This window comes from Lactuca virosa, chromosome 8 (assembly GCF_052849685.1).
Source record: "Lactuca virosa cultivar CGN04683 chromosome 8, Lactuca_virosa_CGN04683_v6, whole genome shotgun sequence".
Lineage (NCBI taxonomy): Eukaryota > Viridiplantae > Streptophyta > Magnoliopsida > Asterales > Asteraceae > Lactuca > Lactuca virosa.
Genome location: NC_136433.1, coordinates 235678292 through 235822470, shown reverse-complemented (window position 1 = coordinate 235822470; position 144179 = coordinate 235678292). Strand labels below are relative to the sequence as shown.

General features: G+C 37.7%; 1 protein-coding gene across 1 annotated transcript; it reads right to left on the bottom strand.

The window, feature by feature from the left end:
• Positions 1 to 79531: 79531 nt before the first annotated feature.
• LOC145131335 (uncharacterized) lies at positions 79532 to 82072 on the bottom strand. Its single transcript, XM_079066038.1, has 4 exons — positions 81028 to 82072; positions 80289 to 80958; positions 79863 to 79896; positions 79532 to 79801 (listed from the first exon to the last, which is right to left on the bottom strand). The coding sequence occupies exons 1-4, from the start codon at positions 82070 to 82072 to the stop codon at positions 79532 to 79534; spliced, it is 2019 nt and encodes a 672-aa protein (XP_078922164.1).
• Between the last annotated feature and the right edge of the window lie 62107 nt (positions 82073 to 144179).

Here is a 144179-nt window from a genome sequence, read left to right as displayed (position 1 = left end):
TGTGTGAGTCAAGTAACGGACTAAGGGATCGAGTACACATTCTTGTACACTGATTAAGTCCACCACAAAAGATCGATAAGACTATTCGTCATGATTTACTAAAGTTTAGTAAATATGGTTATACTTACAGGCTTAAGTATAATTCTGAAGCATTGGAAAAAAATTTCAGTGTATGGCGGAACGAATGAGAAGAATCAAATTAGGCAGAAGGATAAAAGTTTCTCAAATCTGAAAAGATGGGAGAGTACTTTAGTATCATGTTATATAATCATCTTAATGATTAAGAGACCTTATCACAATTCATCCTCTAAGTGCATTCTGGTAGCTAAGAAGAGGAGTTATGAATTGTTGAAGTGGTTAAATCAAGAAGATGAGTCATATTTCATTCCAAAACAATTCTTAGAGTCATACTCCAAGATTGTAACTTGAGTGACATGTCTTAAAGAAGGTTTAAAAACACTTGTCAAATGTAAGAGTAAAACGTTTCTACTCTTGTACATTTGAAATTGGTAAGCTGTGATGTTTTGGATAAAACAAAGACCAACTAAGGCCAATTGTGTGAAGTGTTTGTCTTGATTAGAATCCACACTATCTCTTGAATATTTGACAAGAGAGTCTTATATGTCAAGAGGACAGTGGGAGTCTTAAAAGGTCTTGAAAGTCTCAAGAACTAATCAAGAGTAAAACCTAAAGTTCTTCACTAGCACACGACTTGAGGTTTATAACCTATCGTGTTGACTATTTCTGTGTCCATTCCAATTAAAGTCGGCTTTGCATATGATTTCTTAGAGTTCTCAATTGGTTGCACAACAACTTGGAAGCAATGTCAGACCCTTAAGCTGCCAGATGACAAGAAATTAAGATTGAGTTCAGTCCATATGAGTTTGAATTTGTCATTATCCTTGTCTTGTGACTATGGTTTTGACAATTCACATGGATAAGAACACATACACCATTAAATCTAAGTGTCATAAGGTTTCTCCCAGATTCATGAAAATGATGGTGAGGAAACACTTTCACTAAGTAGATTTTAGCTAGATAGCAATTGTGATATTTGCATTCTCAAAGTCGTTAGTGGAGCATGTGTGGTTAACCGGCACACTAACATGGACTTGTGAGAAGTGGCAAAGGTCTAAACAATTGAGACTATGATTACAACATCCCTTTTCATAGTTCTTAAAATTGTTTAGACACACAAGTGTGCTATCTAAGGCAAGGTGTATGATTTTGATAAAGTTTTATCAAAGCAATCTAGTATCAGAAATCTGAACTTTGGTAAGAAAGTCAATAAAGTATTGTTTTTCTAGAAGTTCAGCTGATTTCTGAGTACATGTCAAAGCTAGTGGGAGCATAAGTGTTATGCTAATAATCATCGTGTTAGGGAGAGCATGATAATTATGATAAAGGTTGCAAGTTAGCAATGTTAATTATAGAAAACAAAAGGTTTCAATTGGGAAAAAGTTGTTTTGCTATAATTAAGGGAGAGGAAATTATATTTCATCTCAAATCTAAAAGTTTAGATTGAGGTTTTAAATCGTATTTAGTCAAGGATATATATATGAATTTCATCTTGGAATGGCTCAACATAAGGAAATTCTATATATGGGTCCATTATTTGCGTTCTAAAATTCGATTATGATTACGGCATCCCTTTTCATAATCTGAATTATGAGAACTTGGCAAATTGAAATGGAAATATTATAGCAAAAGACTGGTTTAGTCTTTATGTGAGACATCATGAATCGTGTCCCATATGCTTCGGATATAGGATCGATTACATGTGCTATATTCATCCTTTCTAAAATTTTCCAAATGTCTGGGGCATTAAGAAGGGAAAAGGTCTAGAGCTGGATATGACTAAAAGGATTAAGCAATTGTCGAGGACAATCTAAGGTTTACCAAAGATTGGTTGCTCAAGGACAGTTGGAAGTATAATGTTAATTCTGGAAGGACCATATTGACATAATCTGTAAGGAGGCAACTCTTGTTCAGAAGTGATAGTCAAAATGGAATATGGAAATGTTTCAAAGTTAGAAATTATTCAATCTGTGTAAGATTAGGAAACTTAATGCAAGAAGGATGTTTCCAAGGAGTTGATCTCCTTCGAATGCTCTGTAATGTTTGTTGTCAAGTCCTTGTGACTTTGTGCATAATCATTACAAGAGGATCAATGCATATAAGTTTAGAATCTAACAGATTTCAGTAAATGGCATGAATTTGGAATTTTTGCATTTGTAGTAAGGATTTGGGACTGTGAAAAGAGAATCATTGAAGTTATGTTCAATTGATCTATTTCACAAAGTAAAGATCATAGACAAACATAGTATGCATACTTGGTGTATGGCATGACTAGTGTTTAGAAAACATAGTGTACATGCTTGGAGCATGGGACAACTATTGTTTTAATTCAAGTATAAAGTTGATAGTTTGAAACAGTATACAATGAATAATGTGTAATCATATGGTGATAAATAAAAGGTGTTTTATTTATATTCATAAGTTCTGAGACCATATTGGATTCGATTATTATTGTGTTTCATTTTGCATGTTTTGACTTCCAGAATAACTAGGTCATTCTTCCTGAATGATTAAGTTATTCAAACCATCCACAGTCGGTCATATGTTGGAAGTAAATATGAATCAAGACTATCATGGGTTGGGCTTGTAGAGGTCTAAGATGTGGGACAAGGTGGTGTTACAACACTCATGAGTGCTCATAAGTTCTGAGTATTGGATTCAACCCGCGCTCATTGGAATCACTTCATGGATTTTATCACGAGTGATCATGAGACGATAATATCTTATATTCTTCAAACCTAGAGATATGAGTTGTTACTATGAGTTGGTTATACATTGATTGCACGAAAACACATTGGTAACTCGATGTTATAAAACGTGCCTTTGTGTATGATTCAACAAGTAGTAGAACAAGCCATATGAGTCGAAGTTTATCCATTCCTTTTACCTTCGGGATAAAAGCGATATCTGTGGGCCCCTCGATGATTTGGTGATGACAAATGTAAGTGCTCGGCCGGGCCTGGACTGATTTGATTTGTTCAATTAGTCAGTCGTCATAAATCGGAAATCGGGAAACAACAAATGGACAGAGAGAATGATTATAATCCATGTCTCAGTCCATATGATATCTAGAATGGAGGAATATATGATCCCTTATCTAATGGACAAGTCATTGACAAAGGTCAGAGATCATCGGCAAGGTTAGAGTTCGACATAAGCTTTTGAGAGCTACGATTGCCAGTCGGTTCTTGAAGTCGTACGCAATAATAGTTTTAGACTTATCCAAGTGGGAGACTGTTGGATTAATGTCTAAGTCCATAACTATAATTGGTAATACTTGACCCGACCCGGCATGGTCCATTTGGGTTGCATGGCATCATGCATTTGGATAGACTAAAATGAGAGAAATAACACTTAAGGTTTATTAATATATTATAAGTTCTAATATATTAATAAGGTTATTTAATTAGTATTGATCAAGAATTAATTTGGAATTAATTAAGTGATCAAAAGGAGACTAATTAAATATATGGGTTGATTGTGTAAATCATTCATTCTTTTATATGTGGGCTTGTGATCCAAGATTCCTTATGTTGGACTAAGTCCATGGGGTGACCCATGGATACTCCATGGAGGTTAAAATCCATGGAGCATAAGGAATGGGTAAAGTTATGAGTTACATGGTGTAACCCTAATAGCCACCATATAAAAGAATCCCATGGCTCAAGAAATCGGCGGCTAGCCGATTTTATGAAGTGTTCCAATTTCTCTCAAGTCATTCCATGTGCATTTGATGTTGTGTGAACCATTTGAGGTGTCACACTTGGGGCACTAGGCACTCAAGCTTCATGAAGACATTCTACATCAAAGAGGTATGTAATTCTAACTTGATATGTTCATATGAATCAATGTTATTATGCTAGTTAGGATGAATACCTTGGAAAGTTCATATTTGCATGTATAATAGAGAAAACATAGATCCAAGGTATTTAGGGTTGCATGTACACTTAGGAGTGTTAGAATGCTCAAAACCCAACATATCTAAGAGTAGATCTCTAATCCACTCTGCCTCTTTTTATGTTGATATTAAGACAAGAAACTCGACCTCCAACATTGAGTGATCTATACATGTATATTTCTTTCTAAACCAAGAAATAGTTCGTCTAACTGGAGTATGTATCTAAACACTCCTGGATTTTGACTTGTTGTGTAATCCATACATCTAGCATTTGAATACCCTTCTAGTATACCAGGAGAAGACGTATACATAAATTTGAGAGTACTTTTGTGAATCTAGTACTCGAACAACCACCTTCTAGTGGTTCATACCTAGGGTGACAATATACCGACTTAGCTTGCTTATAGAGAATACATTGTCAGGTCGAGTGTAATGATGACATACATCATGCTACTTAACTACACTTGCATAATCTGGTTGAGTTATTGCTCAACCAGATTTCATATTATGTTTCACGCTTGAATCAAAAGGAGTTTTGAATTCCTTAATATTTAAATGCTGAAACTTTGTCAAAATTTTCTCTATTTAGTGATATTGACTCGGTGAAGTCTAACTACCTATCTTTTTACCTTGATACCAAGAATGGTATCTACTTATCCTAGATCTTTCATCTCAAAGTTCAAGGATATATATTTCTTCATCTCAATAATATCTTCTAGGTGAGTGCCAATGATCAACATATCATTAACCTACATGCATACAATAGTTGTATATTTGACTAAGCATTTGGTATAAATACACTAAAAACCAAAATCAATCACAATGGTATAAAATCTATCATGGGTTACCATCACTAAACTATGCATATTATTTCAAATAATCTCCTTATATACTTATTCAAAATGGCTATCTTCACATCCAATTGATAAATGTACATTCTCTTCAAGGATATGAGTACTATAAGATCTCTTATAGAAATAATCATAATAACCAGATCATAAGTATTGAATTAACTGATTCCTTATCTCTGCCTATATTCATTAGCAACTAATATTTCTTTATAGGAAGATATAGATCCATTTGGATTGTATTTTCTTTTGAAAGTCCATTTGGACCTTATCGATTTCTTTTCCTAAGGTATATCATCTAACTTTGTTGTTCCATTTCCCACCATAGAATCCATTTTATCATTTGCAAGTTCCATCCATAGAAGAACATACCTAGAAGGGATTTAACTTCATCAAAGGTCTTAGGATCATCATCCAAGTTAATGAAGAAACATCTCTTGTCAATTTCTTTTGAGTCCCTTCAATCAAATAAGATAGATAATCATCTCATAAAATTCTCTTTTCTATCCCTTGTACTTATAATTGGTTCTTCTATAATTTAAGAAGATCATATGTTATCTCAAGAAGTACTTGGAGCTGTTATGGGCTTTGAGTTTTCATCATTTTTAAAACTTTCCCTTGAAGAATCCCACATATCTAGATTCTACTACTATACATGATTCATTATCTAATAGTCCAGTAAGACTTGTTGTTTTAAGAATGTCTAGTTAATATATTCTTCATAGCTCGGGCTCCTAATTTGAATTGCTTAGAATCAGGTATACAATATTAGGCAACACACCCCACACTCTAAAGTAGTCTAGGTTAGGTTTTCTTCCTTTCCACACCTCATACGGGTTCGTATAAATCAGAAGACTAGTGATGATGTTGTGTATATAACAAGTAGTCAATAGTGCTCCTGCCATAAATTGTGTGGTAAACTTGATTGGTTCAATATGCAGTTGACCATTTCAGCCAGGGTTTGATTATTCCTTTCATGCAAACCATTATGTTGGGGAGTAAATATTGAGTTCTATCATGTTTGATACCATTCTCTTCGCAAGATATGTCAAACTCTTGATTGAAGTATTATATGCCTCTATTTGAGCGAATAACCTTTATGCGTTTCTCATGTTGATTTTCTACCTTGGCCTTATATAGTTTAAATGCATCGAAAGCTTTATATTTTTATCACAAGAAATGAACATGTAAATAACTGCTTGAGTATTTGTAGAAAGTAATGATATATCTCTTATATTCTCGCATGAGTATTCTGTTTTGGTCGTATATCCAAATTGATTAACTTTAGAAATGTAGTTATTCATTTTACACTTGGAAAATCTTTATTTGCAAATTTTGATTTTACACATGTTTCGCATTTATCAAATTCTCTATCATTTTTTTTTTTTTTTCATACCTTTAATTTGCATTTTTTTTTCAATATTATTTTGATATTTGAGTGTGTTAAACGTTTGTGCCATAAAAAAATTAACAAATGATATAATAAGAAAAATAATTTAATTCAACTAAGAAACAACCACATCATTTTTATAAAAAAAAGGAAATACTAGTGTTGTCAATATCAAATGTTAGTATCCTTGCGATCATTAAAATTAACATCTAGTACAGAAAAACATCAAACTCAGATCCACCAGGACTTGCAGCTCCTTCAATCAAATCAAGCTGATACATTCCATTCATTTTGACTGTTTGACTGACAAAAATGTTGATTCTAGCAAACTCCACACCTCCTTAGCAAATTTACAGTTAACAAAATGATGAACTTGAGTTTTGAACACTACCTCACTAAACAAGTGCAAAAGATTATTCGACTGAATTCTTCTTCTATTCAAATTAGCTAAGGTAGCCAACCTATTCCTACAATCTTCCACCTCGTGATATTAATTTTAAAAGCAATTTTGTTTTAAAAATTATACCCACTATCCAAAGTTAAAGTATAATCCAAGAAGATCTAATTGATGAAATAGAAAATTCACAACAACATTCCAACTCCTAACTCCACCTAACAAAGCTTTTAGTGAATCCAATAAACCCTTCTCTTCATCTTTATTCATTCTTCTTCAACATGTGTTATACAAGTTGATACACCTTATATCCTTTTAGGGTTGAAGAATGGTATGCTACTTAGGTTTGGGTGGCCTTATGTCTCTATAAATTCATTTATGCATTCATTGATTATACTGGAGACAACAAAAGAAAAAATACCACTATTTTTCTGTAATTGATTTAAATCCGACATTTTAGAATAACACAAAATTTCTTGGTTTCATCGAATGATATCCATGATGCTGACATAATTTCCTCATTGATAGGCCTTTATTATTACAAACTATAAGGCCCATCCTTTCATACTCCTCTATCTCTTTGCAAGCGTCTACACGTACAACTCAAGCATGTTTATGATAATGTGTTGATGGAATTCTATTCTTATTAGAGAACAATCTCCATTTGGTAATAGATCAAAATTACCAAATTGTACTCACATATTTATGTTTATCATTTCTTGTATTTGTAGTGGTTAGTTGGAAATAGTGCACAATAAGAGGCCAAGGTGTTGTTCAATACTTTTATGAATTTATTATAAACAGTTAACAAATCTAGATAAAAACTTATATATTATTGTATAAAAAATGAAAATAAAATGATACAAATTAACATATATACTTGATAAAAACCAACAAACATTGGTCGCAAAGTAATACCTAAAGATTGTAATTAGGGATTAAAGAATTTAACAAATAAAATTGTTGGAAATAAACTTCGATTTTATAATGAAAATTTTCAAAAATTTTCATTTTACTTTTATTTAATTAAATCAAGACAAAAGCTCGTCAATGGTCCATGTGGTTTTTCAAAATATCTGATATAGTCCTTAAGTTTAAAAAACTTCATAAATGGTCCATATGGTTTCAAAACTTTTAATAAATAGTTCCTCACCCACATAAAAAAAACTTATTTACCTTTTTTAATTACTTTTACATTTTTCCTTAACTAAAATCATATAAAAAAAGAAAAAAGAAATAATTAACCCTATCCTTGGACCCACATATCTCTTTCTCTCTCTCTCTCTCTCTCTCTATATATATATATATATATATATATATATATATATATATATATATATATATATATATATATATATATATATATATTTATATGTCCCTTAACCATTTCAAATCTTCACCCACCTTGACCATGAACACACACACATAGTAACATACATACACTTTCTCTAGATCAAAGTTCATATATATTAGGATATCGACTCATATTCACCGTTGAACTCGGTTTTTTCCTTAAACACACAAACACACATTTACAGATATGGGTCAATTTTTAGATGAAATAGACATGGTTTGTTCTTCAAACACGTGAACACATGAACATAACACACCATATTTATATATCAACTTCGCTTTTCTATGTGAAACTTGAACAGAAACAAACACCTATATTTATGTATTAACCTAGCTTTTAGTATTCATGATTTCGTTTTGCCCAAAAACTACAATCGAGGTTGAATTTGATGTCCTTTATGATTTTTTTCATCAAGGAAGGAGAACCAGAATATAGAATGTGCTGGTGGTGATTGGAAAACTGAGATGGGAGGAGGTGGAATTATAAGTGCCAGAGTTCAACCAACAAACTCTTCATCTGTTTCACCTCCTACCTCCCGACACCATTCTTCATCTTTGAAGATGTGTTTATCTAGGAAAATTTATAGGAGTTGAGGTTGTTGTTAGTTCTGATTCACATCAAAAATCAGAAATCAAATGAGTACTCGTTCATGATGAAATCGAAGTTAGATATAAACCTGATGAATTTGAATGGCCCTATAAATCATAAGTGGTTCCGGGTGAAATCGATGTAGGAGATCCTCTAACCTTCTTCTCTACCACTACATCATCAGAAATCTCAAATGGGAGCATCAGATTAAATGCCCAAAAAAACACAACTGGAAGTGTTACTATATATCAGAATTAGGTTTCTAGTTTCGATTTGGGTTGGTGGTTTCCGATGATTAGATGAAGGATTTTTAGGGTAAAGTCACGCTTGGATGTTGTTTGGGCTTACCCACTTTTTTTTGTGTAATGAGTTATCTTTCCTATAAATAGGAATTGAGTGGCACTCATTTATGTAATGAACACTTTGAGAGCATTAGTTTATAGAGAGAATAATTGCAACCCATTTGTACTCTTTCTATCAAAAACTAATGAGAGCTTGAACCAGATTTATTTACACCATGTGTTCATGATTTGTATGATAATTCACTAGATCTAATCAATTCCGCATATGTCATCAGAATCAACACCACTACAATTGGTATTAGAGCGGGTGTTCTTGATTTGATCAAGAATTGATCCATGATGACTTCTTGATTTGAGTGAATCTTCATTATGATGGGTTCTTCATTTTTTTGAGAAAGTTTGTGTTCTAGAAATCGAATTTTTCCTTGATTTGATCCATAATTCTATTTTCTATCTATAGAATACTTGTTTGTATCGCTTTCTCTCTCTAGAATTTGGTTCATATTCACTTTCTCTCTCTAGAGATCTCTTTGATTATCACTTTCTCTCTCTAGAAAAACTCAAGATCTTATCAATTGATCAAAGATGGTGGACTTGCCATATGATTCTTGGGTTGTGATCGTTGAAGATGTCAAATACAAAGTCAACGAAGATCAATTTTATGGGTTATTGTTAAGCGGGTTGATTTCATGGGAAACTTTGGTTTCTTATGGAGGTTTGAAGGATGATCATGGAAGATTGATATTTCAACCACTTTCGAAGATTGATTGTTTGTTTGGACTTTCTTGTTTCATGTTATCTAGTAGTGAAAATCGAAAGGAAGGATAAGAAAGAGATTTGTTTAATAATAAATATATTTCTCTTGTTGCAAACCCAAGTGATCTTCATGCTCTTAAGTTTGTTGAAGATGTTCTTGATGTTCTTGAAGTTCATGATAAGAAGATTCAAGTTGATTCTCATGAAGATGAAAAAGTTTTTTGCTCGATTGGAGTTCAAACCGATGATATTTTGTGTTCTTGTGATTCGTTTGAAGGAATGATTCCTTATCGACAGCCATCAATCCAAGAAATTCACAAATATCAAACTCCAAAAGATGTGATTCAAACTTCTCAAGTTGAAGTTGTCAAGAATGAAGGTGTTCTTGAAATCAAATCTTCAAGATGCAAAAAGATGAGAAAGAAAAAGAAGAAGAAGATTAAACGCAAAAACAAGCGGATTTATTCTCAAAAATCGTCAAATGTTGCTGTGAAGCCGAAATCCATGAAGCAAATTTGGGTTCCAAAGCAACAATCTCCAAGTGTTGCATTGAATTTGAAGTCAAAACCTAAAAGTGTTGGTGGTTCTTATGAAGATGTTCTTGGATCGTTGAAGAACACAAAGAACACGAAGAACGAGTTGTACAACACGCATCGTGGGTGGTATAATGTTCAAATTGGAGATTTTCTCGTTCCAACAAAAGAACCAAGATCTTCAAAATTTGATTCGTTCGTTGCAAATAGAACTCGGATTGTCAAAAAGGTATCACAAATTGTTAAATGGATTCCAAAACGTCCATGATTTCAATTCGTGATTTGCGTTTTTCATTTTTGATCGATTTGCCTCATTGGATCAAATCTGTGTCAACCCATTGATTGATCCAATTATTTTTTGTTTTGATCAAATCATAAAAATCAAAATCAAATATTAACTTTTGTTTTGTCACTGTTCATCCAAATTTGTTTTCGAAGCCTACAATAAATCACTTAACCTTTTTCATTCGATCCAAAACATTGAGCCTAAACAATAATCTTTAATCGTTACTGTTCATTCTTTTTGTGAGCCCACACATCTATAAATCCATTTGATTTTACAAATTGTTGTTCGTCAGTCAACATGTACTCACGCACTTTTTACTTCTACCATCAGCTCATGTTTCTTCTTAATCAATTGTTCTTGAAGTTCGATTTCGCTGTAATCTTTCAGAAAAATCTATTAGAAGTTCGTGTTAATCAGTACTTGTGAATCAATTCTATGTGTTGTGTTTAATCACAAAAATTGATTATGATCAATTCAAAGTGAAGAAATCGGAAATTGATCTCTTGATTTTGATGAAATTGTTCAAGAACACATGAAAGTGATGAAGAACAGTTGGATAGTCATGTTTTGATCCAAAATTTGTTGTTTGAATCATATATTCCTTGTTTGTTTATCTTTGACTTCGAAAAGTCAAACTATGAAAAAGTCAAAGTCGAGATTTAAGAGAAGAATCGATGAATCGGTAGAAGAAATTGGTAAATACAAGTTGTTTTGAGGCTATGGATGTCGAAATCAAGTTTAATTTGGTTCTAATTTCAAACATGGTTATGATTTTGATATTGAAAGCAAAGGCTGTGATGTTCGATGTCGTTGGTTCCCAGTTGATTTCACTTTTGGATGTCAACAGCTATTTGTTGATAACGAAGACCGGGTAATCGCGATTTGAATGTGAAGATTTGATGATCGATGGTTTGGGGAAGAACAAGAATCGAACTCGATTTGGAGTCGGTTATTCGATGGCCGGTGATTCGCTTTGGATTGAAAACCAAAAAGCAAAGTCTGGAAATTGGATAGTTGGTCTAGGTTCGATTGTCAAATGGAAGATGGTTGATTGATTTTTATTTTGAAGCTTTTGGAGTCGACGGTATTTCGAATGATGATTGAATGGTTATGTCGACTCTGTGATCTTGAAGTCGTAATCGACTGGGAGGAGTCAATATTTGAAGGCTTGAGTTATGTTTGGAGTCGATATATCAAATATCGACTGATGTTGGTTTGAGTTGGTGTTAGGATTCGTTGGTCGATGGGTATGTAAAAGATTTCATGTCGATGGATGAAAAAGCGAAGGTTGTGATTTGGTAATTGGAGTATTTGAGATCGAATGGAAAATCGACTGTATTTGTGAATCAAAGGTTGATTTTGGTGTCAATGGCTACTGTAATGAAAAGATTATAATGAAGAGTAATGGATGAATGATCCAGCACTATTCAGTGATTCGAATGGCTTCGTTTTCAATTTTCCTTTGATCGATTAAGAAGACACTTCACTTTTTCTATTGAAGTCTTGTTGATTAAAGGCGAATGGTTGGATTTCGTTGTCTGTGTAATGAAGCAATTTGGGAAGAAGAAATTCGTTAACGAATTTGAGATGTAAAAGCGAAGCGTCTCTGTGTAAAACGAAAGAAGACATATATGTTACGAATTGGGTCCCTGTACTTTTGACGAAGTGGCAGAAATGGTCCAACTTCGACTTTGGAGTAAAAATTTGTGAGGAAGGCAAAAGTCCTCCTTTAGCCCCTGCAGTTTCGAAATGTTGGCAGAAATTACCCAACTTCGAAATTGGGCTAACAATGCTGAGAAATTGAAGAATTTACGAGTTCAGCCTCTACAGTTAATGTGAATTTACACTTTATGCCCAGTTTCACAATTGGGGGAGTGTTTCGCACTTTAGGCTGTTTTGGACGCAACGAGTCCCTGCAGAATTATGTTTTTGACAGTTTCTACCCGGTTTTTGGAAATTCTTGCAACTCTCACCCAAAAGTCGAAAATTTTCACAAATTGCAAATTTTTCAAGACTTTTTCGTGATTGTTTTTTCATGCAAGTTTTTCAAGGTTTCATTTTTAGCACACATCAAGGGGAGTTATGTGAAGATTATTTCTCAGGCGCTTCTCCCCTTAATGGGTTTTATAATCATTTTTTTATTATAAAAAGGGGGAGAATGAATAGTGGGTATTCAAAGCTTCGGCTATTCATTTGCAGATTTGAAGACCGGTATCATTTCGAGGGGAAGTTGGTCTTGATCGCGCGAGCTCGTTGGATATTGAAGCCGGGACATCCAATCCTAAATTTGAGGGGGAGAATGTTACGGTGTAAAGTCACGCTTGGATGTTGTGTGGGCTTATCCACTTGTATTGTGTAATGAGTTGTCTTTCCTATAAATAGGAAGTGAGTGACACTTATTTATGTAATGAACACTTTGAGAGCATTAGTTTAGAGAGAGAATTATTGCAACCCATTTGTACTCTTTCTGTCAAAAACTAATGAGAGCTTAAACCAGATTTATTTACTCCATGTGCTCATGATTTGTATGATTATTCACTAGATCAAATCAATTCCGCATATGTCATCATAATCATGACCACTATAAATGTAGCCGAACAGATCACTGTTCCAACTGCTCTCTCTAATGGCCACCTATACAATAAACAGGGACCTAATCTTAAACTACTACTCAAATTACCCAAAATGCCCCTAAGTCAAACTTGGTCAAACCCCTAGTCAAAGGACAAAATTCAAATAGTCAAAGGAAGTCAACACATACTGAGTACGCCCTGCATATTCAGTCACTACGCTTAGCATAGTAGATCCTTTCCTGGTTACAGGGCTCCAGCCTGGTATGCCCAGCATACCTGACCAGTTCCATTTTCCCCATTAAGTTCTTATTCCATTAAGATCTCACGCCCAAAGCTCATATCAAGTCCCAAGTATCATTCTAATTCATAAAGTTTCCAACTTTGTGACTCTCCATGGCTAGAAGAGGTCCCAAAACCAAAACCCTAACTTAATACACAAACCAAAGCATCATAACTCTTGCATGGAGGGAAGAAATTGACCAAGATCACATTTTTATGGATCCTAGAACTCACAAACATCTGAAAGGACAACTCTTATGGTTTAGAGTAAGCCATACTCATTACTACCAAGACCATGGGACCAAAATATATAGAAACTTAAGATCTACCAAGATCTAAGGAAAACATTCATCAAGTTCCAAGCTTTATACCTTCAAGGGATGCTTGAGGGTGAGATACTTCGGGATCTAAGTTTCCTTGAGCTTCCAAGATGATCTACCACCTTCTTCATCCTTAATAAGCGCAAGAACACACACTTTTCAAGCTTAAAATCACACACCAAGGAACTAGGGTTTACAAGGGACGTTTTTGGTAGATGAAGGCTGGAGGTGGAAAGGTATTTTAGAGCTAATGATGCCTAAATAGTGCTGAAAACCTAAAAATTAGGGTGTGCATACCTACTGAGTATGCCCAACATTCTCCTTAGTACGCCCAATGTATGCACATGCACCCGCGATTCCTTTAATGAGCTATGTCATGCGTATACCCCAAGTATACATTGTGTAAGGACCAAATTTGTAAAAATTTCATACTTTATTCTAAAAAGGAAAATACCTGATGACTGGGTGTTATAATTCCTCGCACTTGAATAAGACTTCATCCTCGAAGTCCGGTGCTGCAATATCTCTAGGTAGTGCTCCCACATCTTTGCCGTGGGTTCCCAAGTCCATTCGGAACCCTTCTACTGCTGCCACTAAACTTTGACCAACGGAGCCTCCTTGTTGTGTAAGGCCTTCGTCTTCTTATCCAAAATCACCACTGACCTCTCAATATAGTTCAGGCGGTCATCAACCTGAATAGCATCCAAAGGAACCACTGCTGAATCATCAGCTACAAAATTTCGTAGCTGGGAAACATGGAAGGTGTTGTGAATCTGATTGAGCTCCTCAGGCAGATCTAGTCGGTAGGCCACCCTGTCTACCTTGCCAACCACTTGAAATGGCCCGATAAATCGGGGCCCTAATTTGCCCCTCTTCCTGAACCATATGACACCCTTTCAAGGTAATACCTTCAGCAGAACCATATCGCCCACCTGGAACTCCAACCCGGATCGATGTTTGTCAGCATAATTCTTCTTCCGACTTTGAGCTGTTTGTAACCACTACATGATATGTCGGATAAGCTATGTCGTTTGAAGGACTACATCGGCCTTTCCTATAAACCTTTGACTGACCTCCCCCCAACAAACTGGGGTACGACACTTCCTCCCATAAAGAAGCTCAAATGGTGGCATATCGATATTAAAGGTAGAAGTCCCAACTCCTACCGAAATCTATAACACATGCTCTCAACATATCCTTGAGCATCTGGATGGTCCACTCATTCTGGCCGTCAGTATACGGATGATAAGCAGTGGTAAAGTGCAATCTTGTACCTAATTCCTCATGGAACCTCTTCCAAAATTGAGAAGTAAACCGGACATCTCAATCAGATACAGTGGAAAATGGAACACCATGTCGAGCGACAATCTCTTGTTCATACACATCGTCCAATTTCTCAGCCAAGGAGCTCGCCCAAATAGCTAGAAAGTGGGCACTCTTGGTCAGACGATCCACAATAACCCATATCACATCAAACCCCCAATCCGTCATGGGTAACTTGGTGATGAAATCCATGGTATCGATTCCCATTTCCTCATGGGAACCTCTAAAGGATGTAGCTTGTCATGCGGTCTCTGGTACTCAGTCTTGTCTATCTGACAGGTCAAGCACCTGTCAGCATACGAGGCTATCTCCCTCTTCATGCACGACCACCAGTAACTAAGTCTCAAATCCCAGTACATCTTTGTGGATCCAAGGTATATCAAAAATCTAGATTTATGTGTCTCCTCCATCACAGTCTGCCTGACCTCACTAAAATCTGGCACCCAAACTCGACCACACCGGGTCAACAATCCGCAACTATCGGTAGAAAATCTATCAATCTCATCCTTGATTCTCTCCTGGTTCTAATTTTCCTTCTTGAATCCTTTGTCCCGTGCCTCCATGATCAATTCTAAAAGCAGAGAATCAATAGAAATCCTCATACATAAGTGTCCAATGGATGTGCTAGCCGACTTGTGGCTCAAAGCATCAACGACAACATTCGCTTTCCCTGGGTGATAAAGAATCTCGCAGTCATAATCCTTGACTACGTCAATCCATCTACGTTGTCTCATATTTAGATTCGGCCTAGCCATGAGATATCTCAAAATCTTGTGGTCTGTGTAGATGATACATCGGACCTCATACATATAACGCCGCCAAATCTTGAGGGCAAACACTACTACCCCCAACTCCAGATCATGCGTCGAATATCGAACCTCATGCAACTTTAGCTGCCTAGAAGCATACGTAATGACTCTCCCTCGCTGAATAACCATTACCCCTAAACCGGTGATAGAAACATCATAATATACAACAAAATCAGCCACGCCCTATGGAAGAGTCAACACTGGGGCCTTATATAATTTCTACCTCAGCGTCTCGAACGCAGCCTGTTGTTCAGGCCCCCAACAAAAATCCACGCCCTTCCTTGTCAAACGAGTAAGAGGTACAACAACCTTGGAAAATTCCTGAATAAACCTCCGATAATACCCTGCTAAGCCCACAAAAATCCTGATCTTCAAAGGAGACTTCGGGATCTCCCACTACATAACTGCCTTAATCTTGGTCGGGTCGACCAGGATCCCGTTCTGGTTAACGAGGTATCCCAAGAACTGGACCTCCCGTAACAAGAACTCACACTTTAAGAACTTGGCATAAAACATCTCCCTCCTCAAAACTCCGAGCAGCTCTCGAAGGTGCTCCTCATGCTGCTCCCTAGTCTTGGAATAGACCAGTATATCATCAATAAAAACAATGACCGAATGATCGAGCATCGGCCTATATACTCGATTCATCAAATCCATAAATGTCATCGACGTATTGGTGAGTCCAAATGGCATCACCACGAATTCATAATGACCATAACGAGTTTGGAACATTGTCTTCTCCATGTCCTCCTCCCTGACTCTCATTTGATGATACCCTGACCTCAAATCGATCTTGGAGAACCAAGATGCACCCTGCAGCTAACTGAAGAGATCATCAATCCGTAGAAATGGGTAACGATTCTTCACTGCCAACTTGTTTAACTCCCGGTAATTAATGCACATCCGGTGTGAACCGTCCTTCATCTTGACAAACAAAATTAGCGCTCCCCTCGGCGAACTACTCTGTCTGAAAAACTGCTTGCCCAACTGCTCCTGAAGCTGAGAGGATAACCCATGCATCTATATTGGATATAATTGGTACGACGCCTTAGCAATCGGCGCTACACCAGGGATCAGCTCGATCATGAAATCCACTTGCCTTGCGGGAGGCACGCCGGGTAATTCCTTCGGAAATACATCTGGAAACTCTCTAACTACAGGCACATCTGAAACCAAAACCCATTCTCTACCTGAGTGTCAACATATATGCAAGATAACCCATGCACCCATGTTGTAGATACTGCCGAGCCCTGACAGTAGAGCAAAAGGCTGGTCCAAACCCGATAACCTCGCCATAAATAGTCAGTTCTCCCCCACTTGGAGTTCGATCTACCACCCACTGCCCCTCACAATCTATCATGGCACCAAACCTGCTCAACCAGTCCATCCCTACTATCCTACATACATCCCCATATGGATAGGGATCAAGTCGATTGGGTAAGGCACCGCAAAAATCTCTAAGGTACAATCCCGAAAAACGCTCGATGCAGAAACTCCGTGCTCGTTGGCGATGGAAACTCATAACTGGCACTCCAACTCTACTCGTGATGTGTCAAAAATCCGACTGAAGGACTAGGACACAAAGGACCGACTCACACCCGAGTCAAAAAGCACAAGAACAGGAAAGGAGTTTACTAAGAATGCACCTAACATAAATACAATCATAAGCATACAATAAAATAATTTGACATGATAATAAATGAAAACATACCAGTAACGATATTTGACACCGCCCTGGGCTCCTTTCCGTGAAGTGAAAGGCACGACCCATGGCCTTCGGGGCCTCACCTCTCCCCTGTTGCCCATCCGTGATCCGAAGAGTCGTCAGAGCCGGTGCCTGCACCAACTTCACAGTAAGCAATGTACAACTGGCCTTCACATGCCCAACCTGATCATAGTGGTAACAAATCCTGATGGTCAGCAGTGGAGCCTGCCGGGGACAGTCCCTCGCAAAATTTCTCTCCTTACCGCAATTGTGGTACGTTGTCGATGATCGACATACTCCCTCATGATCCCTCCCGTACTTGCCACAAGTGCGGCTCCTCTAACCTCCATATCGTGAATCAGCAGGCTTGAACCGCTTTGCTGCTGGCTATGACTAAACTAGGGTCCACCTCCACTCTCTAATATGGGTCTCTATCTCAATCTCCCTCTTCCGAGCAAAAGACTGCATCTTGAAAATGGAACTGTACTGTTGGGTAGACGCAAAATCCATGATTTCTCTCTTGAGCATGCTCTAGTAATGGGACATCTGAACCTGCTCCAAAGTAGCATACTCGGGGAAGAAGAGAGCTATTTGTGTGGATATCTTGGTGATCTCCATCACTGACTTTGTCGTTTGCTTCAGTGATAGATTATCCTGGGATAATCTCTCTCTCTCTCTCTATATATATATATCTATCTCTATCTCTATCTCTCTATCTCTCTCTCTCTCTCTCTCTCTCTCTCCCACATACGTAGTGCAAAACATCTCCCCCCCCCATCGACACATACGTAGTGCGAAACATCTCCAAGAACTGCTCCCATGTCACTGTGGTTTTCTTCATAGGAGAATAAGCACCGATCACTAGCTTCCACCAATCCTTCGCCCCCGAACGAAGAAGGTTCAGGGCGCACCTGACCTTTTGGTCTTACGGACACGCACACATGAAGAAACATCCCTCCACGTTAGAAATCCACCTCATAGTAACGATCGGGTCCTTGACCTCGTCAAACTTTAGGGGCTTCATATTGAAGAAGTACCGGTACTGGAATGACCCTCTCCCCTGAATCCCTGTAACAGCTACAATTGTGGTAGCTACAACAGTCTCAGTCATAGCGACGTAATGCTCATCGAACAACTTAATCATCATGGTCTTAATAGACCCAAAGACTTCCGGGATGGCACCCCGAAAAGTCTCAGCTACCTCAGTGGCGATCAACTCGTGAATGTCATCATCTGTCAACCCTGGCCTCTCCTTGCCACCAAGTCCTGATCCAAAACCTCTCATGTATACCATACTGAAAATGAACAAAAAATGCATAAGAAAAGCCATAATTTCTACTATTACAATCATTACAAAAATACTACATCCTCGTGGTTCGTGACTTCCTTGCTACGTGTATGGATCCTATGCTTCCAGTAGTACGGGCCCATAATACCTTCCATACCTATCCATATTTTCCTCAAAGGGTTGTCATGGACCACCGGATCATAAGAACCAACATCTAGGATACACATACATACTATACATGGTCCCTCAAGAATGGCTACTCCGACCTAGCACTGGCCTACTACAATTTATTCTCACTCATGAAATGTAACGCCCTGTTCTGAATCGATTCCTAATTCGAGGCTGTGGCCCGAAGAGCGGTCATCATAAGGATTATGGCCTTTGAAAAGGTAAGATTTAGGCCCTTTTGGATATGGGTAATGTAGATATGTGATCCAATAGTTCGGTTTGCACTTTGGAGTCAAAGGGTAAAATGGGAATGTAGTGTTTCACACTTCTTTTATGAATTATGGATTTTAGTTCGATGTGTTTTATGTCAAACGTAATTAGGTAGGATTGTAGAGCTCCTCAATACCTTTCCGTGGATATAAAGAACGTCAAAATCGGAGTTAGAACGAAGAAGTTATAACCGTTTGAAGTTTGGGTGGTTTTGGGCCAAGCTGAGTATGTTGGGCGTACAAAAAGGTGTACGCTGGGCGTACTAAGGGAATCCTGAGTACGTTGGGCGTACCAAGAGTACGTTGGCCATACGCAATCAGTACGCAAACCCTATTTTCGTGGTTTGAGCCCTATTTAAGCTCCTTAACTCCCCCAAACCCACTCCATTCCCACCTCCACCCATCCAACACCCCTTTCATGAAACCCTAACCTTACATGCGCCTTGTGAGCTAAAAGAAGGTGATTTTGAGTGCTTTGGAGTATGCATGGTGCGCCTTGGAAAAGAAGGAACTTCTTGTAGAAGTGTTGGTTGCTCTAGAGCTTGTAGATCTGGACTTTGTTCACCTTGATCTATCTTTTAGAGGTATAAACTTTGAATCTTGATGATGCATTTGTTAGATCTAGCTAGTTTTGTATGTTATGAGCTTTTGGTCATTTTAGTGCATAAAGTTTAGATCTTGAAAGTTTGTGACCTTGTTATGGATAAAGCTAGAAACTTTATCCATCTAAACATCATTGTGATTCAGATCTGAAGGTTGGAGACTTGGACTTAATGGATTAAGTTGAAAAAGATGCAATTTTGGTCCCATTTGATGCTTAAAGGCTAGATCTTGGTGGTCTGGACCATTCTAATTGTTAGGTCATAATTTAGTGGTTTGGGCTAGGCATCCATCTTGTATAAGTCTTTGTAGGGGTTTGGCCATTATTTTGGTATATGTAATTTTTGTAGTTGTGTCCGGCTGTGGTGGTGTGTACGGCCGTACTCTTGTGTACGACCGTACATGGGTGTTCGGCTAGTGGTCCTATAAATAGAGCTTGTCAGTGTCATTCTTTGGTTGACGTATGTGTGTGTATCCAAGGTGTACCTGACGTTTTTGTGATATTAACGTGTGCATGCTTGGTTTAATCTTTCCTCTACTCCATTCTTGTTCTGATTGATTACTATCTGTTTGATCACTGGTTTGGATCATTGAAATCGGGACTTACAATTGGTATCAGAGCCAAACTGGTGTCAATTTGGATCTTTGTGTGTACGGCCAGACCTACTTCATAATTTTTGAGGATAATTCGAGATTACTAATTAGATATTTGCTTTTGATCAACATTCAAAGCCATTGGATCAGAATTTACTTGGAATTCAAGTGTTTTTGGTGTGTATGGTTGAAGTTAGTTGAAGAGTGTACGGTCGGACTCCTGTGTACGGCCGTAAACCATTCAAGATCATTGGACTTGTGTATGGTTAATTCGAGTTTACTTGTTGGATATCTGCTTTTGATTGACATACAAGGCTTTTGAATCAGAATTTGCTTGGAAAACTGCTGAACTTCGTGTGTACGGTTGAACATCGTTAAAGCTTGTACGACCGTAATCCCTTTGTACGGCCGTAATCCCCGTGTACGACTGTAATCTTCGTGTACGACCGTAATCCCTGTGTACGGCCGTAATCAAGTGTACGGCCGTAGTCCCTTGTGCGGCCGTAAACCCTTTCAGTTGTTGGTTGAGCATTTTAAATATTAGCACTTTTCTTGTTAGTTTGTTTGATTGATTGAAACACCCATAAAATTCGAAAAAATTTAAAACTTTTTAAATCATTTGAAACCATTCAATTATTACAATTTGTTTTCAAAATAGTTTATACATCAGAGTTCCCAGAAATCATAATCGTCAATCGAGGAAGTATACGGTCACGCCTTCGCCTACCCGCGGCCATCCGTTAAACCTAAAACAATAAACTGAAACTGTAAGCCCGAAAGCTTAGTGAGTTACCCCCAAAATACCAACCTCATATAACCATAATCATAACCATACCATATCAACAAATACAGAACAACATGCATAATGAGCCTTCAGCCTGACTGGACCGCCTCGCAGGCCCTACAGCCTATCTGGACCGCTCCCGAGCCTTCGGCATGGCTGGACCGCCTCGCAGGGCCTACAGCCTATCCGGACCGCTCACCGGGTATGTTGGCCTACAACACAAAGCAGGACCGCCTCAACCCAACCCCCAACCAAACAAACATGTACACATAAATATCATACTCTAGCTCATATCATATAACAGTCAAACTGATCTAACAAATCACTAATCATAGCAACATCCTAATAACCGGGATACAGACCTAACCGGTCACTAACATAGCATCATCCTATAACCAGGACAATCATGTGCACATAGATATCATATATAACACTATCATGTATATATATAACAGTCAAACCAATTCAACAGATCACGAAGCATAGCAACAATCCTATCACCAGGATATCGACCTAACAGATCACTAACATAGCATCATCCTCATCCTAACTACCAGGATGTAAATTAGTAAGCATAACATGCAATAATCCAAATACAATCCATAAAGGGCCGGCCTTGGTGCCTTAGACCCTGTTGATATAGTGAAGATAACTCACCTTGCACTGTCGGACTGAACCACGAAATCACGCTCCCGAAACACTGCCCAAAACTCCAACACTTATAACCATCAATGATCCAATTCATAAATACCCGCTTAACAATTATCCTCAAAAGTCAAAACGGTCAACCCTTGGTCAAACTCAAAGTCAACTATCAAGGTCAACAGTCCATGTTGACCTCAACTCGTCGAGTACCCTTAGCTACTCGTCGAGTTCCTTGCATAACTTGCCAACTCGCCGAGTCACCATGCCACTCACCGAGCCCAAGGCAATCTTCATCGGACTTGCCGAGTTGTTCATCCAACCCGTCGAGTTCATGACCATCTTCATATGACTCGTCGAGTCTACCATGTGACTCGCCGAGTTCCTTCAGTCCTTCATCCATACAGATGCTTTTTAAGCCATGCTAAGGCTCCATACTACAGATCCAACTTCCCAAGGCATGCTTATCACGTAAAGTTGCAAACTTTACGTGCATGCAAGGCTCTAATGACTCATAATGCCAAAACCAAGCTTGAAATAGGGTTTTACACTTAAGGAGGGGTTCATACTTGCCAATGCTGATAGCTTTATGGACTTACAAATCAAAGAGAGTTCTGATCTGAAGTTACAACTTCAGATCTGAGCTCATACCCAAGAAGAGCTTCATAGCCAAGCCAAGAAGCCCTAAGCTTCATCCAAAGAGATCTAAAAAGGAATAAGGCCAAGATCATGAATTGATACCTCAAATGAAGCTAGCTGAGATAGACTTCAGACCCACAAACGTTCTTGCCTCCAACTTCTTGATCTTCAAGCTTCTTGCATCAAGGTCTTCTTTCCAAGCTTGAAATTTACACTAATATGGAGGACACACACGATTAGGGTTTCTGGACTCTCAATAGGCTGCAAAGGAACTAAGGGAGGCTAATGGTCCCTTAAATAGGGTGCCAAACCCCGGAAATTAGGGTTTCACCCTCCAGCTCCAACTCGTCGAGTCACTCTTCCGACTCGGCGAGTTGGTCACTTAAACACGTGGCCCAAACCCGCTGCTACTCGACGAGTCATGCAACCAACTCGTCGAGTAGATCTTGAATTCCTGAGAATTTATAACCATAAATTGGTATTCGAGAATCGGGGCGTTACAGTTCTCCCCCACTTGAACTATACTTCGTCCTCGAAGTCTGTTGCGGTGAATATCCTCGGATAGTGCTCCTGCACTCTGCCTCCGGCTCCCACGTCCACTCGGACCCTCTTTGGTGCTCCCACTGTACCCTTACCAAAGGTACCTCCTTGTCCCGAGAACCTTCACCCCTCTCTGCAGTATGTCTACAGGCCTCTCCATATAATCCAGGCGCTCACCAACCTGAATGTCATCCAACGATACTACCGCCTCCTGATCCATGACGCACTTTTGCAAGTGCGAATCGTGAAAGGTGATGTGAATCCCAATCGAACCTTTTCATAAGGTCTATCCTTCATGCCACTTTGCCAGCTTGACAAAATCATGATGATCCAAAGTATCAGAAACCCAACTTTCCCTTTTTCCTGGAGCGAACCCTTTTTGCTGACATGATAATGCATCCTTCAGCTCTCAGAATATCATACATAATCAATCCACTAATGAATACGAACACTCATGCATGGCCCAATCAGCCTCGGGCTGGAATACCAGGCGAGCCTACGACGGCTCCAATCATCCCTAGGATGGAATACCCTCGTATCCCTCACATGTTTGGCCCAATCAACCCTCGGGTCGGAATGCCAAACATATCAGATCCAGTCAATCATAGGGTCCGGTCATCCTCAGGATGGAATACCCTAGATTGGAATACCTCCATGAACATAACTCGGGTCTACTCATAACCAGAGATCCAAGGATCTATCCTTGCGTCTCATCCACCATCCTCATATTCATCATAACCGAGTGCAACTCCCCCGAATCTTCAACAACACATCCAATCCGAACGTGCTCCTACAACAGACATAACCAACACAATCTCTATGCCCACAGCCTATGACTGGAATACCCTTACGTGGTCCTCAGCATAGGTCTGGATTGCCTCTGAGCCCACAGCATGAGTCTGGTATGCCCTCCCCGGCCCTCAGCTCATGACTGGAATGCTCCCGATGACCGATCGACACTACTGTCGTCACTTCAGTTGCCCAATACTCCGAACCTGCAGATATCCACTTTCCTCCGCCACTCAAAGGGCCTAATTGACGCTCCTCTCAACAACGAACAACATAACGATACAAAAACTACTACCACACATGAATCCCAAGTCATAAACCCACTTCAACTCTTCCTGCTACCATATGACGTTTCTCAAGCGAAGTCGAAACCTCCTTGGTCCCAACTTGTCTGCCCACAACCCGAACATCGGACACCTCACCGATTACTGAACCAAAACACACACACAAACAGCAGTCCCACGCGTCTTCCCGAAAAGAAACCGACTGGCTGGACCTGCTTCCATGCCCTGCCCCAACTCCTGCCAACATAATGAATGCTACATGACCCACGTCAGCCTCACATCCTACCTGGTCTTTAGTGACCCATATTCTCCTTACTTCAGACACGCTATGGCTCTATCATAGGTGAAACCAACCCAAGACACATCACAATAACTCAAACCATCATCAACATACCTACCACTACCGGCCAACCAGTACGGCACTTATATCTAACCCATATCACCCCCTTCAGGTTAGAATACCAACATGTCTAATCAATTCAACTATCGAGTTGAAATTCTCAGGGTCTGTTGGCCTACCTCCTCAACCCCACCGCTCCCTTCGAGCTTACGTGCCTACGATTTACAGTCGGCCCGCACCAGGTATCTTGGCCTACTGTATAGAGCAGGACCGCCTCAACCCTATCCAAATGCCATAGACGATCATGAGAAAGATCTAACCCGGTTCCCAGAACCTGAATGACAGGATATTCTAATCCCAAACCTTCCCAAAACTGACGAATAACCATTCGGATCCACTCTCAGTCCCCACTAGAGTATTACCCGATCCCAGAAGATGAAACCTCGGAGACACTCCGAACTGATGAGATCACCAAGATCCTTTGAGCTCCGCCCGACCACTAATAACAACTTCCGATCAACCAAAATACATTGGAGTCCTCAGCCTACTCCAGCAGCATGTTCAATACTTGGAACAGACCTATTGATTATTATAGCATAGCAGCCTACTCAATACCCGTACATAGATCTACAAACATATGCAGAGTCTTCAGCATGACTGGACCGCCCTACCAGGCCTTCAGTCTATCTGGACCGTTCTAAACTGTTGAGCATCTCTCTGGACCCCCCTCCTGATGCTCTCTCCCATGCATCCTGTTCTCACCCACTTGGGGCTTCGAACTCCTGGTCTACTCGGTGGACTATATCCCCAGCCTAACCCTAGGCCTCATGTCGATCGTCCACCCTCTCGGAAATCCGTGGTCTGTTCCCTGACCCGCGTGTCCACCACATACGCTAAATAACCCGCACTCCCATGCTGAATGCACTGTTGAGCCCTGGCAGCTAACAAAACCCTCAATCTATCAATCCCAAAAAAACACTCAGAGTCGAGCACACCCTCGACCGAATACTCAAACTGAACTCGATTCTTGACTAGAACTCCAACCTGGTTCCCCAACTTCTGCTATCAAGCACCCAGAAGACGTGTTCTTATGCTGGGGAGTTTTGCCGAACCCCCAATCAACACAACCCTCAAACCAAGTAGCCACTAGGGCCTCCATTCTCCCTATCGGGTTGTGAAACTTATCCCCGTTTCAAAACCACTCCCACTTCCGCATCTCGGGGTAACACTCTCCCACTTAGATTCGACTAAGCCTTCATAATGCATGAAAATTGGAGGATTCTCAATCCTTCTCACTTCCCAACGATCGATCCGATGACAACCAACTCTTTCCCACTAGTGCTCCACTGCTAGTTAGTCCCAATTGATCACACACTTCTAAGAACCAGATGAACACTTCCTAAATCCCAGTGAAACCGTCAGCCACTAACGCTTAAACGACCCAACACTCATGTCCTGAAGACCAAAAGATAATTGCTACAACTAATACCTCGGCAACGAACCCCTTCCAGTGGCGCTTTAGTCCGTCAATCACTAACAGTTGCTAACCACTGAATCCTGACAATGTTGAATAACCCTTCTGTGGGACCCTATCCGCAGGCCTCCCACATAATACCCCTTTACCAAAGGTGTTCCAAACAAGCTTCCCGCTCTCTGGCTCTAGAAATCATTCTCTTCAGGGTTCGTACCCTGACTCACTTACCAGCTCAAACGCCCACAGCTGAACTGCAGCAGCTGAAACAACCTCTGCCCTAAACCGGGCTACAAACTACTCCCAAGACATAGTCTACAATCCCAAAAGTGCAATAGATCGTACAATCAATCCTTTCCGTCCGATACCAGAGATCCAAGGCAAACCGGACCTCACAAATACTTATGCCACATCGACCGTCCTATGCTCACAGGCGCTGAAATAATGTTGCCTATTCCTGCAACTAACTGACCCCGAGCTGGAATACAACCTGATCATGGGGTCACAAGTCTGCTCACTCCTTCGAGCTCGAAAAACTGAGAGGGCACAATCCTTGCTCTACAAAACGACCATCCAATCCCTCAATAAACCATTCCCCTTCCAGCTGCAAAACCCCAGCTGAACATAATCATCACTCCCTTCCGGAGTTCCCGCGACTCACATTCCGGCCTCGAGCAAAACCCTCGAGCCTCAAATCTAGAAACCCACGTGCTAGCCTCTCCCGCTCAACCCGTGGAAATATAACGAGTATAGATCATCTTCCCGATCCCAAATAACTGCAGCCCTCTGCTCATCAGAATATGTCCCAAAACTAGGAAGCTTGACCATCTCCTCTCCTTGCCGTTGTTACAGCTGTTAAAGCTGTCGCAGCAACCGTCTCGGTAATGGCTGCATAGCGCTCGTCTAAATACTCCACCATGGCGGTCTTAATAGATCCGACATCTCAGGAAACTGCCCCCGAACAATCTTGATCACCTACTCCCGGATGATCTCACTAACACGATCCCCTGAAAATGCTGGCCTATCTTGGCTGCCCGCTCTCGATGCTAACCTGGATCCGGTCTCAAGACGTCTCGAATATTCCATACCATAACTGGGAACCAACTCCCAACCCAACCCTAGGGGATGTGACTTCCTTGATACGCGTATGGGTCCTGTGCTTTCAGTAGTACGGGTCCATACTACCTTCCACACCTACCCATATTTGTCTCAAGTATCACCACAACACCCTACAATACACATATACATAGCAAGCGATAAATCCTCACTCCTAGAGGAATGCTAAATATCTCATAACTGGCCTCCCGGCCTCTCACTACCCACCCATCCATGAAACTTCCACCAACCCCTGCAGCACTAGTGTATGCTACCCATACATAACGCTGGACCCTATAGACTTTTGAATATCCAATCCTACCCTAAGCCCTAATCAATAAGAACAAAACATAAGGCCAGATCAAACATTCTCAGGCTATAAGATCTTAATTATATATAGTTGTGATGCATACATAAGTAACTACAGTAATGATGTCAATCTCATATAAGGAAAACCCTAGGCTAACAGGCATCATGTACTCAGGAAATTCTATCATGCAATTCCTGAAGATCCCTAGCCTAGTACTAGCATGTTGTTCTTGTTGGATAAGGTGTCTAAGTCCATAACTTATTTGGTATATACTTGACCCGACCCGGCATGGTCCATTTGGGTTGCACTTCACCCAAACTGTTTATGGATAATTTTATGAGAATTGTATACTTACGATTTATTAATATATTATAAGTTATAATATATTAATATAAAGTCATGTTATTTAATTAGTTTTAATCTTGAATTAATTATGAATTAATTTAGTGATTAAAAGGAAGACTAATTAAATCATGGGCTATTATATTTATATGGTGTGGGCTAATACTCATTTGTTAATGGGCTAAGCTTATGTGGAAGTCCATGGATGATCCATGGAACTTTTAACCCATGGATCCTTGGAAAGGAAAAGACATGGGTTATTAGGGTTTCACCCTAACCATGCACACTATATAAACAAGCTCATGTTGCATGAAATACTACCCTAGTGTGTGTGTAATAGTGGTGGCCGATTTCTAAGTGTTAGTATACTCTCTCATACATTTTCCAAGTTTGTGGTGATTTGTGATTTCCATTTGAGGCATTCACATTATTGGTCCTTGGCTCTCAAACTCCAAGGAATCAGCAATCAACAAAAGGTATGTAATTCATCTAGTTCTTTTATGTTTAAAAGTACCCCATGCCATGCTAGATAGGTTATAAACCTTGGAAATTAATATTTTGCATGTACCTTAGACAAACATAGATCCAAGGTTTATTAGGGTTGCATGTACACTTAGGAAGTGTTAGAATGCCCATAATCCAACAGTGGTATCAGAGCCTAGGCTTGTTTGTTTGATACTTGATGCAAAATAGTGATAAAAAGTCGATTTTTTGCTGTCTGACTGATGAACGCGCCGAGTCCATGGGGGGACTCGCTGAGTTCATGTGTAAACTCATCCTACTCGCCGAGTAGGTTCGTAAACTCGGCGAGTAGGAGCCTCAGAATGCAGATTTTCGACTTTTGCTGCTGGAAATGGACTAGAAACATTACCCTAAACTGTTTTGGTGTTTTAAAACTTGTTTTAGTTGGTGTAATGGTAGTTCTAATCCATTTACAATAGCATATATCAAAATTTCATCCTTTGTATGTGTTCATATAATTCTTGAAACTTTGATGATCATGTTCATGTTCTTATGAATTTAGAAGATGATAGGAATTATTTGCTGAATTGTTTGGGATTAATTCTTGATCATTTATGTGTTTTAATGGAGTCCATAATTTGTCCTCAAGTTATGGATATCCAAAGGTCACTTCTTTTAAACACACACTTAAAACACATAAGTTACATAAAATGAAGAGTCTTCATTTTTATGAACTTTTAATTCATAAGTTATGAAATGAAAAGTTTTGGATAGTTACAAAACTTGCCCTCAAGTTTTGGAATTTGTAAAGTTTCACACACTTTAATAAACTTTAATTCCAAGCCCTTAGAGTTTTAAAAGTTAAAATTCAACCCTTATACTATTTATAACATTAATGGTTAATTATTATATATATGTATAAGATCAAGTCGTTTTACCGTTAGTAGGCCTCATTCACGAAGTCGGTCTATAAGGGGGGTATAAGGTTGTTGCCTATAAAATGGCAACTTAATGGGTGTCCATTCTCACCCACCGCTTCCTTGATCAGTGGAGGGTCGTTAGCCGAACGGGTAGGACAATGACTTTAAATTCTCATTAAAAGTATAATGAATATTATAAAGTAACTAAACCTTTTATAAATTCCCAATCTTAGTTACTTTAGGAAAATGTGAATATGGTGCTAACCCATGAAATTCACACTTTGTACCTTACCAAGTCGTTGCTGGAGCGTGTGTGGTTAACCGGCACACTAACTTGGACTAGTAAGGATCACGAAGGGTGACTTAATGTTTATCATAGATCGGTGGAGCGTGTATGGTTAACCGGCACATCGATTAGGTGATAATATTAAGGGTACCAAGTGAGTTTGCATGGTTATTCACACCTTGTTTTGTGATCCTCGGCATCCCAGTCACAAAACCTGAAGGGCACAATCGAGATTGAAACATGCCATTGAAAAGTTCAATGAATATCAAAAGATCTAGGAGTTTCAAATCCAATTAAAACCTAATAAATTATTTCGTTTTTCATGGTGGAAATTGGTGAATCGTCATTCACCTACCTTCAAATATTTTATAGCTTGGATTACGGCATCCCTCTTCCAAGTTATAAAATATTGTGTTGGGTCCTAGCCTTAATATTTCATATTGGGTGTTATATTAAGGACTTGAATCAACTAACTTGATTTTCTCCCATTGTAGATGTCTGGTTCAGACAACTATGATCTTCCCAAATCGCTTGAAACAAGCTTTCCTCTTGAAGATGATGTCCCTCAACATCATGCTTCACTCCCCCCACCTCCTCCATTTATTCTCCCTGACCCACAAGCCCAAAGACTTGAAAGGTTCAAGATCACTCAAGCTCTACTAGAAATGAAACATAAAGATGGAAGACTTGTGTGCACTCATGTCTTAGGAATGAAGTCACACATAGACAGGTTGAGAATGTCGGGTGCTGTTATTTCAAGGAAGTTCGCTGTTGACTGGGTTCTTAGTGAGTTTATTAAAGACTACCATATGACAGATCCCGACATAACCCTAATAGATCTTTCTTATTTGCTTGTTGCTGCTGAATCAGCAATGATTTGGCGCAATGGTCGAGCAAATATTGATGGAAAATCTATTTCTCAAACTTCCATGGACATGGACAATGGTAACATTGGAAGTCCAGAAAAGCTTTCTCGTCCCAATGGAAGGGGATCGGCCTTGGTCAACCCGGTTGACCAAAAGGTAAAGGGAAAGGCTAAGTCTGTGATTGTCTCGTGTACCATTCCCAAAGAGTCTATATGTTTTTATTGTCATGAGAAGGGACATTGGAAGCGAAGCTGCCCTGAATACCTGAAATATTTGAAAGCAAGTAGAGACAAAATGTTTGACTCGGCTTCAGGTAAGTCCACTATCTAACTTTGTTAAAGTTCCTAATTGTTGATTCTTATTACATGATGTGACTAGGTTGCATCTTGATGTTTAGCAGGATCGAGCAAAAGGAAGGTTAAAATAAGAGTGTGCTGAATCTGATCACGCAGATGGATTTCTATCGCATGGTTCGAGGATCGGATTTTTGAGCTACTACTTAAAAGTTATCATAGATTGCTAGGAAATATGTAATATCATAGTTTTCATTTGAAGATGCATTGTAAGGAATATTTTTCCGCATTTTAATAAAGAAATAAAAGTTTTGTTTAGTTTATTTTATATTATATCCCCTTACAATGGCATTTATGGAAATTGATGTTTGTATGTTTCTAGCAATATTGGAAATATGAGTTTGATTCTCTCATATGTGGTAGTGTCTGAATTTACCAAATAAGGAAAGGTTCTCATCACCCAAGCTTCAGTTAGACAGAAACTTGGAATCATACAAGTTGTATTGTATGATGAATGAGAATTTTCATCTTTGTAAAAATTGAGACTAATTCATTGATCACATGCATATGTGAGTCAATTGAAGGACTAAGGAATTAGGTACACTAGGTGTGTGCTGGTCAAGGTCCACCACAAAGATCAATTAGTCATGATTTACTAGAGATTAGTAAATATGGTTATACTTATAAGGTTAAGTATAATTCTGTAACATTGGAAAAGTTTCAATGTATGGCAGAACGGATGAGATGAATCAAATTTGGCAGAAAGATAAAAGTTTCTCAAATCTGAAAAGATGGGAGAGTACTTTAGTATCATGTTTTTATGATCATCTTAATGATTATGAAACCATATCACAAATTCATACTCTAAGGACATCTTAGTGCATTGTTATGACTAAGATGAGGGGTCATGAATTGTTGGAATGGTTAAAATCAAGAAGATGGATCATACATGTTTTTATGATCATCTTAATGATTATGAAACCATATCACAAATTCATACTCTAAGGACATCTTAGTGCATTGTTATGACTAAGATGAGGGGTCATGAATTGTTGGAATGGTTAAAATCAAGAAGATGGATCCTACTTCGTTCCAAAACAACTCTTAGAGTCATACTCCAAGATTGTAACATTGAGTGACATAAAGTAAGGTTTAAAACACTTATCAAATGTAGTGTAAAATGTTTTCTACTCCTGTACATTTGAAATTGGTAAGTTGTGATGTCTTGGATAAGACAAAGACCAACTAAGACCAATTGTGTGAAGTGTTTATCTTAATAAGAATCTGCACTATCCCTTGAATATTTGTTTTGTCAAGGAATGGTTCTTGACTAGGGAAACTTATATGTCAAGAGGACAGTGGGAGTCTTAAAGATCCTGAAAGGATTTCAAGATTTAATCAAGAGTAAAACCTGAGTTTTATCACTAGCACACGACTTAAGGTTTGAAACCTATTAAGTTGACATAATTCTTGTTTCTGTGTCTGTTCCTATTAAGTTGACTATGCATATGAGTTCTGTTAGTTCTAAACTGTGTGCATAACAGCTTGGAAGCATTGGTGGGCCTTGTGCTACCAGATGACAAGAAATTAAGATTGAACAAGTTCAATCCATGTAAGGCTGAATTTGTTACTAACCTTGTCTTGTGATTATGGTTTTGACAAATTCACATGGATAGGATCTCATACACCATAAAATCTAAGTGTCATAAGGTTTCTCTCCGATTCATGAAAATGATGGTGAGGAAATGCTTTCACTAAGAAGATTTTAAGTAGATAGCAATTGTGATGTTTGCATTCTCAAAGTCGTTAGTGGAGCGTGTGTGCTTAACCGGCACACTAACATGGACTTGTGAGAAATGGCAAAGGTCTAAACAATTAAGACTATGATTACGGCATCCCTTTTCATAGTTCTGGAAATTGTTTAGACACACATGTGAGCTATCTAAGAAAGGGTGTACGAATCTAAATTTCAGAAGTCCAGCTGATTTCTGGAAATATGTCAGAGCTAGTGGGAGCATAAGAGTTATGCTGATAATCATCATGTTAGTGGGAGCATGATTATTATGTTTAGTGTTGCAAGTTAGCAATGTTAATTATAGAAAAACAAAAGTTTCAATTCGTAAAGTTGTAGGGGTTGAAAAAGTTGTTTTGCTATAATTAAGGGAGAGGAAATTATACTTCATTTCAATTCTAAAAGCTTAGATTAAGTTTTAATCATCTTTAGTCAAGGACATATATATATGAATTTTATGTTGGAATGGTTCAACATAAGCAAATTCTATATATATTGCGTTCTCAAATTCGATTATGATTACAGCATCCCTCTTCATAGTCGATTTTTGAAAACATGGAAAATAAAAAAAAAATATTGTAGCAAAAGACTGATCCAGTATCAGGTCTTTATGTGAGACATCGTGAATCGTGTCCCATATGCTTCGGGTATAGGATCGGTCACATGTGCTATAATATTCATCCTTTCTAAATTTTCCAAATGCTCAGAGCATTAAGAAGGGAAAAGTCTAGAATTGGATAAGACTAAAATGATTAAGCAATTGTCGAGGACTATCTAAGGCTCACCAAAGATTGGTTGCTCAGGGACAGTTGGAAGTATAGTGTTAAATTTTGGAAGGACCATATGGATATATTCTGAAAAGAGGTAGCTCTTGTTCAGATATGATAATCAAAATAGGAATATGGAAATTTTCCATATTGGGAGTTGGATATTAAGAATCTATGAGAAAGTTAGAAACTTTTATGCAAGAAGGATGTTCAAAGCAATGTATTTTGAATATGAGAGTTCGTTTCCATAGAGTTGATCTCCTTTGGAATCCTCTGTAATGACTGATGACAAGGTTTTGGTGACCTTGTGCATAATCATTACGAGAGGATCAGTGCATATAAGTTTAAAATCTAACAGTTTTTTTTTGGTAAATGGTAGGAATTAGGAATTCTTACATTTACAATAAGGATTTGGGATTGTGAAATGAGCATCATTGGAATCATGTTCAATTGATCTATTTCACAAAGTAAAGATCATAGACAAACATATTGTGCATACTTGGAGTATGGCATAACTATTGTTTAGAAAAACAAAGTGTACATGCTAGGTGCATGGGACGACTGTTGTTTTTTGTTCAAGTATTAAGTTGATTATTTGAAACATTATACAATGAATAATGTGTAATCAATATGGTGATAAATAAAAGGTGGTTTTATTTATATTCAAAAGGGTTCTGAGACCATATTGGATTCGATTATTATTGTGTTTCACTTTGCATGTTTTGACTTCCAGAATAGCTACGTTATTCTTTCCGAATGACTAAGTTATTTAAACACTCCACGGTCGTTCATATGTTGGAAGTAGGTATGAATTAAGACTGTCATGAATCGAGTTTGTAGATGGCTAAACGTGTTTAGACATAGCAATGGTTGCTACAACATTCATGAGTACTCATAAGTTATGAGTATTGGAATTAACCCACGCTCACTTGTATCACTTCATGGAATTTATCTCGAGTGATCGTGAGATGGTAATATCATATAAGTCTTCAAACCTAGAGATATGAGTTGTTACCTATGAGTTGGTTGTGCATTGATTGCACGTAAACGCATCAGTAACTTGATGTTATAAAACGTGCCTTTGTGTATAATTCAACAAGTAGTAGAAACAAGTATATGAGTCGAAGTTTATCTGTTCCTTCTAGTCCTTGGAGGATTAGAAGCGATATATGGGCCCCTCGATGATTTTGTTTTGACCTATGTACCGGGCCCGGTCAGAACCTAATTGATGTGTTCAATTTAGTTCTTTGTCAAACAAATCGGAAATCGGGAAACAAACTGCTGGACAATAAGTACGACGTTGTTCCATGTATTTGTCCGGCTGATATCATGAGAACAGAGGATTATATGATCACTTATCTAAAATGGCGCTTCATAGTTCAACAGAGTTTTCGAGAGCTACGATTGCTGGTTGGTTCCTGAAGTAACATACGCAAATACAGTTATTAGACTTATCCAAGTGGGAGACTGTTGGATAAGGTGTCTAAGTCCATAACTTATTTGGTATATACTTGACCCGACCCGACATGGTCCATTTGGGTTGCACTTCACCCAAACTGTTTATGGATAATTTTATGAGAATTGTATACTTACGATTTATTAATATATTATAAGTTATAATATATTAATATAAAGTCATGTTATTTAATTAGTTTTAATCTTGAATTAATTATGAATTAATTTAGTGATTAAAAGGAAGACTAATTAAATCATGGGCTATTATATTTATATGGTGTGGGCTAATACTCATTTGTTAATGGGCTAAGCTTATGTGGAAGTCCATGGATGATCCATGGAACTTTTAACCCATGGATCCTTGGAAAGGAAAAGACATGGGTTATTAGGGTTTCACCCTAACCATGCACACTATATAAACAAGCTCATGTTGCATGAAATACTACCCTAGTGTGTGTGTAATAGTGGTGGCCGATTTCTAAGTGTTAGTATACTCTCTCATACATTTTCCAAGTTTGTGGTGATTTGTGATTTCCATTTGAGGCATTCACATTATTGGTGCTTGGCTCTCAAACTCCAAGGAATCAGCAATCAACAAAAGGTATGTAATTCATCTAGTTCTTTTATGTTTAAAAGTACCCCATGCCATGCTAGATAGGTTATAAACCTTGGAAATTAATATTTTGCATGTACCTTAGACAAACATAGATCCAAGGTTTATTAGGGTTGCATGTACACTTAGGAAGTGTTAGAATGCCCATAACCCAACAATTCTAACATATCACAATATCAAATAACCGTATGGTATTTTGGGGTCTACTTACTGGCTCCGGCTGATCGTACACTTCGCATCCTCTTTTACTTATTTTGAAAACCATTTAAAATCATTTTGAAAATCTTTCCTTGATTTGAGACTAGATTCACACAAGTGTTCCTCCAATTCACTCAAACCAAGGCTCTGATACCAACTTGTAACACCCATAAAATTCGAGCAAATTTAAAACTTTTTAAATCATTTGAAACCATTCAATTATTACAATTTGTTTTCAAAATAGTTTATACATCAGAATTCCCAGAAATCATAATCGTCAATCGAGGAAGTGTACGGTCACGCCTTCGCCTACCCGCGACCATCCGCTGTACCTGAAACAATAAACTGAAACTGTAAGCCCGAAAGCTTAGTGAGTTACCCCCAAAATACCAACCTCATATAACCATAATCATAATCATACCATGTCAACAAATACAGAACAACATGCATAATGAGCCTTCAGCCTGACTGGACCGCCTCGCAGGGCCTACAGCCTATCTGGACCGCTCCCGAGCCTTCGGCATGGCTAGACCGCCTCGCAGGGCCTACAGCCTATCCGGACCACTCACCGGGTATGTTGGCCTACAGCACAAAGCAGGACCGCCTCAACCCAACCCCCAACCAAACAAACATGTGCACATAAATATCATACTCTAGCTCATATCATATAACAGTCAAACCGATCTAACAGATCACTAATCATAGCAACATCCCAATAACCGGGATACAGACCTAACCGGTCACTAACATAGCATCATCCTATAACCAGGACAATCATGTGCACATAGATATCATATAACACTAGCATGTATATATATATATATATATATATATATATATATATATATATATATATATATATATATATATATATATATATATATATATAACAGTCAAACCAATTCAACAGATCACGAAGCATAGCAATAATCCTCTCACCAGGATATCGACCTAACAGATCACTAACATAGCGTCATCCTCATCCTAACTACCAGGATGTAAATCAGTAAGCATAACATGCAATAATCCAAATACAATCCATAAAGGGCCGGCCTTGGTGCGTTAGACCCTGTTGATATAGTGAAGATAACTCACCTTGCACTGCCGGACTGAACCACGAAATCACGCTCCCGAAACACTGCCCAAAACTCCAACACTTATAACCATCAATGATCCAATTCATAAATACCCGCTTACCAATTATCCTCAAAAGTCAAAACGGTCAACCCTTGGTCAAACTCAAAGTCAACTATCAAGGTCAACAGTCCATGTTGACCTCAACTCGTCGAGTACCCTTAGCTACTCGCCGAGTTCCTTGCATAACTTGCCAACTCGCCGAGTCACCATGCCACTCACCGAGCCCAAGGCAATCTTCATCGGACTCGCCGAGTTGTTCATCCAACCCGTCGAGTTCATGACCATCTTCATATGACTCGTCGAGTCTACCATGTGACTCGCCGAGTTCCTTCAGTCCTTCATCCATACAGATGCTTTTTAAGCCATGCTAAGGCTCCATACTGCAGATCCAACTTCCCAAGGCATGCTTATCACGTAAAGTTGCAAACTTTACGTGCATGCAAGGCTCTAATGACTCATAATGCCAAAACCAAGCTTGAAATGGGGTTTTACACTTAAGGAGGGGTTCATACTTGCCATTGCTGATAGCTTTATGGACTTACAAATCAAAGAGAGTTCAGATCTGAAGTTACAACTTCAGATCTGAGCTCATACCCAAGAAGAGCTTCATAGCCAAGCCAAGAAGCCCTAAGCTTCATCCAAAGAGATCTAGAAAGGAATGAGGCCAAGATCATAAATTGATACCTCAAATGAAGCTAGCTGAGATAGACTTCAGACCCACAAACGTTCTTGCCTCCAACTTCTTGATCTTCAAGCTTCTTGCATCAAGGTCTTCTTTCCAAGCTTGAAATTTACACTAATATGGAGGACACACACGATTAGGGTTTCTGGACTCTCAATAGGCTGCAAAGGAACTAAGGGAGGCTAATGGTCCCTTAAATAGGGTGCCAAACCCCGGAAATTAGGGTTTCACCCTCCAGCTCCAACTCGTCGAGTCACTCTTCCGACTCGGCGAGTTGGTCACTTAAACACGTGGCCCAAACCCGCTGCTACTCGACGAGTCAGGCAACCAACTCGTCGAGTAGATCTTAAATTCATGAGAATTTATAACCATAAATTGGTATTCGAGAATCGGGGCATTACATTGATCAATCTAAAAAAATAGACTTACAAAACTCAGCAATTCATCATGAACTGGATTCCATAATGGGAACAACCACACGTATTCCACGTCTGTTATCTGCCGAAGGTTTCCCAGAATAGAAATATCGGATTGAGAAGTACATCAAGATGAAAGATTTCAAAGTATGGTGTAGCATTCTCAGAGGACCTGTCAGGATTACTACCACACTTGAAAATGGAACAATAATTGACAAAGTGTATGCAGACTACACTGATGAGGATTTTGAAAAAGTGGAAGAACAAGAAAGGGCTCTGGCTACTCTGACCATGGCTTTATCTCCCGATATAGCTCAAGGTTTCAGAGAATATGATTCTGCCAAAGCACTATGGGAAGCTCTAATTGAAGTCTACGAAGGAAACGAAGACATGAAACAGAGCCGTCAGGATATGCTAAGACAAAAATTCAATATGTTCAATCATATTCTTGGTGAAACCCTGGAAGCTCAGTTACAGCGATTTACCACACTCACTACTGAAATGAGTTCAGCTGGAATTTTTGTGCCTAAATCTGAAATAAACAAGAAGCTGCTCAATTCTCTGCTGAGGTCTTGGGATATGAATGTTGTTGTGATCAAGAAAACAAAAGACCTCAATCATCTAAGTTTAGCTGAAACAATGGCAATCATTAAAGCTTATGACTTGGATGAAAAGAAGAGAGAGATCAACCATGTCAATTCATACTCCACTGCAAATCTGGGGATTCAATCCAACAATGCCTTTTCATCTTTCACCACTCCTCAAGTTCAACCGTTTTCTGCTTCCCAACCATCATCATATGTCATTCCATCTATGCAAAGTGCTCACTCTTTAGTGTCCTGTCCACAAGTTGCTTCTTCTTCAAAGGCACCTGCTCCAGCTCCCACTCCAACCCTTGCTCCTAAAGAGAATGACAAAAATTTGGCTCTTGCAACTGGTTTAGTAAATTGTTATAATGCTTTTTTGTAGCTGGTGAACTGCCCCCTCAATTGTCATTTGCTGATTTGGACCAAATTCATCCTGAAGATGTTGAAGAAATGGATATTACTTGGCAGATTGCAATGGCAGTATTCAGGGCAAAGCAATTTTCAAAGAAAACTGGAAAGAACAATTGGGGAATGAATGCAGAAAAGAAGGTAGGTTTCAACAAGGGAAAGCTTCGTTGCTACAACTGTCACGAGCCGGGTCACTTTGCTCGTGATTGTTCGAAGCCTGAGAGACGAGTAAACATTGATCGAACGTTGGTACCAGTTAGGAACAATCGAGGAAATGTTGCTGTTAACAGTGAGACTGCAAATCTGGCAGTGGTAGCTCAGTCATTTGACTGGGAGGACCAGATTTAGGCCTTGAATATTTCAGGATCTGAAAATGCTCACTTGGCTCAAATCAATGACACTCCTGAAGAGAAAGCTGAATTGGACCCAGAGGAAGAAATGATGGAGCTGCAATTTGCATTCATGGTGTCTACCACTCCAGAGACTGAAAAGAAAGAGGTAAGTCAGACTTCTTGTTCTCAAACATGCATTGATAATGTTAAAAATCTACTTGAGCATATAAAATTGTTACGTAGAGAGAACGAGGACCTAAAATACGATAGATATCAACTTAGGAAAGGACAGAAACCTTTGCAAGAACAATTAGAAGAAAAAACAAAAGATTTTAGGAAACTTCGGGAAGAATACAACAATAAATATGCTAACTATAGATATGTAACAGAACAACTTGCAGAGTTAACTGCTGAACTTGACGCACTAAAACATAAGTTTGAAAATTCGGATTTTAATTTCAGAAAATTTGATGCATCGAGTGAAGTAGTTGCATCAATGATGGAAAATAGTTTGAGATTTGAAAATAATCAGTTAAAGGGTTTAGGGTATGATAAAGTGCCTCCTCCTTTTAATCACACCTATCAGTATAACCCTTTGACAAATGAGGAAATGGACAGAGAGGCACATCTCAAATATGGCAAACCTGCTGTATTTGTGTCGGGATGTGGTCCTCAGGTTGCGAGTACTAATGTTTCCACTTCTTATGCAGATCAACCATTAAGTCAACTCAAGCAAGAAGCTGAAGAAAATGTGTCTGATAATAACATTGTTTCTGAACCTGATGTTTTTGTTTCTAATGATGTTACTTTTGTTTCTGATTCCAAAACTAATGTTGTGTCTTGGATTGATTCTGTGTCAAAGTTTGACAACTCAAATTTCTTTGATATGTTTGATTATTTGTTTGACAATGCTGATGTTCCTATCTCAAGCACATCCACTTCACCCTCACCATCCACTTCACCCTCACCCAACACACATACTGACTCTTCCACATGTACTTGTGGGAAAAATAAGGGCGTCATTAAAGAAAATAAATCAGAGAAAGGCAATACCAGTTTTCGTGATCAAAAACAAATTTGTTTTAACTGTGGCATTGCTGGCCACATTGCTCGTAATTGCTCTAACAGGGCATTTGTACATTTTTCCACACCAAGGAGAGAAAATGAGTCTCGAGGAAGGTCTTTAACGAGAAAATCCTCGAGATCTCGTCTTCGTGAAAATGATCAAAAAATTCATAATAATAACAAAAGGGCCGATGTTAAATCAAACAAACAGGTTTTCTATAAACCAGTCACAGGTCCTTTGCCGAAATCAACTACGGTTGAGCCAAGGTCAATTTCACCAAAGGGTGCATCTGGATCTTCGACTAATCCTAGTCAAAAATCTAAATGCACAAAGAAAAGGAAGAATATTTATAAATCACCTGTGAATCTTTTAAAACCTAATTACCAGTGGCTGCCCAAATCACAACTTGGCCATCTTCTTGGTAGATCCTCCAGAGGCTCATTCTGATTTCAACTCCATGATCCATGGATTGAGAAATTGTTGTTTGTCTACTGCTCTCACCACCAGTCCTGTCATCTATCAGCGGTTGATAAAAGAGTTTTGGAGCAATGTTGTTGTCCTTAAAGATAAGAAGGAAACAAAGTCCCTTGAATCAACTGTCAAAGGAAAGAAGATCTTGGTGAATGAGCAGATCCTCCATGAAGCTTTGCAGATTAATGATGAACCAGAATTTCCAAAGGAGATTGAAATGGATCAGACTCAAGAGATATTGGATAAAATGGGATACGAAGGGGTGTTCCCTCCTACTCTTAAGAAATTGTTACCTCCGTACTGGAGATATTTAGCTCATGTATTTGTGAGCTGTATCTCTGGTCGGAAATCAGGAGCTGATGAAATTTCACTAGTCAACACTGGTGCAATTGCAGCTCTAGCTTCAGGAGTGGATTTCAACTACTCAAAGTTTATTTTGAATGAGATGATTTTAAACATTGAAGAAAAGACAAGGAATAAGTTCCTTATGTATCCAAGATTTCTTCAGATAATCTTCAACTCTATGCACTCAGAGATTGAGAGAAGAGGAGAGACTTTGGAACTCAAGTCTATTGGTCCTAGTGCTTTTGGTCTTATGAAGCAGAATCGGCCGGGAAAATTTACTTTTGAAGGAAAGTATCCATTGGTGAAGTTTGGTAATTTTGCTGAATTGAGTGATGGCTCCAGTTCTGACGATTTCTCAAGCCCTACAGAGACTGAGGAAATTGTCATCTCAGCCTCAGAGCATGAACATGGGGAAGACAGAGCTCCCCCAGTCGTAATCGTGGCTGAGGAACATGAGTTGACATCTGTGCAAGTTCAAAGCGATTTAAGTGAAAGTATGATGGAAGATGTTTCTGTGAATAATGATGAGGATGATTCTTTTAATGATATTGATCTTTCAGGTTTTGATAAGGACGACATTCCTTTAAATTTTGGCAATGAGGGTCCCCTAACAAATGAAGACCTCGACATTTTCTTTGACAATATCAATGATGTTGCTCAAAAAGCAACGGAGATAAGGGATCCTGAAGATGTTCAAGAAACTTTGCCTCCTACCCCAAAGCAGATGGCTGTCACTTCAAGTCATATGGATGCAACTTCAGGGATTCCTCCCCTTGATGGTGCTATTCCAACTACTGTGCCATTTGTGAGTGATATTCTGACAACTTAAACCTCCCAGCCTTCTGCGAAAAGAAGACAACTTGATCCGAGGCAGGGAGTTTTTATCCAAGAACAAGCACCACCAGCTCAATCCACAATCACAACTACAACTATTACTGCACCACCTGTACCAACCCAACAAGGCCCAAGCTCTATATATGAAACTGGAGGATCTTCAGCTGTTCAAGGATATTCCCCTTCAAGGCCTTCGCTAGATGAAGCCTCTATCAGGATAGCAAGGCACTTGTCACAACAACACAGTCCAGTACCTTCCTCACGTGGAAAAGGAATATCTATTGAGGAAGGTCATTCAGGAGATGATGATCCTAATATGTCCAAGCTCAGAGAAGAAATCGGCATTCTAAATCAGAAAAACATTGAGAAGGACATTCTGATTGAACAACATGATATAAGGATTGCTGAACTTGAAGCTAATACTGCTCTAAAGTCAAAGCAAATCTCTGACTTGCAGACTAATCTTGGATCCTCGACTACATTCTATTTCAGCTTAAAGAACAAACTTTTTGAAGAGTTTGGTGATAGGTTTAATTCTTTATTTCAACAGCCTCCATTAATGTAGATGCCTCCAGTGCTCAAGCTCAGTCTCCTCCTCATGACAACCCGGTAGATCAACCCTCTCCCAGAACCACAAGGGTGGTTGATCGATTTGAAAAAGAACCTATTCAAGCTCCTAACGTGGTTTCGTTAAAACGTGCCAAATTGGCAGCATCTGCTAAGAAACCACAATTGTTATTCAAGAAGAGTTCTGATCAAAATGCTCGTGAAGATCAACCCAAAATCACTGTAACTAATCTTGAAGAAAAACGATTTGGACACAAGTACGGTGATAGATCAGGGATTGTCTCGTGGGGTTTTCATGACAGACTAAACATGTGGATCGTGAAGCGTAAACGTTCAAGCATGGAGTATTACAAAGACTTTCATGATTTCAGCTCATGGACAAGGGTTGACCTTTCTGAGCTTGCTAATGCTCCATTTGCTAATCCATCAAATGATCCAAAAGCAACTCACTTCAAGCTCTTTCTTGAAAATCAAGTGAAGAAGGGATTTTCTGACATGAAGACTGTTGAGTCCTTCATCAGAAGATTTCCTGATGTAATTGATCTGAAGACTAACAAGCCTTTCTAGACGGTAATGTGGCCACCTACCAATCAAGTGAGACAGATCCCCATTTTGCAACATTTTTGCGATGGATCTCTGAGAAATATGCTCTATTGGGTTTTTGATGAAACCACAGCTTCTGCTGTCATCAGATTTCCAGATGGTTGCTTTCGCTTATTTGACAAGAGAGATCTATTTCAATTTGGAAGGTGAGATATTCACCAGTTGGCTCAACATCAAATCAAGGTTGCAGAAGATATTTTTGAGAGTCCTGCCAAAGAATACACTGCAATGGTTGCGGCGATCATCAAGAAGGAGATGTGGTTTGGTGCCATGGGGGGGGGTCAGATGTGCTTGTCATTGAGAAAGACTAAGTCTATGCTAGCCACAAACCAAGGGGGAGATTGTTAGGTCATAATTTAGTGGTTTGGGCTAGGCATCCATCTTGTATAAGTCTTTGTAGGGGTTTGGGCATTATTTTGGTATATTTAATTTTTGTAGTTGTGTACGGTCGTGGTCGTGTGTACGGCCGTACTCCTGTGTACGACCGTACACGGGTGTTCGGCTAGTGGTCCTATAAATAGAGCTTATCAGTGTCAGTCTTTGGTTGACGTATGTGTGTGTATCCAAGGTGTACCTGACGTTTTTGTGATATTAACGTGTGCATGCTTGGTTTAATCTTTCCTCTACTCCATTCTTGTTCTGATTGATTACTATATGTTTGATCACTGGTTTGGATCATTGAAATCGGGACTTACACTAATGGATAAAGTTGGAAACTTTATCCATTATGGAGCTTTTAGGATCCATAAAAATGTAATCTTGATCCTTCTATACCTTCCATGAGAGTGTCATGATGTCTTAATGGATTAATAAGTTAAGGTTTTAGCTTTTGGACCTTTTCTCGACATGGAAAGTCATAAAGGTCGAAACTTTATGACTTAGAATGATGTTGTGGGACTAGATCTGAGTGTTGGATGAAAGGACTTAAGAGATTAAGCACTTAATGGAAAAGTGCCATTTGGCTGGGTATGTCGGGCGTACCTTCGAGTATGTGTAGCGTACTCGTATGGGGTCCCGATTCTGGTTAGCAAGTAAGTCATGTGTACGAGTTGAGTACGCTGGGCGTACTCAGCCTAAAGTTTGACTTGTTGACTTTGACTTCCGTTGACCGTGGACTTTTGATCAAGTTTGACCTTAGGCCAAACTTGAGGGTTTTCGTCTATTAACTAAGATTTTATCTGGTTCTGCTATTAGTGGTTTTGCGGGTGCAAGCAGTGCAGAGAAGGGGTCGTTTCGTAGTGTTTCAGGGTTCTTCGATTTAGGTGAGTCTCCTCACTATATCCATGGGTCAAAGGCACCAATGTCGGCCCATTACGTGTTATGTGGTATGCTAGTTGTCTCTATGATAATTGCATGGAAGACCCCGGAGGGAGCCCGTGGCACTTGGATATCAGACCATGTGGAGGAGCCCATGGCATTCCAGGCAAAGACCATGGGCGAGCCCATGACACTTGGATATCAGACCATATGAGGGAGCCCATGACATTCCAGCTCAAGACCATGGGGGGAGCCCATGGAAACTGTATGTATGTTGCATGATATTTTGTGGTTGTATGTTATATGGTATTTTGGGGAACTCACTAAGCTTTGTGCTTACGGTTTTCAGTTTATTTTTCAGGTACTCCGGTTTTCAAATGGAAGGGCTCGGAATGATTGCAGAGCACACACAACATGTTTCAGCATTTTGTGAATCACTCTGATTTAATGATGTTTAGCTAAAACTTGTTTACCTTGGTCTTATGGGAAATATATGTATTAACGCTTTATTAACCTAAAAACAAAAAACAAATATGTCTTGATTTTTGGGACGTTACATGAAACTTCCACCAACCCTGCAATGGCTCGTGTATGCTAATCATAATAACGTTGGATTCGATAAATAGTCGAATACTCAATTCTACCCTAAGCCCATAACCAGACAAGGAACAGGAAATAAGGATAAATCAAACATTCTCAAGCTATAAATTCTTAGTTATGTACAACTATGATGCACATACTAAACAACTACACTAATGATGTCAAATCCATCTATTCATACAGGAAATTCGCATAGGCTATCAAGCATCATACATCAGGCAATTCTATCATGCAATTCCTGAAGATCCATAGCCTACTACTAGCATGTAGTTCTATCATAATCATCATAAGCAAATAATAGTGTGGGTATCTTGGGGTATACTTTCTTGCTCTAGCTGATCGTACACATGTCATCCTTCCTTAGGTACTTTCGAAAACAATTTTGAAAATAATTTTGAAAACTTTTATAGATCCTTAGTTTGATTCTGGATTCACACAAATGCTTATCCAATTCTCTCAAACCAGGGTTCTGATACCAACTTGTAACATCCCAAAAATCAAGGTAAAATTTTTATTTTTGAAATCAACCCAAAAACCATAAGTATTTATAAAAATATAGTTTCCAAATGTCATAAATATGAATCAGAGTATCCCAACTCAAATCTCCTAAAAATCCGGGAGGATGTGCATAATCAATCCTTCGTCGTTCTCCTGTCCTTTGAAGTACCTAAAGTACCATACACACAGCCAAACAGATACACATAATGCATGTTGGGTCCACGGTCTCCCGACTGGAGTTCCCTATTTATATAGTCTCCAGAGTGGATTGCCCCTGGCCCACAATTTCCCGACTGGATTTCCCCTGACCCAAACTCTCCCGACTGGATTTCCACTGACCCTCATCATGTCGACAAGCACAATAAATAAACATATAACTAGTACATACATGTAATCATAAAGATCTACCAGTCTAACATCTAATTAGCATACACAGGTAATCATACAGATCTACCAATCTAGCATAGCATCATCCTATAAATCAAGACACATACTCTAGTGGGCCGGTATTGGTGCCTTTGACCCACAAGTACAGTGAGGAAAGCTCACCTCACAATTTGGAATGTAGCCGAATAGATCACTTCTATAACTACTGTCTCTAATGGTCACCTATACAATAAACATGGAGCTAATCTTAGACTACTATTCAAATTACCCAAAATGCCCCTAAGTGAAACTTGGTCAAACCCTTGGTCAAAGGTCAAAAGTAAAAAAGTCAAAGGAAGTCAACACAGACTGAGTACGCCTTGCGTACTCAGTTACTACGCTTAGCGTAGTGGATCCTTTCTTGGTTACAGGGCTCCAACCTGGTACGCCCAGTGTACACGACCAGTTCCATTTTCCCCATTAAGTGCTTATTCCATTAAGATCTCACGTCCAAAGCTAAGATCTAGTCCCAAATATCATTCTAAGTCTTAAAGTTTCCAACTTTATGACTCTCCATGGCTAGAAGAGGTCCAAAAACCAAAACCCTAACTTAATAGACAAACCAAAGCATAATAACTCTTGCATGAAGGGAAGAAAGAGACCACGATCACATTTTTATGGTTCCTAGCACTCATAAATGTCTGAAAGGACAACTCTTATGGTTTAGAGTAAGCCATACTCATGAATACCAAGACTATGAGACCAAAATACATAGAATCTTAAGATCTAGCAAGATCTAAGGAAAACATTCATCAAGTTCCAAGATTTATACCTTCAAGGGATGCTTGAGGGTGAGATACTTCTGGATCAAAGTTGCATTGAGCTTCCAAGATGATCTACCACCTTCTTCCTCCTTCACAAGCACAAGAACACACACTTTTCAAGCTCAAAATCATATACCAAGGAACTAGGGTTCGTAAGGGATGTTTTTGGGAGATAGAGGCTGGAGGTGGAAAGGGTTTTTAGAGTTAAGGATGCCTAAATAGTGTTCAAACCCTTAAAATTAGGATGTGCATACTTGATGAGTACGCCTAACATACTCCTGAGTAAGCCCATCGTACGCACATGCACCCGCGATTCCTTTAATGAGCTACGTCATGCGTACACCCCAAGTACACATGACGTAAGGACCAAATTGTAACAATTTCATACTTTTAGTCTAAAAAGGAAAATACATGATGACTGGGTGTTACAAAATTTATTTTTAGGCTAGATTAGAAGACTCTAGTTCACATTTGTGCAAAGAAAAATACGTGCAGACATTTTGAGGTATGTGGTCTTCTAAAAATCAAATAGTCTGTAAAGGCTAATGTCCGTGTATGGTCTGTGTGGTGCAGACAAAAGACGCTAGAATATCTATAGACAAAAAAATAAATACCAACTAAATGTAAAGACTGTCCAAAAGTTTCATCTTGGCGGCACGCCGAGAAAGGTTTTATATCATGATAAAAGAAGATTGTAGCTGCTTTTAATGACAAACGTGACTAATGATTTGTGTTCATTTGATATTCACTGCCAAGAAAGGTTTTATATCATGCTGAAAGCTGATTGTAGCATATTGTAGCTGTTTTCAAGTATGTTCATCTTCAAGGGATCTATCAAGTGGTTGCTTTGCTGCTCTTAGGGTGTGATTATGAAAGAGGAATCCTACTACGGATTCTAATAATTTGTTCCACTTGCTAGAACACGCAAGAAAAAGACTACAAGGGTATGTATTATGTATGGACGACTTTAGTTGTAATAGATTCGATTGAACTTGGATCCTCTTTTGGATTATGGGATTATTTTTTATTGCTTCTTATGTGCCTTTGTGAACTTTTGTATCCCATAACCCAACAGTGGTATCTGAGCCTCTAGTTCACATCTTTTTCAATTCGATCTCCAGTCTGTTTTGTGTTAATTCGTTTGCATGAATGTAGATTTATTAGATCAAACCATTTTAATTTTTAAAGTCTTTCATAAACATTTTACAACTGAAATCATTTTAAGGATTAAGAAAAATCATTTATGCTAAGTATACACGTAGTGTCGACTCTTTGTTTGTGGTGTGTCGGTAGCTAGAAACCCGAACCGTAATTTGTGGAATGCAGAGCATGACTCCCTGGTTGGAGCGAGTGTTAATACATGGAACGCAACACATTGCCTTCTGGTATGCGACACATGTTTGCTATATATTCACATAAATGAAAATTTTAAGTTTTCTAAACTGAGTATGCTTTGGTCACATTAATGCATCTGACTCAGATTAATAAAATTTAATGCAAATTTGATGGTTTTACAAATATTGATTATCACCTTGTTTGTTGGTTTTAATTTGTTTAATTATAGTTATTAAGAAAGATAAATCTATGGCATTGTTGTTTAAATGATCTCTTGCATTTGAGATCATACAAACAATTATATGTCAACTGGCTTTAAACTTTATGGTTATTTATTTAATCTAAAAGTTGTAATCCAAGTTCGCAATAATTGTTTGTTTTGAATTGTATGGATCCGATACACCATACCATGACTTGACCTATGTGTTGCTTGAATGGTTGTGTTTTGGTTAGGGATGAAAGGGAGTCCAAACCCGGACAGGTTTGCCCGGACCCGAAAAACCCAAAAACCGAAATTGACGATTTATAAGAACCGAGAACCGGACTAGTATACGGGAACCGGTTCCCTTGGTTCCGGATTACAAACCGGGTAAAGTGGGTATGGAACTGGCTGGAACCGAAAATTGATAATTGGACCAAGTTCGTGTATTAGGCTCGGAAATAACCGAAACCCAGAAATGGAATCGGAAACCCGAAATTTTGGAACAAAAGAAAAACTAAACGTTTGATTTTAATTGTTTTTTCTTCTAGATTTTGTAGATCAAACTAAAAATTTTGTATTATAATTTTGATTTATATATTTTTGGTAATATATATAACTCCTATATTAAAATGGGGAGAAGAAGAAACTAACGTATGGAGCTGTCGTATGTGACTCCATGTATATTCCTTGATTGTTTTCTTGTAAATTTTATAACAAGTTGATGTAAAAGAATTAGTATAACTGGAAAATCGAATCAAAGAACGGGAATTTGGTTAGAATTCCCCAATGCCTCCAAGTAATCAATTAGTAGTAATTCATTAGTAAGTGGATTGTTTGAGTAACCCTTCAAATTTCTGTTCAAGTCTCACTAAACCGGTTCCGGTTCATCAAACCCGGTTCCGATTTTCTTAACAAATCCGGTTCTAAAACCCAGAGTACTCGAACCCATTTGATACGGACCCGGAATACCTGAACCTGGATAAGTTTAATTTTTAGACCCCATCCCCAGACTTGTTAAGCATTTTCCGGTTATACCGGTTTCAGTTCCGGTCTGGTTTTCCGAATTTATAACTCATCCCTAGTTTTGGTCTTTCTAACCTCCGTGCCTTTTTTTCTATTATATAATACATAATTTTCACTTTTTAATTATAATGTAGTAGTTTAGTTAGGAAAATGGTATTAGAATAGAAAAGTGTTATGTAATGAAGAATAAAGACACCCGCTAGAATTAAGGATGGATGCATCGTTACTTGCTTGATAGTCTATGGGGAAAGTGATTTATTAAGGTAATTAAGTCTTCGGTTCGTTCACTTCTAGGTAACTATTTTTTTTGTACACATCTAGGTAACGAACTTGTTGAAAATGTTCACATATAACCATTATGACCGACTGTAGCAGGTTACATCCGGTCATAATAGTCATATGTGAAAGTTTTCAACAAGTTCATTACCTAGATGTGTACAAAAAGAAGAAGTTATCAAGATGTGAACAAAACGAAAAGATAACTACCTTGATAAGTCAATTTGCATTTTTATTAAGTTAGTTGATCATAATGTTTGCAATATTAATAGATTCAGTTAAATTTCATTAAAACAATATTTATGGCCATTTAGAAACATTTAAATTGATCACGGCATGTTGGGAGCCATTTTTTGTCTATATATATATATATATATATATATATATATATATATATATATATATATATATATATATATATATATATATATATATATATATATATATATATATATATATATATATATATATCATGAGACATGTATTCTTTATTATAGATATTACCGCTCAAGCGGAAGACTAATCAGACATTCTCTCGTCCAAAGCATGAGTGAATGGTCGATTCTCTAAGAGAGGATTTGTTTAGAGTCGAGTCTGTGTAAGAGCTTGGGTAAGCATTCAAAGCAAAAAGCAGTCTCCATTCACCTAGCTCCATGGATCTCATCGTAAATGTTTGATGCTTCTTGGGGCTTCTTTAGCAACCGTGACGTCACCAGATGAATTGCCGAGTAGATAGATCAGAGTCGGACGTGGTTGTTGCTCTGCGACGATACAGACTTGACTCGCTCCTACCCACATCGGGGCACCATAGCATGTCGGGAATAAGAGGGGATACTGGACGTAACCACTCCCTTGGCCCTACTACATGGTAGTGGTCTAGGGAGCGCAATTGCTAGAGCATATATATATATATATATATATATATATATATATATATATATATATATATATATATATATATATATATATATATATATATATTGTATTTTGAAAAAATATTTACCAAAATGGTGTGGTTTTAAAATATTTATCGTTTAGGTTAAATATTATACCAAATCAAAATTAGAAGGTAAAATAAAAAAAGAAAAGAAATTAAATTATCAGGGTAATTACCTTTTCGTTTTGTTCATATTTTGGTAATTTTTCTTTGGTACGCATTTGGATAACGAACTTGATGAAAGTGTTTATATATTACCATTATGACCGGATGTAACCTGCTACAACACTTCCTAAAAGTTCGTTACCTAGATTTATACAAAAATAAAAATATTATGAAGATGTGAAAAAACCAAAAAGTTAATTATCTTAATAAGTTATTTTGATTTAATAATCTTTCAAATTTAATAATCTTTCAAATAAACATAGAAGAAGAAACTATCAGAGGAGAGCCAGTTTTCTTGGATGTGGTCTAAACAGTAACACTTTTCACACAACTATTGACAGATGTGTTCCGAATATCTGAACTAACAGGAATATATGGCCTCTTAAGGATCTTAACAGGCCTGAAGGTATTGTGATTTCTATTAGTCAGTCTAATTGATCTTGGAGACAAGACACACGGAAGTACATTCGGTACAAGAATCCACATGCTTACTATTATCTATTATTTACAACTAAATTATGACCTTAATAACAAATTCATATAAATTAACAATTTTACTTTTACTTTTACGACAACTTATTTATACAACTATAAATATTTAAAGTTTTTTCAAAATATATATGCCATTACCAATCAGCAACTGTGTTGTTCTTCCGAATATACATGGTTCTTAATAACTCAAATTATTACTCTCTACATTCTCTATTAGTTGTTCCATATTATTTTTAAATATTATGAAAATAATCGTATTCAAATGAATGTATTATTAATGCAAAAATATGATTAAACCAAATATACATGGTTCTTAATAACTCAAATTATTACTCTCTACATTCTCTATTAGTTGTTCCATATTATTTTTAAATATTATGAAAATAATCGTATTCAAATGAATGTATTATTAATGCAAAAATATGATTAAACCAAATATACATGGTTCTTAATAACTTAAATTATTACTCTCTACATTCTCTATTAGTTGTTCCATATTATGAAAATAATCGTATTCAAATGAACGTATTATTAATGCAAAAATATGATTACACCATTTCAAACCAGCAATGAACACATATTAAGATTCCATATTAAGATTTCATTTTTTTTTGAAACGACAAATCTAACCTATTCCTAAACTACTCATTAAATCCACTCATGTCCACGATGGGACTTGAACCTTCAACCTCAAGGAGGGAGGGCAACACCGGATACCGCTGGGTTAGAAGCCCTTTGGTACATAGCCCATTAACTCTTGATATCAGATAGTAAAGTTTCGGAAAGAGGGAAACCTTTAAAGGAACTAAAATTAATTCGCAAGAAAAATAACATAATTTCAAAACAATATCAATACGTAAGAGAACATGATTTTGAAAGAGGGAAAAACATGATTCTGCCACCATACTTTGTTGTAAATCAAGAAAGATCCACTTAAAAGATGACACCATGAACAACTTAATACTATTATCTCCAATTCGTTTCTTATCTAATGGATGTTTCTACAACATCAATTCAAACCAACATCAACTTAAACTTCTTTTAACACATAGACAAAACATGTAATCGATAGAAAGAACCAGATTACAAATCATAAACAACAGTCATCATGGCAGCCTTGTTCTCACAAATCTATTCAAGAAAGATGCAGATCTGATTTTATTTGTTTACTTAATCACTGTCCAGGTCCTCATCATCAACATAAGACTGATTAAATTGCTTGTATGCATTCCTGAAATTATTTCCGGTCATACTGTGTAAGGGATTCGCTAGTGGATCGAACTTCATATTATTTGTGGATGATCCGTTGTTGGATCGATCTCGTTGAGCAAATCCTGATAAACCTGGCGCTTCCTCATTACTATAAGGATCGACGACGCCGTATGCAGAATTGTTCTTGCGCACCAAACCTGAAAGACTACCACCGGCGCCGCCGTCGGTGTCAACCCACCCGCGGTTTCCATTTCCACTAAGTTGATTACTCGAGTGTTCAAGGGAACGTACAGCTGTTATTTGTGGAGGTTGGAGGACAGCTTCATAAGCGGGTAACGCGCGTTGACCAACTGCCGGGAACTGCGGCTGGGAACTTCCAGTAAATCCACCTGAATAGGTCGGAGTAGGTGGCTCTGTTCCATATACATCAGCCACCGTGGGTTGGACTTCTTCCGGAAAGTCAACTTTTAAGCTCCTAAGACCCCCCGATGATGCGGAAGGAGGTGGTGCATAGGAAGAATTCATTTTGAGCTCGGAGAAGAAGGACCTCAGATGGGGTGTTCAGTACTCAAATTAGGATAAAGGGTAGATATAAACCGGAAAGGTACTATTATTCTTATCTCCTTTTCAATAATCATACATTTTCAATAATTACTTTTCCTAATCTAATCATTTGGATTATTATTATTATTTTTCTTTTTATTTTATATATTTATTAAATAAATAAATAAATATTTCTTTTAAAATAATTAATTTAATGTTTTATTTAAATATATTAAGGAGTTTATTTTAAATAAATATATTAATATTTTATTTAAAAATTTTAGATTATAATAATATTTTATTTAATTTTAAGTATTATTATATTTATCTTTATATTTTTGATATTTACTTTAATTTTTTAACATGTCGTTCAAATATATATTAAACAATATATAAAACGACAAAAAAATATATTAAACAATATATTTAAACAAAACTTCAAACACTTTCTTTAAAAAAATATACTATTAAAAAAAATTATTGAACACAAACATAAATATTTAACGTTTTCTTTTACGTTTTGTTCGAAGACATTCCTTAATAACTATTTTCTTTTACATTTTCTCGTTTTGGAGTTACGAATATGCACAAATAAAATAAGTTTAAAAAATCAAGATATTTAGCAGATTAATAACTATTTGTTTTGTTAAAATAAATTCGAGTTTAAAAAAAATGGAATATCCAAAAAAATTAAAATAGAATCTTGAAATATATATAAAAAAACAAAACATAAAAAATACATTAAAAATATATATTTAAACAAATTGTTAAAAAATAGGAAGGTTGTAAAAATGGTTCAACGGTAGCTTGATGGTCGACTGGTGTGAAAGGATTAATCGGTCTTAGAAGGGATTAATTGTGGATTAATCGAGGACCATACATTATTAATAAAATATTAAAATTAATCAAAGATTAATATATTTTAAGAAAAATAAATACTTCAAAATTATAAAATAAGTGTAGCACCTGGTTCCTAGTATGTATTTTATTTAAGTAATCTTGCATTTTTGGTCTTGGACTCGGCGAGTTGAAGGCCCAACTCGCCGAGTAGAAGCGGGATGAGACGCGGGATTTAAGTGATGGACTCGTCGAGTCGGGTCCCGGACTCGACGAGTAGGCTCTGTCTGGACAAAAAACCCTAATCTGAGGGTTTGCACCCTATTTAATCATCTCATTCAGCCCCCACTCGTCCCTATTGCTCCCAGAAACCCTCCCTAGCAAACCCTAAGTGTTTTGGTGCAAGATTCAAGGCTTTTGAGTGATTTTGTGGATTTTGATCATAAGGAAGAAGGAAGAGCATACAAGGATCAAGAGGAGACTGAAGGATCCGAGTTTGGTGCATCATTTGCTGTTCTCAGAAGGTATAAAGTCTATACCTTGCTTGTTCTTTTGTTAGATCCCTTTTGGGGAGATTTAGGGCTTTTATAAGCCATTCTTGGTAACCAACCATGATTGCAAGCATGGTTGGGGGTTGAAGCTTCGGATCTAGGTCCAAGGAAGGGTCACAAGGCAGTTAGGGGTTGCTTTTGCAATCAAGGAAGGTCTCATGCAACATAAGAACCATTTTAGGGCCTTTTAGGCTCAAAAGTCCCATGCATGCACGTAAAGTTCGTGACTTTATGTGATAGATCGAGCTTAAGGGCTTGGATCTATCATTTGGACAAAAGTTGTACATCAGAAATCGAGAAAATAGGACTTGAACGTTATCGACTCGGCGAGTCCGTTCTTGGGACTCGACGAGTCCAAGGCATAAATTCCCCTTATCTGTTGAGGGTCAAAAGAGCACAGTTGGGGGTTAGAAGGGTTGTAGAAGGTCCGAAGGAGTAACCCAACGTACTGGACTTAGCCTTCAACCTGGAGTTCATGGGACTCGGCGAGTCCAAGGCAATCTCCTTATGGTTGAAGATGAACTCGACGAGTTGTTCATACAACTCGGCGAGTCGGATGAAGGTTCATTCGATGTTCATGTCGAAGAGGAACTCGTCGAGTCGTCGCTAAACTCGACAAGTAGGGTCGTGGACGAGGACAGTTGAAGAGATAGGGACTCGACGAGTTGGCGGCCCAACTCGGCGAGTCGGGTCAACTGGAAGTTGACTTTGACTTTGACTTGGACTTGGTTAGGGGTAAAATGGTCATTTTACCCTAAGAATGGATATCAAATTCTGATTAAGTGTTTTGTGGGGATTATAGCCGGAGGATTTCCGGAGCAGCAGCAGACAGAGATTTCCCGCACGAATTATCAGTAGCTACTCGTTCGAGGTGAGTTACTTTCCAGTAGCGGTGGGTCTACGGCCACAATGTCGGCCCACCAGTAGGAGTTGTATGTTAGATGATTGTCTTTGTGATATCATCTAGGTTTGCTACTACCTGATATGTTATATGCTGGCATGATATGTTATATGTGATAGTAGTAGAGTTCGGTTGTTAGGACCGGAGGGTAGGTCAGGCATCCCAGATATGTCTGACAGTATGTGATGATATGTTATATGCCAGCATGATATGTTATATGTGATAGTGGTAGTAGGAGGGGAATAGTCCCCAAGTTCAGTTGTTAGGACCGAAGGGTAGTTCGGACACCCCAGATATGTTTGATAGTATGTTTATGTTATGATATATGTGATAGTAGCAGTATGGGGTGGAATAGTCCACGAGGGTCGGTTGTTAGGACCGATGGGTAGGTCAGCACCCCAGAACGGCTTGATACGGGTAGGTCGGCACCCCATAATGGCCGTACGGGTAGGTCGGCACCCCAGAATGGCCGCACCGGGTAGGTCGGCACCCCAGAATTGCCCGGCAGTATGTATGTTATATGATTGTATGGTATGTGGTACGATGGGGGAACTCACTAAGCTTCGTGCTTACAGTTTACAGTTTTGGTTTCAGGTACCTCTTCAGCGAAGGGGAAGGAGCTGGCCCGGTAGCGGCACATCATACACACATGCATTGATTTTCCGCACTAGAGATATTCTGGGATTGTACTCTGACATGATGCTATTATATGATTGGGTTTTCAGACATGATACATTGATATACAAAATGATATATTATTACGTAGTTTTCTTACGAATGTTTTTATAATCAGTTAATTAAAATGAAATTTTTGGACTCGAAATTTGGGATGTTACAAGTTGGTATCAGAGCCCTGGTTTGAGGGATTCGGACACACCTTCGGGGTGTCTGAACTCAAATCAAGGGATTTAAAAGATTTTTTTACAAGAAAAATGGTTTTCTAAAAATCTAAGTTAAAAGAGTTTTGAGAAAGAACGAAGTGTGTGAGGTGCGCGACCGGCCGAGCTCAAGTAAGTATTCCCCAAAGTACCCATACAAGTTTATGTTATGTTTATCAGCTTCAGTAGAACAGCATGCTAGAATAGGACTAAGGATCTAGGAATGATGCCTTATGTGTTGGATAAGGTGTCTAAGTCCATAACTTATTTGGTATATACTTGACCCAACCTGGCATGGTCCATTTGGGTTGCACTTCACCCGAACTATTTATATGGATAACATTATGAGAAGAGTATATTTGCGGCTTATTAATATATTATAAGTTATAATATATTAATATGAAATTGTATTATTTAATTAGTATTGGTCTTAAATTAATTATGAATTAATTTAGTGATCAAATGGTGACTAATTAAACATGGGCTATTATATTTATATAGTGTGGGCTAACACTCATTATGGTAATGGGCTAAGCTTATATGGGAGTCCATGGATGATCCATGGAGCTTTTAACCCATGGATCCTTGGAAAGGAAAAGACATGGGTTATTAGGGTTTACCCTAATCATGTGCACTATATAAACAAGTTTGTGATGCATGAAATGACACCCTAGGGTGTGTGAAGAAAGGTGGCCGATTTCTAGAGCATAGATATACTCTCTCATAAGTTTTCCAAGTTTGTGGTGATTTGTGATTTCCATTTGAGGCATTCACATTATTGGTGCTTGGCTCTCAAACTCCTAAGGAATCAATTCACAATCAAAGGTATGTAATTCATCTAGTTCTTTTATGTTTAAAAGTTCCCCATGCCATGCTAGATAAGTTATAAACCTTGGAAAACAAATTTTGCATGTATTTTAGACAAACATAGATCCAAGCTTTATTAGGGTTGCATGTACAGTTAGGAAGTGTTAGAATGCTCAAACCCCAACAGTGGTATCAGAGTCTAGGCTTGTTTGTTGATACTTGATGCAAAATTGTGTTAAAAATCGAAATTGTTTGCTGTCTGAACTGTGGACTCGCCGAGTCCATCGGGGGACTCGACGAGTCCAAGTGAAAATTCATCCTACTCGTCGAGTAGGTTCGTGCACTCGACGAGTAGAATGAACTGACAGCAGATTTTCGACTTTTGTTGCTGGAAATGGACTAGAAATATTACCCTAAACTGTTTTGGTGTTTTAAAACCTGTTTTAGATGGTGTAATGTTTATGCTAATCCATTTACAATGGCTTATATTAAAATTCCATGATTTTATGTGTTCATATAATTCTTGAAATCTTGATGATCATGTTCATGTTCTTATGAGTTTAGAAAAATGATAGGAATTATTTGCTGAATTGTTTATCATTAATTCTTTATCATTTATGTGTTTTAATGGAGTCCATAATTTGTCCTCAAGTTATGGATATCCAAAGGTCACTTTCTTTTAAACACACATTTAAACACATAAGTTACATAAAAATGAAGAGTCTTCATTTTTATGAACCATTAACTCATAAGTTATGAAATGAAAAGTTTTGAAAAGTTTCAAAACTTGCCCTCAAGTTTTGGAATTTGTAAAGTTACACACACTTTAATATACTTTAATTCCAACCCTTAGAGTTTTAAAAGTTAAAATTCAACCCTTATACTATTTATAACATTAATGGTTAATTATTATATATATGTATAAGATCAAGTCGTTTTACCGTTAGTAGGCCTCATTCACGAAGCCGGTCTATAAAGGGGGGTATAAGGTTGTTGCCTATAAAATGGCAACTTAACGGGTGTCCATTCTCACCCACCGCTTCCTTGATCGGTGGAGGGTCGTTAGCCGAACGGGTAGGACAATGACTTTAAATTCTCATTAAAAGTATAATGAATATTATAAAGTAACTAAACCTTTTATAAATTCCCAATCTTAGTTACTTTAGGAAAATGTGAATATGGTGCTAACCCATGAAATTCACACTTTGTACCTTACCAAGTCGTTGGTGGAGCGTGTGTGGTTAACCGGCACACTAACTTGGACAAGTAAGGATCACGAAGGGTGACTTAATGTTTATCATAGATCGGTGGAGCGTGTGTGGTTAACTGGCACATCGATTAGGTGATAATATTAAGGGTACCAAGTGAATTTGCATGGTTATTCACACCTTGTTTTGTGATCCTCAGCATCCCAGCCACAAAATATGAAGGGCACAATCGAGATTGAAACATGTCATTGAAAGTTCAATGAATCTCAAAAGATCTAGGAGTTTCAAATCCAATTAAAACTTAATAATTTATTTCGTTTTTCATGGTGGAAATTGGTGAATCGTCATTCACCTACCTTCAAATATTTTATAGCTTAGATTACGGCATCCCTCTTCCAAGTTATAAAATATTGTGTTGGGTCCTAACCTTAATATTTCATATTGGGTGTTATATTAAGGACTTAAAATCAACTAACTTGAATATCTCCCATTGTAGATGTCTGGTTTAGACAACTGTGATCTTCCCAAATCTCATGGAAATCATATTTCTCTACCTCCACCTCCTCCATTTATTCTCCCTGACCCACAAGCTCGAAGACTTGAAAAATTCAAGGTCACTCAAGCCCTACTAGCAATGAAACATAAAGATGGAAGACCTGTGTGCACTCATGTCTTAGGAATGAAGTCACACTTTGACAGGTTGAGAATGTTGGGTGTCGTTGTCCCAAGGAAGTTGGCTATTGACTGGGTTCTTCAGTCACTTCCAGAGTCATATAGTGAGTTCATTCAGAACTACTATGTGATAAATCACGACATGACCCTAATAGATCTATCTTATTTGCGTGTTGCTGCTGAGTCAGAAATGATGTGGCGGAATGGTAAAGTAAATATGGGTGGAAGGTCTATTTCTCAAACTTCCACGGACATGGACAATGGTAACATTGGAAGTCCAGAAAAGCCTTTTCTTCCCAATGGAAAGGGATCGGCCTTGGTCGACCCTGTTGACCAAAAGGCAAAGGGAAAGGCTAAGTCTGTGATAATCTCGTGTACCATTCCCAAAGAGTCTATATGTTTTTATTGTCATGAGAAGGGTCATTGGAAGCGAAACTGCCCTGAATATCTAAAAGATCTGAAAGCAAGTAGAAACAAAAGGTTTGACTCTGCTTCAGGTAAGTCCACTATCTAACTCTGTTAAGTTCCTTATTGATGATTCTTAATACAAAATGTGACTCGGTTACATTTTGGTGTTTGGCAGGATCAAGCAAAGGGAAAGACACTTAAAGAAAGAGTATGCTGAATCTGATCGCGAAGATGGATTTCAATCGCATGGTTCGAAGATCGGATTCTTGAGCTGCTACATAAGAGTTATGATAGATTGCTAGAAGATATGTAATAGCATAGTTTTCATTTAAAGTTTCATTGTAAGGAAAAAGTTTTTCCGCATTTATAAATAAATAAAATTTTGTTTTATTTTATTATATCTCCTTGAAATGGCATTTTATGAAAAATTGATGTTTGTATGGTTCTAGCAATAATGGAAATATGCATTTGATTCTTTCATTAGTGGTAGTGTCTAAATTTATCAAATAAGGAAACATTCTCATCACCCAAGGTTTCAATTGGACTGAAACTTGGAATCATGCAGGTTGTATTGCATGATGAATGAGAATTATCATTTTTGGAAAGTTAAGACTAATTCCCTGACCACATGTATATGTGAGACAGGTGAAAGACTAAAGGATCGGGTACATTGGGTGTGTGCAGGTCAAAGTCCACCACAAAGATCGATAAGACTATTCGTCATGATTTACTAAAGTTTAGTAAATATGGTTGTACCTACAAGTTGAAGTACAATTCTGAAACATTGGAAAAGTTTCAATGTATGGCAGGACGAATGGGAAGAATCAAATTGGGCAGAAAGATAAAAGTTTCTCAAATCTGAAAAGATGGGAGAGTACTTTAGTATCTTGTTTTATGATCATCTTAATGATTAAAGAACCATGTCACAATTCATCCTCTAAGGACATCTTAGTGCATTTTATGGCTAAGAAGAGGATTCATGAATTGTTGGAATGGTTAAAATAAAGAAGATGAATCATACTTCGTTCCAAAAACAAGTCTTAGAGTCATACTCCAAGATTGTAACTTGAGTGACACATCTTAAATAAGGTTTATAACACTTGTCAAATGTAAGAGTAAAATGTTTTCTACTCTTGTACATTTGAAATTGGTAAGTTGTGATGTTTTGGATAAAACAAAGACCAATTGACACCAATTGTGTGAAGTGTTTATCTTGATAAGAATCCGCACGGACTCTTGAATGTTTGTTTGGTTGTCAAGGAATGGTTCTTGACAAAGAGAAACTTGCATGTCAAGAGGACAGTGGGAGTCTTAAAGGTCTTCAGAGTTTCAAGAGCTAATCAAGGATAAAACCTATAGTTTATTGCTAGCACACGACTTGAGGTTTGTAACCTATCGTGTTGACATAATTCTTGTTCTTGTGCCTATTCCGGTAAAGTTGACTATGTATGTGAGTTCTGTGAGTTCTCAATTGTGTGCATAACAAATTGGAAGCAATGGTGGGCCCTTGGGCTACCAAGAGGCAAGAAATCAAGATTGAACAAGTTCAATCCATATGTTTTGAGTTTGTCACTAACCTTGTCTTTTGATTACGGTTTTGACAAGTTCATATGGATAGGAACACATACATCATAAAATCTAAGTGTCATAAGGTTTTATCGAATTCATGAAAATGATGGTGAGGAAACGCTTTCACTAAGTAGATTTTAAGTAGATAGCAATTATGTTGTTTGCATTCTCAAAGTCGTTAGTGGAGCGTGTGTGGTTAACCGGCACACTAACATGGACTTGTGAGAAATGGCAAACAGGTCTAAACATTATGATTACGGCATCCCTCTTCATAATTGTTTAGACACACATGTGAGCTATCTAAAGAAAGATGTATGAGTCTGAGAAGCTTAGATAAAGTTTTTTTCGAAGCATCTCGTATCAGAAGTCTGAACTTTGGTGATGAAAGTCAATAAAGTATTGATTTCTAGAAGTCGATTTTTGAGTACATGTCAAAGCTAGTGGGAGCATAATTGTTGTGCTAAATAATTATTATGCTAGTGGGAGCATAATCAATTATGACGAGTATTGTTAATTATAGAAAACAAGAATTTCACTTGGAAAATGTTGTTTTGCTATAAATAAGGGAGAGAAGATTATACTTCATTTCAATCCTAAAAGTTTAGATTGAGATTTCAATCATCTTTAGTCAAGGATATATATATATATATATAGAAATTTTATGTTGGAATGGTTCAACATAAGGAAATTCTATATATATTGCGTTCTCAAATTCGATTATGATTACGACATCCCTTTTCATAGTCCCTTTTTGAAAACATAAGTTTAGATTGAGATTTCAATCATCTTTAGTCAAGGATATATATATGAATTTTATGTTGGAATGGTTCAACATAAGGAAATTCTATATATATTGCGTTCTCAAATTCGATTATGATTATGACATCCCTTTTCATAGTCGATTTTTGAAAACATGGCAAATAAAAAATATTGTAGAAAAAGACTGATCTAGTATCAGGTCTTTATGTGAGACATCATGAATCGTGTCCCATATGCTTCGGGCATAGGATCGGTCACATGTGCTATAATATTCATCCTTTCTAAAATTTTCAAAATGCTTAGAGCATTAAGAGGGAAAAAGGAATAGAACCGGATATGACTAAAATGATTAAGCAATTGTCGAGGACAATCTAAGGTTCACCAAAGATTGGTTGCTCAGGGACAGTTGGAAGTATAGTGTTAAATTTTGGGAGGACCATATGGATATATTCTGAAAAGAGGTAGCTCTTGTTCAGATATGATAATCAAAATGGGAATATGGAATTTTTCCATATTGGGAGTTGGATATTAAGAATCTATGAGAAAGTTAGAAACTTTTATGCAAGAAGGATGTTCAAAGTAATGTACTTTGAATATGAGACTTCGTTTCCATTGAAGTGATCTCCTTTGGAATACTCTGTAATGACTGTTGACAAGGTTTTGTGACTTTTGTGCATAGTCATTGCAAGAGGATCAATGCATATAAGTTTGGAATCTAACAGATTACAGTAAATAACAAGAATTTGGTATTCTTACATTTACGGTAAGGATTTGGGACTGTGAAATGAGCATCATTGGAATAATGTTCAATTGATCTACTTCACAAAGTAAACATCATAGACAAACATAGTGTGCATACTTGGTGTATGGCATGACTATTGTTTAGAAAAACATAGTGTACATGCTTGGAGCATGGGACAACTATTGTTTTAATTTAAGTCTTAAGTTGATAAATCGAAACAGAATAATGTGAATCAATATGGTGATGAATAAAAGGTGTTTTATTTATATTCATAAGGGATGAGACCATATTGGATTCAATTATTCTTGTGTTTCACTTTGCATGTTTTGACTTCCATAATAACTAGGTTATTCTTTCCGAATGATTAAGTTATTCAAACCATCCACAGTCGGTCATATGTTGGAAGTAGATATGAATAAAGACTGTCATGAGTTGGTTGTAGAGGTCTAAGATGTTGGACATGGCTACAACACTCATGAGTGCTCATAAGTTATGAGTATAGGATTCAACCCACGCTCACTTGCATCACTTCATGGAATTTATCTCGAGTGATCGTGAGACGGTAATATCATATAAGTCTTCAAACCTAGAGATATGAGTTGTTACCTATGAGTTGGTCGTACATTGATTGCACGAAAACGCATCAGTAACTTGATGTTATAAAACGTGCCTTTGTGTATAATTCAACAAGTAGTAGAAACAAGTATATGAGTCGAAGTTTATCTGTTCCTTCTAGTCCTTGGAGGATTAGAAGCGATATCTGGGCCCCTCGATGATTTTGTTTTGACCTATGTACCGGGCCCGGTCAGAACTAAATTGATGTGTTTGATTAAGTTCTTTGTCAAACAAATCGGAAATCGGGAAACAAACTGCTGGACAATAAGTAAGACATTGTTCCATGTATTTGTCCGACTGATATCATGAGAGCAGAGGATTATATGATCACTTATCTAAAATGGCGCTTCATAGTTCAACAGAGTTTTCAAGAGCTAGGATTGCCGGTTGGTCCCTGAAGTCATATAGGCAAATATAGTTATTAGACTTATCCAAGTGGGAGACTGTTGGATAAGGTGTCTAAGTCCATAACTTATTTGGTATATACTTGACCCGACCTGGCATGGTCCATTTGGGTTGCACTTCACCCGAACTATTTATATGGATAACATTATGAGAAGAGTATATTTGCGGCTTATTAATATATTATAAGTTATAATATATGAATATGAAATTGTATTATTTAATTAGTATTGGTCTTAAATTAATTATGAATTAATTTAGTGATCAAATGGTGACTAATTAAACATGGGCTATTATATTTATATAGTATGGGCTAACACTCATTATGGTAATAGGCGAAGCTTATATGGGAGTCCATGGATGATCCATGGAGCTTTTAACCCATGGATCCTTGGAAAGGAAAAGACATGGGTTATTAGGGTTTACCCTAATCATGTGCACTATATAAACAAGCTTGTGATGCATGAAATGACACCCTAGGGTGTGTGAAGAAAGGTTGCCGATTTCTAGAGCACAGATATACTCTCTCATAAGTTTTCCAAGTTTGTGGTGATTTGTGATTTCCATTTGAGGCATTCACATTATTGGTGCTTGGCTCTCAAACTCCTAAGGAATCAATTCACAATCAAAGGTATGTAATTCATCTAGTTCTTTTATGTTTAAAAGTTCCCCATGCCATGCTAGATAAGTTATAAACCTTGGAAAACAAATTTTGCATGTATTTTAGACAAATATAGATCCAAGGTTTATTAGGGTTGCATGTACACTTAGGAAGTGTTAGAATGCTCAAAACCCAACATTATATGCCTGCTTTATGTGCTTCAGCTTATGAGAATTGCATGCTAGTATTGAGTAGACAGCAGTAGGATAGCCTGTTTAGGTTATACTTGATAGTATGAGCTTAGCATTGTATGCTAGTACAGTTTCCTGTTATGAGGATAAAGTTGGTTGAGATTGTTCCCTTTTGTCCGAATGTTGATTGCTTTGTGCTTTGTGGACTTTGAGTGATGGGAGTTAGCTGTTAGGTGAATACGTTAGGTCACATGTGATAAGGATTGGATAATCTTAGAGAATTGGATTTAACCCTATTGCGCAGCTCTTGTTTGAGTCTAACCGTTGTAGGGATGAGTCTTTTACTCGAAGGATTATCTGAGCCTCGTTACATGTGGTGGTATTCAGGTAATGGCTAATTGGCATTACAAGGAGGCCTTCAGCAGCTGAGGACCGATTTGGGTGGTGTCAGAGATTTTCCCTAGGGTAAGCCTAGGATGAGAGTAGTAGAGATCAGTAACAGTAGTAGTGACTTGGTGGAGTCGAGGCGGTCCTTGAGGAAAGTACGGATAGATGTGGAAGGTAGTATGGGCCCGTACTACTGAAAGCAAAGGATCCGTACTCGAATCGAGGAAGGCTGAGGCAAGACCAGGGAACTTGTGATGGGGGTGATCCCTCTAGATGTATCAGTATCACTGACGGTTGTCATTATGTATTGCAGAATGGTGGTACTACGTCCGAGGCCAGCAGTTGGCAGTTCAGGGGAGGGATCGGGTTCGGGCTCAGGTTCCGAACCAGTGGATGAGAGGCTACGCGAGTTTATCGCGTCCGAGATCACTAGAGGCATCCTTGATGCGACCCCGGTCATCTTTGGGTCGATCAAGGAAAGGATTGTCGAGCTGATGGAGGATCGCCTCCGGGCGTTCAGGAGCGACATGGCGACCATCCAATCGGGATCACACACACTGTCCTTTAAGGACTTCAGGGGCAGTGGTGCGCCGGATTTCCATGGGGCGAAGGACCCTATTGTGGCCAGACGGTGGATTGCAGACATTGAGTTTGCACAGTTGACCAGCTTCTGCCCCGAGGGGTCGAAGGTGAGATATGCAGCAGGATGCTTGAGAGATAGGGCCAGGGATTGGTGGAAGTCGGCTGGTGACTCTCTGGGAGCCCCGACGGTTGAGGCTATGACATGGCCGGACTTTGTGACTCGGTTCAGAGCAGAGTTTGCACCTGCAGTGGAGCTCCAGCAGTTGGCGAGGGAGTTCTTAGATATGAGACAGACTACGGAGACTGTGGCGGAGATCACCGCCAAGTTCCGGGAGAGGGCGTTGCTAGTGCCCCAGTATGCGGGAGATGAGGACATGAGGAGGACCCGCTACCATGACATGTTGCGGGCGGACATTCGGGAGCATGTTAGCTTTTCAGCTTGACCTACCCTGGATTCCATGGTTGCCAGGGCAAGGGAAAGGGAGATCGATCTGGAGCACATCCGGAAGAGGAAGGTAGAGGAGGGGCAGGTGACTGGGGCTTCGGGGAAGAAGCCCAAGGGATCAGATGGCCGGCCGAAAGGCAAGTCAGGACAGGGCCGCTGCAGGAAATGCGGCAGGCCGCACGAGGGAGCGTGTAGGTTGGGATCATCGGGCTGCTACAAGTGCGGCAAGACGGGGCACTTCAGCAGGGATTATACCGCCCCTGAACCCACTATTCCGACATCTGAGTTGTTGTGTTTCCACTGCAACCAGAGGGGCCACAAGAAGGCCAATTGCCCCCAGTTGACAGCAGCAGCGCCAGTGAAGGCGCCAGCTCCAGCGACCCTGCGGATTACTAATGGCCGGCAGGGCAAGGCAGAGGCTCCAGTGGTGAGGAGTCGGGCCTTCCAGTTGACGACCGAGGAGGCACGCGCCGCACCCGATGTGGTGACGAGTATGATTCTTTCCCTCTAATTTATTTATATGATGTTTATGATATTGATATGTGCTCTGTTTAGGATCGTTCCATGTGAACGGTATCCCAGTTCAGGTATTGTTTGATTCGGGTGCTACCTGATCGTTTGTTTCTCTTGCGCTCAGCAAGAGGTTTCCGGAATCGTCGGGCACGTTGGATTGCCCTCTAGAGGTCGAGATTGCGGACGACCGGTCAGTGCGAGCATCAGAGGTCTACCGAGATTGCGTCCTGCGACTGTTTGAGGAGCGTTATCTGGTAGATCTGGTTCCCATACCTTTGCGGGGGAACAAGGTTATTATCGGTATGGATTGGCTAAGCCCCAATGGGGCAGTGATTGACTGTGTGCAGCAGTTGGTGCGGATCAGGACCCTAAGTGGGGGAGAGCTGGTGATTCAGGGCGAGAGGCCACAGCAAGGACCAACTTTATGTTCAGCAGCGAGAGCTAGGCGTTACCTTCAGCAGGGTTGCGCAAGATTTGTTGCCTATGTGATGGATACCCGGGAGATGGGTAAGGCAACGGTGAGCGATGTGCCCGTGGTACGAGAGTTTGCGGACGTATTCCCCGAGGAGTTTCCTGGGATACCTCCGGAGAGGCAGGTAGTGTTCAGGATTGAACTAATCCCTGGTGCGGCCCCGATAGCCAAGGCACCGTATCGGTTGGCTCCTCCTGAGATGTAGGAGTTGTCTACACAGCTGTAGGAGCTGTTAGACAAGGGATTCATTAGACCGAGTAGTTCACCCTGGGGAGCCCCGATTCTGTTTGTAAAGAAGAAGGACGGGTCGCATCGAATGTGTATAGATTATAGGGAGCTGAACAAGGTAACGGTGAAGAACCGTTACCCACTCCCGAGGATTGATGACCTCTTTGACCAGCTACAGGGAGCATCTTGGTTCTCCAAGATTGATCTGCGATCAGGATATCATCAGATGAGGGTCAGAGAGGAGGATGTACAGGAGACTGCGTTCCGAACGCGCTATGGCCACTATGAGTTCGTGGTGATGCCTTTCGGGCTCACCAATGCTCCTGCCGCGTTCATGGACCTCATGAACCGCGTGTGTAGACCGATGCTGGATCGGTCCGTGATAGTTTTCATTGACGACATCTTGGTCTATTCCAAGACGCAGGAGCAGCATGAGGAGCATCTGCGAGAGGTTTTGGATACTCTGAGGAGAGAGAGGTTGTACGCCAAGTTCTCCAAGTGTGAGTTCTGGTTGCGCGAAGTGCAGTTTCTTGGGCACCTTGTCAACCAGAACGGTATTCTGGGCGACCCGGACAAGGTGGAGGCCGTGATGAGATGGGAGGTTCCGAAGTCTCCATCTGAGATTCGGAGTTTCCTGGGATTAGCCGGCTACTATCGGAGATTCATCCAGGACTTCTCCAAGATAGTCGTACCTTTGACGCGGTTAACGAAGAAAGCCGTAGTTTTCCGTTGGAGGATTGGGCAGCAGGCGGCGTTCGAGACGCTGAGACAGAGGTTGTGCGAGGCGCCAATCGTAGCCCTGCCAGAGGGCGTAGAGGATTTTGTTGTGTACTGCGACGCGTCTATTTCAGGTTTGGGCGCGGTATTGATGCAGAGGGGGCATGTCATCGCCTACGCTTCGAGGCAGCTGAAGCCTCACGAGGCGAATTATCCGACGCATGATTTGGAGTTGGGGGCTGTTGTGTTCGCCCTCAAGATTTGGCGTCATTACCTTTATGGGGTCCGTTGTACCATCTACACGGACCACAAGAGTTTGAGGTACCTCATGGATCAGCCGAATCTGAATATGAGGCAGCGTCGGTGGTTGGACGTGGTGAAGGATTATGATTGCGAGATCCTTTACCACCCGGGGAAGGCCAATGTGGTGGCAGACGCACTTAGCCGCAAGGCGGCGCCGATCCGGGATACCTGCATGAGGATGACCGTGGTTACTCCACTGTTAGAGCAGATTCGAGAGGCCCAGCAGGAGGCCATGAAGGAGGAACATCGGAAGAGTGAGCGGATTGTAGGCCAGGTTTCCTCCTTCGACTATGATAGTCGAGGGTTATTGACTCTTCACCGTAGGGTGTGGGTCCCTTATCATGGAGGTGTGCGCCAGATCCTGATGGAGGAGACGCACAAATCTCGATTCTCCATTCATCCCGGGGCGACGAAGATGTATAGGGATCTTCGTCTGGACTATTGGTGGCCCTGCATGAAGCGGGATGTGGCATGGTACGTGGAGCGGTACTTGACCTGCAGGAAGGTCAAGGCCGAGCATCAGAGACCACACGGCAAGATGCAGCCGTTGGATATCCCGCTGTGGAATTGGGAAGACATCACGATGGATTTTATCACAAAGCTTCCCAGGACCGCGCGAGGAGTGGATTCGATTTGGGTCATCGTCGATCGATTGATCAAGAGCGCCCATTTTATTCCAATTCAGGAGAGCATCTCGACCGAGAAATTGGCTGACATCTACATCAGGGAGGTGGTGGCGCGGCACGGGGTGCCAGTTTTGGTGATTTCAGACAGGGATGTGCGGTTTACTTCCAGATTTTGGAAGAAGTTTCATGACGAGTTGGGTACTCGTCTGCACTTTAGCACTGCATTTCACCCGCAGACGGATGGTCAGAGCGAGCGGACCATCCAGACTTTGGAGGATATGTTGCGGGCATGTGTGCTAGACTTTGGTGGTAGCTGGGATACTTACCTCCCATTGGCGGAGTTCTCGTATAATAATAGCTATCATGCGAGTATCGACCGTCCTCCCTTCGAGATGTTATACGGGAGGAAGTGCAGAACCCCGATATGTTGGGGTGAGGTTGGCCAGAGGGTCATGGGGAGCACCGAAGTGGTGCTCAAGACGACAGAGAGGATTCAACAGGTTCGGAGCAGACTTCAGACTGCTCAGAGTCAGCAGAAAAGTTATGCCGACAAGCGCCGATCGGACCTGGAGTTTCAGGTCGGGGATATGGTTTTCCTTATGGGTGTCGCCATGGAAGGGCGTCATCCGATTCAGGAAACGGGGCAAGTTGAGTCCCAGGTATATTGGACCCTTCAGGGTTATAGCCCGGGTGGGCAAGGTGGCATATAGGTTGGATCTGCCAGCCGAACTCAGTCAGATTCATAGCACTTTTCACGTCTCCCAGTTACGAAAATGTTTGGTGAACGACTCGGCAGTGGTACCATTAGAGGATATTCACCAATGTGGCATTAGATGACAGCCTATATGCCACCTTGCCCACCCGGGCTCGGCAGTGGTACCATTAGATGACAGCCTGAATTACATTGAGCGGTCTGTAGCGATTCTCGACCGGAAGTCGATGGATCTGAGGAACAAGAGGGTGGAGCTAGTGAAGGTGCAATGGCAGCACCGGAAGGGCTCGGAATGGACCTGAGAGCCGGTGGATGAGATGATGGACCATTACCCAGAGCTATTCCAGGATCAAGCAGCAGACTTCGAGGACGAAGTCTAAAATAAGTGGGGGAGATTTGTAGCACCTGGTTCCTGGTATGTATTTTATTTGTCTTTTGTTGACTTTTTTTGACCGATTAATCCCACCAAGACCGATTAATCCCGCCAAACCGGATTAATCCCTAATTTCCGTCAAACACACTAATCCTAGTCAGTTGAAGAACGTCAAGCGGTTAATCCACGGTTAATACTGATTTCAGCAACCATAAAAAATAATAAAAAAAAATATTCGAACAAAACGTTAAGAATTAAACGAATAAATCATCAAAAACAAAACTATTACAAATACTTTATTATATTCTATATAACATCATTTTAATAAAACGTCTTATTAAATAGATTTAAAAATAATAATGATTAATATATTATAAAAATATAAATACCATTATTTTATAATTAATTATTTAATTACAGATAAAAAAGTTAATTATTATTTTGTCAAAAGATAACTATATAATATAAAATTATCATCTAATCATTAGTTAATGGAATATATATATATATATATATATATATATATATATATATATATATATATAATCATTATGTGGTTGTATATATAAGTGGAAATGAAGTATGGAAAAATGGGAATTTGACTTATTAAGATAATTAACTTTTCAGTTTGTTTATATCTGGGCAACTATCTTATTTTTTTGTACACATCTAGGTAACAAACTTGTTGAAAATGTTCACATATGATCATTATGACCTGTTATAGCAGGTTACATCCGACTACAGCAGGTCATAATGGTCATATGTGAACACTTTCAACAAGTTCGTTACCTAGATGTGTACAAAAAAATAGTTACCTAAATATGAACAAAACAAAAAGTAATAATAAATTACACGAATGGTCCCTATGGTTTGGGGGAATTTGTACGTTTGGTCTCTAACTTATTTTTTTAATTCGGATGACCTCTACTGTTTATTTTTGTTGCGCGTTTGGTTCATGTCTTACCTAAAAAGACTTTTGTGCCCTTATTAATTTATTTTTTAATTACTTTCTTATTTATGTATTTATTTTTTATATATTTAAAAAAAGTTAATAGAGCCCACATATCTATATCTCCTCACCGTAAACCTGAAACCAGATTTTAGAAATTTATTTAGGGTCCCACTCATCACCATCTCATCTCTCATCTTCCTCAACTTTTATTTTTTTCCATCTTTAGTGACATTGACGTCTTCACCATCCTTCTTTTTTTGGTCATTGGCGAACCAACACCATAACCCACTGTCTCTTCATCTTTAGTGGGTTGTGGTGTTTATTCGCTGGAGTTAAAAGGCCGAAAAAAGAAAGGATGGTGAAGACGTCGATGTTACTAAAGATGGAAAATAAATATAAGTTGAGGAGGGTGAGAGATGGGATGGTGATAAGATACAGATATGTGGGGTTTATTAATTTTTTTAAATATAAACAAAATAAATACATAAATATGAAAATTAATTAAAAAAATAAATTAATAAGGGCATAATAGTCTTTTTAGGTAAGACAGAGATCAATCGTGCAACAAAAATAAACAGTAAGGATCACCCGAGTTAAAAAATAAATTAGGGTCCAAACACACAAATTTCCCCAAATCACAGGGACCATTCGTGTAATTTACTCTTACTTTTCATTTTGTTCATATTTGGATAACTATTTTTTTGTACACATCTAGGTAACGAACTTGCGTGTTCACATATAACAATTATGACCTACTGTAGCCGGATGTAACTTCCTACAGCAGGTCATAATGGTCATATGTGAACACTTCCAACAATTTTGTTACCTAGATGTGTACAAAAAAAAGATAGTTACCCAGATGTTAACAAACCGGAAAGTTAATTACCTTAATAAGTCATGTTCCCATGGAAAAATAGAGCCAAATCGGAAAAATGGAAGTTTACATCATTGCATTTTGTTCAAGTTTTTATTTTATTTAGAAAAATCTTCAAAATTGTCACTTTGTTTTCAAGAAAACCGAGTTCGGTTCTTAACTTTTTAGGTCATCAATGATTATCCCTATGGTTTAAAAACTTTTAACGAATGATCCATCACGCATATAAAAAGTTATTTATACTATTTTTTTATTTTAATTTTTTTTAATGTAATTTTAATTTTAATAAAATAAAATAATAAAATAGACCCAAACCTACCCATTTATCTCTCTCTCTCTCTCTCTCTCTATATATATATATATATATATATATATATATATATATATATATATATATATATATATATATATATATATATATATATATAGAGAGAGAGAGAGAGAGAGAGAGAGCTAGGTTAGATATTTAAACTAATTATTATGTTATTGTATGCATAAATGTGGACCAATCAAAGTTAAATAAAAAATTAAATAATTAATTAAATAAATAAGGGTGATTTAGTAATTTTATTAATAACTTCCACAAATACTCCCTATAATCATGGTATTGATAGATTGACTTTTAACCTAATTTCTCGTCTCCTATAACCCTATGTCGCCGTTTGTGTTCATCAACTACAGGCCACCATCTTGAGACTCCAAGGTGCATTCCTTCTACAATCGATCATCAAAATTCTAGACAATAACCATTGATAATTCTCCATCTTCAATAAATTTGTAAGTTTCTTTTTCCTTTATTGAAATCTTTTAGTTTTTTAATTGATTTTTTATTTTTGATGTTGGGTAATCATATTTTTGCAATTGAATTGATTTATGAAAAGCTATACGAACTCTATTTGCAATCTATATATAATCGACTTGAAATTGTTTATGTTCTCCATGAATTTTAAAAAAAAAACTTATTTGCAGTAGATTTATTTTTCCTTTATTCACATATACTAGAACTGATCATAACCCATTTAATGCTAGTTTTTAGTGCAAATGTTTTTTTAGTGGGAGGGTCCTACCTTGTTTATTTTTGGGATCAAAATAAATGAAATGCAAGCTTTATGTGAGGGCACTGGTCGAATTTTTTTCTTTTGAAGTAAAGAAGAAACAAGCAATATGGTTTTAGTTATTTGTAGTAATGACATTCTTTATAGATTACTTTTGATATTAGAATTATATTTATTTCATGTAATTAAACTTTATTACTTTATTATCTAGTTTTTTGATGCAATTTGTTTTCCTCTTATTTTATTATCTAGTTTTTTTCAGCACATAAGGTATGTGAGTATCTGCAATTCAAGGGTTGTTATTGTCTTCCTCAATCAACGAACCCACATATATATGCAAGTAATCATTTTTGGAATTTTCGTAGTCGTTTTAAATAAAAGTTGATAATTTTTTGATGTTGATTATTTTCCGATTTTATGTTATTCTGAATTTCTGATTTCATATGTTTGCTAAATTGTTATTATATTATTGTGATTTAATTTTTGATGTGGCGTTCGCTCTTATTTCTTTTCAAATAGATCATGCTTTTGATTTCTGTTCTGACTTCTGAAACACACTAGAAATGGTCATTGGATAATTCTTGATGAAATTAATCTCGCCCCTTCAGATGTTCTAGAAGCATTAAATCGGTTTGTGTATTTTATACCATTTCAATTCTGTCGGAATAGAATCAAGAATTCAAATTCTATCGGAATGGAAACACGAATTCTAATTTTGTTGGAATGGAATATGTATATTTTCTCATTGATTATACATGTTCTACAATTTTTGGTTATTGGTTTTAGTGCAGTTAACAAGTCCGCATATTTTTCCAAAGGAATATAGTTTTTTATTTATCATTTGCTAATACGTTATTGGATTGTAAACTATAATTGGATTTGTTTTCACAGAAGTTGATGCTTGAAGAAGTTGATGCTTGAAGAACGGACAATAAAATTAAAAGTGTTTCTTAGCAACATTATTCTTTTAAAATGAATTAGTGTATTTGTTAGATTTTGTAGTTTTTTTTCCCAATTTGAAAGTTTTTTAGTTTTTATTCTTTAACAATAAATGTAATTCTTAACAATTGTTACATGTATTCTATAAAAATTAATGTAATTTTTGTTTTAATTCTTCAATTAATGGTTCGAGAATTTGTTATTCTACAAAAAAAATTTAAAGTCATGATCAAGAAATATGTTCAAGAATATTTTTATTATTTTATTATTCTAGAATATTTTTATTTTTGAACATACTCAAACATATTCTGTCAGAATGTCCGAATTAAAAACCTTATAATTAGTAAAAAACAGATTTTTATAATAAATAAAATCTATGATCCCTTAAAATATGCAAATTTCCTTTATTAAATCTATATTAATTGACTAAAATACCCTTCTAGTTAAATTGGATGGTATTTTTCAATTATATTTAATTCAGTAATATGTATTAATCACTTTCTTAAAATAAGTAAAATGATTGGCCCACATTTATGCATACAATAACACAATAATTACTTTGAATAAAATAACCTAAGCCTCTATATATATATATATATATATATATATATATATATATATATATATATATATATATATATATATATATATATATCCCTTCCTCTCTCAAACACACACATTAAAACAACAAAACGTGAAAATAGATATGATACAAAAAAATACATACTGAAAATAAAAAGCGCACACACACACATATTAAACATGCAACTCAAACACCCACACTGCCACTCACCTCGTCGTAGCTACTTTTTTGCATTTTGGAAACGTAGTACTCACTTTTATAATGGACGGTTACGATATTATCATTACCTGGTTTCCGGTAACGACTCGATTGTAGCTTTTCTATAATTTGCAATCGTTGTAGATTGTGGATATGTTTGTAGATTTGACCGAACTCAAGTCGACGCTCATTTTGAAAATAAAATTCTTGCTCCTTTTCGTAAAGCTATCGAGTCTTGATTAACTACTGTTCACCAAGGGCTCTTTTACGGTGACTTAAGAACTACGACCAATTCTCTTGATAAGCAAACTTAACGATCAAGCTTTCAAACGATGGTAGTTTTGTTTATTGAAACTTATCTACCAATTACAAATCCAAACCTTTCTTCATTTTGTTGTTATGGACTTGACAATTTATGTTTTTCCACACCACTCAACAAGACACATTCATAAGTATATCTAACATGATCTTGATCTAGGGCTTTATAAGTCCCATCCTACTCCCAAAGCTCCGCAGATCCTCCAAAACTACACGTATACATGGAAATTAATGTACCTAAATTGTATTTGATATATTTAGTTGATTTCTTGACAACATGTAACGCCCCATTTTCACAACCAAAATTTTTATTTTTAATATTGATAAAACTTCGCATTTATAAAACTAAGTTAAGAAAACATTTGTTCCAAAAATACATTTGTTTGAAAACCAGACTAGTATGATAACGCTGAATGTTGCTAATGAATGCGTAAGGTCACGCATTCGCCTTCCCATAATCACCAATGGTACCTGAAAAATATTTATAAACAACTAGGTAAGCACGAAGCTTATTGAGTTCCCCTAAAATACCACACATCATAAAATACATATAATGCATGCACAGGGGCAATTCAGTCTCCTGACTGAATTGCCCCTGGCCAACAGTCTCCCGACCGGATTAGCCCTGGCCCATAGTCTCTCGACTGGATTGCCCCTCTTGTTTACAGCTAGCCCACACATGGTATCTTGGCATATAGCAGAAATCAGGACCGCCTCAACCTGACCTACCACAATATATATATATATATATATATATATATATATATATATATATATATATATACATATATATATATATATATATATATATATATATATACATATATATATATATATATATATATATATATATATATATATATATATATATATATATATATATCATACTATACTTATAAAGGAAGCATTTTTTCTATCACCTCATGCATTTGAAACCCCTACATAAATTTCCAAGCACCTTATGCATTTGAAACCCCCACACCTTTTCACCTTCAAAGTAATTAATCACATATCATGAAAGATTTTATAACTTATATAATATGTTTAATTATCAATTAATGGATATTCTACTATAAAAATGTCATTCTTTTTTAGTAGACACACAAATACAAATCACATACAAAATTCACAAAGAAAACAAGTTAAATATTTTGTGTTGGTTTGAGGGCTTTGAACCATTTTTCGAGCCATGTTATTATGTTAAAGTTTTTAATTTGTACGTTTGTTATATACTAATTCTTTTTTTATATTTTTCTTGGTTTAATTATTCTTTTAAAACAATCATTGTATGTTGTGGTTGAAACTTTAATGTAAATTAGATTAGATTCATATTATCGATCATATGTTACGGAAAGTGATATAGATAATATTTAATTAAATATTGTATATATGTTTGTATGTTTGTGTTGCTTCAAAGTAATAATTAATAAAAAATCATGGATATGCAATATTATACATAATATCCATGTAAGTCTCTTTAAAATGTAAATTATCTATCTTATCACTTTATATTTTAGTATATGTTTAACATTCTAATTATAATAAAAAGTGTCTTTTAAAAGTTTTCTTTCATTTATTAATAATAATAAGTGGTTTTAAAACTAATAAACCATAATTATAAATAATAAAATCAAGTTATAAAAATCATGGATATGTCATATTAGCCATGCAAATCTCTTTTGAAATGCAAATTGTCTATCTTATCAGTTTATTATTTAGTGTATGTTTCACATTTTAATAGTAGTATTAAGAGTTTTTTAAAAGTCTTCTTTAACTTATTAATAATATTAAGTGGTTTAAAACTAAAGAACAATAACTTTAAATGATAATAACATCAATTTATAAATTACATAACGTTAACAACAAATAAATTGTATTTTAAATTAACATCATTATTGAAATTAGAAAATAATCGCATAAGTAAAAATTTAAATTAATCAATCATAAAAATTATTAAAAATAATATTAAATAGATAATTATATTTAATTTTATTAATGAGGAATGTGGATTGATGTCAATGAATAATATTGTTCAAAATATTATGTCAAAGTTAATGTCAATAATATAACCATTTTAAACATATATTTTTCAACATTTTAACAATATATTTTTAACCTACGCTGCGCAACGCGTGGGAATTCGTCTAGTATATATATATATATATATATATATATATATATATATATATATATATATATATATATATATATATATATAGAGAGAGAGAGAGAGACAAGCAATCAAGTAAACACATAAGCATAGGCGACTATGTATACAAGTCTACCAATCTAACAACTCGCTACCACATACAAGGCCTCTTCCAATACACTATGTTACTACCGGAAAATCTCCAAGGAATGCATAACTATATGTAATCAGGGGTGAGATAGACATTCGAACAGATGATCCTGCTCTAGAGCCACAACCAAACGAGGAGCAGGAAAGAAATCCTAGATCAAGAGTTCTCATACTATCCTATGTGGCTACATACAACCCCTAGGGTACTCCACTAGACGATAACGAGTTTACTAGTACTCTAACTAGCACATATCTACTCCTATATCCTAACATTGAAGGATATATCTAACATATCACTACAGCATAGCAACATCCTATACACAAGGATACATAACTCAATCTAGTGGGTTGGTTTTGGTGCATTCGACCCCGAGTACACCGAGGAAACTCACTAGAATCGGAGACCCAAGAATCACCACGAGACACTCACTTACTGCACTGATTGCTCCTTCGACCTACTAGCACCAAAACACATTAGAACCTTAATCAAAATCCTAATTCCTTCAAGTTTGAACCAAAGTCAAACTGGTCAAAAAGTTAACGGTCAATGATTAACAAAAGTTAACGGTCAACAAGTCAACATTTACCACGACGCGGAGGTCCTTCTGCCACGTTGTGGGCATCTAGGACAAAATAGTCGACTTACAGATCGTTGACACACCATGGAAAATCCATAACAACATAAATGCGAAATTGGACTTTGTAATGCCGTGGGAATTGGCAGAATGCTAAAAACTTTCTAAAGTGCTTAATCCTTACATATCTGAACCCAAAGTATCAGAACTACTCCTTTTCAATTGCTTAATGGATAAATTTTCTAACTTTATCCATTAAGACTCCATTACAAGCCAAGATCTACAACTATAAGTTCACTAAGTCCTTAATGAGGCCATAACTTGAGCATGAACACAAGATACACTAATCATGGTTGTTTTTCTCAATCAACAAAAATCCGAGGACCAAGGAAAGCCACCACAAGTTCTGGAGTTCTTCAAACTCTAAGAACATCCAAGGAAGGGACAAAAACTACCCAAATATGATCAAGAACTTGAATCTAGAAGAAGAGATGTCAATGTATGAACTTTGTACCTTCAAAAACTCATAAAACTGAAGAGAATGTTGGATCCAAACTTGCTTCTTGCTTCCTTGCTTCTTTTTGAACTTCATACTTCGCAAACTCCACCAAAACTCAATGAATAAGCTTTAAATCAAGAGAACAAGCTCTCAAGCATGCATGAAGGCTAGGGTTTCACTATGGAAGGGTTTGAGGCTGAAGAGGATGCCCTAAACCTAAATTTTAGGGGCTTAAATATGATAGAAACCTTAAAACTTCATGGCGTTAGGCTGCACCAGCTGCTAGACCGTGGTATAATTATTGCCACGCCGTGGAGACCATCCAAAACATGTGTTTTATATCTTCCATTCCAAGTCGTGGCAATCCATCCTCAAGATCGTGGTACTCAATCTTTCCCAAAAATCCCCCCTTTGATTCTTTTAAGTTCTCCGCTGACCTACATAGGAAAACAGGTGTTACAATTCTCCTCCACTTAAATTAGATTAATTCCGTTATCAACATCGGTTCCTATTGTTGGATTTGGTGTCTAAGCCCATAACTGTAACTGGGATGTACTTGACCCGATTGTAGCATGGTCCTTTTGGGTTGCCTTCACCAGTGCAATTTGATAGGATGAACTTTTGAGAATAAAATTATTTATGATTATTAATATATTACAAGTATAATATATTAATATGAAATTATTTAATTAGTATTGATCAAGAATTATTTTGGAATTAATTTTGTGGTCAAAAGAAACTAATTAAACATATAGGGATTGATTATGTAAATCAATGATTCTTGTAGTGTGGGCCAATGATCCATGATTATTTAGATGGGCTAATCCAATGAGATAATCCATGGATAGTCCATAGAGGTTAAATCCATGGAGCATTAGAATGTGGAAAGTAATGGGTCATTAGGGTTTACAAAGTGTAACCCTAGCATGTGCAACACTATAAATAGGACCCTCATGAACCAAAATCGGTGACACCTTCGTTTTGAGATAAGTAACTTATTCTCTTAAGCCTCCTTTTGCATATTGGTGTTTATGAACCATTAGAGGCATCACACTTGGGGTGCTCAAGCTTTCAAGGGTCAAGAACTACTAGTCCTTCTAAAAGGTATGTCATTTAACTAGATGTGTTATTCAATTGTTCAAATGTATGCTAGTTTGGACAATGCTTTGGAAAATTGAAAATATGCATGTATAATTAGAGAAAACATAGATCCAAAGCATTTAGGGTTGCATGTGCACCATAGGAGTGTTATAGTGCTCAAAACCCAATAGTGGTATCAGAGTCTAGGATTGTTTTCTATTATATTTGATGCTTACTAGTTTTTCAAAACTGAAAAAGTCGAAATTTTGGCCTCTGACTGGTGAACTCGCCGAGTCCATGAACAGACTCGACGAGTCCACTCAATAATAGAGAAACTTGCCGAGTCCAGTTCATGCACTCGACGAGTTGAAGGCTCTGTTTGCAGAATTTTGAGTTTCTTGGCCTAGTTTGGATTGGGAACACTACCACAAACTGTTTTGGATCATTGGAAATGTTTTTTATGATATGGTAGTGCTAGTACTCATCCAAGCACAAGATAATTGTCAAAGTTTTAAAATAATTGTTGTTTTTATATGATAAACAAAATTGCTTTCAAATTGTTGACTAGAAATTATCTTGATTATGAGTTTAGTTAGATCATAGATTATGTGATAATTTTAGTTGTTAGAAAAACGATCTAGATGAATTTTAATGACCTCCATAACTTGTCCTCAAGTTATGGAAAATGAAAGGACTCATACATTAAAATCCAATGAAGCTCATAAGTTATGAATGTGAAGAGTTTTGACAAGTTTCAAAACTTGCCCTCAAGTTTTGTAATTTGTAAAGTCACACTAATGAAACTTTAATTCCAAACCCTAGAGTTTTAAAAGTTAAAATTCAACCCTTATACTTTATAATATTATAAGTTTAATTATATATATATATATATATATATATATATATATATATATATATATATATCAAGGTTGTAAAAATCGCTCGGCGGTCGACTGGGGTCAAGCGATTAATTGGTCTAGGCGGGGATTAATCGGCGCCTAGGCGGGGACCCTTAATTGTAAAAAAAACTTAAATATTACCTATATCATATGATTATCTCTAAACAAAATAATAACAAAATATGTAAATATCCATAAACGTTTACATATTCAAGTCATCAAACAATACATGTCCAAAGTAAATAAATATTCATAAACGTTTACATATTCAGGTCATAAAACATCATACAAAGTCAAAAATAAGTTTTATAAGATCAAACTTTTGATTGTTCACAGGCTTCTACTCTTTATCTCCGCATTCTTCCATGATGTGAACTCCATCCGATTCATAATCAACTTCTTCAAATACTTCCTGCTCACTCCCTGACGCAAAATCTTCATCTAAAAGTTCTCTTGTTCTTGAACTTTGTCCGAGTTCATCGGTTCCTTGACCATCACCAACTATGCCAACTCCAACTCCATCTTCATCACAATCACCACAATCAACAATCCATTCTTGAGCCGTGTGACTATCATTAGCTAATAGCACTTCCATATTCCTTTCTTTTCTCTTTTTGTTTTTTCCATCAAATTAGCATTAAATTGGACATAAACAAGATTGTTCATTTTACTTGCATCCAACCTATTTCTTTTCTTTGTGTGAATCTACAAACATAAAAACAATAAATGGTAAAAAATATACAATATTATGATATAAAATTATAATTTAAATAAATTGTTGAAATTTGAAGTTTGAATTCTAACCCCTTCAAATGTGCTCCAATTCCTTTCACATCCCGATGAACTACTAGTTAAAGAAAGAATTCTTATTGCAATCTTTGTCAAATGAGGAGTTGCTCCACCAAACGTACCCCACCAAGTTGCTATGATTTTTAAACATAAATCACATTATTAGATTCATAAATTGATAAATATGAATTTTTATAAAATAATTAAATAAAAGTAAAATGTTTTACCCGGATCATAGTCACCGTCATTAACTTCACATGCTTTAACTGTAAGTTCCCGACCAAATCTATCCATTTTTTTTCTTGTACTTTGGCAACTCAATAGTCATGACTTGCTTTTGCATCTCTAAATCTCCGAAAAATAATGTATCAAAAAACTCAAGAACCGCATCCATTACTTCGGGATCATGTTGGAGTTGCGGATCCTTATGATGATAATAAGGATTTAGAAGATAGGCCGTCAAATGCAATTTTGAATCTAGTCTACCTTTCATTTTCTTTGATATGATATTTATGATAGGCTCATATGCTTTTTTGTTACTGCCTAAAGCATCAATGATTTCTTTTTTTGCTTTTTGAATGTCACCATAAACAAAACCCATCGAGGGCTTCCAATCCGCATCAACCATACGAAGGACTTTCACCAAAGGGGAAAACACCTTTAAGCAAAGTGCCACACCAGCCCAAAATGTGGAACCTGTCACCAATGTATGACTAGATCTCCCTTTAACTGCATTTGAAAATTTACATTCCTCCCATTCGTTGCTAAAGAACATATGCCTTAGTTGCTCTTTTTTTTCAGACAAACTTTGTAATGTTAGATAGGCGGAAGCAAATCTCGTAACACCCGGTCGGATGATATCCCTTTTGTTAGTGAATTTTCTCATCATAGCTAATGTTTTGTGGTGGGCATAAATGAAGATGGTTAGTTGCTTTGCTTGATCTAAGACTTTCTTGAACCTTGGAAGCCCACCAATACCTTCAAAAAATAATCACGATTAAAAACACAAATAGAATTATAAAACACAATAAATAAAATTATAAATACCTTCAAGCATAAGGTTAATGGTATGTGTCGCACATGATGTCCAAAAAATCTTTGGTCTTTTCTCTTTTAGCAACTTTGCGGCTCCCATGTTATTCGTGGCATTATCGGTTACTATTTGAACAACATGTTCGGGACCAACTTCTTGAATGCAAGATTCCACATAATCATATATATGTTGACTTGTATGTGCTTCATCCGAACATTCTTTTGAAGATAAAAAAACGGTACCCATCTTTGAATTGACACATAAATTCATAATGCTCCTCCTCTTTCTATCAGACCAAGCATCCGTCATAATCGAGCATCCATCTTGTTTCCATTCTTCTTCATTTTTTTTCACTAAATTTTTTGTTCTTTCAACTTCTTTTTTTAAAATTGTGTTACTCAACTCATACCTAGTAGGAATTGGAAGCCCGGTTCCATATTGGCCAATTACCTCCACCATCATTTTAAAGCTATCATTTTCGAAGGCATGAAAAGGAATTGCACACTCATATGCCCACCTACCAATGAAACTTTTCACAGTTGATATTCTTTCTTTCCGAATAGCATTGTTAATATCAACTTTTTTGCCTTTTCCCGACTTCAAAGATTCTTCGGGGTTTAATGTGCTTGCAAAGTTATCCATCGGGCCTATAACATATGGTTCCCTGAAGCTCCCAAAAGTATTCTCTATTTCATCCGTGTCTATACTAATGTTTTCATTAGTATCAAATCTCACCTCCGATCTTAACGCTTCATCATGTGCTTGTTTTCCCTTCTTTTTTAACTTTCCTTCATTGATAGCATCTCGACATCTCAACTGATCATCTTTGGTAGACTTTTGACATGGAGCTACATTTCCTTTCACATGAGCAATATGTTGTTTCATTCTTGAAACCCCCCCCCCCCCACTATAAACTCTTCCACACAATGTACACTTCAATTTATCCAAGTTTGTAGGATCTGGGCAAATAGCAAATTCCCAAGCAATATCATTTGAATTCCTCTTAAAACCAGTAGCTGTTGAATCCATTGATTGTGTAGCTGAATTTTTAGATGCCATTAACAACCTTTAATCTGTGAAAATTTGAAAGAAATGGTAATGAGACATGGGCAGAAAATAACTTGAAATAACCTTTAATCTGTGTAAAGGAGTGTAATCTGTTTTGAAATAACTTGTTCCAGTAATATGAAACAACAATTATGTATCTCATAATTTGTTTAGTTTAATAAAGGGTTAATGACTTAAAACACGAATGAAAAAACTGGAATGAAACAGGAATGAAACAGGCATGAAAAAGCTGGAATGAACCATGGGGAAAAATTAGGATTGAAACAGGGGCAAAATGGTCCAGCTTGTATGATCGCTTATGAAACAGGGGCAAAAATCAAAACACAGGAAGGAAAACCCAAACCAAAATAGTTGGACCATTGTGCAGCTTGTATGTTCTTATGTTTGTAAGCAAACCAAAACAATAATGAAAAACCGAAACCAAGGGAAAAACTTACCAATGACAACTGGTCAAAGTCGATGGTGAGAAATCCGGAATCGATAGATTGAATTGTTTGGACTCGAAGGTATGGTCGGAATAAGTTGCAGAGATGATTAGACATCACGATAATCACACTGATACAACACATTCATCAGGACATAAGTTGAATAACAATTAAATCGCAAAAATCAGAAACATACCTGCGAGTGCGAATCTGCGATGCGTCGTCGTCCCATGTGCCGGTGTCTGATGGAGAATGTTGTAGCCGGAATCGATTAACCCTTGTCGCCGGAGTCGAATAACATTGGTGTAGGTGTAGGTGTGAAGTTGCGATAGTCGATCGCTGGAGAAGAGAACGAGATGAAGGAGGCGCAAAAAAAAATAAGACGAAGAATGAAGGTTGTATTTCTTTTAGTCGATTAGGTTAAGAAAAAAGGTTTAATTTTGACTTTTTTTAGTTGACTTATGTTGACCTATTTTGACCGCCTAGACCGCCATTTTCCGCCTTTGACCGTCGTTGACCGATTCCGATTAATTGCAACGCCTATCAAAAATCCTATACAGTTTACCTCCGCCAAGCGCCTAGGCGTATGCCGATTTTTACAACACTGATATATATATATATATATATATATATATATATATATATATATATATATATATATATATATATATATATATATATATATATATATGTGTGTGTGTGTGTGTGTAAGACAAGTCGATCTTACCGTTAGTAGGCCTCATTCACGAAGCCGGTCTATAAGGGGGGGGGTATAAGTTTACTGCCTATAAAATGGTAGTTTAATGGGTGTCCACTCTCACCCACCACTTCCTTGACTGGTGGAGGGTCGTTAGCCGAACGTGTAGGATAAGACATTAATTCTACCTCATTAAAAGTATAATGATTAAAAAATAAAGTAACTAAACTTTTATTAAAATTCTCAATCTTAGTTACTTTAGGAAAATGTGAAAATTGTGCTAATCGATGAAATTGCACTTTGCACCTTGTTAAGTCGTTAGTGGAGCGTGTGTGGTTAACCGACACACTAATCTGGGATTGACAATGTGTGACAAAGGGTAACTTGATCTTAATCATAGATCAATGGAGCGTGTGTGGTTAACCGACACATTGATTAGGTGATTTGTAACATTGGGTGTACCAAGCTAATTTGCATGGTTATTCACACCTTGTTTGTGATCCTCGGCATCCCAGTCACAAACTTGAAGGGCACAATCGAGATTTAAACATGTCATTGAAAAGTTCAATGAATCTGAAAGATCTAGGAATTTCAATCCAATTAAAACTTAATAATCTATTTCGTTTTTCATGGTGGAAATTAGTAAATCGTCATTTACCGACCTCCAAATATTTTACAATTGGATTACGGCATCCCTCTTCGCAATTGTAGAATATTTTGTTGGGTCCTAGCCTTAATATTTCATATTGGGTGTAATATTAAGGATTATCATATAACCTAAACTTTGTTCTTCTTTTTTTTAGATGTCTATCCCAAACAATGTTTCCAACCCAATCCCTTCAGGCTCTTTCTCCCTCATGAACCTATGTGGGAGGGTCATTTTCGATGGCTCGAACTTTAATGACTGGATTTGAAACATCAGAATGACTATTCGTTACGAGGACAAATAATATGTCATAGATAAAGAGCTTAAGGAGATTAATGTCACCACTGCTACTCCCGAACAAATCGCTGAACATACTACTCATGAGAGGGATACGACAAAGGTGTCGTGTCTAATGATTGCTACCATGACTGCTGAGCTGCAGAAGTGCTACGAGGACTACTATCCTTTTAAAATGTATCAAGATTTGATGGAAAGATACCATCAAAGTGCTCGGCAGGAGAGGTATGAGATCATTGCCTCCATGATCACAACTAAAATGAAAGATGGTGAACCCATCACGACCCACTTGCAGAAGATGCAAAGATTCGTGGACCGCTTACTTAAATTGAATGTCAATTTTGATGAAGAGTTGGCCATAGATATTATTCTACACTCTTTACCTTCTTGTTATGATCAGTTTCGTATGACCTGTCATATGAACAAGGAGGAGGTCACTCTTAGCAAGATTCAAGGCCTTCTTAGGACTGCAGAAAGCAACCTGAAAGGCAAGTCGGTTGTGTCTACTCCTACTACTACTACTTCTGCCCCTGTTCTGGAAATCGGACATGGGAAGGGAAAGAAGAGGAAGGCCCTACAAGAGCCGCAAGGGAAAGTCTCTTGATGGATCCTCTTCAAGTGGAACCAAATTTGGTTCTGCTAATCCCTCTTCCAATCCGAAGGAAGCAGAGTGCTTCCACTGCCATGAAAAAGGGCACTGGAAACAAAGCTACCCCAAGTACTTGTATGACATAAAGGATGGCAAGATCAAGCCCTCTTTGGCAGGTATTTACAATATTCAATCTAATAACTCATCACATGCTAATTCTTGGGTCCTTGATATAGGTTGTGGTATTCACATTTGTTCTAATTTGCAAGGACTAAAAAGAAGTAGGGATGTGGAGCACGGGAAGATAAACTTAATCATGGGAAATAGGAAAGTATCGCCGGTGACCAAGATTGGAATTTATTATTTATTGCTTAGTAATGGTTTAAATTTAGATTTGAATAATTGTTGTTACTCGGCCGATATGGCGAGAAATGTTATTTCCTTTCACAATTTGTACAAACAAAGTTTTACCTTTTCCTTTAATAATGAAAATGGTGGTATTTATGCTTATTGTAATGGTATATTTTATTTTGAAGCATTACCTTGCAATGGTATATATGAAACTGTTATGGTTATAGATAACTTAGGAAATAATGTGGTGAATATTGATTGTTCTAATGAATTGGATAAGGCATGCTTGTGACATTTTCGTCTTGCACATGTCAGCAAGAAGCGCATAGGCCAAATCCAAAAGGATGGAGTTTTGGAGTCATTCGACTTAAAGTCGGATGACACTTGCGAATCTTGTTTACTTGGAAAGATGACCAAGTCACCCTTCACTGGTACTTGTGAAAGGGGTGAAGGTCTGTTGGATCTCATACACACTGATGTGTGTGGACCATTCAGAACCGCCACAAGGGATGCTAACCGCTTTTATGTGACTTTTACTGATGATTACAGTAGATATGGCTATATCTACTTAATCAAGCATAATTCAGAAACCTTTGAAAAGTTCCAAGAGTTTAAGCAAGAAGTGGAGAATCAATTGGGCAGGAAGATAAAGATGCTATGATCCGATCGTGGAGGGGAGTATCTTAGTATCGAGTTCCTTGACTATCTTAAGGAATGTGGAATTGTTTCACAATTGACGCCACCTAGGACACCACACCTTAATGGTGTGGCTGAGAGGCGCAATAGAACCTTGCTAGACATGGTTCGTTCCATGATGAGTCGAGCTTCGTTACCCATCTCATTCTGGGGGTATGCCTTACAGAATGCCGCCCATATCCTTAATCTAGTCCCTACCTAAAAGGTTTCCAAAACACCTCACGAGATGTGGACAGGGAAAGTTCCCACATTAGACCACATCAAAGTTTATGGTTGCGAGGCTTTTGTGAGAAAAGAAACTCACGACAACCTCGAACCTCGGAGTGAGCGATGTATTTTCATCGGCTACCCACAGAAATCCTTTGGATATCTCTTCTATAGACCGAGTGACAATGTTGTCTTCGTAGCGAGGAGAGGAGTCTTTCGCGAGAGAGAACTCATAGGCCAAGGAAACAGTGGGAGGCAAATTGACCTTGAAGAGCTTCAAGATTCAAGCGGTGAAGGAACCTCAAACACTAGCAATCAAACTGAGGAGGAAACTCCGGTTGATCCAATTGACGAGTCCTTACCTCTGACGCATTCCAATAGAGTTAGAAACACACATGAGTTTTATGGTTTCCATATTACTACTGAAGGTGATACATTTATCAGTGATAGCACACTAGTAAATTTGGATGAACCTAACAACTACAAGGAAGCCATGGTAGGCCCCGAGTCTGCTAAATGGAAAGAGGCTATGGATAGCGAGATTCAGTCCATGTATGACAATCAAGTTTGGGACTTGGTTGATAATGTACCGGGTCGTAAGACAGTCGGGTGCAAATGGATCTTCAAGAAGAAGACCGACATGGATGGGAAAGTACACACATATAAAGCGCGACTGGTTGCGAAGGCTCAAACTCCAGGAGTTGACTATGATGAGACCTTCTCACCAGTAGCGAAGATGGACATAGTTGCATTTCATGATTATGAAATATGGCAAATGGATGTCAAAACCACTTTCTTTAATGGAAAGTTGGCTGAAGATGTTTACATGAGTCAGCCAGAGGGTTTTGTCAATGCAAAGTACCTTGATAGAGTGTGTAAGCTTGAGAAATCCATTTATGGATTGAAGCAAGCATCTCACAGATGGAATATTTGTTTTGATGAGAAAGTTAAAGAGTTTTGGATTTTTGAGAAGCGAGGATTAGTCATGTGTATATGTCAAAGCTAGTAGGAGTATAGTGAGCTTTCTGGTATTGTATGTAGATGACATACTGCTCATAGGAAATGACATCCCAACCTTGCAGGAGGTTAAGTCCTGGCTTGGGAAGTGTTTCGCTATGAAGGACCTCGGAGAAGCTGCTTATATCCTAGGGATAAGGATATTAAGAGACAGGAGTAAAAGACTAATAGGACTTAGTCAAACTACCTACTTGGACAAGGTGTTGAAACGTTTCAGCATGGAGGAGTCTAAGAAAGGTGACTTACCTATCCAAAGCAATACCAAAATGAGTAAGACTCAGAGTCCGAGTACAGAGGCTGAGATAGCAGAAATGAGTCGGATACCATATGCTTCTGCAGTTGGCTCGATCATGTATGCTATGATTTGTACTCGCCCTGGTAAAGCTCATTGGACTGCAGTTAAGAACACTCTTAAGTACCTACGGAGGACTAAGGACTCGATCCTTACCCTCGGTGGGAGTGATGACTTGAGAGTGACAGGGTATAGCGGATCATAGGACTAAGGACTGCTGATAATTTCCGCTCTCAGTCGGGCTGGGTGTTTACCCTGAATGGGGGAGCAGTGACACGGAAAAGTTCCAAGCAGGAGACTGTAGCTGATTCAACGTGCGAATCAGAGTACATAGCAGCAAGCGAAGCATCGAAGGAGGCGATATGGTTGAAAAACTTCATCGGAGACCTTGGAGTTATTCCATCCATAAAGGATCCTATGGAGATTTTCTACGATAATGAAGGGGCGGTTGCCTTAACCAAGGAACCGAGAGATCATGGTAGATCTAGACATATCGACATGAAATACCACTTCATAAGACATCAAGTAGAAGAAGAGCACCTCGTGGTAAAGGGGATATCGTCAGAAGACAACCCAGCAGATCCCCTTACAAAGGGACTGACTAGGGTTAAGCACTTGCAGCATGTGAGGGGCATTGGGCTAACGGACGATATTAGTTTTACTAATTAGATAAATCGAAACTTGTAATAGCTAAATTGTAATTGACATTTGATGATTAAATAAAAAGAGTTTTATTTATAAGTAAAGTTACTGTCTTGTGTCAATTATTTACTATTGTTTCACTTTGCATGTTTTGACTTCCACAATAATAAAATTATTCAAACCATCCACAGTCGATCATACGTCGGAAGTAAGTATGAAAGAAAATTGTCATGAGTTGGCTTGTAGATTGTCTAAGGAGTTAGACATAGCAAAAGTTTGCTACACCATTCATGAGTGCTCCTGAAATAAGATTTGAGTATTGGATTCAACCCGCGCTCACCTGAATCACTTCATGGAATTTATCACGAGTGATTGTGAGACGATAATATCATATAATCTTCAAACCAAGATATATGAGTTGTTGACTACGAGTTGGTTGTGCACTGATGGCATGAAAACGCATCAGTAACTTGATGTTATAAAACGTGTTGTTGTGCATGATTTGATGAGTAGTTAGTACAAGCATATAATGTCGAAGTTTATCTGTTCCTTTTATCCTAAGAGGATTAAAAGCGATATCTTGGGCCCCTCGATTATTTTGTTTTGACTTATGTGTCGGGCCCGGTCAGAACTAAATTGATGTGTTCAGTTATGTTCTATGTCAGCCGAATCGGAAATTGGGGAACAAATTGCACGACAATAAGTATGACTAAGTTCCATGTATTTTTCCTCATAGATATCTTGAGAATAGAGGAGTATATGATCCCTTATCTAAAGGACGCGTCACTGACTAGGTCAGAGTTTGAAAACGTCTTTTGAAAGCTTACGATTGCTAAGTCGGATCCGGAAGTCACATTGGCAGCTATAGTTATTAGACTTATCCAAGTGGGAGACTGTTGGATTTGGTGTCTAAGCCCATAACTATAACTGGGATGTACTTGACCCGATTGTAGCATGGTCCTTTTGGGTTGCCTTCACCAGTGCAATTTGATAGGATGGACTTTTGAGAATAAGGTTATTTATGATTATTAATATATTACAAGTATAATATATTAATATGAAATTATTTAATTAGTATTGATCAAGAATTATTTTGGAATTAATTTTGTGGTCAAAAGAAACTAATTAAATATATGGGGATTGATTTTGTAAATAAATGATTCTTGTAGTGTGGGCCAATGATCCATGATTATTTAGATGGGCTAATCCAATGAGATAGTCCATGAAGGTTAAATCCATGGAGCATGAGAATGTGGAAAGTCATGGGTCATTAGGGTTTACAAAGTGTAACCCTAGCATGTGAAACACTATAAATAGAACCCTCATGAACCAAAATCGGTGACACCTTCTTTTTGAGCTAAGTAACTTATTCTCTTAAGCCTCCTTTTGCATATTGGTGTTTATGAACCATTAGAGGCATCACACTTGGGGTGCTCAAGCTTTCAAGGGTCAAGAACTATTAGTCCTTCTAAAAGGTATGTCATCTAACTAGATGTGTTATTCAATTGTTCAAATGTATGCTAGTTAGGACAATGCTTTGGAAAATTGAAAATATGCATGTATAGTTAGAGAAAACATAGATCCAAAGCATTTAGGGTTGCATGTGCACCATATGAGTGTTATAGTGCTCAAAACCCAACACCTGCTTCCACTCTCGTATACTCTTCAAACTCCTAGTCGGTCCTCCTAACCCGACTCCTTTAATGTGGGCCGAGACCACTTGAATACCAGCATCTACAACCCTCAACATCAAGGGTTCCAAGATTAGACTCATACACCAATGCAAGAAGAGACTCCAAGGTCTGAATAACATCTATTACAACACCTCTTGAACAGTCGACCATCACCCGACACTTATGCCAACACTATTTAGTGAGAACTACGAAAACTGATGGACCATCTTCACACGACATTCTTACGCCGTGCCGATTAGAACATACTCCTTTATCTGTAACCTGCAGATCCCGAAGTCTTACACAACCTTCAGGTAGATAGAGCCTGAAGGTTTGTATCGATCGAATACACTTCAGTATAATAAATAAGAACAAACTAAACTAAGAAAATGAAGGACAGAAAACTTAAAGAACACGAAGAATTCACCAAATTGTCTTTCACCAAGAAAGGGGTTGTTTTCACGAAGAAAACAGGTTGTCACAAAGACGATCTTACGCCATGACGACATAAAGCCATACATTAGGGTTTCACCCTAATGTTGTATATATACTAATCTAATCTAGTGAACCCCTTCAATCAAGGGATTGTATCAAATCTACATATAAACAAATCATTATCACCAAGATATATATCGAATATGTTATCTATTCTATATTACACAATATATCTACCTAATATTCAAATATATCTTCCTAATAATGATCACCAAGATCATGGACTTCACACTGACGTTGATCATTCTGGAGCTGACGCTGACGCTGACATTGGTGTTGATGCCGACGCTAGAGGTCAGCGTGTAATTGTGTTTGACTCATCAGATCATAAGGTGTGACCTTACAATCTACCCTATCTGATGATGTCAAAACTAATCTTCAATAAATTCTCTAGCTTGTGCTCCCCTTGAGAGTAAGAACTTTTCTTCCCTTCCCCATTTTGGTTATCAGCAGTAGAGGCAATAAGAGCAGCGGAAACAATCAATGAATCCTGAGTTGCAACAGAATGATAGATGATAAGGAGATGATAGAATGTTGATATCAGCCCCCCCTAGATTTAGCTCCCCCCTCAGACAAACAACATTTGAGGTCTGCTCCCCTTTAGATAAATAATCTTCTTCTTTTAGAAGTGTCTGCTATTCAATGAATGATCAAGTGACAACATAGCAGAAATCCCACTGAGAGAGTAGCTTCATCAGTTACACTTCCAAATCCCATCGAAGCTCCATGAGGTGTATTCCATTCCTCTAAATCCACAACCAGAATAATACACCAACATATAGTTATGCACATATTATAGTCAATTGTTGCTTCCGGTATGTCCAGAGGTTGAAGACAACATTGTTAGGGTATTTGAAGCTGGATGTTGTGGATGCTTTTCGGGTGAAGCATAAAGGGGAACAAAGTTTTTTTAGATATCTAAGTTAGAGTTTCAATTAATAATCTAGAGACAACATGGAAGTGACGTGGATTATGTCACCGATGCCAAACATAGTTAAGAACTTGAAAACTAGATAATAATTTGGTTGCTCTCTATTTTAATAGGTAAAAAGGATTCATTTCTCGGGCTATAAAAAAAATAACATCAATAGACCTTTTAAAACAAAAACGAATACTTTTTGAGGCAAAAGCAAGATTATCTCTCAGGCTGCACGGACTAGGGATTGGGGGACGCCAAGGAGGTTAAGCCTCGCTAGACTCGCCACACATTGCCCCAGGCTTGCCCAAAGGGGCTCGTCACCGGTGCCTCGCCATGGCTGTAGCGAGAAGAGAGAGGATAGAGAAAGTTGGTATTTGAGCTGTGATTGGTTGTTTATTTTGTGGTTTCTTCTTTTAATTTTTTTTTTCAAAATAAACCCTATTAAAATAACACTATCACTTTCCAAATTTTACAATACACACATGTTAAACCTACATGTCAATAAAAAACCTAATATATATATATATATATATATATATATATATATATATATATATATATATATATATATAATAACGTGCTAAAAATGCTATGATTCTCTCTGACCTTAAATAAAATTCATAACCTTATATGAAATTCATAATAGTTTTGTTACTTTTATTACATAATTTATGGCCAAAGGGTATCAAATCAATAGTTTAATTAAACACTGTCAGATTTACTTTTAATAATCGTGTATATTTAGTGTTTTTTACGACTGAAATTGTTCCAAGTCACTTACTGGAAACTGGACTATGCCTTATGAAGACGTTATCCACTGTCTATGACTCAATATTAATGTTCAAAGAAAACAAAAAAATTAACAAACTAAATTTGATTAGGACTCTTGAGTTCTTTTTTTTTTTTTTGTGTGTGTGTGTGATATTTAATAGTTTTCTTGCCTAGTGGCAAAATTTGATATAGGTAGATGATGCTGTTTTCACCAGGAGACATAAATGATCATTTCCTGTTCACGGGATGATCACCATTCACCCATATATGTTTTTGAAGTATAAAATCATGCTAAGGTTGAATATCTTGTTTACACATAATTATTATAGTTGAGAATGAAATTATTTTCCATTAAAGACATCAAACGAACATTGTTAATGGACAGTAACAATATATAAAATGGACGCTTACAACCAGATTACAAATCATAAACAACAGTCATGGAAGCCTTGTTCCTACAAATCTGATCAAGAAAGTTGCAGAGATGTGATTTTATCTCTTTAATTCATCAATATTAACTCCAGGTCGGCAGGTCATCATCATCATCATCATCAAGATCATCAAACTGCTTATATTGATTGTATGCATTCCTTAAATTGATTCCGGTCAAACTGTTCATTGCATTCGCTAGTGGATCGAACGGTGTATTATCAATGGATGATCCGATGATCGAATGAGGTCGTTGGTTAAGCTGTGAGATTCTCGGCCCTTCCCCGTTACTGAAATGATTAGCAAGGTCATATCCAGAATTTCTCTGGTGCAGAAGATCAGAAAAACTAGCACCGCTGGCATAGTTTTCATCCAGCACACGGTTGTTATTTCCGGTAAGGCTATTAACAATCGAGTGCCCAAAGGCACGTAGATCTGTTTCTTCTGGAGGTGAGAGATCAACTACATCAGCCGACACCGTCACCGCGCGTTGATCACCTATCTGGAGCTGCAGCTGCTGGGAACTGTTAAGTAATCCGGTTGAAAAGGTCGGAGCATGTGCTTCGGATGGATAATCACCGACCACCGTGGTTTGACCTTCCGGGAAGTCAGGTTTCAAGATCCTAAGCGCCCCCGATGCGGTTGGAGGTGGCGCGTAGGCCGAGAAACTCATTTTGAGATGGGAGAGAGAAGGTTTTCAGATGGGGTATTGGATAAAGAAATTTGATGGAGTAGATATAGACCGGAAATTATAGAAGTCAACGTTATACTAGAAGTTCACTTTTTTATACTATTAGTCACCGTAAACATCTTTATGGCATTATAGGTTTTTCATATATTATATACTAGTATTAGTACACTACCCAAAAAAATATAGTAAATTTTTTTTTCTTTGAAACGGCAGCATAATATTAAAAACTAACAACTAGAGAGTAACAAAGAGGATATTGGTAATTTATGATTTTGTAGAAAACCTATCCCATAAGACCACCTTCAAAGGATTCTTATAACAAAAGAGTTAACCCACATAAAAGTAGCTTCCAATGCATCCTAACACAATCTAATAGGCTTCTTTGAACGATAAGCAGCCAACCAACACGTCCAATCCTCAAAATTACAAAAGAATGGAGGATCCAACTCCCACCAAGTAGCCAATCAAATCCATAAATCAATCGACATCTCGCACGTGTAGAAAGATGATTAATAGTCTACATATCATTACTACGAAACGGACAAAGCAAAGACCCAATATCAATATTTCTTCTATCCAAATTGACTTGGGTAGGGAGCTTATTCAACCCAAGTTTCCACAAATATATATATATATATATATATATATATATATATATATATATATATATATATATATATATATATATATATATATATATATATATTAACTTTAATGAGAACCACACCATTCCATCTAGTTGAATTAACATCCACAACCAAAGTATTAGCATCAATGAAAGACCGCATAGAAGCAACCGTGAATCCATGATTACCATTCAAAGATCACAACCAACCATCCTTATCACCAGTCAAAGTCACCATACTAATGCATCTACGCAAAGTCGAATACTACACAATCTCCTCCCCACCCATCGGTCTTCTTCCCAAAACCGAAAACCAATCAAGAATATGAATACAATCAACAACATTACAATTTTTTTCATCCAATGCATATAGTCACGGGAATTGTTCTTTGAGTGAGTTTTCTCCATACCAAATATCATCCCAAAAGGAAGTGTGCATCCCATTCCCCAACTTACGAGTACAAGCTAACAACATACACACACCTTTCTGCTTTATATCCGTTTTCTGAATCTTCTTTCTTTATTTAACACCATTCAACCATAGAAACTTGATGACAATTCTTCACTAACCTACCATCAAAATGTTTTTCTTGAAAAAGAAGAATGAGAAAGATATTCCAAGCAAAACATTGATGTTTGGAGAGTCACATTCAAGATTGAGTAATACATACAAATCACATATAAAGATCAAATGAGAAATTTAATATAAAGAAAGAATAGAAAAACTTCATTTGTTTTGGTTGAAAGAAATATTCATATTACAATTACCATCGATGCGACATAACCCATTTCTTCTAATCATCATATTTGGATCGTAAATATTTCAACTATATGAAAACTTTTGAATCATAATATCTTCAACCAAATGACGACTTTTTGTAAGAAAAATGTACTAATATAACTACATATATAATGAAGGTGAAAGGGTGTGGGGGTTTCAAATGCATGTGGTGTTGCACTTATAGAGTGTGTGATTTCTTGGAATGGGATTATGTGTGATTAATTACTTTGAATGTGAAAGGGTGTGGGGGTTTCAAATGCATGAGGTGTTGGCAAATTTTTATGGGGGTTTCAAATGCATGAGATTCAAGAAAAAATGTTAGCTTTATAAGTATGTATGATGTGACAAATACTAGCCAATAGTCACGTTAGATTATTATGACTGTAAGTATTTTATTATGAGATTTAAAAAAACATGTGATTATAAGTGTTTTATGACAAAAGTTTAATTTCATATGTATGTCTAAAATTAATGATTTTGAATATATAAAAGAATAGCACGTGACTATAAGTACTTTATAATGACATTAAAGAAATATGTAACTAAAAGTATTTTATACTTACGTGTTAATTTTTATGTGTGTCCAAAAGTAAAAAATAGTAACAATAAAAGAAAAAAAAAACATGTCATTGTAAGTATTTAATGGTCACAGTTTAATTTCTTATACATGTCTAAAATTGTTATGGTTTTACATAAAAAGTGTGAAAAACGCTAACTAACAATGACAATGGATCATTATGACAGTCCCCCAAAATTATGCCCCTCCCTTTTTTGGGTTCCTCTCAAAATTTTCGTGTGAATTTTTTTTAACTCCCTCTGTTTTTTTGGCTTTCCCTCTAAATCGACAAGAGAAAAATTTTGAACTCGCATCCTCGATTTTTTTTCTAAAGCCTAAATGGCACCACCTAAACACTACCCTCCATTTCTCTCCCTCTTTACGACGACTACCACATAGAAAATAAAAAAACCTTGTTTCTTTTTTTGTTCTCCCTAAATCTATTGATTCCACACACCATCACCGGTACATCCCCACATGACCACCGGCGCCGCCCCCACCACTACAACAACCTCTTGACGTCATTCAAGTACTTATTCTGATTTCAGTGTCGATTTAGAACCCTAGATTAACCCTAAACCATTAATCTCGATTTCCAAACTCGAGATTCTGCTCCCTCACTAACGCTTCTCCCATCACCACAGCCTCTTCACGTCAGTTTTAGGTATGATTCTCAATTACCTCCACCCTAACACCACAGTCTGCGACATCCTTAGCTCCTCCAAAATCCCTCTGAAGGTTAGTCCCACAGTGATATGAATATTTCAGCATGTCAGCACTAGGGATCTTGTTGTTATTCTGTTTCAAGGTTTTTTTTTGTCTATGTTCTTTGTTTTCTTATAATAAACCATTCAAATGTCAAGTCTATAGCTAATTTTTCTTTTTATACCATGTATATTAATCTTCTTTTCCTTGTGAAGGTTAGTTCTTCTCCATTCGTAGGTTAAAACAGTTGAGATAGTTTATATGTCTCGAATACTGGAGAATGGTAGATTTCATTACAGAGTGTTGGTGTCTAATGTTGAAAATGATATGTTTGTTAGAAAACCTGCTTTCTTGATTATGTTGTTGGTTTTATGTCAACATGGGATGCACCTTCAGCTGGTCAATTCATGGAGCTTCCTATAGGAATTGCTACACTTAGGTAGTTAGGTGTTATTGTAGTTCCCTCGTGTTTCAAATATATTACTTTGCTATTCAAAAAGCACTTAAGTTGCTAGCATTTAAAATTTGTTAAGCACTTAAGCTTATTACATGTTAACATCTGAAATATGTTAAGCACTTAAGTTGTTAGCATCTATTAAGACTTAAGCTGAAATCTATTAGCATTTGTTAAGGACTTAACTTGTTAAGCATTTGTTAGCATCTGTTAAGCATTTCTAAATTGGTTTTCAGCATCTTTTGAACATTTCTATATGCTGCAGGTTGCTTCACCTGATACTATTGGGCTCTTCAATTCGTTGCCTATGTGATGTATTTGGTGGTACCAAAGTAGACCAACCAAAACACAACAACCAGAAACCGATAAGCAGCCAACACACTTGAAAGAGGACAGTGGAAAAAATTTCAAACGCCTAAAAAATCCAATAAAGATCAAGTTCCTGATTGGAGATATAGCCAATAAAGCCCTTTGGAATGGTCTATTCCTACTCAAACCATGCACGTAATTATGCTTAATATCTAGTTATAAATTTCACTTCTTTTTTAACAAGTTTGATTAGGAGAGAATCTCCTTGGAAGGTTGATGGTGAAGGTTAGTCAACTTTGTGATTGACAAGCGATCTTTATTTATATGGCTAGTTATATACTTGTATTATTTGTAGCATTGGCCTCTGGTTCAACTTGTATCACTTTAGTAATTCAAACTAGTAGATATCAATTTCTATGGGTAGAGAAATGTTAGTACATTGTTATTATATTGGTAAAATAAAGTAAATGTACTAATTATATATGTTGGTCTTGCTATTTTTTAGGTGTGGGGATTACATGAACAAGTTCAAAGGCATGGATAGATGCAAATAGAAATACAACGAAGACTAACACAACTTAAATAACAGTTGGCGGTTTTTATGAGATAATTTAACAACGGCTCAGTAATCCAACAAATGGTTCTTAGTTTTTTTGTTTTAAACCAAGTTGTTAAACATTTATTACATTGTGTATGTAATTGCATTAGACATTTTAATGTATCATACAACTTGTATAGTATGTTTATTAACTTAATTTGTTTATCAAAATAACGTACATGATATTAATTGATCAATATTTGGCACAAAAATGATTTTAGGTTGCTCAACAATAGTCATGACAAACAAAAAAGTGTGATTAAATGTCAAATAATAGTCACCGTTTAATATATTGTGTGCAATATCCCGATTTTCAAATATTACATTTTTGAACCTGGAATGAATTTTGTTTGCAAAATGGCTCATAGTGGCATTCTTCTAATTTTGGGAAAATCAGAGTACGCTGGGCGTACCAGCATGGTACGCGGGGCGTAAGGCTTTTAATGGAGCGATGTCATTTTGATTACGATGAGCGTACTCTGTCTGGACCAAAAACCCTAATCTTGAGGGTTTGGACCCTATTTATTGTTCCTTAAGTTTCATTTCTTCACCACATTCCCAGCCTCCATCCTTAGAAACGTTTTCTCTTGCAAACCCTAGCCCCATTGTTGCACTTTTAAGCTTGAGTGTGTGTTTTGTGCGTTCCAAAGGAAGAAGAAGGTGGTGGTGAAGCTTGGAAGCTAGAAGCAAGCTTGGATATGGAAGTTTTACATCATTCTCCATCTCCAGAAGGTAAAAAGTTCCCAGCATGATGAATAAGTTGCTAGATCTAGCTAGGATGTTGAAAATATGAGCTTTTGCCCCCAAATATGTCCTTCTTGTGCATGACATGTTATAGAGCATTCGAGTTGTCCTTTTGTATGTATTTCCATGTCTTGAGCCATAAAAATATGATATTGGCCCCTGAGATTCCTTCATGCAAGCCATTAAGAACTTTAGCGGTTAAGACAAGTTAGGGTTTTGTTGTTGAGCTTGATCTAGACATGTAGAACCATAAAGTTGGAAACTTTATGGTTTGGGATGCTATTTAGGGCTAAGACTGAAAGTTAGACATGGTGACTTAAGGAGTTAAGCCCTCAAAATGAAGTTGTTAAGCCATTGTGTACGCTGGGTGTAACTGTAGTACGTCGAGCGTACGCCTAAGGGGAGCCCGATCTGGATCGCGAGTATGCGGAGCGTACGAGCTGAGTACGCGGGGCTTACTCATTCTAGGTTGACTGTTCTTGATTTTGAATTTGACCAAGGTTGACCAAGTTTGACTTTAGGTTAAATTTGAGGGTTTTGATTGGTGATTAAGATTTTACTGGTTCTGATGTTAGTGGATCCGTGGGAGCAAGTAGAATAGCAAGGAGCATATCACGGTGTTCTCGGGTTTCTTCATTTCAAGTAAGTTTCGCCTCATTGTACCTTGGGTCGAAGGCACCAATGTTGGCCCACTAGTTTTCAGTTATCTGTTAGTAGCGGGATGCCTTAGGGATTGTATATAGTCATGTAGGATAGACTGAGGACTCTTGATCTAGGCTCTCTTACGTGTTCCTTGTTTGGTTGTGGTTCTAGAGTAGGATCACCTGTCCGGGATGTCTATCTCACCTCTGATTATATACAGTCATGCATTTCTTGGATTATTGTTATTTAGTATGTCGCTATGCTGTAGTGATCTGTTAGATCTGTATTCTGGTATCGAGTATGCTGCTATGCAGTAGTGATCTGTTAGATTTGTATTCTGGTATCGAGTATGATGTTATGTTTTAGTGATATGTTAGATCGATATCCTGGTATATAGGATGTTGCTATGATATAGTGCACTGTAGAACTGTATGTTTATTTGTACTTGTTGGTTATCGTCTAATGGAGTGCCCTAGTGACTGTATGTAGTCATGTAGGATAGCTTGAGAACTCTTGGTCTAGGCTTTAATGCATGTTCCTTGTTTGGTTGTGGCTCTAGAGTAGGATCATCTGTTCGGGTGGCTATCTCACCTCTGGGTACTTATGGTTACGCATTTCATGGAGTAGCTGGTAGCGGGACTGTGTGCTGTGAGAGGACTAGTGGGCGGTAGTAAGACGAAGGCATTTAATGGCTATCTCACCTCTACTTCTTCCTTGTTTGTTTATATGTCGACATATGGTAGTAGTGGGTTGAGGCGGTCCTGCTTTGTGTTGTAGGCCAAGATACCCGGTGCGGGTCGGCTGTAAGCCGTAGGCACGGAGGCTTGGGAAGAGAAGTTGGGTTGAGGCGGTCGGTCAACAAACCCTGGGGTATTCCATCCCGAGGATGACTGGACCCGTTGTATATTGGCATTCCAACCTGGGGTATTCCATCCCGAGGATGACTGGACCCGGAGGTTGATTGGGCCCGGGGTATTCCAACCCGATGGTTGATTGGACTCGACATGTTTGACTGTATATGTTATCCGTTGTGTGGTGGTATTTTGGGGGAAACTCACTAAGCTTTATGCTTATCCGGTTGTTTATGGTTTCAGGTATTATCGATGATTCAGGAAGCCGAAGGCGAGACTATATACACTCATCAGCAACATTGAAGATCTTGTGTTTTCTATAACACTGTGATTTTTAATAAATGTAATTTGGAATAAACGGTTTTCTTAATAATAGATTTTTAAATTGGGAAGTTTTACCTTAATAAAAATGACGAATTTTGGTTGTGAAAAACAGGACGTCACAAGTGTTGGATATAGTGTCTAAGTCCATAACTATATTTGGTATGTACTTGACCCGACCCGGCATGGTCCATTTGGGTTGCACTTCACCCGAACAATTTATGGATAATCTTTTGAGAATAGTATAAGTTATGATTTATTAATATATTATAAGTTCTAATATATTAATATAAAATCATATTATTTAATTAGTATTGATCTATAATTAATCTAGGATTAATTTAGAGATCAAAAGTATGACTAATTAAATATGGGCTCTTGTATTTATATAGTGTGGGCTAATGCTTATTTGGAATGGGCTAGGCTTGCATGGAAAGTCCATGGATACTCCATGGAGCTTTAACCCATGGATCTCATGGAAATGAAAAGACATGGGTATTAGGGTTTACATGGATGTAACCTTAATCCACCACACTATATAAATGAGGCTTTGGTTCTTGAAATCACACTAGTTGTGGTGAGTAAAGTAAGAGGGCCGATTTCAAGAAAGGTGATTACTATTCTCTCAAAATTCCAAGTTTGTGGTGATTTGTGATTTCCATTTGAGGCATCCACACTATTGGTGCTAGGCTCTAAAACTCCAAGCAATCAACTACAACTACAAGGTAAGTAATTCTACTAGCTTTATTTGATTCAAGTTCCCCATGCCATGCTAGATAGGATAAGAACATTGGAAAAATAATTATTTGCATGTATCTTAGTCAAACATAGATCCAAGGTTTCTAGGGTTGCATGTACACCATAGGAGTGTTAGAATGCTCAAAACCCATAAACATATGAGTTTAGAAGATCATAGAAATTATGTGCTAATAATTGATTAGATTAATTCTTGATCTTTATGTGTTTTAATGGAGTCCATAACTAGTTCTTAAGTTATGGATAACCAAAAGTCACATTTATAAATAACCATTAAAAGAACACATAGGTTACAAAAAATGAAGAGTCTTCATTTTTAATAACCATTAACTCACAAGTTATGAGAAATGAAAAGTTTTGAAAGTTTACAAAACTTGCCCTCAAGTTTTGGAACATGTAAAGTCATATTAAAAACTTTAGTTCCAACCCCTAGAATTTTAAAAGTTAAAATTCAACCCTTATACTTTATAATATTATAAGTTTAATAATATTTATATATGTATAAGATCAAGTCGTCTTACCGCTAGTACGCCTCATTCACGAAGCCGGTCTATAAGGGGGGTATAAGGTTGTTGCCTATAAAATGACAACTTAATGGGTGTCCACTCTCACCCACCGCTTCCTTGATCGATGGAGGGTCGTTAGCCGAACGGGTAGGACAAGGACTTATAAATTCTCATTAAAAGTATAATGATAATACTAAAGTAACTAAACTTTATTGAATTCCCAATCTTAGTTATTTTAGGAAAATGTGAATAAGGTGCTAATCCATGAAATTACACTTTACACTTTGTTTAAGTAGTTAGTGGAGCGTGTGTGGTTAACCGGCACACTAACTTGAACTTAACAAGGTAGGTAAAGGGTGACTTAATGTTTATCATAGTATCGATGGAGCGTGTGTGGTTAACCGACACATCGATTGAGGGGTAATACATTAAGGGTACCACGTAATTTGCATGGTTACTTCACACCTTGTTTTGTGATCCTCGGCATCCCAGTCACAAAACTTGAAGGGCACACTCGAGATTGAAACATGCCATTGAAGAAAGTTCAATGAATCTCAAAGAATCTAGGAGTTTCTAAACCAATTAAAACCTAATTAAATATTTCATTTTTCATGGTGGAAATTGGTGAATCGTCATTCACCTACCTTCAAATATCTTATAGCTTAGATTACGGCATCCCTCTTCTAAGTTATAAAATATTGTGTTGGGTCCTAGCCTTAATATTACATTTGGGTGTTTTGTTAAGGACTATCTCTATATCTAATCTAATCTATTCCCTCTTCTTTTCAGATGTCTTCCAATAACAATGCTTCTGGCTCAAACCCTACTAGCTCCTTCTCTCTCATGAATCTTTGTGGGAGAGTCATCTTTGATGGGTCCAACTTTACAGATTGGATCAGAAACATCAGGATGGTCACTCGGTATGAGAACAAAGAATATGTTCTCGACAAGGAGCTGAAGGTACCCGAGCCAACTGCTACTCCTGAAGAGCTTGCTGAATATGAGGTACATGAAAGAGATGCTACAAAAGTGGCATGCATCATGATGGCCACCATGACAGCCGAGCTCCAAAAGTCCTATGAGGACTATTATCCTTTTGAGATGCACCAGGACTTGATGGACCGCTACCATCAAAGTGCTCGTCAAGAGCGATATGAAATAATCTCCTCCATGATAACAACCCGAATGAAGGATGGTGAACCCATCACGGGCCACATGCAGAAAATGAAAAGGTATGTGGACCGTTTACTGAAGCTGAATGTGAACTTCCCTGAGGAGTTAGCAATAGACATCATTTTGCACTCCTTGCCATCGTGTTATGATCAATTCCGCATGACATATCACATGAACAAGGAAAAAGTCACCCTCAGCAAACTTCAAGGACTCTTGAAGACCGCCGAAAGTGGTCTAAAGGGTAAGTCGGTTGTTACTACTCCTACTCCTACTCCAACTGCGGCCAATGTCTTGGCAATCGGGCATGGCAAAGGGAAGAAGAGAAAGAACCCTTCTAAGGGTACCAAGGGTAAGATCCTTGAAGGCTCCTCTTCAAGCAAAACCAAGAAAGGTTTTGTCACTCCTTCTGCTAACCCTAATGAGGCTGAATGCTTCTATTGCCATGAAAAGTCGCACTGGAAGCGAAACTGCCCAAAGTACTAGCAAGATTTGAAGGATGGGAAAGTAAAACCCAACCATGCAGGTATATACACTATATTGTCTAATAACTCACCTCATTCTAAGTCTTGGGTCCTTGATACAGGTTGTGGTATTCACATATGTTGTGATTTGCAGGGACTAAAAAGAAGTGAGAATGTGAAGCAGGGAAAGATAAACTTGATCATGGGAAACAGGAAAGCTTCACCTGTCACCAAGATAGGAGTTTATTCCTTAGTGCTAAATAGTGGGTTTACATTAGATTTGAATAAATGTTATTATTCGCCAGAAATGGCAAGAAATATTATTTCCTTTCATGCATTGTATAAACAAGGTTTTACCTTTTATTTTGATAATAATAATGGTAGTATTGATGCTTTCTTTAATAATGTTCTTTATTTTAAAGCATTACCTTGCGATGGCGTGTATGAAACTGTATCTGTTGTAGATAATCTAGGAAATAATGTATTGTGTATTAACTCTTCCACTAGCTTAGATAAAGCATCCTTATGGCATTGTCGTCTTGGACATGTAAGCAAGAAACGCATAGGCCAACTCCAAAAGGATGGAGTCTTGGAGTCATTTGACCTAAAGTCAGATGATAGTTGTGAATCTTGTTTGCTTGGTAAAATGACAAAGTCACCTTTTACTGGCACTTGTGCTAGGGGTGAAGGTTTGTTGGACCTCATACACACGGATGTGTGTGGACCCTTCAGAACCGCCACAAGAGATGCTAATCGGTTCTATGTGACTTTTACTGATGATTTTAGTAGATATGGATATGTCTACCTAATCAAGCATAAGTCAGAAACCTTTGAGAAATTCAAAGAGTTTAAGCAAGAAGTGGAGAATTAGTTGGGCAGGAACATTAAGATGCTTCGATCCGATCGTGGTGGTGAGTATCTTAGTACTGAGTTCCTTGACCATCTTAAGGAATGTGGGATTGTCTCACAATTGACACCTCCTAGGACACCACAGTTGAATGGTGTAGCTGAGAGGTGCAATCGGACCTTGTTGGACATGGTTCGTTCCATGATGAGTCGAGCTTCGCTACCAATCTCATTTTGGGGGTATGCCTTAGAGATTGCCGCCCATATCCTTAATCTAGTCCCTACAAAGAAGGTTGCCAAAACACCTCACGAGTTGTGGACTGGAAAAGTTCCCAATCTAGACCACATCAAGATTTGGGGTTGCGAGGCTTTCGTGAGACGCGAGACTCACGATAAGCTCGAACCCCGAAGCAAAAGGTGTATTTTCATCGGCTACCCACAAAAATCCTTTGGTTACATCTTCTACAGACCCAGTGATAATGTGGTCTTTGTACCAAGAAGAGGATTCTTTCGAGAGAGAGAATTCATGAGCCAAGGAGACAGTGGGAGGCAAATTGACCTTGAGGAAATTCAAGAGTCAAGTGGTGAAGGAACCTCAAACCCTAGCCCTCAACCTGAGGAGGAAACTCCTGTTGAGCCGACTGAAGAATCTATACCTCTGAGGCGTTCCACCAGAGTTAGGAATGCACCTGAGCATTATTATGGTTTTCATATTACTGCAGAAGGTGAGACACTTATCAGTGATAACACACTGGTAAATCTGGATGAGCCTAACAGCTACACGGAAGCCATGGCAGGCCACGAGGCTGCTAAATGGAAAGAGGCTATGGATAGCGAGATACAGTCCATGTATGACAATCAAGTTTGGAACTTGGTTGACAATGTACCTGATCGTAAGATAGTTGGGTGCAAATGGATCTTCAAGAAGAAGACCAACATGGATGGTAATGTACACACTTATAAGGCATGACTGGTTGCAAAGGGTTATTCTCAAACTCCGGGAGTTGATTATGATGAGACCTTTTCACTAGTGGCCAAGATTAAGTCTATTAGGGTTCTGTTAGCCATTGCAGCATTTCATGATTATGAAATATGGCAAATGGATGTCAAAACCGCTTTCCTTAATGGAAAGTTGGCTGAAGATGTTTACATGGTTCAGCCAGAGGGTTTTGTCAGTACAGAGTACCCCAGTAGAGTGTGTAAGGGCGAGAAATCCATTTATGGATTAAAATAGGCACCTCGCAGATGGAATCTTTGCTTTGATGAGAAAGTCAAAGAATTTGGCTTTTCAAGGAGTGAAGATGAATCTTGTGTCTATATCAAGGCTAGTGGGAGTATAGTCAGCTTTTTGGTACTGTATGTGGATGACATACTACTCATAGGAAATGACATCCCAACCCTGCAGGAAGTAAAGTCCTGGCTTGGGAAGTGTTTCGCTATGAAGGACCTTGGAGAAGCTGCTTATATCCTAGGGATAAGGATTTTGAGAAACAGGAGTAAAAGACTAATTGGACTTAGTCAAAGCACCTATGTGGACAAAGTGTTGAAAAGGTTCAACATGCATAACTCCAAGAAAGGAGAGTTACCCATCCAGAGTAACGCCAGATTGAGTAAGACACAAAGCCCTAGTACTGAGGCTGAGATAGCATAAATGAGTCGAATACATTATGCTTCAGCTGTAGGATCGATCATGTATGCTATGACGTGTACTCGACCTGATGTAGCCTTTGCTTTGAGCATGGTTAGCAGGTATCAGGGGAACCCTGGCAAGGCACACTGGACTGCGGTAAAGAATATCCTCAAGTACCTACGGAGGACTAAGGACTGGGTCCTTACCCTCGGTGGCAGTGAGGACTTGAGAGTTGTAGGGTACAGTGATGCTAGCTTTCAGACTGACAGGGATAATTTCCGCTCTCAGTCGGGCTGGGTCTTTACTCTAAACAGAGGGGCAATTACTTGGAAAAGTTCCAAGCAGGAGACAGTGGCTGATTCCACTTGTGAATCAGAGTATATAGCAGCAAGCGAGGCAGCAAAGGAGGCTATATGGCTAAAGAACTTCATCGGAGACCTTGGAGTTGTACCAGCTATAAAGGAGCCAATGGAGATTTTCTGTGACAGCAATAGTGCGGTTGCCTTAGCCAAGGAACCAAGAGACTATGGGATATCCAGACACATTGACAGAAAATATCACTTCATCAGACATCGAATAGAAGAAGGAATCCTCGTGGCAAAGAGGGTATCATCGGATGAGAACCCAGCAGATCCCCTCACGAAGGGACTGACTCGGGCTAAGCATCTCCAGCATGCTCGGAGCATAGGGCTGAAGGATGATATTAGTTTTAGTAGTTAGATAATCTTGAAATTTGTAAAATGTAATTGACATTTGATGATAAATAAAAGCTGTTATTTATGAGTAAAGTGTTGCTATCTCTTGTCAATCGTTTACTATTATTTCTTTTTGTATGTTTTGACTTCCAGAATAATTATGTTATGGTTTATATCATATTATTCAAACTCTCCACAGTCGGTCATATTTTGGAAGTAGATATGAATCAAGACTGTCATGGGTTGGCTTGTAGAGGTCTAAGATGTTAGACAAAGCGGGGCTACAACACTCATGAGTGCTCATAAGTTCTGCGTATTGGATTCAACCCACGCTCACTTGTATCACTTCATGGAATTTATCTCGAGTGATCGTGAAACGGTAATATCATATAAGTCTTCAAACCTAGACATATGATTTGTTACCTATGAGTTGGTTATGCATTGATTGTACGAAACGCATTGGTAACTCGATGTTATAAAACGTACCTTTGTGTGTAATTCAACAAGTAGTAGAGCAAACATATGAGTCGAAGTTTATCTGTTCCTTCTTGGATTAGAAGCGATGTCTGGGCCCCTCGATGATTTTGTTTTGACCTATGTACCGAGCTCGGTCATAACTAAATTGATGTGTTCAGTTAAGTTCTATGTCAAACAAATCAGAAATCGGGAAACAAATGCTGGACAATAAGCAAGACCTTGTTCCATGTATTTGTCCGGCTGATATCTAGAACAGAGGATTGTATGATCACTTATCTAAAATGGCGCTTAATAGTTCAACAGAGTTTAAAGAGCTACAATTGTTGATCAGTTCCTGAAGTCATACTTGCAACTATAGTTATTAGACTTATCCAAGTGGGAGACTGTTGGATATAGTGTCTAAGTCCATAACTATATTTGGTATGTACTTGACCCGACCCGGCATGGTCCATTTGGGTTGCACTTCACCCGAACAATTTATGGATAATCTTTTGAGAATAGTATAAGTTATGATTTATTAATATATTATAAGTTCTAATATATTAATATAAAATCATATTATTTAATTAGTATTGATCTATAATTAATCTAGGATTAATTTAGAGATCAAAAGTATGACTAATTAAATATGGGCTCTTGTATTTATATAGTGTTGGCTAATGCTTATTTGGAATGGGCTAGGCTTGCATGGAAAGTCCATGGATACTCCATGGAGCTTTAACCCATGGATCTCATGGAAATGAAAAGACATGGGTATTAGGGTTTACATGGATGTAACCCTAATCCACCACACTATATAAAGGAGGCTTTGGTTCTTGAAATCACACTAGTTGTGGTGAGTAAAGTAAGAGGGCCGATTTTGAGAAAGGTGATTACTATTCTCTCAAAATTCCAAGTTTTTGGTGATTTGTGATTTCCATTTGAGGCATCCACACTATTGGTGATAGGCTTTAAAACTCCAAGTAATCAACTACAACTACAAGGTAAGTAATTCTACTAGCTTTATTTGAGTCAAGTTCCCTATGCCATGCTAGATAGGATAAGAACCTTGGAAAAATAATTATTTGCATGTATCTTAGTCAAACATAGATCCAAGGTTTCTAGGGTTGCATGTACACCATAGGAGTGTTAGAATGCTCAAAACCCATCAACAAGTTGGTATCAGAGCCCTGGTTTTGATTGTTGGCTTGGGATCGGGAATGTGGGCCTTGACTTAACTTTGACTTCTTCAGGAAGATGCGGTGTGTACAGTCAGCCAAAGCCCGAACAGGAGAGTGGTTCCCAAAATACTCATACATGTTATGTATGTTGAGTTTTAATTTTATGGATATATGAATTGCTAGGAAATGCATGCTAGTGGATAAGATTCTTTTGAAACTGTTGGATAGAAATGCCTGATTTTTGATGCCTTATGATATATGTGACATCCCCATTTTCACGGCCAGAAAAGACCGATTTTGTTTATGCTTTATAAAAATCAGAGTACCTCTTTTAATAAAAACGTTGCGGAATTTGTTCCCAGAAAAACATGATAAATAAGTTATCAAAGCATTTCCGAAGAAATGTATTTTTATCTATTTTAAAACATTTGGGATGTCATCGTCAATACAGAAACATAAGCATAAACAGATCTTACATTCATTTACACCATTTACACTAGTGATCTACATCTCTTTTAAATCCCTTAGTGTAAAGTAGCTTGATATCGTCACCTGTGATACAAATAAGCTTGAGTGGGTCAGGTTGGGAAACCTGGTGAATATATAGGGTTTTCAACCCACAATAATTTAATTATTATGTTCAAACATCAAACAATCAACCCAATTACCCATCCCTATTATCTTCCTTACTCTTAAGGATCTACCCTAAGAATCATCTATCCTGCATTCGTTCATTTCGAAGCCCATTGCTTCCAGGGTTTATATGATAGGCACTAAGTCCATAGTTGCCAATGGTTGTTCGTAAAGCACTAATTCCATAGCTGCTAAAGTTCATTCATCGGGTACTAAATCCATCACTACCAGTGTTCAACTAATAGGTACTAAATCCATAACTACCGACGTTTGTTTAACAGGTAACTACCGGCGTTTATTTAATAGGCACTAAGTCCATAGCTACCAATGTTTATTCGATAGGCACTAAGTCCATAGCTGCCGATGTTATTTGTTAGGCACTAAGTCTATAGCTGCCAATGTTCACTCATATCATCTTTCATCTCTCATTATTCATCTACCCATGTTTTACCCAACATATTCGTAGATATAAAATACATATACAGTTTAAATTATTTAAAACATGTATAAAATCGTTCATCCAGCATAGAAGACAAGTATTCAAATAATATGCACACATAGCACGTAATTTATATAAAATACTTCATATCTATGTGTAAGATGAAAGTAACTATGCACTCACTTGTTAAAGTGATGATTCCAAACTCGGGCAACGCTTCACTTTTAACGATTCTATTTTCCTTCTACGAAACCTAGCATTATTATCGCTAAATTTTAGTCTAATATTTACCGTGACTAATTATTAGTCTTAGCATTATTATTATTATATAAGCGTTTAAACAATATTTTCCAACCACTATGTACAGACAGGGGCCAGACATAAAACACCGGAGGGCAGCACCATTTTGGCATATAGCACTTCTGAAATCCAACAACCCTATGCGGCCCTTTAAACCAGATTCCCCGTACCGCGAGTAGTTAAAAAGATATTATAACGCCACTTATATAACTCATAATAATAGCTCAAATAATTATTATAACGTCCTAATAACGTTACTATATTTAAATAAAAGCTATATTAAAAATTAGGTAGGCGTATCTTACCTACGAGGGGGTTTGGCTAGAAGCCGGGCTCTACAGGGGCAGGACTTTCGAGCCGAAAGCTCTTCTTCTCGGAGCCGTCGAGCGCTCCGGGTCTTTCTTCTAACGCTAGGGGAGTTTTTGGGAGTTTTAGAGAGAGTGTAGAGAGAAGAAAGAATGGGAAAAGTGTGAAGAAAATGAGGGTGGGAGAGGTTCTATTTATAGGGTGAAATATGGCTGAACTTGGTGCCACATGTCACCATCTGGTGGCAAGACTTGGGGAGAAAGCAATGGCCAAGATTATGCCACATCTCCCATTTTCGCACAGCACACTTTTGACTTCTAAAATACGTAACTTTTGCATACGAGCTTCGTTTTTGACGTTCTTTATATCCACGCGTAGCTAAAAACAAGATCTACAACTTTCCTTTTGACTCCGTCGGCTAAATCTCGACCGGTCTTAAATTTAACAGTAGAAGGTGACTACACTGTTAATTGTCCGCGTAAAATTCATAACTTCTACATACAGACTCCGTTTTCGTCTGTCTTTTTTTCGTTGAGTTCCTATTAATGAGATCTTCAATTCTCATTTAGGTCGCGTTGGCCAAAAACCGCTCGATCTAAAATTCGAGTTTCGGGCCGTGCACTCCTAGGCCAAATCTTAGAAAAATCATAAGTTCCTCATACGAAGTCAGATTTGGGCGTTCTTTTTATGCACGCTCTAGGTTTAACGTATACTACAACTTTTTTTTAGGTCAATAAGGCCAAAAAGTCCTCTATCGTAAATTCACTATATACGTCGCGTAATGTCGTGCCGGTTTTGTCGCGAAACTTCGACGGGCCATAACTTCTTCGTTATAACTCGGATTTCGGCATTCTTTATATGTACGGAACCCTTGTGACATATTCTACAACTTGGTTAAGATTACTCCTTCTAAATAATCTTCCATAAAAAACTTATTTTTGATGCTCATTGTCTCTAAATTGACTAGCCCGGATCTACGGGCGTTACAATTATCTCCCCCTTAGGATGATTACGTCCCAGAATCATCAACGAAACAGGGCTTATATAATGACTCCCTACGTTAACTCTTCATCCTAGGTAATAATCGTAACTTCTATGTTGCTTCAAACGAATATTTAACTCTTGGACTCCTTGACTGCAGGCGGTGCTCGATCTTGCACCTGCTCCCTATCTCACGTTTGACTCCAAATTATGACCTTCAAGTCACAATCTCGATCCTTACTGGAGACTGCTTTTTCTTCTTAACAAACTTAAGATAAGTTCTTTTATTACTACAATGGACCGATGTGTCATATTCTAATGACCTATCATCGCATGTTGCAACGCTTAGACTCAGGTCTCTTAGAGTCAAATTCCAGAACAGACTATACCTTCCTTCATGTTCTAATCACATATTAAAAGGTAGCATTACTAGCTACAAGCAACTATCGCGATACCTCTACTGATCGCTTTGATTATCTTTTATTTCAATCTTCTGGCTTAAGTCAGATGCTACATCGAACTTGGTTCTTTGAACCACGTAACATACTCATCGTAGTCAGACTCAATTTGATATGACCACTAGGGTCAGAATAACAATCATCTTCTTAGTCATTACCGAAACAATGGTAATGACATACATGAACAAAACGGAATCAACTACTAGCTTCTTGGTAATCTTGTGACTTTCCCTGATCCAAGTGTGAGTCCTGTGCTTCCGGTAGTATAGGCCTCTACTACCATTCACACCTACTCATACTCGTCCCAAGTATTGTCTCGTAGTTTTTCCAAGTCAACATTCAAGGAAATCACATAACAACTTAACACACAAGATAACAAAACGAAGGCTTTATATTATTCCTTGAAACGATTACATAGGTGTTCAAGTTCACCCTAGACTATGCCTCTATTAGGCTACACCATACGATACTATGGCTAATGTATAACTCGATCTTCGGATATGAAGTCCTCATCCTTGATTCCTCGCGTTGTTATCTACTTCGTCGAGGATCATGTGGAATGCCCTTGGCTTTGGCGGTGCCTCTGGCCTTGCTGCTTCATTTTTCTTTGGGCAGTATCTAGACATGTGCCCCTTGCTTCCGCATCCGTAGCATACCTTATCATTTTGTGTACAATCCTTGGAATAGTGATCGATCCTCCCACACTTGTAACAGGTTACTTCTCCATCGCATCTTTCGAAGTGCTTCTTCTTACACTTTTCACACCAATTGGCCACATAACTTTGGTTATCCGGGTTAGACTTCGGGAACTTTCCTTTCTTATCAGGTCTTGAGGAGTCTTCAAGCTTCCTCTTCTCGCCAACTTCAGCTTTTTCCAGACCCTTTTCCCTTATTTGGATCTCAACATTCTTGGCTGCCCAGATGGCGGCTTTCAAAGTGGTTGCTTGCTTGACCATTAGACCAAAGTCCGCTGGTAATCCATGGGCAAAACTTGTTGACCTTGGAGGGTTCAGTTGGAAATAAGTAAGGAACAAGCTTCATTTTCTCTGTAAAACTTGCAGCGTACTCGGTAACACTCATTCTTCCTTTCTTTAGGTTCTGAAACTCGTTGTTGATCTCTAGTAGATCCAGCTCACAACAGTACTACATTTTTAGTTGCACCAGGAAATCTTCCCAAGACATCTTGCTTGCTTCTCCTTTGGGCATCATATATCCCAATAACTTCCACCAGCTCAAGACTCCGGTCTTCAGTTGTCTGACCGTAAAGACGGTTTTGTGCTTGTTGCTACAGTCGCAACTCACAAACACCATCTCCATTTCGGAGATCCAGTCCATAATCTCTACAGGCTTCGGGGTTCCTGAGAGACTCGGTGGTTTTCCACTTAAGAAGTTCTTATACATTCGCCCATCCTTATCGTTTCCCCTCTCCGGGCCATTTCTTCGTTCTCCTTAAGTCCCAGCTTGACTCACAGGGCGGGTGTAGTTCCCTTCCTCCGATTGCTCGGGGACCAGTTCAGGTTGTACGATCGGTGTTGTAGCTTCCTCTCGGTTATGTTGAAGTAAGTGTATGGTCTCCTACATTTGACGATCCAACATCATTTGGATCATCGATTGTACTCCGGCCATAGTGATTGGCTCAGGAGCGGCTACCACAACAGGTATTTGCTCAATCATTGGGGGTTGATTCCTGTTTCCGTTCGTGTTTTCGGGTTCGCTTCGGGTTCTTTCCATTTCTATCTTATTCACCAAATTAGGCATTTGGTGTGAAATGACGAGAATTAAGATAGGAAAGATTTTATGTACGATCGATGTGTAAACCTCCCCATCACTCCGAAAAGTTACATGTCAGTTCTAATACCGTATTTAAACGTTTGGAAATCTAAACACATAAAGTTTCCAGATCCGGTCGGCAACAAACCATAGATCCGATCATACATTTAGCATCATAAAGCATCATAAATCATTTAGCACATAAAAGCATGTTAGGCATTTTCCCTAAATTAGCTAGTGCTTGTGTCTATTCAGGTGTATTACCTAAATTTTATTAGACACACTCCTCACGATCATCGCTTAGCATTCTAAGTTTAAGTCTAGAAATAAATGCATATTCCTAGTTCGCTTAAACTAATGCTCAGATACCAACTGTGACATCCCCATTTTCACGGCCAGAAAAGACCGATTTTGTTTATGCTTTATAAAAATCAGAGTACCTCTTTTAATAAAAACGTTGCGGAATTTGTTCCCAGAAAAACATGATAAATACGTTATCAAAGCATTTCTGAAGAAATGTATTTTTATCCATTTTAAAACATTTGGGATGTCATCGTCAATACAGAAACATAAGCATAAACAGATCTTACATTCATTTACACTAGTGATCTACATCTCTTTTAAATCCCTCAGTGTAAAGTAGCTTGATATTGTCACCTGTGATACAAATAAGCTTGAGTGGGTCAGGTTGGGAAACCTGGTGAATATATAGGGTTTTCAACCCACAATAATTTAATTATTATGTTCAAACATCAAACAATTAACCCAATTACCCATCCCCATTATCTTCCTTACTCTTAAGGATCTACCCTAAGAATCATATATCCTGCATTCGTTCATTTCGAAGCCCATTGCTTCCAGGGTTTATATGATAGGCACTAAGTCCATAGTTGCCAATGCTTGTTCGTAAAGCACTAATTCCATAGCTGCTAAAGTTCATTCATCGGGTACTAAATCCATAACTACCAGTGTTCAACTAATAGGTACTAAATCCATAACTACCGACGTTTGTTTAACAGGTAACTACCGACGTTTATTTAACAGGTACTAAGTCCATAGCTACCAATGTTTATTCGATAGGCACTAAGTCCATAGCTGCGATGTTATTTGTTAGGCACTAAGTCTATAGCTGCCAATGTTCACTCATATCATCTTTCATCTCTCATTATTCATCTACCCATGTTTTACCCAACATATTCGTAGATATAAAATACATATACAATTTAAATTATTTAAAACATGTATAAAATCGTTCATCCAGCATAGAAGGCAAGTATTCAAATAATATGCACACATAGCACGTAATTTATATAGAATACTTCATATCTATGTGTAACATGAAAGTAATTATGCACTCACTTGTTAAAGTAATGATTCCAAACTCGGGCAGCGCTTCACTTTTAGCATTATTATCGCTAAATTTTAGTCTAATATTTACCGTGACTAATTATTAGTCTTACCATTATTATTATTATATAAGCGTTTAAACAATATTTTCCAACCACTATGTACAGACAGGGGCCAGACATAAAACACCGGAGGGCAGCACCATTTTGGCATATAGCACTTCTGAAATCCAACAACCCTATGCGGCCCTTTAAACCAGATTCCCCGTACCGCGAGTAGTTAAAAAGATATTATAACGCCACTTATATAACTCATAATAATAGCTCAAATAATTATTATAACGTCCTAATAACGTTACTATATTTAAATAAAAGCTATATTAAAAATTAGGTAGGCGTATCTTACCTACGAGGGGGTTTGGCTAGAAGCCGGGCTCTACAGGGGCAGGACTTTCGAGCCGAAAGCTCTTCTTCTCGGAGCCGTCGAGCGCTCCGGGTCTTTCTTCTAACGCTAGGGGAGTTTTTGGGAGTTTTAGAGAGAGTGTAGAGAGAAGAAAGAATGGGAAAAGTGTGAAGAAAATGAGGGTGGGAGAGGTTCTATTTATAGGGTGAAATATGGCTGAACTTGGTGCCACATGTCACCATCTGGTGGCAAGACTTGGGGAGAAAGCAATGGCCAAGATTATGCCACATCTCCCATTTTCACACAGCACACTTTTGACTTCTAAAATACGTAACTTTCGCATACGAGCTTCGTTTTTGACGTTCTTTATATCCACGCGTAGCTAAAAACAAGATCTACAACTTTCCTTTTGACTCCGTCGGCTAAATCTCGACCGGTCTTAAATTTAACAGTAGAAGGTGACTACACTGTTAATTGTCCGCGTAAAATTCATAACTTCTACATACAGACTCCGTTTTCGTCTGTCTTTTTTTCGTTGAGTTCCTATTAATGAGATCTTCAATTCTCATTTAGGTCGCGTTGGACAAAAACCGCTCGATCTAAAATTCGAGTTTCGGGCCGTGCACTGCTAGGCCAAATCTTAGAAAAATCATAAGTTCCTCATACGAAGTCAGATTTGGGCGTTCTTTTTATGCACGCTCTAGGTTTAACGTATACTACAACTTTTTTTAGGTCAATAAGGCCAAAAATTCCTCTATCGTAAATTCACTATATACGTCGCGTAATGCCGTGCCGATTTTGTCGCGAAACTTCGACGGGCCATAACTTCTTCGTTATAACTCGGATTTCGGCATTCTTTATATGTACGGAACCCTTGTGATACAAATAAGCTTGAGTGGGTCAGGTTGGGAAACCTGGTGAATACATAGGGTTTTCAACCCACAATAATTTAATTATTATGTTTAAACATCAAACAATCAACCCAATTACCCATCCCCATTATCTTCCTTACTCTTAAGGATCTACCCTAAGAATCATCTATCTTGCATTCATTCATTTCGAAGCATATTGCTTCCAGGGTTTATATGATAGGCACTAAGTCCATAGCTGCCAATGCTTGTTCGTAAAGCACTAATTCCATAGCGGCTAAAGTTCATTCATCGGGTACTAAATCCATAGCTACCAGTGTTCAGCTAATAGGTGCTAAATCCATAGCTACCAACGTTTATTTAACAGGTACTAAGTCCATAGCTACCGACGTTTATCTAACAGGTACTAAGTCCATATCTACCAATGTTTATTCGATAGGCACTAAGTCCATAGCTGCCGCTGTTATTTGTTAGGCACTAAGTCTATAGCTGCCAATGTTCACTCATATCATCTTTCATCTCTCATCATTCATCTACCCATGTTTTACCTAACATATTCGTAGATATAAAATACATATACAGTTTAAATTATTTAAAACATGTATAAAATCGTTCATCCAGCATAGAAGGCAAGTATTCAAATAATATGCACACATAGCACGTAATTTATATAGAATACTTCATATCTATGTGTAACATGAAAGTAATTATGCACTCACTTGTTAAAGTGATGATTCCAAACTCGGGCAGCGGTTCACTTTTAACGATTCTATTTTCCTTCTACGAAACCTAGCATTATTATCGCTAAATTTTAGTCTAATATTTACCGTGACTAATTATTAGTCTTAGCATTATTATTATTATATAAGCGTTTAAACAATATTTTCCAACCACTATGTACAGACAGGGGCCAGACATAAAACACCGGAGGGCAGCACCATTTTGGCATATAGCACTTCTGAAATCCAACAACCCTATGTGGCCCTTTAAACCAGATTCCCCGTACCGCGAGTAGTTAAAAAGATATTATAACGACACTTATATAACCCATAATAATAGCTCAAATAATTATTATAAGGTCCTAATAACGTTACTATATTTAAATAAAAAGCTATATTAAAAATTAGGTAGGGTTTGGCTAGAAGCCGGGCTCTGCAGGGGCAGGACTTCCGAGCCGAAAGCTCTTCTTCTCGGAGCCGTCGAGCGCTCCGGGGCTTTCTTCTAGCGCTAGGGGAATTTTTGGGAGGTTTAGAGAGAGTGTAGAGAGAAGACATAATGGGAAAGGTGTGAAGAAAATGAGGGTGGGAGAAGTTCTATTTATAGGGTGAAATATGGCTGAACTTGGTGCCACATGTCACCATCTGGTGGCAAGACTTGGGGAGAAAGCAATGGCCAAGATTGTGCCACATCACCCATTTTCGCACAACACACTTCCGACTTCTAAATCCGTAACTTTTGCATACGAGCTCCGTTTTTGACGTTGTTTATATCCACGCGTAGTTAAAAATAAGATCTACAACTTTCCTTTTGACTCCGTCGGTTAATTCTCGCCCGATCTTAAATTTAACAATAGAAGGTGACTACACTGTTAAATGTCCGTGTAAAATTCATAACTTCTACATACAGACTCCGTGTTCGTCTGTCTTTTTGTCGTTGAGTTCTTATTAATGAGATCTTCAATTCTCATTTAGTTCGCATTGGCCAAAAACCGCTCGATCTAAAATTCGAGTTTCGGGCCGTGCACTGTTAGGCCAAATCTTAAAAAAAATCATAACTTCGTCATACGAAGTCAGATTTGGGCGTTCTTTTTATGCACGCTCTCGGTTTAACGTATACTACAACTTTTGTTTAGGTCATTAAGGCCAAAAAGTCCTCTATCATAAATTCACTATTTACGTCGCGTAGTGTCGTGCCGGTTTTGTCGCGAAACTTCGACGGGCCATAACTTCTTCGCTATAACTCGGATTTCAGCATTCTTTATATGTACAAAATCCTTGTGACATATTCTACAACTTGGTTAAGATTAATCCTTCTAAATAATCTTTCATCAAAAACTCATTTTTGATGCTCATTGTCTCTAAATTGACTAGCCCGGATCTACGGGCGTTACAATATAGGAAGCTACTTTCTTGATTTATATTACTTGATTGTGAGATTACTGCGTATATGTTGATAAGTTGTATATGGTCGAATTGAATAGCCTTAAAATGACCGACTTGGCCTTACTTCCTGTTCCTTATTTGGTTGTGGACTTAGGGCGGAGTTAATTATTCGACAGTCTATCTGATCTTGTATTGTGTACAACAAGCATGCGTAAAAGCAATCGGTGATGCGTGAGCAAGGATAATCATAGGAAGTTATTTGTAGCTCGTAGCGGAATCGGTGTTAGAAAACCTATGAGTGCTCTAGGGCGGTAACTTAGGACGTTGGGATGAATTCTGAATCGACTACGGATAGGTGTGGAAGGTAGTATGGGCCCATACTACTGAAAGCACAGGATCCGTATGAGATTCAGGAGGAATTTCGAGGCTACTAAGTAACTAATAGGAATAGGGTCTGGTGTGTTGAGCACTGTGTTGTGATGTCTGATCTTTTCTTGGTATATTTCAGTATGGTGGCTATTAGAGGTTCAGGATCAGGAGTCGGAGCTGGGGGCCAGGATGGGCCAGGATTGACAGAGGACCGGGTTATGGAGATCATTCGTGAGGAGGTTGTTTCTATTGTCCGGGAGTAGATACCAGAGCTATTTGGGTCTATCAAGATCGCTATGATGGAGTTCTTCGATGACCGATATGCTGCACTTTCTGAGACTGTCGCTGTTGCGGCTACCGCGACCGTCGTTGCGGACGGGTTAGGCGTTGGGAGAGCTTTCTAGTACCGGGACTTCGACAATACGAAGCCCGCGGTGTTTGACGGGGTTTAAGATCTGATCATTGCCATGAGGTGGTTGTTAGATGTTGAGGGATGTTTCTTTACTTGCTCTCGCCTAGCTGACCAGAAGGTCAAGTGAGCTCTAAACCTTCTTCGGTCTGGAGTGAAGGATTGGTGGAGGTTGGTTACTAGTTCATACACCCCATAGTAGCGAGCTGCAGTATCGTGGGAGCAGTTCTCTGAGATGTTCCGCTCGAGATATGTCCGATTGGTGGAGCGGGAGAGACTGGCCCAGGAGTATTTGGATTTGAGACAGGACACCGAGTCGGTGACGGAGATCACCAAGATGTTCATAGAGAGAGTTATGTTTTGCCCTGATTTTGTTGCTTCTGAGCAAGCTCAGATGACTCGGTATTTGGGCATGCTCAAGACGGATATTCGGCAGTTCGTGTTCATCCAGCGCTACGGTTCTAACGTTGAAGACGGATATTCGGCATGCTCAAGACGGATATTCGGGAGTTCGTTGTCTTTTTCTCGTTTTCGGTGAGGTGTTGGATCCTACACCCTTAGCTTGGCAGTTCCCCGACGGTCGTCATGGGATGGCCAAAGTCCCGGAGACCGAGAGTTGATCTAGCAGTTCTTCTTGTTAGCAATTGTGGTAGTAGTGGTGGTTATCTGTAATTTCTGTTGTGTTTCAAAGTTCAGTTGTAACTCGGATGGTCAATTAAATGGAAGTATCCTAGTTAGCCTTGTTTAATTTAATTTCATGTATGAATGGATTAATTATCCTTATCATCAGAATATATATGTTTATTGGGATTTATGAATGTTGTGTAGGTTCGGAGTCTCCGGTGTATTTTCATATCAATGGTTAGGATCAAGTAGTGGGATTCGAGATAGTCTGAGTATCTAAGTATTGGAAAGTCGTTAAACTCTAGTATACCTCAAGTAGGGGAGAGTGGTACCTCGTATCAGGAAAACATTGTGCCAAGGTTCAGTTTTTGGTTGAATTTCTCCAGGTTCAAGACTTTTGTGTAATTGTTGAATCTTTCAGTTTCACATTAAAGTCATTTCCAGCTGTTGGATTTCCCTCCAAGCCGTAATAGTTTTAGTTGTGGCATCTTAAGTAGGGTGTGCTTGTGCTTAAAACTCTAGGGTGATAAAGGTCCAGGTTGAGGGGTGTGATGAGGGTTTCCTTGCTTGTTCTTGTTTGATTGGGGCTTGGGGGTCTGAATCATGGCCTGAAGACCTGGTAGGATCAGTTAATTTTGTAGGCTCGCGTGTTGTCATCGGTTAGTGGATCGGGGGTAGGCCCGAGTGTTGTTGTGGATAGTGGATCGGGGGTAGTCCCGAGTGTTGTTGTGGATAGTGGATCGGGGGTAGGCGCAAGTGTTATTATGCATGGTGGATCGGAGGTAGGCCCGAGTGTCGTTGTTGGATAGTAGATCAGGGGTAGGCCCGAGCGTTGTCGTTGGTTAGTGGACCGGGGGTAGGCTCGAGTACCGTTGATGGTTAGTGAATCAAGGTTAAACCTGAGTAGTGCTAGTAGATAGCTAAGGAGGGTTGTCGAAACCAAATAGGAGCGTGGCCTAGTATATTATATGTCCGGTTGGTTCTCATCGCGATGGTGCACCTATGTGCGGGGTTTACATGATTGCGTTGGCAGTGCATCTAAGGGAATCTTAACACTCAGTGATTAATAGGTTGGAATCATGCGGTTAGCCAAGGTTGTATTAGTAAGTGCATAATCATTCAGTTCAATTGCTGCGGTTGGATATTTTGATGGCTAAGGTCAAGAAGCTAGGGTTTGTTTGTCGTGAGGGCTGGTGTTCCCGGCAAATGTTGAGTTTAGAAAACAATATGGTAGTTGTTGGCGGTGCCGAGGTGATTCTCAGGATGTATCCGAAACTCAAAGAGTTCGGTCAGGCCGGTTTGTCAGAGGCAATGGATGTAGCAGGGAATGATTTCGAGGACGAAATCCAATTTAAGTGGGGGAGAATTATAATACCCTGATTTTCAAATATTACATTTTTAAACCTTGGAATGAGTATTGTTTGAAAAATGGCCCATAGTTGCATTGTTGTAATTTTGGGCAAATCAGAGTACGTTAGGCGTACCAGCATGGTACGCGGGGCGTAAGGCTTTTAATGGAGCAATGTCGTTTTGAGTACGTTGGGCGTACTCTGTCTGGACCAAAAACCCTAATCTTGAGGGTTTGGACCCTATTTATTATTCCTTAAGTTTCATTTCTTCACCCCATTCCCAGCCTCCATCCTTAGAAACGTCTTCTCTTACAAACCCTAGCCCCATTGTTGCACTTTGAAGCTTAAGTGTGTGTTTTGTGTGTTCCAAAGGAAGAATAAGGTGGTGGTGAAGCGTGGAAGCTAGAAGCAAGCCTGGATCTGGAAGTTTTGCATCATTCTCGATCTACAGAAAGTAAAAAGTTCCCACCTGGATGAATAAGTTGCTAGATCTAGCTAGGATGTTGAAAATATGAGCTTTTGACCCCAAATAAATCCTTCTTGTGCATGACATGTTATAGAGCGTTTGAGCTGTCCTTTTGGACGTATTTCCATGTCTTGAGCCATAAAAATATGATCTTGGCCCATGAGATTCCTTCATGCAAGCCATTAAGAGCGATAGTTTTTAAGACAATTTAGGGTTTTGTTGTTGTGATCTAGACATGTAGAACCATAAAGTTGGAAATTTATAGTTTGGGATGCCATTTGGGGATAAGACTGAAAGTTTGACATGGTGACATAAGGAGTTAAGCCTTCAAAATGAAGTTGTTAAGCCATTCCGTACGCTGGGCGTAACTGTAGTATGTCGAGCGAACGCCTAAGGGGATCCCGATCTGAATCGCGAGTACGTGGGGCGTACTCATCAAATCACACACAACAATATGTTTTATAACACCAAGTTACTGGTGCGTTTACATATGTCAATGTGCAACCGACTTGTAAACTACAACTCACATGTCTTAGTTTGAAGAATATAAGATATCATCGTCTCATGATCACTCGTGATAAAATCCATGAAGTGATTCAAACAAGTGTGGGTTTAGTCCAATACTCAAATCTTATTACAGGAGTACTCATGAATACTGCAGCAAACTTGTGCTATGTCTAAATACCTTTAGACAATCAACAGACCCATTCATGACAGTCTAGCTTCAATACCTACTTCCAAAGTATGATCGACTGTGGATAGTTTGAATAACCTATTTATTTGGGAAGTCAAAACATGCAAAGTGAAACACAAGAATAATCGAATCCAATATGGTCTCAAAACTTTTGAATATAAATAAAACACCTTTTATTTAATCACCATATTGATTACACATTATTCACTGTATAATGTTTTGATTTATCAACTTAATACTTGAATTAAAACAATAGTTATCCCATGCTCCAAGCATGCACACTATGTTTATCTATGGTTGTCACAAATGGCATTTTGGGCTAGAAAATTCTATTCAGATGTAATCAACTTTTGATGTATCTCGTAACTCCAAGTTTGATGTTATACATATTACTCATGCAAAAACAATTATTCGAATCAAAACTCACTCGTGAAGCCCTAAACCTAATTCAAGGCACTATATTCACCCAACTTTGGTTTGTAACCCTAACTTCCCGGTTCAAACAGATTATTGGGCCAGGAATCATTTATTGGGCCTAATGGTCCAATAAACCCACAACTTGATTATTTTGGGTTAAGATACCTCATATGGGCCCTAGTTGGACCAACATTCATTAAACTATAGGATTTTTGGGCCATAAGACTCTTCATGGGCCTTATTGGGCCTAAAATTTCCTTCTTTGATTATAATGGGCCGAAAACCCATTCCTTTTATCATATTGGGCCGTGAACACATGTGTGGGCCCAATGGGCCGAAAAATCTTGTTTGGGTCGAAGCATCCTCGATTCCTAAACACCCATCCAAGCCCAATACTTATCTTCCTTCCATTTCCTCTAATTCTCGGTTTTAGGAAAAAAAAAGAAGAGAAAACCTAATTAACTTAAACACTTGACACCTCACTAATATCTCCCATACAACCATGCACAATACACATCATGTATCTAGGAAACTCATACTTCAATGCAAGATCTCTTCTCTTTTCTCTCTTCTTAATCTCGGCTGAAACCTTACACCACCACCTCCATTATTTCTTCTTCACTTCAAACAACAAAGAACTCCCTTCCATTCTCTCCTAAAAATCGTGACTTAGAGTTTGTGTTCAAAGGATTCCCTTGAAGCCTTCCCTCCATTTGGTAAGTGTTAAACTAAACTCAAATTGATCTAGATTATAATTATGCTATAACATTCCTCATGAACATTATGTATTCGTGATCATGTTCTTAGAACTCCATAAGTTCGAAGATCTCATCAAAGGAGCTTGCTAGACCGAAAACACCTCCTTCTCTTCTTCAAAACTGAATCCAACACCCAAAGTGAGTTCATTGATGGGTTTTGAGCATTCTAACACTTCCTAAGTGTACATGCAACCCTAATAACCTTGAATCTATGTTTTCTCTATATACATGCAAATTTCTTTTTCAAGGTTATTTCCTAACTAGCATGGCATGGGGATTACATAAAACATAAAACTAGTAGAAATACATACCTTGTTGTTGCTTGGATTCCTTCAAGACTTTGTGAGCCTAGCACCCCAAATGTTATGCCTCAAATGCTTCACACAACACCACAAGACTTGGAATAACTTGAGAGAATACTTCTAGCACTCAAAATTGGTTATGCCCTCTCTAGTAACACTATGTCCACTAGGTCCACTTTTTGCTAGCCATAGGGTTCCTTTTATAGTGTTGTCACAATTAGGGTTTACACATGAATGCCCTTAATTGTCATGACTCTTGATTTCCCATGACCCATGGATTTGTAACTCCCATGGACTATCCATGGAGCTCCATATGGTTACATCCATAACCCATAAACCATGGATCATTAATCCACCATAAAAGAATTGATGATTGTCATAATCAACCCTATATATTTAATTAGTCTCACTTTGATCACCATATTAATACTAGATTAATACTTGATCAATACTAATTAAATAATACTATTATTAATATATTAGAACTTATAATATATTAATAATGATAAGTGCCTTATTCTCTCATTTAGTCTATCCAAGTATTGCAATGCCATGCAACCCAAATGGACCATGCCGGGTCGGGTCAAGTACATACCAAATAAAGTTATGGACTTAGACACTATATCCAACAGTCTCCCACTTGGATAAGTCTAATAACTATATTTGCAAATATGACTTCAAAATCCGACTAGCAATCGTAGCTCTTTCAAAGTCTCTCGGAACTGAGATGATGATGATACGCCATTTAAGATAAGTGATCATATAATCCTCTATTCTCATGATATCAGCCGGAGAAACACATGGAACATGGTCTTACTTATTGTCCAGCATTTGTTTCTCGATTTCTGATTTGTTTCGACATAGAACTAAATTGAACACATCAATTAGGTTCTGACCGGGCCTGGTACATAGGTCAAAACCAAATCATCGAGGGGCCCAGATATCGCTTCTATTTCTAGAAGGAACAGATAAACTTCGACTGATATGCTTGTACTAACTACTTGTTGAATTATTCACAAAGGCACGTTTTATGACATCGAGTTACCAATGCGTTTTCGTACAATCAATGAATAACCAACTCATAGTCAACAACTCATATCTCTAGGTTTGAAGATTTATATGATATTACCGTCTCACGATCACTCGAGATAAATTCCATGAAGTGATGCAAGTGAGCGTGGGTTGAATCCATTACTCAGCCTTTATGAGTACTCATGAATGTTGTAGCAACCATTGCATTGTCCAAAGCACTTTCAGACAAATCATACAAGCCAAATTCATGACAGTCTTAAATCAATACTTACTTCCAAAGTTTGACTAACTGTGGATGGTTTGAATAATAACATAATTATTCTGGAAGTAAAAACATGCAAAATTGAAACATAGTAAACAATCAACACAAGATAGTAACACCTTACTCATAAATAAATAACAACTTTTATTTATCATCAAATGTCAATTACATTTTACAAGTTTCAGGAATCTAATTATTGAAACTAATATCATCCTTCAGCCCAATGCGCCTGGCATGCTGTAAATGCTTAACCCTGCTCAGTCCCTTCGTGAGGGGATCTGCCGGGTTCTCATCTGATGATACCCTCTTAGCCACGAGGAGTCCTTCTTCTATTCGATGTCTGATGAAATGGTATTTTCTGTCAATGTGCCTAGATCTCCCGTGATCGCTCGGTTCCTTAGCCAAAGCAACCGCACTTTCGCTGTCACAGAAAATTTCCATTGGCTCCTTTATAGCTGGTACAACTCCAAGGTCTCTGATGAAGTTCTTTAGCCATATCGCCTCCTTAGCTGCTTCACTTGCTGCTATGTACTCTGATTCACAAGTAGAATCAGCTACTGTCTCCTGCTTGGAACTTTTCCAAGTAATTGCCCCTCCATTTAGGATAAAGACCCAGCCTGACTGAGAGCGGAAATTATCCCTATCAGTCTGGAAGCTAGCATCGCTATATCCTTCCACTCTCAAGTCATCACTGCCTCCGAGGGTAAGGACCCAATCCTTAGTCCTCCGCAGATACTTGAGAATGTTCTTTACCGCTGTCCAGTGTGCCTTGCCAGGGTTCCCTTGATATCTACTGACCATGCTCAAAACAAAGGCCACATCAGGGCGAGTACAAGTCATAGCATACATGATCGAGCCCACAGCGGAAGCATATGGTATATGACTCATTTCAGCTATCTCAGCCTCTGTACTCGGACTCTGAGTTTTACTCAGCTTGGCATTACTCTGGATTGGTAATTCTCCTTTCTTGGAATCTTGCATACTGAACCTCTTCAGCACCTTATCCAAGTAAGTACTTTGACTAAGTCCAATTAGTCACTTACTCCTATCTCTCAATATCCTTATCCCTAGGATATAGGCAGCGTCCCCAAGGTCCTTCATAACGAAACACTTCCCAAGCCAGGACTTAACCTCCTGCAAGGTTGGGACGTCGTTTCCTATCAGAAGTATATCATCCACATACAACACCAAGAAGCTAACTATGCTCCCACTAGCCCTGACATACACACAAGACTCATCCTCACTCCTAGAAAAGCCAAACTCTTTGACTTTCTCATCAAAGCAAAGATTCCATCTGCGAGATGCTTGTTTCAATCCATAAATGGATTTATCAAGCTTACACACTCTATTAGGGTATCTTATATCGACAAAACCCTCTGGTTGAGCCATGTAAACATCCTCAGCCAACTTTCCATTAAGGAAAGCGGTTTTGACATCCATTTGCCATATTTCATAATCATGAAATGCAGCTATGGCTAACAATACTCTAATAGACTTAATCTTCGCTACTGGTGAGAAGGTCTCATCATAGTCAACTCCCGGAGTTTGAGTAAAGCCCTTCGCAACCAGTCGCGCTTTGTAAGTATGTACCTTTCCATCCATGTCGGTCTTCTTCTTGAAGATCCATTTGCACCCAACTGTCTTACGACCTGGTACATTGTCAACCAAGTTCCAAACTTGATTGTCATACATGGACTGAATCTCGCTGTCCATAGCCTCCTTCCATTTAGCAGACTCAGGGCCTGCCATGGCTTCCCTGTAGTTATTAGGTTCATCCAAATCTATTAGTGTACTATCACTAATAAACGTATCACCTTCAGTGGTGATGTGATAACCATAATAAAAATCAGGTGTGTTCCTCACCCTAGTGGAACGTCTTGTAGGTACAGACTCATCTATCGGATCAACAGGAGTTTCCTCCTCAGGTTGGTCGATAGCATTTGAGGTTCCTTCACCACTTGACTCTTGAAGCTCTTCAAGGTCAATTTGCCTCCCACTGTCCCCTTGGCTTATGAATTCTCTCTCACGAAAGACTCCTCTTCTTGCTACAAAGACCACATTATCACTGGGTCTGGAGAAGAGGTAACCAAAGGATCTCTGTGGGTAGCCGATGAAAATACACCTCTCACTTCGAGGTTCAAGCTTATCATGAGTCTCACGCCTCACAAAAGCTTCACAACCCCAAATCTTGATGTGGTCCAAATTGGGAACTTTCCCAGTCCACATCTCGTGAGGTGTTTTGGCAACCTTTTTAGTAGGGACTAGATTAAGGATATGGGCGGCAGTCTCTAAGGCATACCCCCAGAAAGAGATTGGTAACGAAGCTCGACTCATCATGGAACGAACCATATCCAACAAGGTTCGATTGCGCCTCTCAGCTACACCATTCAACTGTGGTGTTCTGGGAGGTGTCAATTGTGAGACAATCCCACATTCCTTAAGATAGTCAAGGAACTCAATGCTAAGATACTCTCCTCCCCGATCGGATCGGAGCATCTTGATGTTCCTGCCCAATTGATTCTCCACTTCCTGCTTAAACTCTTTGAACTTTTCAAAGGTTTCTGACTTATGCTTGATTAAGTAAATATATCCATATCTACTGTAATCATCAGTGAAAGTCACATAATAGCGATTAGCATCCCTTGTAGCAACTCTGAAGGGCCCACACACATCCGTGTGTACAAGGTCCAACAAACCTTCACCCCTATCACAAGTACCTGTGAAGGGTGACTTTGTAATTTTTCCAAGTAAACAAGACTCGCAACTATCATCTGACTTGAGGTCAAATGATTCCAAGACTCCAGCCTTTTGGAGTTGGCCTATGCGCTTCTTGCTAACATGTCCAAGACGACAATGCCACAAGGATGCTTTATCCAAGCTATCTGAAGAATCAATATACAACACATTATTTCCTAGATTGTCTACCATATTCACGGCTTCATATACACCATCACAAGGTAATGATTTAAAGTAAAATACATCATTGTAATAAACATTAATAGCACCATTTTTATTATCAAATGAAAATGTAAAACCTTGTTTGTACAAGCCATGAAAGGAAATAATATTTCTCGCCATTTCGGGCGAGTAACAACACTTATTCAAATCTAACATTAACCCATTATTAAGCAATAAAGAATAAACTCCTATCTTGGTAACAGGTGATGCTTTCCTGTTGCCCATGACTAAGTTTATCTTCTCGTGCTCCACTTGCTCACTTCTTCTTAGTGCCTGCAAATCAGTACAGATGTGAATACCACAACCTGTATCAAGCACCCAAGAATTAGCATTAGATGAGTTGTTAGACAATATTGTGTAAATACCTGTATGGGTGGGTTTAACCTTCCCATCCTTTAGATCTTGCAGATATTTAGGGCAGCTTCCCTTGAAGTGTCCCTTATCCTGGCAATAGAAGCATTGTGCTTCCTTTGGGTTTAAAGAAGGAGTAATGGGACCTTTCCTTGTCCCACTTGAAGAAGAACCATCAAGAGTCTTACCCTTGGTACCCTTCGAAGGGCTTTTCCTCTTCTTACCCTTTCCCTGCCCAATAGCCAGAACAGGGGCTGTTGAAGGAGTAGAAGTAGCAACCGCTTTACCCTTAAGGCCATTCTCAGCTGTCCTTAAGAGTCCTTGAAGTTTGCTAAGTGTGACTTCCTCCTTGTTCATATGATAAGTCATACGAAACTGATCATAACTTGGAGGTAAGGAATAGAGAATGATGTCAATCGCCATTTCCTCAGGAAAGTCAACATTTAGCTTTAGCAACCGGTCAACGAACCTTTGCATCTTCTGCAAGTGACCGGTGATGGGTTCACCATCCTTCATCCTTGCGGTTATCATGGAGGAGATGATTTCATACCTCTCCTGACGCGCGCTCTGATGGTACCTTTCCATCAGATCCAGGTGCATCTCATAGGGGTAGAAATCTTCATAGGATTTTTGAAGTTCAGGAGTCATGGTGGCCATCATGATGCATGCTACTTTAGTAGCATCCTTTTCATGTGCAACAAACTCCGCAAACTTTTCAGGAGTAGCAGTGGCTTCATTCACAACCTTAAGCTCCTTATCGAGGACATATTCTTTGTCCTCATAGCGGGTAATCATTCTGATGTTTCTGATCCACCATTGAAATTGGATCCATCAAAGATGACCTTACCACACAAGTTCATAAGGGAAAAGGAGCCTGTTGGGTTTGAGCCAGAAGCATTGTTGGAAGACATCTGAAAGGAAAGAAAGACAAGTTTCATTAGATTATGAATCCTTAATAATTCACCCAAATGAAATATTAAGGCTAGGATCCAACAAACTATTTATAGTTGGAAGAGGGATGCCGTAATCCATACTATAAAATATTTGAAGGTAGGTAAATGACGATTTACCAATTTCCACCATAAGAACGAAATATTTTATTATTAGGTTTTATTGTTTTTGAAACTCCTAGATCTTTTGAGATACATTGAACTTTTCAATGGCATGTTTGAATCTCGATTGTGCCCTCTCAAGTTTGTGACTGGGATGCCGAGGATCACAAACAAGGTGTGAATAACCATACAAATTGACTTGGTACCCTCAACAATATTACCTAATCGATGTGCCGGTTAACCACACACGCTCCACCGATCTATAATAAAGTTAAGTTACCCTTTGCCACTCTTACTAGTCCATGTTAGTGTGCCGGTTAACCACATACGCTCCACTAACGACTTGGTAAGGTACAAAGTGTAATTTTATGGGCTAGCACCAATTTCACATTTCCCTAAAGTAACTAAGATTGGATATTTATAATGTATAGTTACTTTATAATTCATTATACTTTTAACAAGTATTTAAAGTCGTATCCTACCCGTTCGGCTAACGACCCTCCACCGATCAAGGAAGCGGTGGGTGAGAGTGGACACCCATTAAGTCACCATTTTATAGGCAACAACCTTATACCCCCCTTATAGACCGGCTTCGTGAATGAGGCCTACTAACGGTAAGAATGACATATTCTTATACATATCTATATAATAAAATTATAATAATAGTATAAGTGTTGATTTTTAAACTTTTTAAAAATCTAAGGTTTAATTTGGAATTAAAGTATTAGAGTGTAAGACTTTTCAAATTCCAAAACTTGAGGGCAAGATTTGAAACTATTCCAAGTCTCTTCAATTTGTAACTTATGAGTTTTAATGGTTCATAAAAATGAAGACTCTTCATTTTATGAAACCTCTTTAGTTCTTTAATCACAATTAAAAGAAGTGACTTTTGGTTATCCATAACTTGAGGACAAGTTATGGACACCATCATAGCCATTAAGATCATGAATTAAACACACATGGTGGTTACACATAATTCCTATGATCTTCCTAAAACTCATAAGAACACAAATTCATGTCAAGCAATTTCAAGAAATCATATAAACATATACAATACTTGAAAATTGATAAAAGTCATGTAAAATGGGTTAACATAATCATTATCATTTTGAAAAACAGATTTTACAAGTCCAAAACAGATTGGGATAATGATCTTAATACATTTCCAGCAACAAAACTCGAAAAAACTGCCCAACACGCTCCTACTCGCCGAGTGCACTATTCTACTCGGCGAGTAGAATGAATTTGTTCATGGACTCGGCGAGTCCTCCCCATGGACTCGGCGAGTACAGTCGTCAGAGTGCAGAATTTTCGATTTTTAAGCAGTTTTGCATCAAGTATACAGAAAACAATCCTAGTCTCTGATACCACTGATGGGTTTTGAGCATTCTAACACTTCCTAAGTGTACATGCAACCCTAATAACCTTGAATCTATGTATTCTCTATATACATGCAAATTTCTTTTTCAAGGTTATTTCCTAACTAGCATGGCATGGGGATTACATAAAACATAAAACTAGTAGAAATACATACCTTGTTGTTGCTTGGATTCCTTCAAGACTTTGTGAGCCTAACACCCCAAATGTTGTGCCTCAAATGCTTCACACAACACCACAAGACTTGGAATAACTTGAGAGAATACTTCTAGCACTCAAAATTGGTTATGCCCTCTCTAGTAACACTATGTCCACTAGGTCCACTTTTTGCTAGCCATAGGGTTCCTTTTATAGTGTTGTCACAATTAGGGTTTACACATGAATGCCCTTAATTGTCATGACTCTTGATTTCCCATGACCCATGGATTTGTAACTCCCATGGACTATCCATGGAGCTCCATATGGTTACATCCATAACCCATAAACCATGGATCATTAATCCACCATAAAAGAATTGATGATTGTCATAATCAACCCTATATATTTAATTAGTCTCACTTTGATCACCATATTAATACTAGATTAATACTTGATCAATACTAATTAAATAATACTATTATTAATATATTAGAACTTATAATATATTAATAATGATAAGTGCCTTATTCTCTCATTTAGTCTATCCAAGTATTGCAATGCCATGCAACCCAAATGGACCATGCCGGGTCGGGTCAAGTACATACCAAATAAAGTTATGGACTTAGACACTATATCCAACATTCATACCCCCTTGTTTTTGTTTTTTACTATGATTTGGGGGAGGATACAAGTTTCTTTTGTGTTAGATCTATGTATTTATGCATGCATATGTGTGTTTTCATATTATATGTTGTGATTATGTCATGAAAACATGTTAAACCTTCACCAAACTCGAAATATCTACTAAACTTGGTGATGTTTGTAAACTAAACCACCTTATGTGACTTACTATGAAGTGGAAAGGATTAAACATGCTAAGGATGTTTGAAAACTAAATAAAACTGTATAAGGGGCCATTTTTGACAAATAAACAAAAAGTAAGATCTTTATGTTAACTCACGGTTTTGAGAGGACCAAAAGAGTCATTTTTAGATAAAAATGGATCTTTATGATGTTCATGGTTTTAAAAGGGCCAAAAGTGTTAATTTGCACAAAATGGGCTTCTATTTGGGCCTTCACGGTTTTAATGGGCTAAAATGGTCAATTTTCATAAAAATGGGCCTTATTTAGAAATTCACGGTTTCATGGGCCTAAAATGTAATTTTTGGTCTTTATGGACTTAAAATGTTATTTCTATTAAATTTGGGCCGAAAATGTCATTTTTAATATATTTGAGCCGAAAATGTTAATTCTAACAATAGTAGGTTAAAAATGTCATTTTATTCAAAATGGGCCCTTAAATGTAAACTTTCGGTCTTAATGGGCCTAAAGTGTCATTTTTATCAAAGATTGACTTATAATGTAAACTCTCGGCTTAATGGGCCAAGAATGTCAATTCCAATAAAAAGTGGACCTTTTATGCCTTTTTGATATTAATTGAGCTAAAACAAAGCATTATAATAACAAACGGGCTAATTACGTCATTTTCACTCTTATTGGGCCTTATATACTCTTTTCATGTTTATTGGGCCTTAATGACCCATTTATATGCTTATTGGGCCCCGTACACTCATTTCATGTTATTTGGGCCTTATAGGCCCATTGATTTTATTATTGGGCCTCACGACACATTTTATGTTAATTTGGGCCAATAATAAATAATACTAGACACTTTGATAAAAACAAATGGTATTTTCATCACCAATGTTTTGTAATCAAATGCATACTCGAAACATTATTTTAAAACGATAAACAATGTGATACACTGTCGCGTAAATTTAGTTAAGGTTCTTATGAGACGTTCTTTCATTCGTACCTACCTAGTGTACAACCTTCAATCCTCTATTTATAACCAGAGTCTCTTGAAGGGAGAGCAAGAGTTTGTGTATAGATCTATATGGGGTTGACAGCCCCGCACCTGAGCTGTTCACTACAGCTAGACTAGTCCAGTCTAGGGTGACAAATGTCTTACCTTAAACAAGTTGACGCCTGAAAAACGTCACGACAGGCAGATCAGTCATATCAAGCATGGTTATAACGACTCACATAGAAATTAACAAACACTATACAAATTTACGGAATACATATACGATACTTTTGATACACGTTTCATTTCTACGACACTCGGGTCTTAGGGTTTTAAGACCACAATACTTTTACAAGCAGAAAATATCAGATTTTCTGGGAAACTTACATTATACTTTACCTTCTACTTACAACAAAAAATATAGGATTTTCTGGAATACTCTCTTTATACATTTTGAAAACAGAAACACACATGCTTTAATACAAGATTTGATACAAAACTTTCAAACCATTTTTACAGAAAATATCGGATTTTCTGGTGTTTACAAAGTGATACAAAACTTTTCATACAAACATGCTTATGAACTCACCAACATTATATATGTTGACGTTTTCAAAATAACTTCTATTCTCAGGAAATCGTTAAGCGGGTTGGTCATCAAGAACACATGGATTTTGTGTATTTTTGTTATCATCATACACTTATTATTTGGAATGTAATTTGTAATCCAACACACTTATGTAAACAATGATGGTTGTATTATTGTATGTGTGATGATGATGTTGTCTTGATTCAACTATTTACACTGTGATGATATTACAAGATGAAGTCACCCAACACCCGGACGTTTCCGCCGTTCTGGTTCGGGGGTGTGACAATGGTCCTTACTATGTGAAATAGATCAATTGAAAACATTTCAATGAAACTCATTTCACAATTCCAAATTCTTATTACAAGTGTAAGAATATCAAATTCTTGTCGCTGCTAGAATGTGTTAGATTCTAAACTATCATGCAATGTACATTTTGTAATGTCGAGGTTCCAAAGCCACAGAGACCTTGCCAACGATATTAAAAAACTTTCCACTGAAGATTGCTAACAAAACAATTCCATGGAAGTGAAGTCTCAATTTCAAAGTACATTCCTTTGAACATCCTTCTGGCATAAAAGTTTCTAACTTCCACACAGATTCCTAATATCCAACTCCCAATATGGAAACATTTCCATATTTGCCATATGACAACTCATTATTAATAGAATCCTGTCTATTCATAATAATGTCAACATGGTCCATCCAGTACTATACTTCCAACTGCCCACAAGCAACCAATCCTTAGTGAACCTTAGATTGTCCTTGACAGTTGTTTAGTTACTTTAGTCATATCCGGTTCTAGTCCTTTTTCCCTCCTAATGCCCTAGGCATTTGGAAAATTAGAACACGTGAATATTATAACATATGCAATCGATCATATATCTGAAGCATATAGGATACGATTCATAATGCCTCACATAAAGACATGATACTCGACCAATCTTCTGCTATAACATTTCCATACATAGAATTCCCAATGTTGAAGCATTCCAACATGGTATTCATATATATATATATATATATATATATATATATATATATATATATATATATATATATATATATATATATATATATATATATATATATATATATATATATATATATATCCTTGACTAAATTTGATCAAAATCTCACAATCTAAGCTTTTAGATTTGAAATGAAGTATGAGTTCCTCTCCCTTAATTATAGCAAAACAACTTTTCAAACTCTGCAACTTGCGAATTGAAACTTTTGTTTTCGATAATTAACATTGCTAACTCGCAACACTTGATGTAATAATTATGCTCCCACTAGCATACTAATTACATTCTTATTAGCATAACACTTATGCTCCCACTAGCTTTGACATGTACCCAGAAATAAGTTGGACTTCTAGAAATCAATACTTGTTGACTTTCTTATCAAAGTTCAGATTTCTGATACAAAATGCTTCGATAAGACTTTATATAGGCTTCTCAAATTCATACACCTTTCCTTAGATAGTTTACATGTGTGTCCAAACAATTTAAGAACTTACAATAATAAGTCTCAAATGTTTAGACCTTTTGCCATTTCTCACAATTCGAACTATGAAGAGGGATGTCGTAATCATAAGCGAATTTGAGAATGCAAATATCACAAACGCTATCTCCTTAAAATCTACTTAGTGAAAATGTTTCCTCACAATCATTTTCATGAAGCGGAGAGAAACCTTTGTCACTTAGATTAATGGTGTATGTGTTCCTATCCATTTGAATTTGTCATAACCAAAATCACAAGACAAGGGTAGTGTCAAATCCAAACTCATATGGACTGAACTTGTTCAATCTTATTTTCTTGCCACCTGGAAGCACAAGGGCCTACCATCGCTTCCAGGTTGTTATGCAAACAATTGAGAACTCATAGAACTCACATGCGTAGTCAATTTAACTGGAATGGGCACAGAAACAAGAATATGTCAACATGATAGGTTACAAACCTTAAGTCATGTGCTAGTGATTAATAACAGGTTTATTCTTGATTAGTTCTTGAAAATTTTTCAACATCTTTAAGACTCCCACTGACCTCTTGACATATAAGATTCTCTTTATCAAGAAGCATTACTTGAAAAACAATTATTCAAGAGTTAGTGACGGTTCTTATCAAGAAAAACACTTCACACAATTGGTCTTAGTTGGTCTCTGTCTTATCCAAGACATCACAACTTACCAATTTCAAATGTGCAGGAGTAAGAAAACATCTTTTCTATTCCACATTTGATGAGTGTGTTATAAACCTTCTTAAGGTCATGTCACTCAATGTACAATCTTGGAGTGTGACTCCAAGACTTGATATTGGAACGAAGTATGACTCACCTTTTGATTGAACCATTTCAACAATTCACGATTCCTCTTCTTAGCCATACCAATGCACTAAGATGTCCTTAGAGGATCAATTGTGATATGGTTTTCATAATCATTAAGATGATCATAAAACATGATGCTAAAGTACTCTCCCTACTTTTTAGTTTGGAGAAACTTTTATCTTTCTGTCTAATTGATTCATCTTATTCGATCTGCCACACATTGAAACTTTTCCAATGATTTAAAATTACACTTAACCTTGTAAGTATAACCATGTTTACTAAACTTTTAGTAAATGATAACAAATATTCTTATCGTTCTTTGTGGTGGACCAGACCAGCTCACAACCAAGTGTACCTGATCCCCTAGTCCTTCACTTGACTCACATATACATGTGGACAAGAAATTAGTCCTAATTTCCCAAAGACGAAGGTTCTCATTCATCACACAACTCAAGTTGCATGATTCCAAGTTTCTATCCAATTGAAACTTGTGGGATGAGAATCTTTCCTTATTTGGTTAATTATGACACTACCACAAACAAAAGAATCAAATCCATTTTCCAATATTGCTAATAATAGAAATATACAAACATCAATTTTCGCAAATGCCATTGCAAGTATATATAAAATAAGACAAAAATTAAAATTTTTCTTTATTTATAAAGCGTGGAAAACTTGTCCTTACAATGCAATTACAAATGAAAACTATGTTATTACATATTCCGAAGCAGCAGCTCAAAATTCTAATCATCGAATCATGCGATCGAAATCCATCTCTTTGCGATCAGATTCAGCTTACTCTTCCTTTAAGCTTCCTTTCTTTTCTTCGATCCTACAAAACGTCAAAATGTAATCTTATCACATCATGTATTAAGAATCTCCAAATAGGAACTTAATAGAGTTAGATAATGGACTTACCTGAAGCAGAACCATTCGATTTTACCCTTTCTTAGATTTCTCAGGTAATCAGGGCAGCTTCGTTTCCAATGTCCCTTCAAATGGCAATAGAAGCAAACGGACTCTTTCGGAATGGTACATGGGACAATCTCAGACTTAGCCTTTCCTTTTGCCTTGGAAAGAGAAATATTTTCTGGACTTCCAATGTTTCCATTGTCATTGTCCATGGAAGTTTGGGAATTAGATCTTCCATTCAAATTTGCTTTACCAGTGCGCCAAATCATTTCTGATTCAGCAGCAATTAGCATATAGGTAAGATCGATAAGGGTCACGTCGCGGTCTTTCATATAGTAATCTTTAATGAACTCACTATATGACTTAGGAAGTGATTGAAGAACCAAGTCAACAACCAACTTCCTTGGGAACACGACATCCAACATTCCTAGTCTCTCAATATGCAGCTTCATGTGCAAGACGTGAGCACATACAGACTTTCCATCTTCATGTTTGCTTACCAATAGGGCTTGAGTGATCTTGAACTTTTCAAGTCTTCGAAAATGTGGGTTAGGGAGAACTATTGGAGGAGGTGGAGGAAGTGAAGTATGATTTATGGGAACATCATCTTCATGAGGAAAGCTTTTTCCAAAAGATCCGGGAAGACCATAGTTGTCAGAACTAGACATCTATAAGGGAGAAATTCAAGTTAGTTGATTTAAGTCCTTATTATAACACCCAAAATGAAATATTAATGCTAGGACCCAACACAATATTTTACAATTCGGAAGAGGGATGCCGTAATCCAACTGCAAAATATTTGGAGGTAGGTAAATGACGATTTACCAATTTCCACCATGAAAAATGAAAATGAACTTTAGGGTTTAATGAATTGAAATTCCTAGATCCTTTGAGATTCATTGAACTTTTCAAAGGCATGTTTAATCTCGATTATGCCCTCTCAAGTTTGTGACTAGGATGCCGAGGATCACAAACAAAGTGTGAATTGTTGGGTTTTGAGCATTCTAACACTCCTATGGTGTACATGCAACCCTAAATACATCTTGGAATAACCATGAGAGAAGAGTTCTTATGCTCCAAATCGGCTAGCCCTCACTTAGAATCCTTAGGGCCGATTTCTTGAGCTTATGGGTTCTTTATATAGTGTGCACATTAGGGTTACACCATGTAACCCATGACTTTACCCATTCCTTATTCTCCATGGGTTTTAACCTCCATGGAGTATCCATGGATCACCACATGGGTTAAACCCAACATGAGGAATCATGGATCATAAGCCCACATATATAAGAATGAATGATTTACACAATCAATCCCCATATATTTAATTAGTCTCTTTTGATCACAAAATCAATACCAAATTAATTCTTGATCAAAACTAATTAAATAATATGATTTCATATTAATATATTAGAACTTATAATATATTAATATGTCACATATATCCTCTTCTCACAAAAGGTCTATCCAAATGTTCTGATGCCATGCAACCCAAATGGACAATGCCGGGTCGGGTCAAGTATATACCAATTATAGTTATGGACTTAGACATCAATCCAACAGTCTCCCACTTGGATAAGTCTAATAACTATTATTGCAAGTACAACTCCAACCTGGCCAGCAATCGTAGCTCTTAAAAGCTGCTGTCGAACTCTGAACAAATCAATGATGCGTCTATTAGATAAGTGATCATATATTCCTCCATTCTGATATCATATGGACTGATACATGGATTATAATCATTCTCTCTGTCCATTTGTTATTTCCCGATTTTCCGATTTATGACGACCGACTAATTGAACAAATCAAATCAGTCCAGGCATGGCCAAGCACTTAGGGTGTCGTCACTAAATCACCGAGGGGCCCACAGATATCGCTTTTATCCCTTTAAGGGTAAAAGGAATGGATAAATTTTGACTCATATACTTGTACTAACTACGTGTTGAATCATACACAAAGGCACGTTTTATAACATCGAGTTACCAATGCGTTTTCGTGCAATCAATGTATAACCAACTCATAGTCAACAACTCATATCTCTAGGTTTGAAGAATATAAGATATTATCGTCTCATGATTCACTCGTGATAAAATCCATAAAGTGATTCAAATGAGCGTGGGTTTAATCCAATACTCAGAACTTATGAGCACTCATGAATGTTGTAGCAACTCTTGCTATGTCCACTACCTTGGACATCTACAAACCAACTTCATGACAGTCTTGCCTTAATACCTACTTCCAACGTATTATCGACTGTGGATGGTTTGAACAACTTAGTCATTCAGGAAGAATGACCTAGTTATTCTGGAAGTCAAAACATGCAAAGTGAAACACAAGAATAATACTAATCCTATATGGCCCCAACACTTTGAGAGTAAATAAAACACCTTTTATCTAAGCACCATATTGATTACTCCTTATTCAATGTTTCGATTCATCAACTTAATACTTGAATTAAAAAAATAGTCATGCCATGCTCCAAGCATGCACACTATGTTTGTCCAAACAGTAGCTATGCCATACTCCAAGTATCCACACTATGTTTGTCTATGATCCTTACTTTGTGAAACAGATCGATTGACAATATTTCAATGATGCTCATTTCACAATCCCAATCCTTACTTTGTAAATGTAAGAATACCAAATTCTTGCCATTTACCGTAATCTGTTAGATTCTAAACTTATATGCAATGATCCCCTTATAATGACTATGCCCAAGTCACAAAGACTTGGCAACAAACATTACAAAGTATTCCAATGGAGTGCAATTCCATGGAAACGAAGTCTCACATTCAAAGTACATTCCTTTGAACACCCTTCTTTGCATTAAGTTTTCTAATCTTACATAGATTCAAAGAATAACTTCCACCTATGGAAACATTTCCATACTCCCATTTTGACTATCACTTGTGAACAAGAGTTTCCTCTTTTCAGAGCATGTCAATATGGTCCTATCTCTATACTTCTAACTGTCCATGAGCAACCAATCTTTGTTAAACCTCAAATTGTCCTCGACAATTGCTTAATCACTTTAGTCATATCCAATACTAGACCTTTTCTCCTCTTAATGCCCCCAGGAATTTTGAAAATTTAGAAAGGATAAATATTATAGCACATGCAATCGATCCTATACCGGAAGCATATGGGACCCGATTCATGCTATAAAAAATTTTATTTGCCATGTTCTCAAAATTCGAACTATGAAGAGGGATGCCGTAATCATAATCGAATTTTGAGAATGAAACATATATAGAATTTCCTTATGTTGAACCATTCCAACATAACATTCATATATATTCTTGACTAAAGTTGATTAAAATCTCAACCTAAGCTTTTATAATTGGAATGAAGTATAAATCCTCTCCCTTAATTATAGCAAAACAACTTTTCAAAGCGAATTGAGACTTTTGTTTTCTATAATTAACATTTCTAACTTGAAACACTTAACATAATAATCATTCTCCCACTAGCATAATGATTATTATCTTACTAGCATAACACTTATGCTCCCACTAGCTTTGACATGTACCCAGAAATCAATTGGACTTCTAGAAATCAATACTTTATTGACTTTCTTACCAAAGTTTAGATTTCTAATACGAGATTGGTTTGATAAGACTCTATCAAAATCATACACCTTTCCTTAGATAGCGCACATGTGTTTAGACCTTTTGCCATTCTCACTAGTTAGTGTGTCGGTTAACCACACACGCTCCACTAACGACATGAGAATGCAAATATCACAATTGCTATCCACTTAAAATCTACTTAGTGAAAGAGTTTCCTCACCCTCATTTTCATGAATCGAAGTGAAACCTTATGACACTTAGATTTTTTTTATGATTAAGTGTATGTGTTCCAATCCACGTAAATTTGTCATAATCAAATTCACAAGACAAGGTTAGTGACAAATCCAAATTCATATGGACTGCACTTGCTTAATCTTAATTTCTTGCCACTTGGTAGCACAATGCCCACCATTGCTTCCGAGTTGTTATGAAAACAATTGAGAACTCATAGAACTCATAAGCATAGTCAACTTTACAAAATGGCACAGAAACAAGAATATGTCAACACAATGGCTTACAACCTCAAGTTGTGTGCTAGTGACTAAACAATAGGTTTCTTTCTTTATTAGTTCTTGAAACTATCTCAAGATCTTTTAAGACTCCCACTGACCTCTTGACATATAAGATTCCCTTTGTCAAGAATCATTTCTTGACAAAACAAATATTCAAGAGTTAGTGCAGATTCTTATCAAGTTAAACACTTCACACAATTGGTCTTAGTTGGTCTTTGTCTTATCCAAAACATCACAACTTACCAATCTCAAATGTACAAGAGTAAGAAACATGTTACTCTACATTTGATAAGTGTTATAAACCTTTCTTAAAATTATGTCACTCAAGTTACAATCTTAGAGTATGACTCTAAGACTTGATTTTGGAACGAAGTATGATTTATCTTTTGATTTGACCATTTCAACAATTCACGATTTCTCTCCTTAGCCACACAAATGCACTAAGGTGTCCTTAGAGGATCAATTGTGATATGGTTTCATAATCACTAAGATAATCATAAAACAAGATGCTCAAGTACTCTCCCATCTCTTCAGATTGGAGAAATTTTTATCTTTCTGCCTAATTTGATTCTTCTTATCCGTCCTGCCATACATTGAAACTTTTCCAATGCTTCAGAATTACACTTAAACTTGTAAGCATAACCATATTTGCTAAACTTTAGTAAATCATGACGAATAATCTTATCGACCTTTGTGGCGGACCTGACCAGCGCACAACATAGTGTACTTAATCCTTCAGTTCTTCACTTGACTCACACATACATGTGAACAAGGAATTAGTCTTAATTTCCCAAAAATGAAAATTCTCACTCATCATACAACACAACTTGCATGATTCCAAGTTTCTATCCAACTGAAACTTGGGTGATGAGAATCTTTCCTTATTTGGTAAATTATGACACTACCACAAATGAAAGAATGAAATGCATTTTCCAATATTGCTTATCAATGGAAACATATAAAAAACAATTTTTTTACAAATGCCATTGTAAGGATACTTAAAATAAATAAAATCAAAAACTTTTCTTTTATTTTCAAACTTGCGGAAAAATCTTATCCTTATAATGCAAATACATATGAAAAACATGTTGTTGTCTATTCCTAAGCAATGTATCATAACTCTTAAGTAGCAGCTCAAAATTCTGATCACTGAACCTTGCGATCGAAATCCATCTTCGCGATCAGAATCAACATACTCTTTCTTTAGGTTTCCTTTGATTCTTCAAAACATCAAAATGTAATTACATTACATCATGTATTAAGAATCTCCAAAAGAGACTTCATAGAGTTAGATAATGGACTTTAACCTGAAGCAAAGTCAAACCATCCTTATGAACTTTCAGGTAAATTCGGCAACTTCGCAACCAATGCCCCTTCTTTTGGCAAAAGAAACATATGGACTCTTTGGAAATGGTACACTTGATTGTCTCAGACTTAGCCTTTCTCTTTACCATCAGTCAAATGAATTGACCATGGCCAATCCCTTTCCATTGGGAAGAGAAAGCTTTTCTGTACTTCCAATGTCACCATTGTCAATGTCCAAATAGGTTTGGGAAGTAGATCTTCCAGTCTAATTTGCTTTACTAGTGCTCCAAATCATTGCTGACTTTGCAGCAACAAGCAAATAGGTAAGATCAATAAGGGTCATGTCGTGATCTGTCATCAGGGAGTGACTGAAGAACCAAGTCGACAGCCAGTAACCTCGAGACTTCGACACCCGACTTTCCCGGATTGCCAATATGTGACTTATCCTCCAAGATGTAAGCACATATAGTCTTTGCTTGCCAATAGGGATTGAGTGACTTAGAAATTTTCAAGTCTTGAAACTTGTGGGATAGGGAGGATAATTGGAGGAGGTGGAGGAAGTGAAGTATGATTCCAGTCCCATCAATGTACAACAAAGGGATTAATCTTTCACCTTGACTGCCATGTGGGATATCATCTTCATTAGGAAAGCTTGTTCCTAAAGATTTGGGAAGACCATAGTTGTCTTAACTAGACATCTACAATGGGAGAAATTCAAGTTTAGTTGATTTAAAGTCCTTAATATAACACCCAATATGAAATATTAAGGCTAGGATCCAACAACCTATTTATAACCGGAAGAGGGATGCCGTAATCCAAGCTATAAAATAGTTGAAGGTAGGTAAATGACAATTTTACCAATTTCCACCATGAAACTCCTAGATCTTTTGAGATACATTGAACTTTCAATGGCATGTTTGAATCTCAATTGTCCCCTCTCAAGTTTGTGACTGGGATGCCGAGAATCACAAAAAATGTGTGAATAACCATGCAAATTGACTTGGTACCCTCAACTTTATCACCTAATTGATGTGCCGGTTAACCACACGCTCTCCACCAATCTATGATAAACATTAGGTTACCCTTTGCCACACATTGTCAGTCCCATGTTAGTGTGCCGGTTAACCACACATGCCCCACTAACGACTTAACAAAGGTGCAAAGTGCAATTTCATGGGTTAGCACCATTTCACATTTTCCTAAGTAACTAAGATTGGGAATCTATAAGTGTTTAGTTACTTAGTATTTATCATTATACTTTTAATGAAGGGAGAATTATAGTCCTTATCCTAACCGTTCGGCTAACGACCCTCCACCAGTCAAGGAAGCGGTGGGTGAGAGTGGACACCCATTAAACTGCCATTTTATAGGCAGTAACCTTATACCCCCCTTATAGACCGGCTTCGTGAATGAGGCCTACTAACGGTAAGGTTGACTTTATCTTATACATATCTATATAATTAAAATTATAATAATAGTATAAGGGATGAATTTTAAACTTTTAAAATTCTAGGGTTTGATTTGGAATTAAAGCATTCATGAGGGGTAACTTTACAAATTCCAAAACTTGAGGGCAAGTCTTGAAACTATTCAAAACTCTTGGATTTTCATAACTTATGAGTTTATTTAAGGTTTTTAAAACTTTAATGAAGAGACTCTTGAACATCCATAACTTGAGGACAAGTTATGAAGTCCATAAAACTATTTATGAGAAAAAAAGATTCTTCATTTTTTAACCTATGGCACTTTTATGAGTTTTAAGATTCATAAATGTGACTTTTCATATAACTTGAGGACAAGTTACAAAACACATTTTATGAACTACTTTTAGATCAATTTGGATTGAAAACAACTAACACACAATTTTTCATTAATCTAAATTAACTCATAAAACAAGGTGACACAAAAAACTTGGTAATCCATAACTTGAGGACAAGTTATGGAGTCCATACAATGTCATTAAGATCAATAATTACACTCACAAACAAGTTCCACATAATTCCTATGATCTACCAAAACTCACAAGCATGAACAATCCATATCAACAATTTTCAAGAATCATATAAACATATATAAAACTTGAAACTTTGATAATAACCTTGAAATTGGTTTACCATAATCATTACCACATTAAAAACAGATTTATAAGTCCAAAACAGTTTAAGGTAATGATTCTAGACCAATTCCAGCCTTAAAAGTCGAAAATATGCTGTCAGGGGCTCTACTCGTCGAGTGTATGAACCTACTCGACGAGTAGGATGAAGTTCTTCATGGACTCGGCGAGTCCATCAGTGGACTCGGCGAGTCCAGTGCCTAGGAAGCCAGAATTTTCGATTTTTAAGCTATTTCAGCATGTATAACTTTAAAACAAGCCTAGGCTCTGATACCACTGTTGGGTTTTGAGCATTCTAACACTCCTATGGTGTACATGCAACCCTAAATACCTTGGATCTATGTTTTCTCTATTATACATGCAAATATCAATTTTCCAAGGTATTATCCTAACTAGCATAATATGAACAACATGTAATATAAAAACTAGTAGAATTACATACCTCTTCCTTGTAGCTTGATTCCATGGAGCTTAAGAGCCTAGTGCCCCAAGTGTGACACCTCAAATCGTTCACACAACATCACAACATCTTGGAATAACCATGAGAGAAGAGTTCTTATGCTCTAAATCGGCTAGCCCTCACTTAGAATCCTTAGGGCCGATTTCTTGAGCTTATGGGTTCTTTATATAGTGTGCACATTAGGGTTACACCATGTAACCCATGACTTTACCCATTCCTTATGCTCCATGGGTTTTAACCTTCATGGAGTATCCATGGATCACCACATGGGTTCAACCCAACATAAGGAATCATGGATTATAAGCCCACATATATAAGAATGAATGATTTACACAATCAATCCCCATATATTTAATTAGTCTCTTTTGATCACAAAATCAATACCAAATTAATTATTGATCAATACTAATTAAATAATATGATTTCATATTAATATATTAGAACTTATAATATATTAATATGTCACATATATCCTCTTCTTACAAAAGGTCTATCCAAATGTTCGGATGCCATGCAACCCAAATGGACCATGCCGGGCCGGGTCAACTATATACCAATTATAGTTATGGACTTAGACACTAATCCAACATGAATAACCATGTAAATTAGCTTGGTACTCTCGATGTTACTGTTGGATTAGATGTCTAAGCCCATAACTATTATTGGTATGTATTCGAACCAAGAGTAGCATGGTCCATTTGGGTTGCATGGCATCGGAATAATTAGATAGACAAAATGAGAAAAAGGATACTTATGATTTATATTAATATATTATAATTTCTAACATATTAATATGAAATCATATTATTTAATTAGTATTGATCAAGAATTAATTTAGTGATCAAAACAAACTAATTAAGTATGGACTCTTATATATATAGGATATGCCAAGTACAATTAGGTTGGGCTAAGCCTTCATGGATAGTCCATGGAGTTTTAACCCATTGATCCTATGGAAATGAAAGGTCATGGGTATTAGGGTTTAATGAATGTAACCCTAATCCTCCACACTATATAAAAATGTCTCTAGTTCATGAAATTGTACTAGTGTAGAGTACACAAGAGGGCAAAACCGATTTCATAAGAGTGAACCTAAGTAACCTTCTTCTCAAGTTATTCCAAGGGTTCTTGGTGTTGTGTGAACCATTTGAGGTGCAACACTTGGGGCACTAAGCTCTTAAAGGTTCAAGACTTCAAGCTCCATCAAAAG

Bases quoted from the DNA above. Each gene is read 5' to 3' on its own strand.
- LOC145131335 (XM_079066038.1), bottom strand. From the start codon at position 82,072: ATGGCATCTAAAAATTCAGCTACACAATCAATGGATTCAACAGCTACT. The intron at 80,959-81,027 runs GTATTTATAATT...TATTTTTTGAAG, and splicing joins CATTAACCTTATGCTTGAAG to GTATTGGTGGGCTTCCAAGG. The intron at 79,897-80,288 runs GTACAAGAAAAA...TTATGTTTGTAG, and splicing joins ATGACTATTGAGTTGCCAAA to ATTCACACAAAGAAAAGAAA.